General features: G+C 49.7%; 4 protein-coding genes across 7 annotated transcripts; 1 reads left to right on the top strand and 3 right to left on the bottom strand.

Moving 5' to 3' along the window:
- Positions 1-25,460: 25,460 nt before the first annotated feature.
- On the bottom strand, positions 25,461-39,503 carry LOC308607031 (uncharacterized protein; the record flags this gene model as incomplete). The annotated part of the gene is made up of 4 exons (XM_081218625.1): positions 25,461-26,043; positions 38,637-38,730; positions 39,030-39,391; positions 39,492-39,503. The coding sequence occupies 4 exons, from the start codon at positions 39,501-39,503 to the stop codon at positions 26,026-26,028; spliced, it is 486 nt and encodes a 161-aa protein (XP_081074751.1). The 3' UTR covers positions 25,461-26,025.
- ALDH3A2 (aldehyde dehydrogenase 3 family member A2) lies at positions 39,298-55,705 on the top strand. The gene is made up of 11 exons (XM_081219661.1): positions 39,298-39,376; positions 39,494-39,654; positions 40,923-41,154; positions 41,931-42,016; positions 44,025-44,233; positions 45,315-45,432; positions 47,064-47,205; positions 49,156-49,322; positions 50,649-50,748; positions 51,744-51,979; positions 54,682-55,705. The coding sequence occupies exons 2-11, from the start codon at positions 39,502-39,504 to the stop codon at positions 54,694-54,696; spliced, it is 1,458 nt and encodes a 485-aa protein (XP_081075787.1). The 5' UTR covers positions 39,298-39,376; positions 39,494-39,501; the 3' UTR covers positions 54,697-55,705.
- On the bottom strand, positions 54,972-79,381 carry LOC308607030 (multidrug and toxin extrusion protein 2-like; the record flags this gene model as incomplete). The annotated part of the gene is made up of 17 exons (XM_081218624.1): positions 54,972-58,826; positions 59,635-59,725; positions 60,734-60,828; positions 60,899-61,031; positions 69,594-69,663; positions 69,951-70,026; positions 70,669-70,777; positions 71,645-71,712; positions 72,028-72,141; positions 72,989-73,086; positions 73,453-73,550; positions 73,723-73,767; positions 76,531-76,573; positions 77,228-77,376; positions 78,047-78,115; positions 78,332-78,433; positions 79,259-79,381. The coding sequence occupies 17 exons, from the start codon at positions 79,379-79,381 to the stop codon at positions 58,606-58,608; spliced, it is 1,704 nt and encodes a 567-aa protein (XP_081074750.1). The 3' UTR covers positions 54,972-58,605.
- Positions 79,382-95,439: 16,058 nt separating this feature from the next.
- ALDH3A1 (aldehyde dehydrogenase 3 family member A1) lies at positions 95,440-122,513 on the bottom strand. 4 transcript variants are annotated; one of them, XM_081220598.1, is made up of 16 exons: positions 121,670-122,513; positions 121,252-121,562; positions 120,438-120,545; positions 119,647-119,843; positions 103,918-104,066; positions 101,780-101,891; positions 101,248-101,414; positions 99,692-99,923; positions 99,312-99,397; positions 98,856-99,064; positions 98,219-98,336; positions 97,576-97,717; positions 96,778-96,944; positions 96,251-96,350; positions 95,764-95,894; positions 95,440-95,687 (listed from the first exon to the last, which is right to left on the bottom strand). In XM_081220598.1, the coding sequence occupies exons 7-16, from the start codon at positions 101,407-101,409 to the stop codon at positions 95,673-95,675; spliced, it is 1,362 nt and encodes a 453-aa protein (XP_081076724.1). In that variant the 5' UTR covers positions 101,410-101,414; positions 101,780-101,891; positions 103,918-104,066; positions 119,647-119,843; positions 120,438-120,545; positions 121,252-121,562; positions 121,670-122,513; the 3' UTR covers positions 95,440-95,672. The 4 variants fall into 4 exon arrangements, with proteins under 4 accessions (XP_081076724.1, XP_081076725.1, XP_081076726.1 ...); XM_081220599.1 differs by lacking the exons at positions 121,252-121,562; positions 121,670-122,513 and having other exon boundaries at positions 120,438-121,124; XM_081220600.1 differs by lacking the exons at positions 103,918-104,066; positions 119,647-119,843; positions 120,438-120,545; positions 121,252-121,562; positions 121,670-122,513 and adding an exon at positions 103,594-103,627.
- Between the last annotated feature and the right edge of the window lie 1,847 nt (positions 122,514-124,360).

Genomic DNA, 124,360 nt, shown 5'->3' with positions numbered 1-124,360 from the left:
CAACTCTGTGTTCCCCTCTGGGACGTGCTTAATTAATAACCCCACATGTAACAAACCATTTACAACGTAGGCTCGTGTCACCTTCAGGAATGCCCTTTACTCAGGGAAATTTCTCTGCAAACAGATCTGTCCATCCTAGACAAAGAGGTAGCCGATGGGGTGATTCTACCTGACGTCATCCGACCCGAGAGCCAGACCATGCAGCTGGTGGAGGAGAACAGCTTGTGTGGGGTAGCCACCATCAGGGAGGTCTTGACGGGGACCCAGCTGATTTTGTATCGCGGGGCGGCTGTAGTTTTAGCTTTTGCTGTCCTGGTAGCAGGAATTTTAATAAGAGTTTTCACTGACCGTGGCTGAAACGGAATCACCCCAGCCAGCCCACAAACTAGCAGTGACAACGACATGCCACACCACACAGGAAGCATGGGAATTGACCCTGGTCACCGGGACAGTGGTTTCGCTCTCAACTAAGTGTGGAGAGGATACCAGTGATGTGTGCTTAGCTATTCTGAGAGTTTGCACGATCTTACTGCTTACTGAAGATCAAGAAAAGAGTTATAATTTTAAGTGAACTCTTCTCCTAAACGTGAACTCTATCATGGTTTTTAAATCTGCAAATTTGGTTTTCCCGGCTCGAAGTGTTCTTTATGCCGTCATATATTTAATATCTTTCACCTTCCAGGAAAGCAGGTCCTCTAACATTAACCGCTGGTCACGTTGTCTTTGTGTTTCTCTGTTACGTGTTCCATCTTGTCTGTGAGTTTGCACGAAGTGCCGTCTAGTCCAGTCCCAGGTAGTGCCGTGTAAGCTTTTATAAAATAAACACTTCAAAATGTGTGCTCAGACTATTTCTACCTATATGATAACTTGTAACTTACTGCCTTTTAAACTTTTGTTAAACTTCTGTATTAATTAAAAAAGGAATCTGTGTTCTCTCCTGCAGCTCAGCCCCCAGATGCCAACAGGTGTGGCTGCACCTCTCGATGAAGAGTTTTAGAGCCTTTTATAGGGAATTGGACCAACCCAAATAGGAAATCCTAAAATGACTGACATTGGAGCTTCCCTAACACAAAGCCCACCCGATGACCTGGAGAGCAGTGTTCCCCTGGGCCATCTCCGCCCCACCCCCCCCGCCGCCCTGGGGAGGCAAGCGGGCAGAGCTGGTACAGACCAGTCAGAGGAGACAGCGGCTGCAAGGTAAATACTGTCACCATGCTACAGAATAGGATGTTGTGGGATAAAACACCCAGGAAAGTTTTGAGGTGAAATTCATATAATATAAAACTAACCTTTTAAAGGGTATAATTCAGTAGCATTTAGTACATTTAGTGATTTTTTTTTTAAATTATTATACCATCTTAGTGTGAAGTGCCTGTCATTTTAGTTTGTAGTTCTAATGCACATTACTAATGACATCCATCATCATTGCATAGGTTTACTGGCCATCTGTGTATCTTTTGGAGAAATGTGCCCATGTTTACATTGAGTTGTTTGTTGCAAGAGTTTTTAATACACTCTGGGTCCTTATCAGTTGGGGGGTTTGCAGTATTCTCCACCCCCAATTCTGTAGCCCATCTTTTCACTTTCTCAATAGTGTCTGCTCTGTGAACAAAAAGTTTTTAATTTTGATGAAGCCCAATTTATTTTTTCTGTTGCTTTCATTTTTGTTGTCAGAAAAGAAATCAAGAAGAGACTGTTTCCAGTGTGACTTGTAAGTTCATCACTCTGTCCTAAAAAAAAGAGTAGCATGATTCACTTCTATTCTGCCACCAAACGTGGGGGGTTTTCACGCCAACAACCAATTCTCCAAATCCTCCACCACCAGCAGGATGTCCAGTGATTCCGTTCAACTGTGACACTAACCATGTGTCAGACCCCATGGGTTAAGGGCTCAGTCCCATGAGACTGCCACCCATGCTTTTGACTGACTGTCTATAAATTGGGGTTCTTGTGACCCTCTCCTTGTTCAGCAGTTTGCTAGAACAGCTTACAGGGACTCAGGAAAACACTTCACAGGATTACTCGTTTGTTATAAAGGATACAAGTCAGAAAGAGAGGCACAGGGTAAAGTACAGAGGTGATGGTGCTCAGGTGGTCTTTCTGATGACCAACTGCCCTCCTGAAGCTACGTAGGGGCCCCCCGTGAGTCACGTTATTAGCATTAAACCCTAAACCTGAAACTTCTGTACAAAATAGTCTGTTTTTAAAATGGGCACAGGATCTGCATTGACATTTCTCCAAAGATGATGTACAAATTGCCAGTAAACAAATGAAAAGATGCTTAACATCTTAGCCATTAGACAAATGCAAAAGAAAACCCCAAGGAGATACCACTACACACGCACTAAGTGGCTGTAATAAACACAGATACAAGCATTGGGGAGAAACTGGAACCCTTATACATTACAGGTAGGAAGTTACTGGCCACTGTGGAAAACAATTTCACAGTTCCGGAAAAAGTGAAACATAGAGTTACCATGTGACTCAGCAACTGTACTCCTGGGTATATACCCAAAGAACTGAAAACATGTCCACACAGAAACTTCTACATGAATGTTCCTAGCAGCATTATTCAAGACAGCCCAAACTGTTTAATGAAATTATAATATTCAAAATGGGCAGTTTTCAATACAAAATTACTGTGCATGCAGAGGATCAAGAATGTATGGCCATTTACCAGGAAGAAAAGATTAACAGACACTATCCCCGAATGAATATGCCCAGACAAGGGACAAAGAAAGAAGTAAGGGAACCAGGAGCATGATCTCTCAACAAAGAGAATGTCAACAAAGAAAGAAAGTACAGGAACCAAACAGAAAGCCTGGAGCTGAATAATACAAAACCTGAAATGAAAATGTCACAGCAGGGGTTCTGCGGCAGATTGGGGCAGGCAGAAGAAAGCCCGGGAATTTGAAGGAAGGACTGATCTGACACCAACTGGGTGTTTACAACTCAGCTCAAGTCTGACACTAACTAACTGGGGTCGACATCAGGTCCCACAAGTTGAAGAACCACACCTCCAAAAAGACTGCCCTTCAGATGCCAGCCGCAAGTGGGGTCCCCAGGCCAGCCACAAATAGCCAATAAGCACAAGATGCTCCACATCATTAGCCATTTAGGAAATAATGCACATTAAAACCACAATGAGATAGCAACTCACACCTATTATGATGCCTGTAATCACAAAGTAAAACAATTTTAAATAAGTGTTTGTTGGTAAGGGTGTGGAGCAATCTGGAACTCTTGTGCATTGCTGGTAAGAATGTAAAGTGATGCGAGCTACTGCGAAAAACAGTTTGGCGGTTCCTCAAAAACTTAAACATAGAAATACCATACTATCCAGCAATTCCACTACTAGGTTATACCCAAAGGAATTAAAAGCAGGGACTCAGATACTTGTACACCAGTGTTCGACACAGCATTACTCATGATAGGTGATGGAAAACAACCCAAGTGTCCATCACAAATGAATGGATTTATATGTATACAAAGGAATATTCAGCTATAAAAAGAATGAAATTCTGACACATGCTACAACATGGATGAATCTTGAGAACATTATGCTAAGTGAAATAAGCCAGATACAAGAGGACAAAAATTGTAGGATTCCACTTACATGAGGTACCTGGAGTAGGGAAATTCATAGAGACAGAAAGAATAAGTTCCCAGGGATTGGGGGAGGGGGAAATGGGGAGTTATTATTTAATGGGTACAGGGTTTCTGTTTGGGATGATGAAAAAGATCTGGAAATGGACAGTGGTGACAACTGAACAACATTTTGAATGTACTTAATGCCAATGAAATCTACACTTAAAAATTATGAAAATGACAACTTTTATGCTATATATATTATAGTACAATAGAAAGGATGAAAGGCTGAAAAATTAATGCTAATATATCAATATGCACTGCTGTTCTTGGAAAAAGGAACAGAAGTATTCAAACAAGTAATAGCATGAAGTCTGACACTTTAATGGGTACTCTGTACCTAAAAAACAAACAAAAATCAATACTAAGATAGAGCTTGATGACAATTCTGTTCTCGGATGACAAGTAATGTCTAGATCTTTAGGAAGAAAGAGCAAATCACCTACAAAGCAGAAAAAAAAATCAGGTGGTTTTGCAATTTCTTCCACACAGCTGCATTAATTTCTAGCAGACACTACAGCAATGTCTATAAAGTTCTGAAGCAAGAAAAATGTGACCCAGGACCATCTGTCCCTCAGATGCTCAATAAAGCCAACAAACACATAAATATCCTCAAGCATGTAACAACTCGAGTGGCAGATATAGCACCCCTGGCTATTAAAAAACAAAACAACTGTTTGCAATCAAAATAATTCAGGAATTGGACTCTTTGGTAGAAGGATGGGCAATATGGAAATAAGGAAGTAAGGCTTAAGAACAATGTGAGTTGTGATCATAGAACAGAATGTAAATGTAAAAATAATGTTTTTTAAAAAAAATCAGGAGACAGGGAATGCAGAGGTGGGATAAAGCATAAATTCTCTAATTTTTATGTTTTCATATCAGTAAATCCTATGGAAGGTTGAAAGCTGGAGTCTAAACAAGCTTCAACTTCTTTTTTTAAATAAATTTTTTACACTAAGATATTTTTTTTTTTTTTTTTTTTTTTTTTTTTGCGGTATGCGGGCCTCTCACTGCCGTGGCCTCTCCCGTTGCGGAGCACAGGCTCCAGACGCGCAGGCTCAGCGGCCATGGCTCACGGGCCCAGCCGCTCCGCGGCATATGGGATCCTCCCAGACCGGGGCACGAACCCGTGTCCCCCGCATCGGCAGGCGGACTCTCAACCACTGCGCCACCAGGGAGGCCCTACACTAAGATATTTTAATTAAATACTGTCTCATTATGAAACCTCACTTGAAATTCAGCAATTCAGTTTCACTTTAGTCTTTCATTGAATTTAAGAGTAAATTTAATTGCAATAAAAAAAAATACTACAGTGGGAGGAAGGGAGACGCAAGAGGGAAGGGATATGGGAACTGATGTATATGTATAACTGATTCACTTTGTTATAAAGCAGAAACTAACACACCATTGTGAAGCAATTATACTCCAATAAAGTTGTAAAAAAAAAAAAGTACTACAGATAATCCCATTGTTATCAGCTTATTTACTTTCTATCCTCATGTGTATGTATGTATGAGAGAGATCTGGAATGACATCCACCAAATGTCACAAGTAGTGTTATCTCTGAGAGGAGGAATCTGGAATTATTTTATTCCTCTTTGCTTTGTATAATTCCGTATTACTTAAATTTTTAAAACTAATGACTAATGTCATTTTTACAAAACAACAGGAAGTTATTTCTTTACAAAGAACTGGCCCCTTCATGCACTAAGGCCATGAAATATTCAAGAACTTTTCAGGGCAGCAGAGACAAGGACCCCGCCAGACACCTCTACCTCCGCTGACCTCCGGCAGGGGCCCACAGCCTGGAGAAGGTCCCTGGACACTCTGAAAGACAGACTGTCACAGTGTGATCTCAGATTCCTTTTTTTAAAAGTGTGTATGACAGAGAGGTTCCCAAATTTTCCTGGTTAATGGCACCGTTAGTGCCTTAGCAATGTTTTTCATGGCGCCCTGTGGCCAAAAGACATACCTATTCATTAATTAGTTAAGTTGCTAATTACTCATAGCCTAACAATTTAGTAGCTATTTTAAAAATAGTACACATAAATGGAAAAAAATAATAGCCTTTTTTGTCTCATTCTTTTTTTTTTTTTTTTTTTTCGGTACGTGGGCCTCTCACTGTTGTGGCCTCTCCCGTTGCGGAGCACAGGCTCCGGACGCACAGGCCCAGCGGTCATGGCTCACGGGCCCAGCCGCTCCGCGGCATGTGGGATCTTCCCAGACCGGGGCACGAACCCGTTTCCCCTGCATCGGCAGGCGGACTCTCAACCACTGCGCCACCAGGGAAGCCCTTTGTCTCATTCTTAAGTGGACGCCTGCACCTTCTGGGCACTGAACAACTTCTCAGGCCCTGAGGTCAGGTTGGATGCTGCTACCCTCATTGTCTTTTTCACACTGACTTTCACACAACTTTTTATCACAGCAACTGCTGAGATAAAAGTTTTGCAAAGATACAATGACATCATTAAAAAAATACATGATGCGTCCTAATGTTAGAGCTGTGAAATGCCTTCAGCTGATAGCTTGTGTAGTATATAACAGGCATTAAGCCTCATTCTGTTTCCCTTGAAATTTTAAAATACTCTGAAATGTGCCTGTGGATTCACTGCTATCCCCATAGCACCTTGGCCCAGAGTTTGGGAACCAAACCGTGAATACATATAAGAAAAAAGTCTGAAAGTATACAGCACATTAGCAGAGGATACTTCTGAGTGATGGTATTACAGATAGTTTTTACTTCTCTATACTTCTCTGTATTTACTGGAAAAAAAATTATGCATTACAATCAGGACAAGCAAACAATCAGGCAGCCACCAGATTCCCAAACATTAAAAATAAAAGCAATATCAAGAGTTCCGTATGATCCAGCAATCCCACTCCTGGGCATATATCCGGAAAAGACGAAAACTCTAATTTGAAAAGACACATGCACCCCAATGTTCATAATGGCACTATTCACAATAGCCAAGATGTGGAAGCCACCTATATGTCCATCGACAGATGATAAAGAGGATGTGGTACATATATACAATGGAGTATTAGCCATAAAAAAGAATGAAATAATGCCATTTGCAGCAACATGGATGGACCTAGAGATTATCATACTAAGTGAAGTTAGAAAGAGAAAAACGAATACCATGTGATATCACTCATGTGTAATCTAAAAAAAATGATACAAATGAACTTATTTACAAAACAAATAGACTCACAGACATAGAAAACAAACGGTTACCTAAGGGGAAAAGGGGGCAGGGATAAATTACAAATTTGGGATTAACAGATACACACTACTATATATAAAGTAGATAAATCAACAAGGACCTACTGTATAGCACGGGAAACTATACTCAATATATTGTAATGACCTATAATGAAAATTATCAGTTATAATGTACATATATATATATAAAACTGAAACACTTTGCTGTACATCTGAAACTAACATGACATTGTAAATCAACTGTACTCAAAAAAAAAGGCCATGTCAAGTGTCATCAAGGATGTGAAATAACAGGAACTCGTATACACTAGTAGTGAGACTGTTAACTTGTAGAACCACTCTGGTTTTTAAAAAATTAAAAAAAGGGCTTCCCTGGTGGCGCAGTGGTTGAGAGTCCGCCTGCCGATGCAGGGGACACGGGTTTGTGCCCTGGTCCGGGAAGATCCCACATGCCGCGGAGCGGCTGGGCCCATGAGCCATGGCCACTGAGCCTGCACGTCTGGAGCCTGTGCTCCGCAATGGGAGAGGCCACAACAGTGAGAGGCCTGCGTAGCGCAAAAAAAAAAAAAAAAAAAAAAAAAATTTTTTTAGGGCTTCCCTGGTGGTGCAGTGGTTAAGAATCTGCCTGCCAACACAGAGGACACAGGTTTGAGCCCTGGTCCGGGAAGATCCCACGTGCCTCGGAGCAACTAAGCTCGTGTGCCACAACTACTGAACCCGCACACCTAGAGCCCGTGCTCCACAAGAGAAGCCACCGAAATGAGAAGCCCGCGCACCAATGAAGAGCAGCCCCCGCTCGCCACAACTAGAGAAAGACGGCACGCAGCAACAAAGACCCAACACAGCCAAAAATAAATAAATAAATAAAATCAATTGAAGAAATTAAAAAAAAAATTTTTTTGGCCATGCCACATGGCATGTGGCATCCTAGTTCTCCCATCAGGGACTGAACCTGTGCCCCCTGCATTGGAAGCATGGAGTCTTAACCACTGGACCACCAGGGAAGTCCCATGTACAATCACTTTGGAAGACAGTTTGTATTATCTAGTAAAATTGAAGATAGATAAAGCCTATGATTAATTCCATTACTAGGTGTACTCTAGAGAAAACTGTTCACATGTGTGTGATGGTACCTGTACAGGAATATTCACTGCAGCACTGTTTGTGATAGCCCCAAATAGAAACCACCCAAAAGCTTGTCTAAGGTAGAACAGATAAGTATGGTGTCTGCATTCAATGGGATCCTACACAAAAGGGAACATGAATGAATTACAGATCCATGCACTGACGTGGGTGAATTTCACAAACATAAACCTAAGTTAAAGAAACAAGGAACGAAGGCATATGTAAGAATGGCTCAGTTCAGAAAAGAGAAATGAACATGAAAAACCAAAATACAAAATAGGTTGTTTATGGAAACATTTATAGGTGACAAAACCAAGAAGAAAAAAGAAAGTGTGAGGTGGGCTGGTCCAGGAAAGGAAAGGAAGGAATGGGTTAGAGGACTCATTCATAAACATTCTACATATTTTCCATATCCTTTGCCCATTTTTTTCTATTAGGCTGTTGGTCATTTTCTTCTTGATTTTTAGAAGCACTTAATGTGAGGGAAATGTCAGTATACAGGGGCTTATCCACTAATAAATATGGCTTCACCAGGGTCCTGGAATCCAACCCGCTTCAGATGAATGACTGTTCCTTTGGGTGAAGAGATAGAAGTGGAAAAGGGCGGGAGATTCTGCTTCCTCTTATGTCTCAGATATGGTTCAAGAAGCAGTAATTATATGCTGTTTTCAAAAAACAGCTAGGGGCTCCCCTGGCGGTCCAATGGCTAAGACTGTGCTCCCAGTGCAGGGGGCCTGGGTTCGATCCCTGATCAGGGAACTAGATCCCACATGCATTGCCGCAACTAAAGATCCTGCACGACACAACTAAGAGCCGGCGCAGGCTAAATAAATAAATATTTAAAACAAACAAACACAACTAAAATGAAGAAGGAACGTTAACAATTTAAAGGTAGGTTTAAAAATTAGATCAAAGTGCAGACTAAACACCTATATCACTCTTCCTCTTGCTTCAAATACCATTAGTGAACTGGACATTTTGAGGAATTCCTAGCTGATGAAAAGCTGATGGAGTCAGATTGACAGAAAACTTAAGTAGGAGAAACCAGAGCCCAAATTTTAAGTAGAAGGTTACTATAACAGGAGTTTCCAGCCAAACGCCAGAGGATCACCAAGCCAAGTGAAATGCAAACAACAGCAGAGGTCTCTGGACCACCATCAGGATAAGGGATGTAAGTTCCATCCGGAGGAGCTGGGACGACCAGGGCCCTCTCCTTCCTCAGGATACGGAGTTGCTGGCAGCTGCCACGACTTTCAACAGAGCACACACTCCACCCGAGGAGCTGGCAGGCTAAGTGCCAGCACTGGGAATGGAGCACAGCAGAGCTCAGGGGGCTGGAAATACACAGAAGTTGCCAGCACTCGGGCTCTGCAGCCTGCCCGGTGCAGTCACACAGGGAGAACACGTGAGGTACACACGCTGAAGGAAACAGACAAGAACCCCATGATTTACGCGTGACAAGATCACCTACCCAGAAAATAGAGAAGCTGAGAAATTACTGGAGCAAATCAGGTTTCAGAAAACCTGTAAGAGACAAGGTCAGCTTTCAAACCAATAGCTTTCCTATATGTCATCAATTACCAATTAGAACTTGGTTAAAGATCACATTCAAAATAGCAAAAACAAACACACCTACAGAAAATCTAAATACCTATGAATAAGGCCTGGTGAAAAGCAGGCAAAACGCCCGGGAAGACACGCGTATTGATGCTGGTCTCCCCTCAGCAGGAGCAGCAGCTGCCCTACCTTTCCTCGGTTCCTCCCCAGGGCACCCTGACTCTGGAGCCAGGCCTGTGTGCTCAGTTCCCTGTCCCCAAGGTCAAAGGCAGCAGGAACCAACAGACGCTCCCATCCCTCCCAGCCCGCCTTCCACCTCCTCCCTGACAGCTGCCCTGTAGACGTGAGGCTCCAGTGGCCCCTGGGGTAAATGGTTCTGAAGCGGCCCGCACACATCTGCTGCTGCTTCTGCTCCCTGGCTGAACCCTGACACACAGTACATTTCTAGGAAATATATTTCAAGGAAAACACTGAATTCTACCGCTCGGGCAGAAGTGTGCTCTCAGGAAATAGGTGGCTGCTGATTGGTAGAGCCAGAAATAGATTTCGAAAAATTACTGAAAATTTTGCTGTCTCGATGAGTCTTATCAAGTGTCCTAGAATTATAAATGTCAATATTCTGAACTTCATAGCCTATGTAGAATTACCTGAAATGTTAGCTTCTTTTCACACAATTTTCTTTTTTTATCTCAGTACAGTCAGTAAGTAAACAGTAAGATTTATCCAGAATTTGGTACTTGCACTCAGAATAACGTTCAAAATACTGACCCCATCTTAACTCTGTGTCTTTAAATGAGTTCCTTACTTTTCTCCATTTGCTCGACTGTAAAATGTGGACAATATATTCCCTACCTCATAGAATTATAGGGACTATACATGAGATGATCCTGGAAAGCTGTTTAGCAAAATGCTTACTACAAAGCAAAAATAAATGTTAGCAATTATTATTTTGGTCATTTGTTACTAAAAACGTATTTTTAAAATGGACAAATGTTTGAGGTCTGGTGTCCCTGGGGCAGAACAGGCAAAATGCACATCCACACCCCCCAGAGCTTACGTGGGTGTCTGTGAACACTACTATTTTTTTTTTTTTTTTTTTTGCGGTACGCGGGCCTCTCACTGTTGTGGCCTCTCCCGTTGCGGAGCACAGGCTCCGGACGCGCAGGCTCAGCGGCCATGGCTCACGGGCCCATCCGCCCTGCGGCATGTGGGATCCTCCCGGACCGGGGCACGAACCCGTGTCCCCTGCATTGGCAGGCGGACTCTCAACCACTGCGCCACCAGGGAAGCCCTGAACACTAGTTTTATAGAAGAGCAAAGAAGAGATTCCCCGAGGGTGTGAGACATATCACAAGTTCCCTTCTACTCCTATTTTGTTGAGTGTTTTATCATAAAAAGGTGTTGAATTTTGTCAAGTGCGTTTTCTGCATCAGTGAAGATGATTGTATGGGTTTTTTCCTCTTCATTCTATTAATGCAGGTGTGTGTGTGTGTGTATTTTTTTCTTTATCCCAGAGACCCTGAGAGCCTCTCCCTTTACTTGGTGGTTCTTAATCTGCAAGCCAACAACCTTGGAAAGGTCATTTCAAGGTTGGGTTTCCAGGCACTTCCTAAGCCTTCCAAGTGGTTTTTTTTTTTTTTTTTTTTTTTGCGTTACGCAGGCCTCTCACTGTTGTGGCCTCTCCCGTTGCGGAGCACAAGCTGCGGATGCGCAGGCTCAGCGGCCATGGCTCACGGGCCCAGCCGCTCCGCAGCATGTGGGATCTTCCCGGACTGGGGCACAAACCCGTGTGCCCTGCATCGGCAGGCAGACTCTCAACCACTGCGCCACCAGGTAAGCCCCCTCTTTTTTGATTAAAAAATTTTTTTTTTAATTTAATTTTTTTTGGCCACGCTCTATAGCATGTGGGATCTTAGTTCCCCAACCAGAGATCGAACCCACGCCCCCTGCAATGGAAGCGTGGAGTCTTAACCTCTGGACCACCGGGGTAGTCCCTAATGTGATATATTATATTTTTGTATGTTGCATTTCTGAGATAAATCTCACTTGGTAAATGGTGTATATGCTCTCAACATGCTACTGGATTTAGTTGGCTAGTATTCTGTTGAGGACTTTTGCATCAATATTCGTAAGGAATATTGGTCTCTAGTTTTCTTGTGATGTCTTTGTCTGGTTTTGATATCACAGTAATATGCTGACTTCATAGAATTAGTTAGGAAGGATGCCATCCTCTTCCATTCTTTCAAAGACTTTGAGAACGATTGCTGTTAATTCTTCTTTAAATGTTCGGCAGAATTCACCAGTGAAACAATCTAGTCCTTTTTTTTTTCTTTTTTTTAATGGAGGTTTGCTTTATTACTGATTCAACCTCTTTAATTGTTATAAGTCCTTTCAGATTTTCTATTTCTTCTTGAGTTAGTTTTGGTAGTTGATCTGTTCTAGGAATTTTTCCATTTTATCTAGGCTATCTAATTTGTTGGTGTATAATTATTCATAGTATTCTTTTACAATCCTTTTTATTTCTATAAGGTCAATAGCAATGTCCCTACTTTCATATCTGATTTTATTAATTTGTGTATTTTCTCTTTTTTTTCATATTCAGTCTAGCTAAAGGTTTGCCAATTTTCTTATCTTTTCAAAGAAACAACTTTTGGTTTTGTTGATTCTAGTTTTTCTGTTCTCTATTTGTCTATCCTGGCTCTAGCCTTTACTATTTCCTTCCTTCTGTTGGCTTTGAATTTAGTTTGCTTTTCTTTTTCTAGTTCCTTGAGTTGTAAAGTTAAGCTGTTGATTTAAGATATTTCGTCTTTTTAATAAAGATATTTACAGCTATAAAGATCTCTCTGAGAACTGCTTTCATGGCTTTCATGCCGTAAGTCCTGGTGTATTGTTTAATTTGTCTCAAACTATTTTCTAATTTCTCTGGTGTCTACTTCTTTGGACCATTGGTTGTTTAAGGCTGTGTTGTTTAATTTCCACATATTTTTGAATTTTCAAGTTTTCCTTCTGTTATTGATTTCTAGGTTCATTTCATTGTTGTCAGGGAAGATACTTTGTATGATTTCAATCTATTTAAGAATTGTTTTGGGCTTCCCTGGTGATACAGTGGTTAAGAATCTGCCTGACACGGGTTCGAGTCCTGATCCAGGAAGATCCCACAGGCCGCAGAGCAACTAAGCCTGTGCGCCACAACTACTGAAGCCTGAGCACCTACAGCCCGTACGCCGCAACAAGAGAAGCCACTGCGATGAGAAGCCTGCGCACCGCAATGAGGAGTAGCCTCCACTCGCCACAACTAGAGAAAGCCCACGCACAGCAATGAAGACCCAACACAGCCAAAGATAAATAAATAAAATAAAAATAAAAAAAGAGTTGTTTTAAGGCCTAACTTATGGTCTATCCAGGAGAATATTCTATGTGAACTTGAGAAGAGTGTATACTCTGCCATTGTTGGGTGAAGGACTGATGCGTCTGTCAGCTTTAGAGTGTTGTTCAAATCCTCTATTTCCTTACTGACCTTCTGTTTACCTGTCCCACCCATTATAGAACGTGGGGTATTGCAGTCTCCAAGTATTATTGTAGAACTGTTTATTTCTTTCTCCAGTGATGCTAATTTTGATCAGGCTCTGTTGCTGGGTGAGTATATGTTCACAGTTGTTTTACCCCCTGACGGATTGACCTTTCTCAACATATAGTGTCCTCATTGACTCCTGTACCAGTGTGACCTAAAGTCTATTTTGTCTGATGCTAGTGTAGCCACTCCAGTTCTCTTTTTGTTGCAATTTGCACGGAATATCTTTTTCCATCCTTTCACTTTCAACCTATTTGTCTTTGTACCTAGAGTCTCCTATAGGCTGCATAGAGTTGGATCATGTTTCTTTATCCATTCTGCCAATCGCTGCCTTTTAATTGGAGAGTTTAATCCATTTACATGTAAACTAATTACTGATAATAAAGGACTTCTGTTATTTTACTATTTGTTTCCCATATGCCGTGTGTCTTTCTTGTCCCTCAGTTCATCCATTACTGCCTTCTTTTGTGTTGAACTAATTTTTTCTTCATATACTGTTTGATTCCCTCTTCATTTTCTTTTTCTGTAGATTTTTTAGTTTTTTCTTAGTGGCTACACTGGAGCTTACAATTAACACATTAAATTTATAACAATCTAGTTTGAATTAATACCAACTTAGTTTTTAAAAATTAATTAATTAGGGCTTCCCTGGTGGCGCAGTGGTCGAGAGTCCGCCTGCCGATGCAGGGGACACGGGTTCATGCCCTGGTCCGGGAAGATCCCACATGCCGCGGAGTGGCTGGGCCCGTGAGCCATGGCCGCTGAGCCTGCGTGTCTGGAGCCTGTGCTCCACAACGGGAGAGGCCATAACAGTGAGAGGCCTGCGTACCGCAAAAAAAAAAAAAGAGTCATGTACCAAAATGTTCATTGCAGCTCCATTTACAATAGCCCGGAGATGGAAACAACCTAAGTGTCCATCATCGGATGAATGGATAAAGAAGATGTGGCACATATATACAATGGAATATTACTCAGCCATAAAAAGAAACGAAATTGAGCTATTTGTAATGAGGTGGATGGACCTAGAGTCTGTCATACAGAGTGAAGTAACTCAGAAAGAGAAAAACAAATACTGTATGCTAACACATATATAAGGAATTTAAGAAAAAAAATGTGATGAAGAACCTAGGGGTAAGACAGGAATAAAGACACAGACCTACTAGAGAATGGACTTGAGGATATGGGGAGGGGGAAGGGTAAGCTGTGACAAGGCGAGAGAGTGGCATGGACATATATACACTACGAAATGTAAAATAGATAGCTAGTGGGAAGCAGCCGCATAGCACAGGGAGATCAGCTCGGTGCTCTGTGACCACCTAGAGGGGTGGGATAGGGAGGGTGGGAAGGAGGGAGATGCAAGAGGGAAGAGAGATGGGAAAATATGTATATGTATAACTGATTCACTTTGTTATAAAGCAGAAACTAACACACCATTGTAAAGCAATTATACTCCAATAAAGATGTAAAATAATAATAATAATAATGCCCCCCCCAAAATTTAATAATTTACCAAATTAATTAAACCCATATCACACTAGGGTATAGATTAATATCCAGCTTTACCTTTCTACCTATTTACAAATTTATAAATGCAGAAAGTTATCTATGTTGGACATTCATATACTGTAAATATGGCAAAATACAGTTGCTTAATTTGTTAAATATTTTCTCCATGTTAAGGAAATAGTATGTTAGGTACGTATCATTTGTTTACCATTACTTATTTCAAATGTAAAAATATGATTTCACGGAAACAATTTCCATTTGTGATGAAAAAAAATAAATAAAATATACAAACAGCTCATGGAGCTCAATACCAAAAAAAACAAACAATCAAGGTAAAAAATGGGTGGAAGACCTACAGGAAGACATACAGATGGCCAAGAGGCACATGAAAAGATGCTCAACATCACTAATTATTAGAGAAGTGCAAATCAAAACTACAATGAGATATCACCTCACGCCAGTCAGAATGGCCATTATCAAAAAATATAGGGCTTCCCTGGTGGCGCAGTGGTTGAGAATCTGCCTGCCAATGCAGGGGACACGGGTTCGAGCCCTGGTCTGGGAAGATCCCACATGCCGCAGAGCAACTAGGCCTGTGAGCCACAACTACTGAGCCTGTGCGTCTGGAGCTTGTGCTCCGCAACAAGAGAGACCGCGACAGTGAGAGGCCCACGCACCGCGATGAAGAGTGTCCCCCGCTTGCCACAACTAGAGAAAGCCCTAGCACAGAAACAAAGACCCAACACAGCCACAAATAATAAATAAATAAATTAATTTAAAAAATATATATATATAGAAACAATAAGTGCTGGAATTCTAGGGTGTGGTGAAAAGGGAACCCTCCTGCACTGTTGGTGGGAATGTAAATTAATACAACCACTATGGAAAACAGTACGAAGGTTCCTTAAAAAACTAAAAATAGAACTAAATATACCCTGAGAAAACCATAATTCAAAAAGAGTCATGTACCACAATGTTCACTGCAGCACTATTTACAATAGCTAGGACATGGAACCAACCTAAATGTCCATCAACAGATGAATGGATAAAGAAGACGTGGCACATATATAGAATGGAATATTACTCAGCCATAAAAAGAAACGAAATTGAGTTATTTGTAGTGAGGTGGATGGACCTAGAGTATGTCATACAGAGTGAAGAAAGTCAGAAAGAGAAAAACAAATACTAACACATATATATGGAATCTAAAAAAAAAAATGGTACTGATGGACCTAGTAGCAAGGCAGGAATAAAGAGATAGACATAGAACATAGACTTGAGGTCATGGGGAGGGAGGGTGAAGCTGGGGCAAAGTGAGAGTAGCATCGATATACATACACTACTGAATGTAAAATAGTTGGCTGGTGAGAAGCAGCAGCATAGCACAGGGAGATCAGCTCTGTGCTTTGTGATGACCTAGAGGGGTGGGATAGGGAGGATGGGAGGGAGGCTCAAGAGGGAGGGGACATGGGGACATGTGTATGCATATGGCTGATTCGCTTTGTTGTGCAACAGAAACTAACACAGTACTGTGAAGTAATTATACTCCAATGAAGATCTATTAATTTTAAAAAAAGAAGATTTAATACTGGGAAAAAAAATTAAGTGTTCTTTCTGTTATAAAGTTTGGATACCAGTCCTTTTTCAGATATGTTTTTTAGAGATTTTTTCCTAGTCCCTATCTTATCTTTTCATTCTATTAACAGTGTTTTTTGCAGAGCAGAAATTTAAAACTTTAATGAAGTTCAACTATCAATTTGACAATGTCCTTACTGTCTATATTATCAGTCATAATTCCAATTATTATTTTAAAATTCTCTGTCACAGAAATAATCAAATTTCCTTGTCAACTGCATCTTTTTTTTAATCGTCAAATCTCACCAAATCTTTCACCATGGCTATTTTTACATCTTTTATCTTGCACAGTTATTATTTTACCTTTGATTCTTCTCTGAAAGCATTTACAATCAATTACAGGGGAAAAAATGCTTCATCTTCAAGGAGATTCATGGATAGGACCCTGACAAGTACTCCAGAATACAGTTTTTTGACAACTTTAAGATCATACTACTGAACTGGGTAAGAATTTTTAGAACTCTAATGAAAAAATTGATTCATAAAACTGCTAACCCAAGATATAGCAAAACAAGACTTAATTACATGTGACTGAAATGAACTGATGCAGATGATTATAATTTTTGCAGTTTTTGTTTGAAGCATTCTTGGTTCTTTAATGTTTTGTCTTCCAGATTTAAGGAAATCTTTTCTCTTTCTCTTAAGCTATCTATAACTTACCACAATTTAATAGATTATACTTTTTAAAATAAAAATTAAAACATGATCTTTTCTCTCTACCTGATCCTTGCAGAACTCAGATACTCTTAGTTTCTCATTTTCATGGCAAAATATTTATTTGCATAGGTTCGATAAGAATCTCTTCTCCCTATAACAGCACAGATTGGAAACACTGGTTTATTACTGAGGCTTTGTCTGGATCATCCTATTTGACCTACATGTACATAGAATCAGATGTGATCAGACAGATTTAAGGAACTGATGTTGACTTTATGGAGCCAATGCTTATGGAGTCCCTTGAAACACTGGCCTGGTACCTTACTTACACTTGAGTAAGGATGGTCATTTTCCAGCTGGCCCAGGAACCTTAAGATACATTGGGGACCTCAAGAAGAGAGGAATTCACCCAAATCTATAGGTACTGCAGGGGAAGTCTGATGGCAAATTCTTGGCTTGGCTTACTAGACTTGAAAGACTTTTAAAGGTCCACTCTAGAATTCCTTATTAAAAGTTGCAACAAAGGTGACTTGAAAAGGACCTATATGATAAACCACTATTCTTGCTGTGTTTATACGAATAATCAGGCCAGGATAAGACTAAACTTATTTTACAAACAAATTAGTCTTACTATAATGGCATTTGAGAAAAATAGGGTAACTATAGAGAGAAAATTATGTTTCAATGGAAAACTATCACACACCCCTGTGGTTATTAGATATGCCCCTATTCGTTTTCTTTGAGGTTTTGTTATCTACCTGTAAACTGGACTGGATCCTGAATTATTCTAGTTTCCTCCAATATCTAGTTACAACTGCTCAAACTAACAATAGCAAGTTTTGTCCCACCATTGTAACTTGGAATCACTAAGAATTATAACTATCCTTTTCCTGAAACACTATAAGCTAAAGCTGGATGACACGATATAAACTTCAGAGAAACCACCACAACAGATCACGTATGGACAACCTTCATGCCTGCCGTTCTGCAGGCCACTAAGAAAATTCACGGGAACACTCAATTCCATAAACAGAGACATTCAAACTGCAAACCAGAAAATTCACCAAATTACAACTGCCATCCTCATTCCACCATCTGAAGATACTCTGAGCTCAAATCCAGAAATCTTCTTGACTGGATGCCCTCTGGACTCAGAAACTAGGTTTCCAACTATGAATCTTTGTTTTTCTTTTGTTTCCTCAGAAACTCCTCTCATAAATGCCTGACTGCTCACACTACATAGAGACCTAACTTAGATGGATACGGACACCCCCCTGCACCACTGCCTCTCGAAACAGACAGAAGAGTTTAACTGCACTGACTTATTCTCAAGACTAAGACACTAGTTCGGTGAGCTATGAAACAAGGTACCTTAGCTTCTGGGCTGTGAGACTTCTTGTGGAAGTTTCAAAGTGGGAGTGGAGAGGAATGAAGGGTGGCAGAATATGCCACCCCCAAATATGCCACTTTAGCCTAAGAATTTTTTTGAACTAAAGGCACTGAAAAAACCAGCAGATTTTTGTTGTTGTTGTTGTTGTTAGAAAGGCGGTTAGAAGAGCGTTTTAATCTCTGCTTCTCTTTTTGAAAAGAGGACACAGAAACTCCCATGTGAAAGATGCCATCATCCCTGTACCGGGAGAAGAGAAACATTCTTTGCTGGGGAGTCAGAGCTGAGAGAATTCTACACAAACAGACCTTGTTAAAATAATTCTTACCTTCCTTTAGCCTCTGTACATGGCTCAGTTACTCTCCCACAGCTGCCACTCTTTACATGCTACAGGCCAGTATAAAAGCATGTAGATTCTGCCACATTTTTGCATCTTCACTTCCTTACGAGGGCTCCTGTGTCACATAAAACTTACATAAATGCATATGCTTTTCTCCTGGGAATCTGTCTTAATGTCAGTTTAATTCTCAGGTCCAGCTGAAAAACCCTAAGAGGGGAAAGGTAAAGTTTTGCCTCCCCTACATGTATGACGACTTCTGGGCTACTTACATGTCAGACTGAAAACTCAACGTCTTCTACTTAGTTTTTTATTTCTTCCATAATATTTCTATATTCCAACACCACTTAATTTTTTTGACAGTTTGGAAATGGACCAAAAGCACAACAACAATAACAAAAATAGATAAGGTGGATTTCATCAAAATTAAAAGCTTTTGTGCACCAACTCAATAGCAAAGAAATAAACAAGTCATGGGGATATGATGCACAGCATGGAAACTAGAGTTGATAACACTGTGTCGTCTACTGGAAACGTGCTAAGAGAGAAAATCTTAAAAGTTTTCGTCACAAGAAAAAAATTCTTGTAGCTATGTATGATGATGTATGTTACTAAACATTGTGGTGATCATTTCACAACATATACAAACCGAATCATCATGTGTCCACCTGAAACTAATATAATTTTATATGTCAGTTTTATCTAAATTTTTTGAGAAGTTTGTGCAACAGAGGGCACTATCAAAAAGTGAAAAGACAGGGGCTTCCCTGGTGGCGCAGCGGTTGAGAGTCCACCTGCCGATGCAGGGGACACGGGTTCGTGCCCCGGTCTGGGAAGATCCCACATGCCACGGAGCAGCTGGGCCCGTGAGCCATGGCCGCTGAGCCTGCGCGTCCAGAGCCTGTGCTCCGCAACGGGAGAGGCCACAGCAGTGAGAGGCCCGCGTACTGCAAAAAAAAAAAAAAAAAAAAGTGAAAAGACAATCTACAGGATGGAAGAAAATATTTGCAAACCATACATCTAATAAGAGTCCAGAATATATTAAAACTTTCACAACTCAACAGCAAAAAGAGAAACGACTCAATTACAAAATGGATAAAGGACTTGAACAGACAAAAAAAGGTATATAGATAGCCAACAAACTTATGAAAATATGCTCAAGATTAATTTGCATGAAGTATAGGTACAAATTAAAACCACATTTCACACCAACTAGAATGGCTATAATGAAATATAGTAAAATAATGAATTAAATAAACCAAAAGAATTAAATAAGTAAAAATATAATAAAATAAAATAGAGAAAATTAATAAAACCAAAATTGGTTCTTTGCAAAGAGCCACAAAACTGACAAACTTTTAGTCAGATGGACTAAGAAAAAACAGACTCACATAACTGAAAGCAGAAATGAAAACGAGGGCATTACTACCAATTTTACAGAAATAAAACAGATTATAAGAGAATACTATGAACAACTGTATGGTAATAAAGTCTATAACCTATTAGAAATGGACAAATTCCTAGAAACACAAAACCTGTCAAGACTAAGTCACGAATAAACAGAAATTCTGAATAGATCTATAACTAGTAAGACTGAACCTGTAATAAAAAATCTCCTGACAAAGGACAGTCCTGAACTTAATGGCTTCACTGGTGAATTCTACCAAACATTTAAAGAGGAACCAATATTTACAGACTTTTCCCAAAAAGTGAGGAAGGAAGACTTCCTAATTCATTCTATGAAACCAGCATTACCCTGGTACCAAAGCCAGACAAAGACACTATAGAGAAGAAAACTACAGACCAATATCCCCTGTGAACACTGATGACAAAATCTCCAGCAATATAATAGCAAATCAAACTCAGCAGCATATAAAAGGCTTATACACCATGACCAAGTGGGATTTATTGCTGGATGATTCAACATAGGAAAATGGATTAATATAAAACACATTACAAAATGAAGGGAAAAAACCTCATGATCATCTCAATTGATGCAAAAAAAGGATTTGACAAAAACACAACACCCTTTCATGATAAAAAACACTTAACAAAATAGGAATAGAAGGAAAGTACCTCAATGTAATGAAAGCCATATATGAAAAACCCACAGCAAACATAATACTCAATGGTGAAAGACTGAAAGCTTTTCCTCTAAGTTCAGGAACAAGGCAAGGATGCCCACTTTTGCCACTTCTATTCAACATAAGTACGGGAAATTCTAGCCAGAGCAATTAGGGAAGAAAAAGGAATGAAAGGTATACAAATTGGAAAGGAAGAATTTTCTCTGTTCAAAGATAATATGGGGCTTCCTTGGTGGCGCAGTGGTTGGGAGTCCGCCTGCCCATGCAGGGGACATGGGTTCGTGCCCCGGTCTGGGAGGATCCCACATGCCACGGAGCAGCTGGGCCTGTGGGCCATGGCCGCTAAGCCTGCGTGTCCGGAGCCTGTGCTCCGCAATGGGAGAGGCCACAGCAGTGAGAGGCCCACGTTCCGCAAAAAAAAAAAAAGATAATATGATCTTATGTATAGAAAACCCTAACAATTCCACAAAGAAACTGTTAGAGCTAATAAATGAATTCAGTACTGTCACAGAATACAATGTCAACACAGATAAGACACAGTTGTATTTCTGTTCTATACACTAACAATGAACAATCTGAAAAGGAAACTATGAAACAATCCCATTTACAATAGCATCAAAAGGAATAAAATAACTTAAAAATTAACTTAACCAAGGAGGTAAAAAACTAGTACAATGGAAATTTCAAAATACTGCAGAAAGAAATTAAAGAAGACATAAATAAATGGAATTACACCTCATGTTCAAGGACTGGATGCCTTTTCATTGTTAAGATGGCAATACTACCTAAAACAGTCCACAGATTCAATGCCAATCCCTATAAAAATCTTAATGACATTATTTGCAGAAATAGAAAAATCCATCTTACAATTCACATGGAATCTCAAGGGACCTGGAATAGCCAAAAAAATCTTGAAAAAGAAGAAAAAAGCTGGAGAACCACACTTTCTGGGCTTAAAACTTACTGCAAAGCTACAGTAATCAAAATGGTGTGGTACTGGCATAAAGACAGACATATAGACCAATGGAAGAGAACAGAGGGCCCTTGAATAAATAAACCCTTGCATATATGGTCAAATGATTTTTGATAAAGATGCTAAGACCATTCAGTGGGGAAAGGTCTTTTTTTTTTTTTTTTTTTTTTGCGGTACACGGGCCTCTCACTGCTGTGGCCTCTCCCGCTGTGAAGCACAGGCTCCGGACATACAGGCCCAGTGGCCGTGGCTCACAGGCCCAGCCGCTCCGTGGCATGCAGGATCCTCCTGGACTGGGGCACGAACCTGCATCCCCTGCATCAGCAGGCGGACTCTCAACCACTGCGCCACCAGGGAAGCCCAGGACAGTCTTTTTAACAAATGTTTCTGGGAAAACTGGATATCCACATGCAAAAGAATGAAGTCGGATCCTTACCTAACGCCACATACAAAAATTAACTCAGGGACTCCCCTGGTGGTGCAGTGGCTAAGACTCTGTGCTCCCAATGCTGGGGGCCTGGGTTCGATCCCTGGTCAGGAAACTAGATCCCACATGCATGCTGCAACTAAGAGTTTGCATGCCACAACTAAGGAGCCCTGGAGCTGCAACTAAGAAGCCCACCTGCTGCAACTAAGGAGCCTGTGAGCTGCAAATAAGGAGCCCGCTTGCCGCAACTAAGGAGCCCGCTTGCCGCAACTAAGACCCGGTGCAACCAAATAAATAAATAAATGTTAAAAAAAAAGCACAAAAACAAAAAAACTAACTCAAGTGGATTAAGCTTAAATGTAAGACCTAAAACTATAAAACTCTCAGAAGAAAACATAAGGCAAAATCGCCACCGCACTGGATTTGGGAATGATTGCTTGGATATGACACCAAGGATACACACGATAAAAGAAGAACAGACAAAGTAGACCATGAAAATTAAAAACCTGTTTATCAAAAGACAATATCAGGGCTTCCCTGGTGGCACAGGGGTTAAGAATCCGCCTGCCAGTGCAGGGGACACATGTTCAGATCCTGGTCAGGGAAGATCCCACATGCCGCCGAGCAACTAACCCTGTGTGCCACAACTACTGAGCCCGTGTGCCACAACCACTGAAGCCCACGTGCCTAGAGCCCGTGCTCCACAACAAGAGAAGCCACCACAATGAGAAGCCCGCACACTGCAATGAAGAGTAGCCCCCGCTCGGCACAACTAGAGAAGGCCTGTGTGCAGCAACGAAGACCCAACGCAGCCAAAAATAAATAAATTAAATAAATATATATATATATAAAATTTTAAAAGACAATATCAAAGAGTAAAACGCAACCCACAGAATGGGAGAAAATATTTATAAATCATTTATCTGATAAGGTACTAATGTCCAGAATATATAAAGAACTCCAAAAATTCAACAACCACAAAACCAACCTGATTAAAAAATGTGCAAAAAAACTTGAATAGAGGGCTTCCCTGGTGGCACAGTGGTTAAGAATCCTCCTGCCAATGCAGGGGATATGGGTTTGAGCCCTGGCCCGGGAAGATCCCACATGCCACAGAGCAACTAAGCCCATGCACCACAACTACTGAGCCTGTGCTCTAGAGCCCACGAGCCACAACTACTGACCCCGCATGCCACAACTACTGAAGCCCATGCGCTTAGAGCCTGTGCTCTGCAACAAGAGAAGCCACGAGAATGAGAAGTCCGTGCACTGCAACAAAGAGTAGCCCCCGTGCACCACAACTAGAGAAAGCCCATGCACAGCAATGAAGACCCAACACAGCCAAAAATAAAAATAAATTAATTAATTAAAAAAAAACTTGATTAGATATGTCTCCAAGGAATACATTTAAATGGCCAAGAAGTACATGAAAATATGCTAAACATAACAGATCATTAAGGAAATACAGATCAAAACTACACTGAGATACTACCTCACGCCCATTAATGAGCATGGCTATTATTAAACAAAACAGGACAAAACCAAGAAAATAACAAGTGTTGACGAGGATGTGGAAAATTGGTCTCCTGTACAATGTTGGTTGGAATGTAAAATGGTGCACCCACTATAGGAAACAGTACAGCGGTTCCTCAAAAATTTAAAAATAGGGCTTCCCTGGTGGCGCAGTGGTTGAGAGTCCGCCTGCCGATGCAGGGGACACAGGTTCGTGCCCCAGTCCGGGAAGATCCCACATGCCGCGGAGCAGCTAGGCCCATGAGCCATGGCCGCTGAGCCTGCGCGTCCAGAGCCTGTGCTCCGCAATGGGAGAGGCCACAACAGTGAGAGGCCCGTGTACCGCAAAAGAAAGAAAAAAAAATTTTTAAATAGATTACCAGATGACCCACCAATTCCACTTCTGGGCGTAGAGTGAAAAGAACTGGAAGCACAGACTCAGATCTCTGTAGTACACTCATGTTCACAGCAGCATTATTCACAACAGCTAAAATGTGAAAGCAACCCAAGTTTCTATCAACAGATGAACAGATAAGCAAGATGTGGTACATACATATGATGGAATATTATTCAGCCTTAAAAAGGAAAGAAGTTCTGGCATACGCTACAACATGGATGAACCTTGAGGATATTATGCTAAGTAAAATAATGTCACAAAACACAAATACTATATGACTCCACTTATATGAGGTACTTGGAACAGTAAAACTCATAAGGAGAGAAAGTAGAATTGTGATCTCCAGGGCTTGGGAGGAGGGGAAATGGACAGCTGTTGTTTGGTGGGCACAGAGTTTCAGATTTACAAGATGAAAACATTATGGGGATGGACGGTGGGACGATGGTACAACATTATGAGCATATTTAGTACACTGAACTGTACACTAAAAATGGTTAAGATAGTCAATTTTATGTTGTATTTTACCACAATAAAAATTGAGAAAAAGAAAAAGCTGATACGACATTACCAGTGGTAGAGCTTGAAAAGGCCCTTACTATAAACTCATTGACAGGATTAAATCCATTGAGAGGGAAATACAAACAAAACTACATCAGCAATTAATATTTTATAGGAAAGTGACCTGCTTCCATGGAAGAAGAAATATTCCATATGAGAAAGAGTAAGAAACCTACAAAAGGGATAATCAGATTAATACATTGAAAACCCATGACGGAGTTAACATCTGGGAGAAATGTTTACATAAAATTGGGCTCCTTTTTTCATCTCCAATAAGATACTGCAGATCTTCCAAATAACTTAGAAAACATCAGTAATATTTATCCATACACAATTGACAGAAAACCATGACAAGGTTAGTTAACACGCTTCATAAACGGTAAAAAATTATCATTTCCAGTCTGTAGCCTGGTGACAATTCTTCTGTTTTAGTTATGGTATTTGAAAACTCTTATTAAAATTTATATTAAAAGTACAGCAACAGCCAATGCTATTCCACAATGGAAAATTACTTGTTGCCATAGTTGCAAACATAACATATATTTGCACTGTGGCCTTTACTGCGCCTAAATCCCTATAAAAGGAACAAAGTCTAAAGATAAATGGTGCAATCGCCTAAGGGATAGTTTATGGTCCAATTTAACGTCCTGTACACTTCATTCACTCCAGCAATCACACTGAAGGGAGGGAGGACATGATACGTCACTGTAAGGAAAGGCAGAAGGGCTGCGAAACTCGAGGGTGGTCAAGACGCAGACAGTGGCGGTTTGCACACCTCAGCTCCTCCTCACGGCTCTTTGTCCAGGACACCTCCGCTCGGCCGACCTCCCACCCATCTCCTCTCAAACCCTGACACAGTCAGCAGGGCTCACACTTCAACACAGAGATGCCCAGAGGGTCAGGATCCCGGTCCTCAGGCCGCAGGACAGGTTCTGCCCCCAAGAACTTCCCTGATCACAGGCACTTAGCATTTTGCATTTCTTAGGAAACCATGGACCAAAAGATGCTTTTTAAGACGCCTAAAACTAGACAACAGATCAGGAAAAACAGGAAACACTACTGCTTTTCTAAGACTACCACACCAAAACAGCAGAATAGTTTCTAAGCTAATTCTCTTTTTTTTCTGGCTGAGCCCTGCTTAGTAGATATTAAATTAACTCCACATTAAGAGGAAATGTGCTGACACAGGATTTCCTTTTGCCCCCAACTCTCACGTTGGATGCATTTCACTAATCAAAGTGTGTCATGCTGCCGATGGATTTCTTACCATTTTCACCCTGAAAGATTCCTTACCTGCCCTGGGATCAACAGGCTCCATCTCTAAGAGGACCCACCCTCTCTTACCTGCTCTGCCACTCTGTTCGTTCCAGTTTATCCTCCAGATGTACACCAAGTAGAAGAGGGTTTGAAAGAAGACACAGAGAGTCAGTCCGGACCAGAGACCTGTGGGCGGGAAACAAGTATCCATTCAGATTTTCTGCAGTCCCCCTCCTGGCATCACTAACATTCTCCCGTAACTACTGTATCCACAGCGTAAACTGCAGCTTACCCTAAAATTTTAGATAATTATGGACCAGGATCAGACTCAAGCTTACCACTGACCAGGTTTGATTCCAACTCTAGTGGGAACCCACTGGAAGGCTTTAGATGGGTGTGTGCATGTACCTGTGAGGCCTGATGTTTCTAGAAGCCCACTTTGAGAACCATCTCCCCAATTGCTGTGTACAAGAGATGACTGAGAAACATTATAAACAATGCCTATCTCCTCATGAGAAGAAACTATTTAAATCACTTAAATATCATTGCATAACAAAGTGGATATAAAATACCCATTCACATATGAATAACTGCACTACAAAGCCAGCTGTCTAGGCTTGAGTTGGAACCCAGTATAAACTGGGAATTAGTCTGCTAACCTGTTCACATGTCTGGGGCCCCACATTGGCAAGGGGTCACTGAGGCTGGGCCTCCCGTGGACTCCTGGCCATTTCACGAGTTGAGAAGCAGATGGATGGACAGTTTATACCCTTTGATGGACTGATTCCATTCCTAGGAATCCAACCTCAGGAGAGACTCAGGAATGTCGTTAATATTCATAGACCTGGGATGCTCGTGACAATGTTATTTAAAAGGGGAGCAACTTACAACATGGCTAATCATTAGAGATACGCAAATCAAAACTACAGTGAGGTGCCACCTCACACCGGTCAGAATGGCCATCATTCAAACATCTACAAATAACAAATGCTGGAGAGGGTGTGGAGAAAAGGGAACCCTCCTACGCTGTTTGTGGGAATGCAAGTTGGTGCAGCTACTATGGAAAACAGTAAGGAGATTCCTCAAAAAACTAAAACTAGAGTTGCTACATGATCCAGCAATCCCATTCCTGGGCATATACCCAGACAAAACTATAATTCAAAAAGATACATGCACTCCAATGTTCATAGCCGCACTCTTCACAACAGCCAAGACATGGAAACAACCTAAATGTCCATCAACAGAGGAACGGATAAAGATGTGGTACATATACACAATGGAATACTACTCAGCCATAAGAAAGAATGAAATAATGCCATTTGCAGCAACATGGGTGGACCTAGAGATTATCATACTAAGTGAAGTCAGTCAGAAAGAGAAAGACAAATACTATATCACTTATACGTGGAATCTAAAATATGACACAAATGAACTCATCTACGAAATAGAAACAGACTCATAGACACAGAACAGACTTGTGGTTGCCAAGGTGGGGGTGGGGGTGGGGGAGGGATGGATTGGGAGTTTGGGGTTAGTAGATGCAAAGTATTACACATAGAATGGATAAACAACAAGGTCCTACTGTATAGCACAGGGAACTATATTCAATATCCTAGAATAAACCATAATGGAAAAGAACATACAAAAAATGTACATATATGTATACAACTGAGTCACTTTGCTCTACAGCAGAAATTAACACAACATTGTAAATCAGCAATACTTCAATTAAAAAATAAAAGGGGGGCTTCCCTGGTGGCACAGTGGTTGAGAGTCCGTCTGCCTGTCGATGCAGGGGACCCGGGTTCGTGCCCTGGTCCGGGAAGATCCCACATGCTGCGGATGGGCTCGCCTGTGCGTCCAGGGCCTGTGCTCTGCAACGGGATAGGCCACAGCAGTGAGAGGCCCGCCCGCGTACCGCAAAAAAAAATAATAATAATAAAAGGGGAGCAATTTAAATGTCCACTATTAGGGAAGCATTAAATAAACGATACAAGGAAATACTAGAGAATTACTAAAAACCATGTCTTTAACATGGGACCAGGGGAAATTACATATTCAGAATAACCCCACTTTTGTGAATAACAGAAAAAATACTGGGAGAAAAATAATTTTAAAAGGCTGGAATAAAATACATTGAAATACCTCAGATTTTATATTTGAGGAGTGAACTAGAGGTAATTTTAATTTTCATCATTATATTTATGTATTTTCACAAGATTTCCATGTTGTTAATGTATAATTAATAGTTTAAAAGTGTTATTTAACAAATCTGAGTACCTGCTAAATAAGTCCAATAGCGAGAAGCACTTTTATGGACAAAGACCAAAATCTGACGTGTTCTTATTCTAAAGAGCTTAGTGTCTCATAGAGTAGAGGTTTTTATGTTTTTTGCTTTTTTAAAGTAAAGCTGAATTGTGAAACCCCAGCAGCTCATAAGGCAGAGGCTCTGGCTATTTGGTTAAACGGTATTTCCCTGGTGTTGACGACGGTGCTTGGTAGGGATGAGACCGTAATAAATACTTGGCAGTTCTGTGTCCCAAACAGAGAAGGACGAAATCCTGCTTGACACTGATCAAATACCCCACAGGCTCCCAGCCTGAACCGGTCATCAAAAGATACATGACATTGAGGACAGTTACTCATTAAGCCATCACATGACAACATTTCCAAAAAGTCAGGATAAGAAACTAAGCACCTCTGTTTGTGTGGACACAGAAGGCTCTCAGGACAGCTGCAGGATTAAAATTTCACAGAGCACTGGGGACAGATTCAAAATTGTTCACACTGTAAAAATGTACTGGTTGACACAGAACAAAAGGAGCTACTTGAATACATACTACAGCATTCAGTCAGTCCTCGAATCAGACTATTTTCTGCAGAAAACACAACTCATCGTTACTAAGGAAGTCCATAGAAATTGCAGATGTGGATATAGATGCAGAACACACATACAACAACTTACCAAAAAAGCACATGACCGATTGTTTTGCACAATTCTATACATTTAGAATCTTGATAAAATGGATAGATTTCTCAAACTATGTATAATTTGCCAAAGTTGACCCCCCGCAAAAGATATAAAGTCTAAACAAACTGATTTCAGGGAAGAAGTTGTAAAAGCTGTAACAAAGTCCTCCAAAACACCCAGCATGACAGTTTCATAGAATTTAGCCAAACCTTCATAATACAGATCATTCCTATACTATGTAGATTGTTTCAGGGCACCCAAACAGGAAATAATTTCAATTCTCTTTATGTTATGAATGTAACATTAATGCTATTAATATCAACCCTTAGAAAGATTACATACAAGATAAAGCTACAGACCAATCTTCCTCATAACTATCATTGCAAAATTCTTGAATAAAATATTAGCAGACTCCAGCAGCTCGCTGGAAGAGTAGCACACAACAATCAGGACTGTTCTATATGAGGAAACCAAGTGGTATCACTTATCATCATAATCGATCTAAGGAGAACAATGATAGAATCATCTCTATAGGCACTAAAAGGCCATTTGACAAAATCCTCAACCATCCTTGCTGGAAACATTCAATAAAGCAGACTCCATGGATACCTCCTGAACATTGTTTTTAAAAAGATGCACACATAAACTTATTTATGTGTGTCTTTGTGTATGCTTTGATGACATATTTAAGACCATTTAAAAATCGAGACGGAGTAACTGTGGTTCAGGCATGGAGCTGGGTGGCCTTTGTGGATGTGGTTTCAGACACATTCCTGCGTCATCGAGAACTTGAATTTTCTGCACTGTATCAGACTCAAGGACACCAACAGCCGTTGTCAAAATAATCTCTGCCAGCAGCTGCAACCTTATGATATCAAGGTCTCCCCTTGTAACTATGCAACCATTTCAACCCCAGCCAATCCTTGCTTAACAAGCACCCTTACTTCTCGCCAGCTCCAATACTAACTCTTGAAAAACAGCTTACGCAGCTTTGTGGTTTTTGCCTTTATAAGCCTCCCCCGTTTTGTAGTCTGGCAGAAAACAAGAACAGCTTCTTGAATCTGTGTCTCCCAGTCTATAGTCCTCATCTTGCCTCAAATAAAACTCTCTTCTGTTCCTTAACACAGATTGTTTATTGATTATTGGCATCAACACTGTGTATGTCAGCCCCAAATCCAACATGCTATTTGGTAGAGAAACATCAGAAGCACTATCTCTGAGGTCCTAAACAAGACAAGCATTTCCACTAATACCATGACAATTTATTGTTCTACTACAGGTGTTTAGGCAGGAAAAAGAAATCAGTGGAATAACATCTGGAATGGAGAATATAAAATTATAAGATTATTTGTAGACGATATGATTGTATCCTTGAAAAATCCATAAGCATCATCTGAAAACTACTGCAAACAGCAAGAGGAATTCGGAATTGTAACAAGATAGAAAATTCACAATCATTAACAGCTCTCTACATACAACCAACTTTTAGATTATGCAATGAAAGAGAAGGCATCCAATGGCAACAAAAGGATACAATGTCGAGGATACTCTTTACAAGGGAAATGACAAAAGCATGCCTGAGCAGAAGCTAGCATTTCTCAAATGTTCATAAGATATTTGAACATAGAAGCTGAGACTGCCAGGAAAGCACCTATTTTATGAAAACACAGATGGCCTCCAGGTCTTGGACCGAGATAATAATAAAGAAAATTTTATTTCTTCCTTTCCGATTTGGACCCTTTTTAATTCTTTTTCTTGCCTAACTACTCTGTCTCCAACTTCCAATAGAAAGAGCAAAAGCAGACATCCTTGTCTTATTCTTGGACCGGAGGGAAACATTCTGTCTCAGCACTGAGTGCTATGTTAGCCATCAGTTCTTCATGTATGGCCTTCATCATGCTGGACAATCTTTCGTCTTTTGTGAATCACTTTTACATATTTTTCTCTCCCATTTCATTTTTTTTAACGTGGTAAAATGTACATAACATAAATTTACCCTTTTAAGCATTTTAAAAGGTGTAATTCGGTGGCCTTACACGCATTCACCACTATTCACCACTATGGACAGAAATTTATCATCATCCCAAATGGGAACTGTGCACCCATGAGCCCACTGCCCTCCAGACGTTAGTAACCACCATTCTGTTTCTGTCTCTATGCATGTGGCTGGGTACCTTGCATAAGTGGAATCACGCAATATTTGTCTCCAGTTCATTTTACGTGATTTTGTCAAACTTCCCCTTTCGTATCTCTGCTTTATTCTACCTTTGGTTGTTTCTAAAGTGGTCTTCATTTCTGTTCAAGTGTTCTTTTTCTTTTCCATTTCTTTCCTAAGTTTTAATTACTTGTTTGTCCTCTCCTTATTGTTTTCTCATCTAATCTTTAATCTTTTAAAGCATTTCTTTGGGCTTTTTCTTTTCCTTCAAAGATTATGTTTTGGTCTCTCAAGAAATTGTGAGAATTATCCATCTGGATGTTCATTATTTCATATAAGGTTGTTTTTTTTTTTTTTTTTTTTCAGTACGTGGGCCTCTCACTGTTGTGGCCCCTCCCGTTGCGGAGCACAGGCTCCGGACGCGCAGGCTCAGCGGCCATGGCTCACGGGCCCAGCCGCTCCACGGCATGTGGGATCCTCCCGGACCGGGGCACGAACCTGTGTCCCCTGCATCGGCAGGCGGACTCTCAACCACTGCGCCACCAGGGAAGCCCTCATATAAGGTTTTATCTCCTCTTCCTTAGAGGTGTATGTGTGTACACATCTGTGTAGTGTCTATGCATGGGCACTGGGTTTGTTCTTTTCTGGCTAATACTGATCTGTGGACACAAAGAGCTCTAGCGGGCAAGTATTTGCTGAAGAAGAGCATGGTGGTTTAGGGCAGGTATCCAAGGCAGCCTGAGGCTCTAATTCAGGTTTACCGCCTTAACATCTTTCGTAAAATCTGTTTTTTCTTGCCATGGAAATATATGCAAATAGTCATAAACATATGAAAAGGTGCACAGCATCATTAGTCATCAGGGAAATGCAAGTTAAAAATCACACTGAGAGGGCTTCCCTGGTGGCGCAGTGGTTAAGGATCTGCCTGCCAATGCAGGGGTCACGGGTTTGAGCCCTGGTCCGGGAAGATCCCACATGCCACAGAGCAACTAAGCCCATGCACCACAATTACTGAGCCTGTGCGCCACAACCACTGAGCCCACGTGCTACAACTACTGAAGCCCACGCGCGTAGAGCTCGTGCTCCGCAACAAGAGAAGCCACTGCAATGAGAAGCCCACACACTGCAACGAAGAGTAGTCCCCGCTCGCCGCAACTAGAGAAAGCCCAGGCACAGCAACGAAGACCCAACACAGCCAAAAATAAATAAATAAAATTTTAAAAAAAATCAAATCACACTGAGAAACCACTACACAGTTACCAGAATGGTTCATTTTTTTAAAACTGACATCATCAAGTGCTGGAGAGGCTGTAGAGCTAGTAGACTGTCTCACACACACACACCACACACACTCTACACATGCACCCACACACACACATATAACACACATACACACTCACACACACACACAAAAAACACTCTACACACGCACCACCACACACACACGGGGACTGTGAATTGGTACAAGCACAATGGAAAGTTATTTGACTACTGAAGTTATGCATGTATCTGCTTCCACGTGGAAATTCTCTAGCAGTGACTAGATATAGGGGTATAAGGGGGATGCTGGTAACCTTCTGGGTGGTAGATATACAGGTGGGTTATCTTTGCCATAATTCAGTGTACACATTTATAATTCACGCACTGTTTTGTATTTATATCATATCCAATACAAATGTAGTGTTTTATTACCCCCAAAAAATATGCTAGACTACATGCAAGGTTCAAACGTGTGATCTGTTCAGCAGTCAGCAGGGAGAGCTTTCCTAAAGGCAAGTGGGAAATAAACACCTTAATTCTCTGAGTCTCAGGGGATGAAGGTTGCTGAGTGTATGCCCAGGACTCCTTCCTTCCTTCTGGCCCTAATCTGGTCTCCTAGAAAACTGGATGATTTGCTCATAACTTATGCCACACTGCAAGGAATATATTGACTGCATACATATTTTTAAAAATGTTAACATCTTGTACCTCCTTTTACCCCATCGTGGATTAGTCTGAGGACCTGGATAACAGAATTAAGTGCAATGTGGCACATCTCTCTATCATGTTCAGGTCTCTTGGTAGCAAGTGGCAAAAAAATTCAATTCAAACACTGGGTCCCTGACATTTGGAAATTGACTGGTTTATGACAGGAACTGTGAAGATGTCCTTCACAGAGGTGCTTTTAGCTTCCAGCCTTAACTGAACACAAACGATCTTATCAGGACTTGTCTCTGAGCTCTGCCTTTGTATCAGCTTTATTCTCAGTGAGTCATTTCCCCTGGGGTGCCAACAAATTAGCTACAGGTGGCTCTAGGATTCTACCATCTGCATAGCTGGTGAGCGCATGGGGAAAGCATGTCTCTGTCATGATAGTTCTAAGCAAAGTTCTGGGAGGGCTGAATGGTCAGGCTTGGGTCACCTGCACCGGGGAGGGGGTCACAGAGTGGACCACCCACAATGAAGAAACTTTAAGGACAAAAAAGGGGTAATGGACTAGGAAAAGTATGGTGGCCAGGCGTACTATATTTCCCCAAAGAAATAGCTTGTAGGCACTCACCCCACAATCCTGTACCTGCAGTGGTAATCTCACTCGCCCAGAGATACTTAAATCCATGGGCACATCTTAATCAAAAGCTGGAAGGGGAGCGTTTCAACTTGGGGGTGAAAGAATCCCCAGTCCACTCTTCGGTTTCATAAACACACCACCTTGTTCTGCTGAAGAATCTGGACATGGGTTTCCTTAGGTCCATCTCCCAAGGTAACAGAAATAAAAACAAAAATAAACAAATGGGACTAAATTAAACTTACAAGCTTTTGCACAGCAAAGGAAACGATAAAAGAAAACAAAAAGACTACCTACGGAATGGGAGATAATATTTGCCAACAATGCGACCGACAGGGCTTAATTTCCAAAATATACAAACAGCTCATAATACTCAACAACAAACAAACAACCCAGTCGAAAAATGGGCAGAAGACCTAAACAGACATTTCTCCAAAGAAGAAATACAAATGGCCAATAGGTACATGAAAAGATGCTCAACACCGATGAGTAACAGAGAAATGCGGGACTTCCCTGGTGGCACAGGGCTTAAGGCTTTGAGCTCCCAATGCAGGGGGCCTGGGTTCAATCCCTGGTCAGGGAACTAGATCCCACAAGCATGCCGCAACTAAGGCCTGGCGCAAATAAATAAATAAAATAAAAATTTTTTAAAAAGAGAAATGCAAATCAAATCTACAATGAGGTATCACCTCACACCGGTCAGAATGGCCATCATTAAAAAGTCTACAAATAACAAATGCTGGAGAGGGTGTTGAGAAAAGGGAACCCTCCTACACTGTTGGTGGGAATGTAAACTGGTGCAGCTACTATGGAGAACGGTATGGAGGTTCCTCAGAAAATATACTACCATATGGTCCAGCAATCCCACTCCTGGACATATACCCAGACAAAACTCTAATTCAGAAAGATACATGCACGGCTATGTTCACAGCAGCACTGTTCACAATAGCTAAGACACAGAAACAATGTAAATGTCCATCAGCAGATGAATGGATAAAGAAGATGTGGTATATATATACACAATGGAATACTACTCAGCCATAAGAAAGAATGAAATAATGCCATTTGCAGCAACATGGGTGCAACTAGAGGTTATCATATTAAGTGAAGTAAGTTAGAGAGAAAGATGATATCACTTATATGTGGAATCTAAAATATGACACAAATGAACTTATCTATGAAACAGAAACAGACTCACAGACATAGAGAATACACTGGTGGTTGCCAAAGGGGAGTGGGCTGGGGGAGGGATGGAGTGGGAGGTTGGGATTAGCAGATGCAAACTATTATATATAGGATGGATAAACAACAAGGTCTTACTGTGTAGCACAGGGAACTATATTCAGTATTCTATGATAAACCATAATGGAAAAGAATTTTTTTTAAAAAAGAATGTATATAGAGAATTCCCTGGCAGTCCAGTGGTTAGGACTCTGTGCCTTCACTGCTGAGGGCCCAGGTTCAATCCCTGGTTGGGGAACTAGGATCCCACAAGCCGTGCAGGGGGAAAAAAAAAAAAAAAGGCCTCCCTGGTGGTGCAGTGGTTGAGAATCTGCCTGCCAATGCAGGGGACATGGGTTCGAGCCCTGGTCTGGAAAGATCCCACATGCCACAGAGCAACTGGGCCCATGAGCCACAGCTACTGAGTCTGCACGTCTGGAGCCTGTGCTCCGCAACGGGAGAGGCCGCGATAGTGAGAGGCCCGTGCAAGGCGATGAGGAGTGGTCCCCAATTGCCGCAACCAGAGAAAGCCCTCGCACAGAAACGAAGAGCCAACACAGCCATAAATAAATAAATAAATAAATTTTTTTAAAAGGCAAAATTCCTTTAAAAAAAAGTATATATATGTATAACTTAATCACTTTGCTGTACAACAAAAATTAACACAACACTGTAAATCAACTCTACTTCAATTTTAAAAATTACACACACAAAAAAAGAATTTGGATGTGGTTTTTAAAATATGCCCCAAAAATGCCATCAATTGATTTCTCCAGTTAATAAAAAAAAATGTTCAAGAGTTGGCAAAGAGTCAAACTCCTGGTTTTGTTGCCATTAGAATCACGACAGATTCTTCTTAAGATCCTCCTGTCTAATCCTCAGCAGGAGAAGCAGCCCTTTGCTGCTCAGAGGCTAACTTGCCTTAGCTGATATTTTGACAGGATGCCTTAGATTGCCTATTTTCACGTTGGAATTCTGTTCATTATTTACATTTTAAAAAATTGTGGCATGAGTCCTGTCAGTTGACCTAGTCCCTTACATAACATTTATTAGCTCAGAGTTTAGAACGGTCACTCAATGAACTGTGAGCAAATTTAAACATCGCCACATGGTTCCAGAAACACGTTTCCCCACTTTCTGAAAGTCTGCTTTACACCACTGTGCTTTTACTGAAGACCTACATTAGTACCTGTGTTTGCTAATGGAAAGAAATCCAAAGAGGATTTTCACTTTTAGGAGAGAAGGAGGTGAAGAGTGAAAATAGCATACAGCGTTTGTAACTGCTACTTGGCTTTACTCCATTTTGGCTTAGGAACAGGTTCACGGGAATGCTCTCCTCTGGGACAGCGGGAGAATCCTGCACTGACCTTAGACCGTGGGCCTACTGTGCACAGGCAACGCTTGGGTATGAAGCTGGCTTAGACACCGGTATGTGCTGGAAGCTACAGCTTTTCCCGGTAAAGTAAAAGGCCTGCTCACCAGCAACCTCCCCTTCACCAGCAAGATCACCATGGTATCTCCATGTGAACTTCATGTTTTTGGCCAAAAGGCGGCAAGGAAGAAGGTGAAGGAGAGTTTGATGGTCATGCCACCTTCCTTCCTTCACCAAGAATCTCTTTAAATAACTCTCAAACTACTGTGGCTATTGAGAAAGCCACAAACGTGGACAGTGCAAGCACGGAGGCTGGAGTACTTGAGACTGTACCATTCCTTTGTTCAATAAATATTTACAGAGTACCTACAACCGACCAGATTCTTTGCTTGGTACTGACACTACGTTGAACACGAGAGACAGACACAAACAAATGGGTAAGGGACAGAGTGGCAGAGCCTGGTGTTTCAGACACGGTGGTCAGTGAAGGCTTCTTTAAGGAGGTTACATTTAAGCAGAGATGGAATTAACTTAGCTGAGCACTCCAGGCCGAGGAAAAAGCAGAGTACAAAAGCCCCGAAGTGGAGGTGTGCTTCCCGTTCTGCGAACAGCAAGACAAGCACTCCACTAAGTGGGAGAATCACACAAACTGAGGCTGGAGAGGAGGCTGCAGGCCAGGACACGTACGGCTAGTCAAGTATTTTGGATTTTGTTCTATGTGTCACAGGAAGCCACTGGAAAGCTTTGAGCAGGGAAGTAACAGCGTCAAGGGTCTCGTGAAAGGATCACTGACAGCTGGGTGGGGAATGGCTGCAGCAAAGCGTATCAGTCAGGATCCAGCCGTGAAGAGAACCCACTCCAGTTACTGCGGGTGGAGGGGATCTGAAGAGTAAGAGAGGTCAGAGGGACGCATGGGGTGATACCACTGATGAGAAGCTGCTGAAAATTCCCCTGGCTGGAAGGAACCCAGGGGAGCTGCACCAGCACCAGTGCCACCTGGAGATGCTGTCACTGTCATCCTGTATCTCCTAGAAAGGGGCCACTTTGACCAAGGAAGGAATCATCCCAGCTCCTCTTCTACTACAGAAACACCCGGCAACTGCCACACTGCTGACTCCAGAAGCAGAAAGCTGCTTTCCTCCTCCACCTTCTGATTCCTGCTCACGCCTCCTACTAGTAGAACTCACTGGAAGCCAGCTGGCAGGAGAACCCGGGAAAATAGTTCTCACACTCTGGGTGTCTGTGGGACAGATTATAAAAGGGCAAGTGGAGGACTGAGAAATGACAGTAAATAACCTTCACCGAGTCCACAGTAGAAGCAGGAAACCCAGTAGGATGCTACATAAAGTGCTGGTGAAAATGGTTATGGCTTGAACTAGGGCAAAAGTGGTTCAATTCAACCACTGGTATTTTTTTATGGTATTTTTTTTCTTCAATCACTGGTATTTTTTAAATTAATAATATGTATTTTATTCTATAAAGAAATAAACTATGTTCCAATGTGAGTTACTCTGATAAGGTAATTTTCATAGACTTTTTTCCACGAACATAACAAATATAATAGAGAAAACTCAAACAACCTCAGCAACTATGATATATTTCTCTTTGTGTGACCAGTGTTGTAAAAATAGTCTCCAAAACTTTCTGAGAGTTTGTAACCATCCTGTTAAAATGACATACTATTATTTCTTTTAATTGACAAATACATACATGACCAGTTGTCCTTCAACTGGTAAACCACTGGTATTTTTATTATGTTTTGAAACTAGGGCCAAAGAGAAGAGTCAGGATGATCCTAAGGACTTTGGCCTGTGTAAATGGGATGAAGGACGGTACCACTTACTGAGACTGGGAACAGGTGGAGGCGTGCATTGTATTTGTCTCGTGGATGAAGAGAAACCAACAGTTCTATGTACAGCTACCTTTAAGATGCCTATTATGAATCCCAGTATGAGTGGGATAGAGTTGAACATACTGATTGGAGTTCAGAGGAAAGGGTGGGACCAGATGGGATTTAAAACCTTCTCTGACCACCACGCACGGGATTAGATGAGGCTGTGACTGTGGAAAGAGAAGAGGTCCAAGGACTGAGCCCTCAGGCACCTGAACACATCAGGAGGCCTGGAAGGGGAGAAAGGTCCAGCAAGGAAAAACCCAGAGGACTTGGTGAGGGAGGGAAAAGAAAAACCAGAAGAATACAGGGTGATGGCGAACAAGCAAACACACTGTCTCCAGAAGATGGCAATGACTGCGGAGTGTGGAGGCCAAGTAATCAATAAACAACTTATCATAAGACTAAAAGAGGTTTTTTTTTTCTGGCCAAACTGAGGACTATAGCCCAGGAGTGCAGTCTCCACCAAGGAGGAAAGCGCTCTGGCGAAGCATGGTTTTCAACAGTTTTATATCTTGTCAGGACAAAGAACACACATCAAACAGGACGACAGGATACATTCCTTCAAGGTTTCAAAAGAGACAGCGAGCCAGCACGACCCTGGCGTCTGGGAGGGAAGCTCACCTTCGAGGGAGCATCAGCATCGGCGTCCCAGAAGGGGACAGACAATCCCAACTTCAAAGTGGAGTCCTTCACTTCTGGATAACGCATTCTTTCCCTGAGTGGTGAAAGCAGATGCAAGAGGTAAACAACCACGTGACAAGCTGATAAAGCCCAAGTCAAATCAGGTACAAGCCAGAAGGACTTTCTGCAATCTCTGCAGGTGCAGAAGAGAGCTAGGGGAGAACCCAGCTGCCGCGGGCATTGTCACGTGGGCGCAGGAGGGGGGTCCGAGCTAGCTGCTCCTCTAGAGAGGGAGGGAACCCTTCCCTCCCAGGGACCTGGCGGGGGGGCCCGGAGAGCGGCTGGTAAAGGGTAAACGAGGGCGTGGGGGCGGGGCTGCTGAGGGGCACTCACCTGGGCGCCGAGTCCCCGCGGCTCCGAGCTGGATGGGAGCGGGCCGGGCGGGCCGAGGGGCGCCGCGGCGTAAGGGCGACGCCTCCTGAGCCGCTTGGCGCGGGGCCCGGTCGGCGGGGTCGTGACCGCGGGCCCCGCCCCCAGCTCGGTCCAGCCCAGCCGGCGGCACCGGCGTCCTCGCCCCTTCTCCTGCCGACTCCTGGGGGCGGGGCCCACGCGGCGTCCGGCCTGCGGAGGTCACGTGGGCCACGCTGGCCAATCGGCGCGCGGCTCGGGGTCGACCCGGGCTCGCAGGGCGTTGGCCGGGTAGTTAGCTGCAGCTGGGCGAGCGCGTCGGCGGGACGGAGGTGCGGCCGGGGTCGCTGGGCCCGGGGACGGGGGGTGGGGATGGAGAGGCACCGCCCGGCGGCCCCGCGTCTGGCCCGCTCACCCCCCACGGCGCCCGATCTCCCCTGTCCCCGCAGGACTGGCCATGGAGCGCGAGGTCCAGCGGGTTCGCGCGGCGTTCGGGTCCGGCCGCTCGCGCCCCCTGACGTTCCGGCGGCGGCAGCTCGAGGCCCTGCGCGCGATGGTGCAGGAGCGCGAGAGGGACATCCTGACGGCCATCGCCACCGACCTGAGCAAGGTGCGCCCCCGGGACCTGCGCTGCACGGCCTGCGCCTTTTCCGCGGGCAGCTGTGGCCCTTTCCCTTCCCCTGGATTTGGGTCATTCGTCCGCTTCGTGTATTGCAGGCCTCTTCCTACGAGTCGGGTTCTTGTCTTTTAACTTTGCGGTTTCTTATGCAGACACAGGGTTTTGCTTGTCGTCGTTGCGCTCAGATTTCCCTCGATGATGTTAGGTGTCAGATCTGTGCACCGGCGAGTCACCCGGGGACCTTGTTACGATGCAAACGATGCTTCACTGGGTCTGGGGGGAGGGGGTCTGAGATCCCGAGTTTTTGTAAGAAGCTCCCAGGTGATGTACCAAGCTGCCCTGTTTTGGAACCACGCTTTGAGTAGCAAGGCCTTGGGGGAGTGTTTCGGGTTTAAAAATAGTCCCCTACGTTTTATAACGCCGTTGTTACCATTTTGTTTTTAATTTTTATCTTCATTTGAGGGGTAACAAGGCCTTGCTCTGGCTTTGCCAGGCTCCTTCGGCCCCTCCCCCCGGAAGATTATTTTGAGGGGTAGTAACATCAGTAGTAACGACAGGAACTCTAAAACTTCCTGTGTAGCACTTTTGGTGGAGAGGGACTGTGATGTCAAGTAGTCAAGGTGGATTTAAGCAAGATACCCCAAAAAGTCTGATTCATTCACTCTACAAGCATTTCTGTGGGTGTATATATAGGACTACTAAAGAAGTACAATAAATTCCTTGCCCTTGAGGGCTTTAAGTTTGGTTGGGAAACAAAACAAGCACAGATAAAGTGGGACTATAGTTTTAAGCCAGTGTATTAAGGCTAAAATGTTAAGATATAGGGGAAAGCATAATGACTGCGGTTTGTAAAGTGTGATCAAGGCACACCATTATTGATTAGGGAACTCTTTGTGAAAGAGTTAACATTTAAGCCTGACTTTAAATGGCTTGGGTCAGTAAAGAAGGATTTAAAGGGACTGAATATATTAAGAGGGGAATTAACAAGTCCTTACTGTGGGCTTGGAGGACACACAGGAATCTGCATGGCAAACCAAGCTAGTCTGACAGGTGTGCCTGTCCTGATGCTTTTTTTTTTTTTTTTTTTGCATTGCCGTAAGGCTTAGTTCCCCGACCAGGGATCAAACCCGTGTCCCCTGCAGTGGAAGCACAGAGCCCTAACTACTGGACCGTCAGGGAATTCCCTGGCCCGATGCTTCTGACATTCAGGGCCAAGTGTGTCATACCCACAAAGGTTAACTGTGACCTTCTTGTAACAGAGTGAATTCAACGCATACAGTCAAGAAGTCATCACCGTGCTTGGGGAAATTGATCTCGCGCTGGAGAAGCTTCCCGAATGGGCTGCCGCTAAACCAGCTCAGAAGAACCTGCTCACCATGCTGGACGAGGCCTACGTCCAGCCAGAGCCCCTGGGAGTCGTGCTCATTATCGGAGCTTGGAACTACCCCTTTGTCCTCACCATCCAGCCTCTGATAGGAGCCATCGCTGCAGGTCTGGTGTCAGCTTCCGTCCTTATGCTGTCCTCGAGAGGCGTGTTCTCTGAAACTGGTTGTACATTAAGGATAGTGGTTAGTTAAATGCATTTGCTGTGGTGGCTTGCCTTGGTTTACACCAGCAGTGTGTTGAGAATTCATCAACGTTATTATTACTTGTTCAGTGGGCTCCAGGGGTTTGTGGGATGACTGCTCTTTGGAGCCCTGGAGAATGAACCTGTGAGGGTGTAGGGGCACGTGCGAGTCCACAGGCCCAGGTGTGGGGTCAGACGTCCACGGTGTCATGTGATTTCAGTCGCCACCGCTGGCTTTGGATGAACCAGTTGATTCTGTCTGACCCCTTTCTTCATTCAAATAAGGGCTCTGGGAGTAATGCTTTCTTGGGTCTACAGCAAATGCTAAGGGACTCATTTCTCAGTTAACCTGGATCCAGACCAACAGCTTTATGTTGGCAAAGCTTGTTTGTGCAATAATCCCAGGGCAAAAGGAAAATCCAAGGGTGGCAGTGAGAGCTGTGAGAGAAGGCCAGGGGCCTGGGGGAGCCTGGCTGGGGCCTCTCGTCAAGGACCTACGTGGTGAGCACTGAGGAGTCAGCTTCTGGGAAAGAGGCGGTGGGACGAGCGCTCACGCGTGCGGTGAGGAAGGCAGGATGCAGAGCCAGAAATAACCAGAGGAGTTAACCCTTAGCCTATGCTCCCCACAGGAGCACCGTCTCGTGGATGTTAGAATCACTCAAGTACTAGACAATGTTGTCCTGCTTTTTGCTTTGTTTAGGAAATGCTGTGATTATCAAGCCTTCTGAAGTAAGTGAAAATACAGCCAAGGTCTTGGCTAAGCTCCTCCCTCAGTACTTAGACCAGGTAAGAGGGCCTTGCCCCTTCTCTGGCACGTCTGTCTGTCTGTCTGGCACATCTGTCTGTCGTGGGGAACACACTCTGCTCTTCATGCTGGCTTGCGTCATTGGTGGTCAGGCCTCCACACTCATTTTCCCTCAGCCTCCCACGTCTGGCTTAACGAGAGAAGTTAAGTTCCAAAAAAACTGTGGAATAGTTCAGCTATTGTAGTTACACAGTTTGGTCAGGCCCGTGGCTTTATCGGCACCCCTGCTATTAACAAAGCCTCCGCTCCGTTTGGCATTTCGAATTAACCTTTGATCTGACATGATTTTAGGTGTATCCTTTTAGTGAGTTATTTAATGAGGGACTGGTACCGTGCTGGGCCCTCTTCATGAGGTACAGTTACATGAGCACACATCTACATTTAAATGGGCATGTTTGTGGCCTGAAAACTACAGAAAGAAAAAGGCCCCCTGACCCAGAGTGTGAACCCTCACCCAGAGTTACAGTGCTGGCATTTAAGAGTATCGGGGGGAAGGGTAAGCTGTGACAAAGCGAAAGAGAGGCATGGACATATATACACTACCAAACGTAAGGTAGATAGATAGTGGGAAGCAGCCGCAGAGCACAGGGAGATCAGCTCGGTGCTTTGTGACCGCCTGGAGGGGTGGGATGGGGAGGGTGGGAGGGAGGGAGATGCATGAGGGAAGGGATGTGGGAACAGATGTATATGTATGACTGATTCACTTTGTTATAAAGCAGAAACTAATTAAAAAAATATTAAAAAAAAAAAAAAAGAGTATCGGAAGCTGGGACTTCCCTGGTGGTCCAGTGGTTAAGACTTCGCCTTCCAATGCAGGGGGTGCGGGTCCGATCCCTGGTCGGGGAGCTGGGATCCCGCGTGCCTTGCAGTCAAAAAACCAAAACAGAAAACAGAAGCAGTATTATAACAAATTCAATACAGACTTTGTAAATGGTCCACATCAAAAAAAAAATCTTTAAAAAAAAGAGTATCGGAAGCGGTGGAGAAAAGACGATCTCTGAAGCAGAGGTCTGGTGCCCCCCGTGGAGGAGATTGTGACGCCACGTGAACTGGGGCCGTTAGCTCTGCGTGGAGGAGTCCTCGGTGCGTGCCAGGGAGACGCATCTGTGCAGCATCACACCTGTAGTCGGCCACGTTTTCTGACAGCGGTCTACAGGCCAACCCCGGCTCTTGGAGGAGCCATGCTCCCCATGTTGGCACATCCCTGCCACAGCGGCCACGGAGCAGTGTCGTCCCAGGGCCTGGGGTACCCGGTGCAGAAGGGCGGTGAAGGCAGTCAGGCAGGGCAGATGCTTCACTGTCTCACTCTGCCCGGATGGGGGTCGTCCTTCCGGCCCTGCTTCACTTGGCTTGTTGGGGACCAACGACACAGGCTCTGTGGATTCAGGCGGAGGCAAGCTAAAGCTTGAAACACCTGTCGGGCCGTTGAGCTGTGAGTAGAGATGGAGGGGAAACACGAGGCCCACCAGCCGACTTGTGCTTGGTGTCCTGCGGCTGCTCTTCACACCGTTACCATCCTCTCTCGTGCGAAAGCTGCAGACGGTCGCACAGTGCACGTGAGGGTTCAGTGCAAAGCCCTGTGACGTCCCCCCATCACAAGAGGAGGCTGAGGCTCGGAGGCGTCGGGCGGCCGCCAGCGGGCACATGAGCTAGAGGATGACGGGGTGCAGGTGCAGCCCGGACCTGCCCCTGGAAACGCTCCCCTGCCGGCCTTGGCACACGTTCGGGCAGCAGTTACTCGGTTCCCCCCATGGCCTGAGCCCCACGCTGAGCCGAGTGCAGAGAGGACGTCCGGGTGGACGCGCCTGGGGCCTGTCCTGTGGTCACCGACAGCGGCCACGTTCCCACAACCCTCCCCTCGCCCAGCCCCCATCTTGTGGTTTCCCGGGGCCAGTCTCCACCTTTTCCTGGTTTCACTGAATGTTACGTGTTTACGTCAGACAATAGGATTCCTTCGGTGATGCGAGCGTTTTTCTTTCTTTCTTTAAGGACCTGTACACGGTTGTTAATGGTGGCATAGAGGAAACCACGGAGCTTCTGAAGCAGCGATTTGACCACATTCTCTATACGGGAAACACCACTGTTGGAAAAATTGTCATGGAAGCCGCCGCCAAGCATCTGACCCCGGTGACCCTTGAACTGGGAGGGAAGAGTCCGTGTTACGTTGACAAAGACTGTGACCTGGACGTTGCCTGCAGGTGAGACTGGTTATCTGGGCTCCCCCGGCAGGCTGGCACGCCCTGTGTGCCTCCTTGCTGGGCACTGCCGGCGATGTCCTCACAGGGACCAGAACTCTTTCACAAACCACGCTTTGGTGCCACAGCTGGGGGAGATGAACACGAGGTTGTGACATCACACGGTTGCCCTCAGGATGAGGAAAAGCTATCTCTGTTCTCTAGATAATAGACCTGGCAAGAAGTTTTACTGTTCTGCTGATAGCTGATCCAGGAAGTAGATAATGCCAAGGATCCTGTGTGCCTAATAAAATCTTTAAATTTCCGAAGAAAGGGCATTATGCTGATCTCTTAACTGAGTTCCTTTATTGATAAAACCAATAATTCTCATCTTTTAACTAAGAATAATAGCATCTTTCATCTGAGAACTAGAAGATGCAAGGTTTCGGGTTGTCTCCACTAAATCAGTTCAGCTAACAGGAAGTGCCCAAACCCACAGCTGACTGTGCTGGCATGGCGTGGCTCTCCCTCCCTTCAGACAAGGGGAGCGGGGGTGGTGCAGGGGGCGTTGGCCGGGCTCCGGGTTGGCTCTGTAAGTAGATATCTACTTTCTGGAACAGGGGACCCCGGTTCGTTGGTTTCCATCCAAGCCCAGGCACAGCGTCCCAGATCGGGGAGGGCTTCTGGTCCTGCTTGTACCTGGCATCTTGCAGCAGGACGAAGCCACAGCAGGAGCCGTAGTGTCTGTGGAACCCCTGTCCTCCCAGATGTCCTCTTGGCCCGGGTGGGAGGAGGAGGAGGGTGTCAGGAGGCTGTTTTTCTCTTTTTCTGCCGCAGGCAGTGGCTTCCCTGCGTATGAAGTACTGCTTCTCATGAACTGGCATGAGGCTTTCCCTGCTTTGTAGAATAGTCTACGCCAATTGAAAATGCATTCTCAGTTCCAAACGATTTAGAGATGAGTTTTCAAAACATTTTTTTTTATCAAGATTACCAAATACGTTTATGTACTAGTAATCTTGACAGCTAGCTGAAAAACCTTCAGACAGTGCCGAAGTGTGTGACAGGTGCGTGGGGACTGAACTCTGGCTTCTCGTGCTTTTCCTAGACGCATCACCTGGGGCAAGTACATGAACTGCGGCCAGACCTGCATCGCCCCCGACTACGTGCTCTGCGAGCCGTCCCTCCAGGACCTGATCGTGCGGAAGGTGAAGGAGGCCGTGAAGGTTCGTGTTTCCCACCTCTGGGTCCACTGGTCTCACTGGGATACAGAGTGAAATCAGATGTTTGCAGGGGGCATCGTCCCCCCTCCCAAGAACATTCCAGGAGCACGTGACTGAACTAATTTCCTGGCTAATGCAAATTGCTCTGGTAGAACGTGGTAGCAGGGTGAGACTGGTGCTACACACGCTGACACTGTCTAGTTGATTTGTTGATGGCACAACTGGTTAGGTGTAGAACGGACCTTAAAAAAAAAAGCTCAGTAGCTATTGTGTGGTTTGGGGAGAACGTCACGAGGCCTCTGCAGTGTGGCCAAGGCCCTCTTGCCGCGGCTGCGGCGATCAAGGTTCTCGGTTCTCGGCTGTGCCGGTGGTTTACAGAGGCCAGCAGTTTCGAGGAGCGTGCACTCTTGACACGGCCGTCAGTCTTTGAGGGCGTTTCAATGGCCGTCTCTAGCGAGGGGACCAAGGAAGGCTACACGGTGGTGTCCTGAGCTGAGCGGAAGGAACATAAGACCTGGGACTGGAAGAAAGGAAGGGATGAAGCTGTGACAGTTCAGCAGTGGGAACCCCGGGTGGAGAAATCATTGAAACAACTGTTGTTCACTCGCCGGGTGCTGACCGAGCCCTGAAAGGACGGCTCCACGACACCCAGAGTGACGGAGGCGAGCAGCAAGGTGATGTGGACGTTGGACATTAGTGGCGGGACCGCGATGGGGCCGGACAAGGAGAGTGTGAAAGGGGAGCTTGGCCCGACTCTGGGAAGACACTGGGGCTCCTGGGGACGTGCTCGGGTGAGTGTGGTGAGGAACTGGGTTTCCAGGAGGCATGTGTTCTCTCGTCACCGTGGCTCTCCACTGAGGGTCACTGGGAGCCGTTTAAGAAAAAGCCCCCAGTCCCCCCCCTCCGAAGATGGTGGCTCAGCGGGGCTGGGGTCTCCAGGTGATGCTGAGGTGCAGCCAGCGCTGAAAACCACTCCTGTGGCTCCGGCGTTGGGGCCCAAGAACATGCATTGCAACACGCTGCCCGGGAGCTTCCTACCTCCCAGGTTCGAGGCGGGTGCGGGGGGTGGACCGTGCTCCGTACCGCTGGAGAGTAGATTGAGAGCTCCTGCGGGGCTGACTGCTTGGCTGCTGAGGCTCTCTTACTCCGGTTGATTTACCAAGACTGTGTTTTGATCTTTTGAGTGGTTTCACAGTTATCTGTGACTGGTGGAAGTTCCAGTCCAGAGAAGACCTAACACAAGGAAATAGCGCAAAGCTCAGCAAACCCTTTCTGCAAAAGGGGAAAGAACACACGCGGTCAGTGTTTTAGGCTTTGCAGGTCACAGGGCCTCTGCCACCACCACCCAGTTCCTCGTAGGACAGCAGCCAGAGCTGTTAGGCAAGCGCACCCCCAGGAGGGACCCATGCCAACCCCCGAAACCGTGGAAAATGGGAGACTTATGTGTGTGCTTTAACTCCTGTCCTTGACCTGCCAAAGAGCTTAGTCTTACTACTGTTAAAGGATTTGGGGGCTGGGGGGTTGGATTCTGTGAGGATACAAAACCAGATTTGGGGCCATGGTGAATTTTATAATTATTAAAGAAATTAAAATATGGGTCTTTGGTGACAACTAGATACTACTGTTTTAAACAGGAATTTTATGGAGAAAATATAAAAGAATCCCCCGACTATGAAAGGATCATCAACCTTCGTCATTTTAAGAGGATACGAAGTTTGCTCGAAGGACAGAAGATAGCTTTTGGTGGGGAGACCGATGAGGCCACACGCTACATAGGTAACGGAGACTCACCTCGTCCTATAGGGAGGGGCAACTGAACAGGTTTTATTGACACTCTTTACCGACACTGAATAAACTATTAGGTATAGAGTGTTTAATAAGCTATTAAATACTGCTTTCTGGTATACTGCTTTGTTACAAGCGAGTTAAAGATGATTTTATATATGTATACGCTGAGTAACTCTATTTAGTTGTTTGTATTTACACGCGTCTTTTATCTAATTTTTTCTTCCTGGCAACCTTGAGAAGCAGAACCAGACTCTGTAATTATTTCCAGCTTTTGGCTGGGAAAACAGCCCAGAGAAGGAAATAGCTCAGCCACAATTGCACAGCTAGCCAACAGCAGTACTGTTCCAGAAAGAATGTTTTCACCTATCATGCTTGACCTCGCTATTTACTTTCTTGTTGTGTTCTTTGTTTTTTGCCACGAGTATGTATCACTTTTGAATTTTAAACACACTTATCTAAAATAACACCTAAGATGAGAGAAGAGTCACGCATGGGGACTTCCCTGGTGGCGCAGTGGTTAAGAATCCTCCTGCCCATGCAAGGGACACAGGTTCGAGCCCTGTTCTGGGAAGATCCCACATGCCGCGGAGCAACTAATGCCATGTGCCACAACTACTGAGCCTGCACTCTAGAGCCCGTGAGCCACAACTACTGAGCCCATGTGCCACAACTACTGAAGCCTGCGCGCCTAGAGCCCATGCTCCCAACAAGAGAAGCCACCGCAATGAGAAGCCCGCGCACCACAACGAAGAGTAGCCCCCGCTCACTGCAACCAGAGAAAGCCCACGCGCAGCAACGAAGACCCAACGCGGCCAAAAATAAATAAATAAATAAACTTATTTTTAAAGAAAAGATCACACACAAAGTTGGCGAAAAAGCTGCTCCACAAATCTGTTTACCTGTTCCCTCTCATCATCACCAAAAACCCCAACTTTTCAAAAACAGAACTTAAGGGACTTACACAGTACGGAGAAAAGTATGCTCTCGGCCTCTTAGTTCAGCGGCTCCGTAACACCCCCAGAGCTGCGGGGGTTCGTCTTTGGGTCCTGCCGGCCCAGCATGTTGACTGCCTGCCTCTACGCCCATTCGTGGTGAGAGGGAAAGTCAGCCGTGATTAGCTCAGACTAGTTAGGAGCTTCCGCCGACCTGGTTGGGGTCACCTCGCCTAAGCGCGTGGCTCTGTAGAGGGGGATGGACACCTCTCTGGCCCAGGGAGGCCGCGGGTGGCGGATCTGAGGCAGCGGCTTCTGTACCCCAAGGCGCGCTGGAGAGAGCCGTCCTGTGCCACGCCTCCAGGACAACCTGGTCGTAACCGTGGGTGGAGGAGAGAGCACGCTTGTTCCGTCAGGCGTCTTCTCCTGGAGTCGACCCTCCAGCCCATCCTCAGGGTCTCCCCGAGCACTGCGGCTTGGGCACTTCTTGGCGTGGACGCTGGACACCCCACGAAGCTCTTCAGGATCCATGTGGTCCTCCTGTCTGTGTCCTTCCCCAGAGTGGACGGAACGCTGAGATAAGGCCTAGGGCATCCCACCATTTCATTCCATTTTCTGAACCTGACGCAGTTGTAATCAAGATCAAAGAGACCACAGGCAGGAACGCACTTCTATGAAGAAGCCGTACTGGTTCGATCCACCGAGGGGCCCTCTGTGCTCCCAGGAAGGCCTGTCCACAGAAAGACGTAGGAATGTGGTGCTGAAAAGGGTTAGACATGCATAGGATTTACTCCAGCCTGTATCTCCCCCTGGGTTTGCACAAGCATCCCCGATGCACTCGCGTGGAGATGTAATATTTGCACGGTTCACCCACGTACTTGGGACTTGTCTCAGTAGATGACACCTGGGCGGGAGTGGGGAAGGGATGGATGGGTGACCCAGTGAGCCAGACGTGAGGTGAGAGTTTGGCATTTCTGTCTTCTGCTTGAGCGTTTTCATTTTTCAGCCCCAACGATACTCACTGATGTGGATCCTGAAACCAAGGTGATGCAAGAGGAAATTTTTGGACCAATTCTTCCAATAGTGCCTGTGAAGAATGCAGATGAAGCCATACAATTCATAAATGAACGCGAAAAGCCCCTGGCTTTCTACGTGTTTTCTCATAACACTAAGGTAAACTTCCCAGCATGCAGCTTGCTCTCAGAAGCCATGCTCCTTCTCTGCTGTAAAGCAATGCTGATTATTTCGTCTGATGCCAGAGTCCCCCAGTCCTGGGTAATGAGGCCCTGGGGTTATCATTATGACCCTTCCCTTACTCCCTAGGGTCAGAGCTGAGTCTTCGGGGCGAGTGTCACAAGCCTGGTGACTCACAAACACCTGCCACGTCACTGGGAGACGTCTGAGCTCTGGCATCAGAAGCGCTTCTGCTGTTGATCCGTAGGGCGTCCTGTGGTAGAGCCTCGGCTCTCACCCACACAGCGTCTGCGGCCCGCAGGGCAGTGTCTCTGGCGCTGCTGAGGGAGGTGCTTGGGAAGCCTCGGACTTGGCTTTCTCCAGCCACGTGGCTTTGTGGTTGGAGTGGTGTTGCCGTCCCAGCTGGGCTGGCAGACCACACGCCACCCCAGGCCCAGCAGCCCTGCTGCCGCACTCCACGCGGCCCGTCCGTATGCACCTCGAGGTGACTGGCTGCTGCTAAGGGACAGTGGCCTCAAGGTGGGCCAGTAGGCCAGGAGCCTCTGAAGAAAGGGGAAAACTCGGAAGGGAGGGTGCAGCCAGGTGAGGTCGAGGAGTTCCCCCGGCAGGTGTTTTCTGCAGAGCCTCTGCCGGGGCCACGCAGGGAGTTTCGGGGCAGCTTCTAGAGCTGGCGATGCTGGCGGTGCTGGCGCGGTACCGATCTCTACAGACTGTCCAGGAAGACTGGATGTGCAGGGCTCAGCTAGGAATAGGTTAGTGGCACACAGCGGTCTGATGGTTGAAATGACCACAGGCAGTGGTGGATGGAGTGGAAAACGCGGTCTGCGGCCCAGGCGCGGGGCGGCGGGTCAGGCTCGGTCCCACGGTCAGCAGTGACCTTTGCTACAGAGGACTTGGTGGGTCAGCAGCCAGGGGAGGTGACATTTACCAGTCCAGTGTCATCGTGCCCATTCAGGTCCTGGGCCACCCAGCGATTTCCTTCAAAAATAGGACGCTACCTCTGAAATCTTGAATGTTTTTTACATTTCATAGAAATGAAATGATACCCGTTAATCACATGCTATCCTTTAAAGCAGAGATAAAGAAATATTAACAATTTTTAAAACCTGGAATATTGCCTGAACCATCCCTGGTAAGAAAGGCTCTGGCTGTGGTCCCGGGGGTCCAGCGCTGGGGTGTGCCCGGGTGTGTGGGCCCAACTCTTCAGGTCATCTGGGTCACGCTCGCTGCCCCCAGCCTCGCGGAGGATGTGGGTCCCAGGCCAGGGGCGACTGACCCGGAGCCTCTGTTCCTTCTGGTCCTCAGCTCATCAAGCAGATGATCGACAGGACGTCCAGTGGGGGCGTCACGGGCAACGACGTCATCATGCACTTCATGCTCAGCTCCCTGCCCTTCGGAGGCGTGGGTGAGGCCCCCTCCCGGTCAATGCCCCTGCGAGCCGCTGCCTGGGGTCCACCTCTGTCCCACCCCCTGCTCTCCATTCCCAGTCTGTAATGACTGGTCTTGCGTTGCTTCACTGGTTTATGGATCTTCTCCCAGATGCAGGGCATTTCTTAGGCCAAAAATCAGGTCTCAGTTGAACTGATAAATGCCCTCTGTCCTTTATCGAATGAGGTAGCACATGACAGGCTCACAGCGCCAGGAGCAGACAGCAGCCAAGGGCTTGAACGTCCCTTTGCTTTTTTGGGATGAAGGGGCAAAACCAAACAAAACACTATAGAAAGTTACAAGGGAAAATGTAGTAGCCTCCGAGGCATAAACACTGTTAATATTTTGGCTTGTTGTTTAGATTTTTTTCCTTAAAATGCATGTCTCTTGATACACATCACAGAGTCTCCCTGCAGCTTCAGCTGTCACCTAAGTGATGCCCCAGCGGCCCGGCCCCAGTAAGCTGCGTGCTGGGTGCCTTGTGCCACATGCTTGTCTGCCCGGCTCACGTGACCGAGCAGAGAAGTGAGCACGGTCCCGGAGCACAGGTCTGAGAGGCCTGTTACCACCCAGCCGCTTGACCCCGCTGTCCTGGCCCTGGTCACCTTCCAGGAGCCTGAGGGAGCAGTGGCTCAGGCACGTGCCACGGTGGGAACAGGCACATGCGGCTCTTGGACCTCTTGGAGTCCCGCTCGGGCCCTGCCCAGCCCCCTCTCCCTCTCAGGAGGTGGGGCTCTGGTGAGAATGAGCTTGGTCCCTGGCATCAGTGACAGCCAGTACCCTGGGAGCTGCCGGTCCCTGCCCTGCTCTCGGAGAGCGTCCTGTGCCAGGGCCCGCCGTGCGGAGGGCGCTGGGAGGACGTCCTGGAACAAGCCACGTGTGCTGGTGGAGGGGTGCAGCCGGGGCGCCGTGTGCACGGAAGGAGCGCCATCACCCACAGCAGAGCCCATCTCGTCTGTTCCTTTATTTCAGGGTCCAGTGGGATGGGAGCGTATCACGGAAAACACAGTTTCGATACTTTTTCGCATCAGCGTCCCTGTTTATTAAAAAGCCTAAAGCGAGAAGGCGCAAACAAACTCCGGTATCCTCCCAATAGCCAGTCGAAGGTGGACTGGGCAAAACTGTTCTTCCTGAAACGGCTCCACAGAGGAAAACTCGGGCTTCTGCTGCTCGCCCTCCTGGGCGTCGTGGCGGCAGTGCTCATAAAGGTGAGTCCCCGGGACTCGGGCGACCGGCGCCTCCAGGTGCACCTCTTGCGTCTCGGGAGCACCTCCAATCTTTCAAGCAGCTCTCTCCTATTAACTTCCAGAGTCTAACACTAAGGTCAGGGAGCTTCAGGCTGCTGGGCCGCCCTGCTTTTCCAGGCATCCCTGGCTGCCTTTGTGCTCCGGCGGCAGGGACCGTCCAGCCCACAGGCCTCAGTCCTTAGAGGGGGCGTGTGGCGGCCTCTGGTCTGAGAGTTTACAGCCCCGTCGAGCGTGCTGCCGAAGTCCGAGCCGCCTAACCCTCTGATCCTCTTGCTGTTGGTGCTTCAGCATCAGTTTGGTTCCTGGCTGTGCAGGAACCCGGCATGCGTGGAGGTGGAGGACAGCGTGTCGGGGACGGGGCTGGTGGGGAAGCAGCTGTGCTGGGGGAAGCTGGCCTGTAGCGTTTCTGTCTGGTGACTGGCCGTTCCGGGCGTGGACTTGCTAAGAGACCCTCATGACAGCCAGCATCCAAGAACAGTCCGTATCCTTGGGGCGAAGCCAGATTCAAGCATTTAGTGGAAACAGCTGTGTTCATATCTGTATTTTGTTTAAATGTTGAAAGGGGGTCGGCTCATCTTACGGTGTCACAGCTTTGGTGGAACTGGACGTACCAGTCACATCTGAGATCGTTTGGGTTTCCTTGGAAATACCAGGCTGTGCTGAGGAGAAAGGCCCTGTTGATTTTTCTGGCAGTGCACAGATTGTGCCGTCCTGTGAGCCAGGAACGCCAGAACCCAGCCCTGTCTGTTGAGAGGAGGTTGGGCTGTTTCTTTCCTTTCTGTCAAGTGGGCCAGCTTAGGGTGTGTTCTCTTCCAGTCGTTTGTTTTCCTACACTTGGAGGCTTAGGCGTTATCAGAAAAAGAATGTCTCCAGACTTTCTGGACCTTGGCCTAGAGCGTTGGAGTGTGAAAACTTAACTTGGCCACAGGTTTTCAAGGGTGAGGTCGGCTTGCTGGACTCTCAAGATTAGAGGTCGTGGCTTAGCTGGGTCTGGGTGAAGCATTCATTACTTCCAGAAAAGGATGGTCTCATGCACTCAGCTGTCCCAGAGGACGTGCCTGCTGACCCACTCATAGTCACCTTCGTTTCAGAATTTGAGAATAATCTTATAAAAAGCTCCAAGTCACTATTTTGGTTTTGAGTTGTTTCGTTTTTTTTTTTTTAAACTTCGACTTTATAACTCATGTAGCAGACTTAGTGAATCAAAACATATTGTGGGGTTTAGAACTTTCTGGGTTTTTTCTTCTGCTTCTTCCTGAGGTCGGAGGTGTACTTGGGTCTCTGGTCACTATCTGCCTACCTTTTTTCCCCGAGACGTGGGTACCCAGCCTGACAGGCATCTTCCTGGTCAGGATGGAGTTTCTTAGCCTCATGGAAAATTCGGAGGTGCAGGCTGACTGTGCCCCGTATTCCCAGGAGGGCTCCCCCAGGTGCAACGCCCCATGCCCCACAGGCTAGGGCAGGCCAGGTGGCCCGCCCAGAATTCCCAAAAGGGTTTGGCAGACAAGCCTTTCTCTGGTAGGGTCTAGAGAAGCAGCAGTGTATAAAAACGTTTATTCGGCTGGGAACAAGAAAATATGGTTTTGATCCCGGGCTCTGGGATCGACTTAATTATGGCTTCAGCCGAGGCCTCTTCTGAGCCCACAGAGCGAGGGCATGGGCACCCGGAGGTCCAGGCCGCTTCCAGCCCCACCTCTCTGCTCTCCTTACTGGGAGCCGATGGATGTGTTCGTTGTCCCAATTGTTTTGGATTCAGCGTGAGACTGCGTAAAGATTTGGGGTTTTTCTCCTCTTTGCTGCTTCTCTGCTCTTCTCTCTGTGCTTTTACCCGCTTCTTATCAAATCACCTTTTAAACAAATGACTCTGAGGCTAAATTGTCCATTTACTTGAGGAATCTACTGGTGGTAATTGCAAACATTTTTCTGAAATTGCTTTTTGCACTTAGTAGTTATTTTGTTATGTGCTTGGATGTGATTTTAGTAATTCACTTTACTAGAATTAGAATGGATTTGGAACATTTTAAAATGGGAAACTGAAAGCTGCAAAATTGTCCATCTAAAGGGAACATGTCAGAACCTCAGAGTGGGGGACTTTTCTCTGTGCATTTTACACAAAGTAAAGTTCCAATAAAGCTTAACATAAGCTATGGAAAGCATTTAGGGGTTTGTAAAAGTTGAGGAAAATAAAAGGGTCAAATTGAACGATGTCATCGGGCCTTTGAAGATTAAATCCAACGTTTGAACTCTGAGGTTGTGGCCGTGCTTCTTTAAGCCTCAGTGGGTATTGATGAAATTCACTACTGCTCTGGAATTTGAGAAGCAAAATTGTTCACCAGTTTTGAGAGTTCATGTGGACAGTCAGTGTCCTCCTTAGCCAGGACGGGAAATGAGTACTTTCACGTCCTGTCTCTGCCCGTCTACTTGACATTGGACAGAGTACCACCTCCAACACCACCTGTCTTGTTGTCGTTTTGAGGGGAGGGCATGACCTGTCATCCTCAGCCCAGCCACACTTTAAGACCCCTTAGGGATCTGTGGGCCTTGTTGACATGGTCCTTAGGACAGACGGTACGTGTCAGGGTCCCGATCCCGGGCCCACGTTCCAGGGCTGGTGGGGGCATTGTAAACCAGTGGGTAACCCAGATTCCTTTCTCCTCCCCCAGGCTGGATGCTACTGAAGAGTGATCCATGCCACCTCGTCATCTTCTCTACTGAATTATTCTTCTACCAAATAGTTAATGAACCAGTACTTTTTAAATCCTACCAAAAATTGTAAGAAAATATGCAAATGCACCATCGCCAAACCTAAAAGTCATTGCCACTCACCGTTAATAAAACTCGCTGGGCTTCCCTGGTGGCGCAGTGGTTGAGAGTCCGCCTGCCGATGCAGGGGACATGGGTTCGTGCCCCGGTCCGGGAAGATCCCACATGCCGCGGAGCGGCTGGGCCCGTGAAAAAAAAAAAAAAAAACTCGCTGTTTCAGCCAAAGCCGAGCACTCGCCCGCCCAGTAGTGAGACACCTGGAGAACCCCCATCCCTAGAGCTCTGGGCTGGGGGAGGGGAGAGCATGCTGGGTGAACCTGAGTTCACAGAACCTGCTCAGCGACTCTGCTGCTCATGGGACATGGGACACCCTGCCCCTACCGCAGGCATCACCCTGTGGCCTTCCAGAGCCCAGCCCCGCCCAGGTTTCCAGGCCTCAGTCCAGAGAGGTGAGGTGAGGTCTCCCAGCCCCCTTGGGGCTCGAGGCACCTAGAACTGGGGTGGGGGGGTCCCTGTCCCTCGTCTATTGGGACTTGAAGGCCTGACCTCCGGGAGTCGGCCCTCCTCTCTCATCCACTGTTGGTCCTGTCTTGTGCTTGGTTTGTGATGGTCCGTGTGGCCATACACACATGGTTTTGTGACTGATGTCACTCAGAGCATCTTGTAAATCCTAGGGTTTCCCGGAAGACAGCTGCCAATTTCATGCAAGTATCGGCTGTCATTCATAGGGTGCAGGAGTTGTAGAGTTCTGCGTCTTACAAAACCAACCTGGCATTTTTTACTGCTGTCCTGAAAGTACTCATAACAATACTTATCCTCGCATAATAGGCCCTTCAAGTTGCAAGTTAATGGCTCTTCAAGGACAAATCTATGTTTCTTATTTCTGTAGCACAAGGCAAGTAAATTTCCCTTTTTTAAACTTGAGAGAGATGCCTTTCTGAATAGATTGCGTCCACAGAACTTAACGTGGGGACCATTTCCTGTCCTGGACAGGAGGCCTTGGGCATTCACGGCTCTGCAGCCCTGAGAGCCTTGGGGGCTGGTGAGGGGGCGTCTGGAGGAGGACCCTGAGCCACAGCAGCTGCCCCGCCAAAGGGGATGGAAGATGCAGGGAGACGACCCCCCCCCCCGGAGCGCAGCCAGGACACTGCCTGGGGCACTTCAGCCAGATGGAAAGTCTGAAGGAGAGCCCTCAGGGCTGCACCCTGCCCGCCTCCAAGCTTAAGAAGACTCGGCCGCTCAGTGAGAGAGTGTAACTCACTCTAGGAACGTGTGATCCACCGAGTGAATTGCTCCGTTAGGCTGTCTGCAGTACGTTACATCTACATCACAGGACGAGGTGGCGAGAATCAATCACTAGGCTAGTTTAGGAAACAGCTGCTTAAACCACTATCAGAATAATCAATCATAAAATAGCTCAGACAGAATTTCAATACGGAATTTTCATTTGGTATATTGTACGTTACACATCTTTTTATATACAGCAGGTTCTTATTAGTCATGCATTTTACACACATCAGTGTACACATGTCAATCCCAGCCTCCCAGTTCATCACACCACCACCACCACCACCCACCACTTTCCCCCCTTGGTGTCCATACGTTTGTTCCCTACATATGTGTCCCTATCTCTGCCTTGCAAACCGGTTCATCTGTACCATTTTTCTAGATTCCACATATATGCGTTAATATACAACATTTGTCTTTCTCTTTCTGACTTCACTCTGTATGACAGTCTCTAGGTCCATCCATGTCTCTACAAATGACCCAATCTTGTTCCTTTTTATGGCTGAGTAATATTCCATCGTATATATATGTACCATGTCTTCTTTATCCATTGATATGTCGATGGGCATTTAGGTTGCTTCCATGACCTGGCTATAGTAAATAGTGCTACAATGAACATTGGGGTGCATGTGTCTTTTTGAATTATGGTTTTCTCAGGGCATATGCCCAGGAGTGGGATTGCTGGGTCATATGGTAATTCTATTTTTAGTTTTTTAAGGAACCTCCATATTGTTCTCCATTGTGGCTGTATCAATTTACATTCCCACCAACAGTGCAAGAGGGTTCAGTTTTCTCCACACTCTCTCCAGCACTGATTGTAGATTTTTTTTGACGATGGCCATTCTGACCGGTGTGAGGTGATACCTCATTGTAGTTTTGATTTGCATTTTTCTAATAATTAGTGATGTTGAGCCTCTTGTCCATCTGTATGTCTTCTTTGGAGAAATGTCTATTTAGGTCTTCTGCCCATTTTTTGATTGGGTTGTTTGGGTTTTTTTAAGATTGAGTTGCATGAGCTGTTTATGTATTTTGGAGATTAATCCTTTGTCCGTTGATTTGTTTGCAAATATTAAACATTCTAATTAAGCAGAATTATTGACTTGTCTACTAGTATATTCTGCTTCAGAATAAATACATTATATTTGGTAAAATTGGCATGAATTGTAATAATGTTCTTAGTTTTCAGATATCCCGTTGGAGACAATTCTTTGACCACAAGTTTTCTCCAACTATAAATCCATTTTTTTGCCTTTATCTATCAAAGGTGGTGTTGGTCAGCTTTCTTTAACTGATTTTTTCTCATTTTAAATTCTCAGCCAAGAAGATTTTTCTCAAGTTTTACTCTGTCATTTGTGGGTTGTTTTTTGAAATAATCTATAGAGTAGATAGGGGTTTTTCCCCCAACTATATCCTCCTTCCCCACCTGCTGACCCAAAACAAGTATTTCTGTAAGCATGTTCACGAGACACCAATCCCATAAGGTTTTACACAAAAACTGGCCCCACTGCCGACCCTGCCTAGAAGGGGTTTGTAAAGCACACCAGCATCTTAAAGATCCCAGGCCTACAGAACCTTTGAAGTGCCAGTGTGTGTTGTTTCCCAAACTTACTTGAGCATGGAGTCATTTTTCCTCAATACCTCTCAACCTTAGGACACATGACGTGACTTTTCTGTGCTCTGTACCTGGTCATTGTGTTTGGGTGCAGAAGCTGTCTTCGTGTCACAGATGAGGATGCAGGCTTCTGCCTTCCTGTGGGCGGAGGGCCTGCAGGAGGATCCATAGCGTGTTGACTCTTCAGAACCAGGGTTTGCACTCTGCATCCTTTTTTCCTGTTGACCTTGATCAATAAATCTGTTTGTCTGTGGGTGTGTTTATAGCTACTGATGCTGAAGGGACTGATGATGACAGAGGCCAGGCTGCCCAGTGCGGCCTGGAGCCCAGAAATGGTCACTAGTCCCAGGCCTCAAAAGCATCCTAGAATTTGGATCAGCATCAGATTCCACCCTGAGGCCACATGGCCTAACGATCTGGGCTTCGCTGCCCTTGTTTATATCTTATTGCTACTGTATGAAAGGTGTTTCTCAAGGTCTGTGATACGTGAAAATGCTGATGCCACGAGAGGACTGAAGGAAAAGTGACCAGCCCAGCCCTGGTCGGGGCCTCATGGCACCTGGATCTGTGGAGGGTACATGGGCAGGATGCAGATGGGGGTCTCCGCATGGGGCCTGCTGGCCTCCTTTCCAGAGCTTCACAAAGGCTTTGTGTACAGACTTGGGCAGCAGACTCAGCCTAGAAATATGCACTTCTTAATGTAACAGTGGCATTTGCCATTTTGTTTCGATTTGAAATCTCCAATTTGAAGCCATTTACGTTACTGAATAATGGTAGCAGCCCCAGGAGCCTTGTCTTCCGGGCAGCTGAGGTCTTCTAAAGAGCAGTTAACTGCAATTCAGACCCGTTACGTCACACGAGGCACCGGCTAAAGGTCTATTTTTGAGGATGTGGGGTGGGCAGCCACTCTCTGCTTCCTTTCTTGCTAGGGCCTGGCAGTCAGGACCCTGATGACAAGCCCCACTACCAGCGTGCCCGTCGCTGCCCCCAGAGCAGCCCCCCGGCGGATGGCCAGCTGTTTGGCCGACAGTCTGCCAGGGGGAGCTGGCAGGGGTGGGGCTGCTTCTGGAGTCCCGAAGAGGTCCAGATGGGCCTCGGGCCTTGAGTACATTGTCAGGGTCACGCCAGGGTAGCTGCCTGTAGCCACTGCAGAGGCAAACGGGGCCAGCTTAGCATGGGGGTGGGGTGGGGGGTGGCTTGGAGGTGCATGATCGACGCCTGTCCCTCACAGCAGGAGACGCCCACCTTTTTTCTATGGCACGACAGAGGAGAGAAGTACGTGGGATGCGCAGGAAAGGCTATCGCTAAGATGAGATGAGATCAGACGCGTGCGCCTGTCTGAGCCTGTGTGCTGCCTAACCTTCACCAGTGACCTCAGGGCACGTATGAAATGCTTAGTCGAGCTGCCTTTGCACGTTCCCTCATGACAAGTGAAGCCCATAGAGTCTGCAGCTGGTTCCCCACCGCAGGACGAGGCACGGGCACTGGGATAACCGGGGCTTTGGGCCGTGATAACCAGCGCCCGCCCCGGGACAGCAGAGCGGCCGCCTGGTGGGGTTGGGGGGGTCGGCAGGAAGCGCCGCACGCTGCTGAGTCGAGCCAGGCTGACCTGCCCAACCCACGCCTGCAGGCTTCCCACCTGGGTTGGAGGTGAGTGCTGACGACACGCTCTAGGGTCCAACAGCCCGTGCTCCGACCTCATCCCCTGCCTTTGCAGTTGCAGGATGACGGGGAAGAGACCTAAGCGCTCAACCCACTCCCTCATCTAAATGGAACCGAGGCTCACTGCCCCCCAGGCTGGGGAGGGACGGGGCCTGCTTCCCGGGGTCTCTTAGACAGTGGACGTTAGTGTCACCCTCCTGGCGTTAGGACGGACGTCACTGTCACGCTGAGGAAGAAAGGCAGCTGGGGCTCGCGTGGTTCCCCGTCACCCGCGCACGCGGGGCAGCGTTACCTGAAGATACGACCGCTCTCTCAGGCCCGGGTCTGAGGCTGGGGGCTGTGCTCTCAGCGGCCTGGGGCGGCAGCCCCACACGTTTCTGTACCTGAAGGAGACAGAGTTGTCCGGTCGGCCTGCTGTTCACCCCGGCCTCAGCTGTGCCCTGCAGGCCGAGCAGGACGTGGTCACACACAGGCACACCTCGGAGGCTCCAGACCACTGCAATAAAGCGAATGTCACAACAGAGCCACTCACAGGGGTTTTCTGGTTTTCCGGTGCATATAAAAGTGATGTTTGCATGACACGAGTCTGTTAAGCACGCAATACCGTCATGTCTAAAAAAGCCTTGTCCCTGCCACAGTTAAAAAGTGCCTCTTTGCTGAAAAATACTAACCATTACCTGAGCCTTCAGCAGGTTATCAGCCTTTTGCAATAGTGACATCAGAGATCAGTGATCACACCTCCCCATAAAGCAGATAATAATGAGAAGGTCTGACATATGATGAGAATTAGCAAAACATGAGAGAGACATGAAGTGAGAAATGCTGTTGGGAAAATGGCGCCGACAGACGTGCTCAACGTGGGCTCGCTCCAGACCTTCAACTTGTAGAAACCACAGCATCTACAAAGCGCAGTACAGCGAGGTCTGCCCGTGTTCACCCTTCTGGGGGACTTTACAGGGGTGGTGTTTTAGGGCTGTGTTAATCCGTTGTCTCAGGCGTCAGGAGGACTGGATCCACATGCGAAGGCAAGCCCCCACTCTGCGGGGATTCGGTCTGAGAGCACCCCCTCCACGCTCAGCCTGCAGCCTAAGCTGTGGCTTTAATGCCTCTGACAAGCAAGTGCCAGTCCGCCCGGCTTCAGTTCTTCCAAGAGGATGGTGACGGGGTGCTGTCATCGCCTCTTCCAAGGTCACAGCACCCTCGGGGCTCACCCATGTTCAGACGAGTTCGACTGAGCCGTTGGCTTTAGTCTGGCCTTTGGCAGTCGGGCTGCTGAGGTTTCCTCTGTGGGTCTGGGGTGGTACCCGGATGGGGCGCCGCTGACAGCGCACCGTCTCCATGACAGGAGACGTTGAGGTGCGCCCCTGGCGTTTTGGGGGAGCAGTACTCACCTCCTCCGCAGCCTGCTTCCAGTCCATCCAGGCGGTGTAGGTGACGAAGGCCGTGGCGGCCAGGAAGACACAGGCTAGCATGCCCAGCCAGAGGCCTGCAGGACACGGGACAGTGGGAGCATCTGATGACGCCCGGGGCGCCCCGCCTCCCCCCACTCCACGTACCCGTGATCCCCAGCCCGACCACGAAGGTCAGCACGACGCCCAGCGGGAGACCGACGACGTAGTACATGACGGCGTTCACAACGGCCCCGAAGGCCTGCCTGCCGGTCCCTCTCAGGACCCCACCGTAGAGACACTGTGGGGAGGCAGAGGGGGCCGGGGTTGGTGACGCTGAGGCTGACGGGGGTCTCAGCAGCGGGAGCTTCCGCGGGAATCTACGGGGCATGGCCTCGTTTAAGTTCACAGCATGGGACCAGGATGGGCCCTCGTGCCCCTTCCTTCCCAGCGGGGACCTGCGCGGGGTCACGCAGAAGCTGCTGCATTTCAGACACAACTCCAGAGCCCCCCGGTCGACACCTAGACTGCCTCCCTGGAGAGGGAAGGTGAAGTTGGTGACGGACTACCCACAGGCTTGGGAAGCTGAACTCGCTTCATACAGATTGTGTGTAGGTCTCCTGTTGCTGCTGCACCAAGTTACCACAAACGGTGGCTTAAAACAAGACACGTGGATTATTTTACGGTTCCTGAGATTAGAAGGCCGAAATGGTCCCATTGTGCTAAAGGTGGGGCTGGTTCCTTCTCAAGGCCCCGGGCAGGAGGATCCGGAAGAAAGTAAAAGCTGGGGCAGACTTGAAAACAGCCTGAACTCTGCGTAGGCCCCGGCCCATACTCGGCTCCTTCAGCAGAGAACGGAAGCCCTACCAGCGGTCAGAGGTGCCTGAGCATCCCCCCCCAAACAGTAACTGGCTGAACACTGAGCTATGCAGACATAGGGGTGACCCCGAGGAAGCTAAGCTTAAAAATAAAAACAAGAGAAACAAAATACAAAACTGAGCAGAGACAGCAGCTGCAGTTTGTGGAGGAGACAGGATCACAGGCAAGACTAAACAGAACAGCAGTCCTTGGGGAAAGGCTGCTCTCTGGGATGGACCTATGGTACATCACCAAACAGGCCTCAGTACATCTAGATCCCTGGTGGTCTAGTGGTTATGACTTGGCACTCGCAATATGTTTAGAAAGACTGGATTAATACAAAAGATGTTCTTTGACCACAACAGAATTAAATTAGAGATGTCTACCGGAAAGAATTTTGGAAATACCCCCAAATATATGGAAATTAAACAGCACACTTCTCAGCCCATGGGTCAAAAAATAAAGAGAAATTTTTAAATATTTTGAATGAAAAAAATACAATATATCAAAATTTATGAGATTCAGTTGAAGCAATACTTAGAGGGAAATGTATAGCTTTAAACACCCATATTAGAAAAGAAAGGTCTCAAATCAGTAGCCTAATATTCCACCCTAAGAAATCAGTAAAGAAAAGCAAACTATGCCTGAATAAAGCAGAAGGATGAGCATAATGAGAATTAAAGTGGAATTAATTGAAACAGTCAACAGAAAACAGGAGAGAAAATCAATGAAACCAAAATTCTAGTCCTTTGATAGGATCTACGAAACTGATGAACACTTACTAAGGATTTGACCTTGGTAAAATAAGACCAAGAAAACAGGAAAGTGAAGACACAAATTACCAAAATTAGGAATGAAAGGAGAGACATTACTACTTTCCCTAAAGAAAAGGATTGTAAGGGAATATTATGAGCAACTTCATGCCAAAGATTTAGACAATTTAGTTGAAGTGAATAAATTCCTAGAAAGACACACATTATTAAAACAAACTCAACAAGAAATAGAAAGTGAGGGACTTCCCTGGTGGCACAGTGGTTAAGAATCCACCTGCCGATGCAGGGGACACGGGTTCGAGCCCCGGTCCGGGAAGATCCCACATGCCTCAGAGCAACTAAGCCTGTGTGCCACAACTACTGAGCCTGCGCTCTAGAGCCCGCGAGCCACAACTACTGAGCCCATGTGCCACAACTTCTGAAGCCCGCGTGCCTAGAGCCCGTGCTCCGCAACAAGAGAAGCCACTGCAATGAGAAGCCCGCACACCGCAACGAAGAGTAGCCCCCGCTCGCCACAACTAGAGAAAGCCCGCACACAGCAACAAAGACCCAATGCAGCCAAAAATAAATTAATAAAATAAATAAATTTTTAAAAAAAGAAATAGAAAGTGAATAGACCTATAACAAGTAAATAAATTAAATTAGTTAAAATATCTTATGACAAAAGCCAGACAAAAGCCCAGATGGCTTCACTGGTGAATTCTATCACATGTTTAAAGAAGAAATAATGCCAATCCTTCACAAACTCAAAATGTATAGATATGAGGAGAGAACACTTTCAAAATCATTCCAGGAGGCCAATGATATGCTGATACCAAAGCCAGATCAAGATATCACAAGGAAAAGATAAAAATCACAGACCAATATCTCTCATGAATGTAGACGCAAAATCTTTAACAAAATACTAGGAAACGAAATTCAGTGATATATATTAGAAAAGATATATGCCATGATCAGGAGGGTTTTATCCCAGGAATGCAAGGTAAAACATCTGAAAATCAATTAATGTAATTACACCATATTAATAAAGGACAAAACCAGATGATTATCTCAGTAGATACAGAAAAAGCACTCTACAAAATCCAGCACGCATTCATGAGAAAATGTTTCAAACTAGGAGAAGGGCTCTTCCTCAGCCTCAATAAGGGGCATTTATAAAAATTTTACAGATAACATATTTAATGCTGAAAGGCTGAATACTTTCCCTTTAACATCGAGAACAAGGCACGGGTGTATGCTCTTGCCACTTCCACTCAACATCGTACTGGAGGTTTAGCCAGTTGGAAAGGGAGAAGTAAAACTTTTTTTTTTTTTTTTTTTGCAGTACGCGGGCCTCTCCCGCTGCGGAAAACAGGCTCCGGACGCACAGGCTCAGCAGCCATGGTTCATGGGCCCAGCCGCTCCGTGGCATGTGGGATCTTCCCAGACCAGGGCACGAGCCCATGTCCCCTGCATTGGCAGGCGGACTCTTAACCACTGCGCCACCAGGGAAGCCCCAAGTAAAACTCTTTATTCACAGATGACATGATCCTATATGGAGAAAATCTTACAGACTCCACACACCAAAAAGTACTAGAATGAGTTTAACAAGGTCACAGGATAAAAGATCAATAAACAAAGATCAATTATCTTTCTATAAACTAGCAATAAACAACCTAAAAATGAAATTAAGAGTTCCATTCATAATACCATCAAAAAGAACAAAACATTTGGGGATAAATTTAACAAAAGTCGTGCAAGATTTGACCACTGAAGACTACAGCACATTGCTGAGGTAAATTAAAGAAAATCTAACTAGTCGGAGAGACATTCCATGTCCATTTTAACAATACTATTAAGATGACAATTCTCCCAAAATTGCTCTGCAGAGTCAACACAATTCCTTTCAAAATCCCAGCAGGCTTTTTAGTAGAAATTAACACGCTGGTTCTAAAATACATATAGAAATGCAAACGATCTAGAAAAACAGAAGCAATGAAAAAGAGAGAACAAGGTTGGAAGATTTATACTAACTTATTTCAAAGCTCACTATAAAGCTACAGTAATTAAGACAGTGTAGTATTGGTACAGGATGGGCATATAAATTAATGAAACAGAATTATGAATCTATAAATAAATCACTACATTTACAACCAATTGATTTTTGACCAAAGTGCCAAGATAATTCACTGGGGAGGTAATAGCCTTTCACACACCAAGAATGGTGTTGCGACTGTTGAATATCCACACACAAAAAAATAAACTTAGACCCTTACCTCGTACCAAACACAAAAATGGGCTCAAAATGAATCATAAACATAAGTGTAGGACCTAAAACTATAAAATGTCTAGAAGAATTCATAGGAGAAAATCTTTGTGACCTTGGGTTAGGCAAAGATTTCTTATATATGACAGCAAAAGCGTGAGCCATAAAAGAAAAGAAAATGAGAAACTGGCCTACATTAAAAGCGCAAACTTTTGCAGCTCAAAAGATAAGAAAATGAGGGGGTTTCCCTGGTGGCGCAGTGGTTAAGAATCTGCCTGCCAATGCAGGGGACATGGGTTCAAGCCCTGGTCCGGGAAGACCCCACATGCCGCGGAGCAACTAAGCTCGTGCACCACAACTACTGAGCCCACACACCACAACTACTGAAGCCTGTGCACCTAGAGCCCGTGCTCCACAACAAGAGAAGCCACCGCAACGAGAAGCCTACGCACCACAATTAAGAATAGCCCCCGCTCGCTGCAACTAGAGAAAGCCCGCACGCAGCAACGAAGACCCAACGCAGCCAAAAATAAAAATAAAATAGTTATTTTTAATAAATAAATAAATAAATAAGAAAATGAAAGTCAAGCCACAGCCTGGGCTTGCAAATCATATACCTGATAAAGGACTTATGTGTAGAACATATAAAGAATTATTGGGGGAGGGGGGTGTGGGAGGGATGGACTGAGAGTTTGGGGTTGGGAGGTGCAAACTATTATATATAGGATGGATAAACAACAAGGTCCTACTGTATAGCACAGGGACCTATATTCAATATCCTGAGATAAACCATAATGGAAAAGAATACATTTTAAAATGTATATATGTATAACTGAATCACTTTGCTGTAAACCTGAAACTAACACAACATTGTAAATTGGCCATACTCCAATAAAAATAAAAATTACATACAAACTATACAAAAGCTCTTAAAACACAACAATAAGAGAACTAGCCAATTTTAAAATGGGCTCTGGGGGCTTCCCTGGTGGCGCAGTGGTTGAGAGTCCGCCTGCTGATGCAGGGGACACGGGTTCGTGCCCCGGTTCGGGAAGATCCCACATGCTGAGGAGCGGCTGGGCCTGTGAGCCATGGCCGCTGAGCCTGTGCGTCCGGAGCCTGTGCTCCGCAACGGGAGAGGCCACAACTGTGAGAGGCCCGCGTACCGCAAAAAAAAAAAAAAAAAAAAAAAGGGCTCTGAACAGACACCTCACCAAAGAAGACATACTGATGGCAAACAGGAGTATGAAAAGATGCTCCACATTACGTGTCGGTCGGAAGTTACAAATTAAAACAGCAATGAGACACCACTACACACCTATTAGAATGACTAGGATCAAAACACTGACAACACCAAATTCTGGCGAGGATGCAGAGCAACAGGAATTCTCATTGATTACTGATGGGAATGCACAATGGTGCAGCCACTTTGGAAGGCAGTTGGGCAATTTCTTACAAAGCTAAACATAATATTACCATGCTATTCAACTATCATGCAGCCAGGTATTTGCAGAAAGAGTTGAAAACTATGTCCACACAAAAACCTGCACAATAATGTTCACAGCTTTATTTATAATTGGCCAAACTTGGAAGCAACCACAATGCCCTTTAATGTGGTCCTTCCAGACAGTGAAGCATCAGTGCTAAAAAGAAACAAGCTGTCAGGCCATGAAAAAACCCAGTGGAGGCACCTTACGTGCACATGACTAAATGAAAGAAGCCAATCTGAAAAGGCTACGTGTTGTTTAACTCCAACTATAAGACACTGGAGAAGGCAAAACTACAGAGACAATAAAAAGATCAGTGATGGCCAGTGGGTGAGGGAGGGGGACAGCAGGAGAAGGGGAGGAATGAACAGGGGGAGCAGAAAGGATTTTTATGGCAGTGAAATTACGCATATGATTCCTTTTTTTTTTTTGGCCCTACCGCTTGTGGGATCTCAGTTCCCTGACCAGGGACTGAACCCGGGCCACGGCAATGAAAGTGCCGAATCCTGACCACTAGACCACCAGGGAACTCCCATGATTCTTTTTTTTAATTGAGGTATAGTTGATTTACAATGTTGTGTTAGATTCTGCTGTACAGCAAAGTGCTTCAGATATCTATCTATCTATATATAGATATATATATAGATAGATATATTCTTTTCCACTATGGTTTATTACAGGATATTGAATACAGTTCCCTGTGCTATACAGTAGGACCTGGTTGTTTATCTATTTTAGATATAGTAGTTTGTATCTCGTATGATTCTATAATGGTGGGTCCATGTCATTATACCTTTGTCAAAATCCATAGAATGTACAATGCCAGCAATGAACCCTATGGAGAACTATGGACTTAATTATAATGTATCAATATTCTTTCATAACTAAACAAATATCCTGCACTAATACCGTATGTAAATAAAAGGGGAAAGGAGGAGAGAGAGGGGTTTATGGGAACTCGCTGTATTTTCTCAATTTTTCTGTAAACCCAAAACTGGTCTTAAAAATAAAATCTGTTTTTAAAGTTTTAAGACAAAACCAAGAATTGGCAAGGGAGGGGGAGGAACTGGAATCCTCATATATTGCTGGTGGGAATGTAAAATGGTACAGCTGCTTTGGAAAACAGCTTAATGGTTTCTTAGAAAGTTAAAAATAAACTTATGGGGCTTCCCTGGTGGCGCAGTGGTTGCGAGTCCGTCTGCCAATGCAGGGGACACGGGTTCGTGCCCCAGTCCGGGAAGATCCCACATGCCGCGGAGCGGCTAGGCCCGTGAGCCATGGCCGCTGAGCCTGCGCGTCTGGAGCCTGCGCGTCTGGAGCCTGTGCTCCGCAACGGGAGAGGCTACAACAGTGAGAGGCCTGCGTACTGCAAATAAATAAACAAACAAACAAACAAACAAACAAATAAACATGCTTCAACCTAACAATTCAAATCCTAGGACTCTACCAAGAGGAGCAAAAACATACGTCCACATGATGACTTGTACGTGAATATTCCCAGCAGCCTTAGTCACAACAGCCAACACTGAAAACCACCTAAATGCTCATCACCTGATGAATGGGTAGACAAAACATGTTACAGCCACACAATGGACCATCAGTCGGCCACAAAAAAGAAATAAAGTCCTGAAAAATGCTACAACATGGACAAACCTCAAAAACATTTCACTAAGTGAACGAAACCAGACACGAAAGACTACATACTGTATGATTCCATGTCTATGAAATATTCAGAAAAGGAAAGTTCACACAGACAGAAAGCAAGTCAGTGGATTGCCTAGGGCTGGCCATAGGAGCAGGGAGTGACTTCAAAACAGGCCCCAGGAATTTTGGGGGAGTAATGAAAATATTCTAAAACTGGATTGCAGTGCTGGCTGCACAAGTATAAATTTATTTTAAAGGACTGACTTATGTTAAAATGCATGAATTTATGGTACGTAAATTATAACTCAAGAAGTTATAAAAAATATAAAATAAAGATTAGGTCTATGCAACACATAAATTAAGAATGGTATAGATCGGGTCTTCCCTGGTGGTGCAGTGGTTAGGAATCCGCCTGCCAATGCAGGGTACACGGGTTCAAGCCCTGGTCCGGGAAGATCCCACATGCCGTGGAGCAACTAAGCCCATGCTCCACAACTACTGAGCCTGCGCTCTAGAGGCTGCGTGCCACAACTACTGAGCCTACATGCCACAACTACTGAAGCCCGTGCACCTAGAGCCTGTGCTCGACAACAAGAGAAGCCACCGCCATGAGAAGCCCATGCACCGCAACAAAGAGTAGCCCCCACTCGCCACAACCAGAGAAAGCCCGCGCGCAACAACGAAGACCCAACGCGGCCAAAAAAAAAAATTAATTAATTAATTAAAAAAAAAAGAATGATATAGATCTAGCCAGGGGGAAAGGTGATAGATGCAGATACACAAGCTCTAAGGTCCCTCGCAATTGCTAACTGTACGTCTGCCTCGGGTTCCCTGGTGGGCAAACTGAACGGAGAGGTGCTGCCTTCAGAACATTTAGAAGCCAGAGCACTCCCCGACCTTACATTGCAGGAGAAATCTCTCAGCTGTGGCCTCACCTTGGAGCTAGAGAAAAAGTAATAATAGTGTCCTTAACACTAGCCCATGACAAAAGCAATAACAGAATCCGTAAGATAGTTTCTCTTAATGTTCTGCGGTAAAAGCCATGGATTTGATGATGAAAACCAGTCCAGAGCAAGCAGTCCTGCTGAGGTCAGAAATGTGCTCCAGGTTATTTGCCCAGCTAAATGCAAAGGCCAGACCTGGAACATACAGGGAACTGGGCAGAGAGTATTGGGGCTTCTGGGAAAATCCTCCACGAATAGTTTCTCCCAAGGTTATTTATTTTCCATAAGAGTTGATAATAGTTCTTGTGCAGGTGTTTGCCCCAGTGTTCTGTGCTGCTAGCTAAGCCCTCACTCCATGAAGAGATGTGGATTTTATGCTCGGGATGCCTTCCTGAAAGATTCACACGCCCCGAGATGTGAAGTAGGAAGACCCAGAATTTCAAATTCTGCTCATCAAATGAGACTTCAGTGCTTGCTTTCTTTATGCCACGCTTTTAAAAGTTCACATAATTCAAACCTGCACTAAATGGGACCTGCCCTTTAGCGATCAAAGGAGCAGAAAGTCAGGCCCGCTGTACCCTGGGCTGACCCACTCCTCCGAAGTGACCCTTTGCTCTGGCAACTGGCGTGACTGCTCCTGGCCCCCGCTCCGGGGAATGAGGAAGGAACAGATGAGTGACTTTACGCTGGGGCCGGTGTGCAGCATTTTGCTCATCTGCGTGCATCTCTGGCGTGTTGGAATCGCACAGCAGAAGGGGGCTCATCATTTTGAATGACAGAACCAACACGAGCAGACACGTCGGGCCCTTCTTCTCCGGTCAGCCCTCTCTGCGAAGCGGTGAGCTAACGCTCACAGCCCTGACCGGCCTCGGGGAGGGTGCGTGAACGTGGGGGGGTCAGAGCAGGACTCACACAGACTGCTTCAAACAGGTGGAAGACGATGTAGAGCGGTAGGACCTTGCTGACCAAGGCGACCACTTCCCTGGGGGAGAACGGGAGCGGTAAGACACGAGCGTATCCTTGGAGTGCGCTTCGTGCCCCTTCTATCCTGCCCCTGCCCCACGCCAACGTAACTGATGCTCCTGTCTCTGAGTTTCCCTGTGTCTGGGGGACACACGTCTTAACCCCCCCGAGAAGCCCCCAAATTTTGCCCTGCCCTTCGGTTGGTGCCCTGTCTACCGACAGGTGAGCGGTAGAGGGGGCGTCTCTGGGGACCAGCTGCGGAGCACCTGGCATCCCCAGAAGTGAGTGAGAGAACTGATTACCTACTCGTCATCGGTAAAGATGTGGCCCAGTTTATTCCTAAGGAGGCTCAACAGGGTGCCCACGACCAGCGAGGTGCCAACTGTAAGAGACCAAAGGCACAGCCCAGCTTCCACCTGCCCAGCCCCACCCCACGTTCATTTGGACTAAGACCCTCGCTTGTGGTCTGGTAAGGAGGGCACCACGTGTGAAATGCCTTTCCTCCTGTGGTTCGCAGAGTGGGGCCCCTGCACCGGCCGCAACATCATCATTGGTAGCTGGTTAGAGGATGTATATTCTCAGACCATCACCTCCGACCTACGGAGTCAGCAACTCTGGCAGGTGGGATTCTGTGTTTTCACACACACACCCCTACCCCACCCCCAGGGCTGAAGCCTGAGAGCCACTGCTCTCCATGAGGAGGTGATCTGAGCCTGGCAGCCACAGAAAGCAGGAGGATGGACACAGATGGGGCCACTCTGAGGGCTGGGATGGGCAGGTCCCAAGCTCCTGGAAATGCCGGCAGAGCAGGCTCGAAGGAGGACCGGCTTTCCCAGAGTCGCACTAAGTGATGGAAACTGACAGCCTAGAACCCCAGTGGCAGGGAAGGAGCGGAAGGGGCACAGCAGGCTTGCTGCTCATCAGAGGGGCTGCTCTAGGCCACGTGGCAGGTATGACAGGTTTGGAAGGTGAACTGTTGGCTCCCAGGCCCTCCCTCCCTGGCCTAGGTCCCGACCCCACCCACCCGTGCAGAGGGTGCCTGAGATGGCAGATCGCTTGGCTTGCACAGTGTCTGCGGCTCCCAGGGCCGTCCCCACTCGGAAACAGACCGCGATGCTGAGCCCCATGGGAATCTGGGATCAGAGAAAAGAAGGTGCGGTGGTTAGAGCCCCCCTCCTGCCCCGGGGGCCGAGAGGGAGGAAGGCAGGATGTGTCCCAGGGGGGCGGGACCCGCGAGGCTGCTGGCGACAGGCTGAGACCTGGGAGGTGGGGTGGGCTACCCAGGGCCAGCCAAACCCACCGGGCCGGGGCATCAGACATCACAGGCAACCGAAATCAACGCGCTGCCAGAAACTCACGAGTAAACGCGTGTTAAAGAGGTGGATGTGGTCCTAACTATGTTAGAAATGTTCCCTGTAAGAAGAAAAGATTCAGCAGAAGCCATCCATAACAACAAGAATCACCTTATAAATTAGTTTAGTGCGTGTAGATTTTTGCAACTCCCTTGATTAAAGCTAGGGTCACAGACTGCATGCCCCAGGAGGCCGGCAGATGCTACACGAGTGACACGGGACAACCCACATGTCCGGGGGATAGAAAGGAGCTGCGGGGACCACGGTGGACGCAAGGAAATGCCCTCACGAGGGCCGCTGTCCCCCAGCGCCCACCAGCTGGGGTGCACAGGAACGTGGGCTCACTACTAATTGGCATGTCCCATTTTTCAAAAAAATGCAAATATCTAGATTGTGATGTGCAATCTCCCTATTTTAAATGGTGCTAATTAATTCAAAACAATTGCAACATCGTGAATTCAACGGAGCAGCCATGGGCCACGTGTGTCTGGCAAGGCCTGGGCCTGGTGGGTGCAGGAGGTCCAGAGGGTCCCTCGGGAGACAGAGACAGCCTTTGAGGGGACAGCCCCCCCTCCTCTGACACCCCCAGGCCGTCAGGGGGCCGGGCTGGGGGCAGGGCATGGCGAAGGCGCCCCCATCGAGCCTCACCATGTAGACGACAGTGGCCACCTCGTAGATGATGGCCTGGGCAGAGAGGTCGAGCACGCTGAGCAGGCCTGGGGGTGGTGGGGGACGTGGTGAGTGCCTGGCCGGCCAGCCGACAGCCCTGGCTGTTTGGACCGAGTCAGCTGATGAGCACACGACGTGCCAGGCGATGCCCACAGCTGCTCATGCATCAGCGGGACCTCACTCCCTCGCTGACTGACCACCACGCCCGGGTGCCCACTCAGTGCCAGGCCTACGCCGGGCAGTGCCGGGAGCTCACGGCCCGGTGGGGAGACGCGCCGGGCTGGGGGACCGCCCATCCGGGGGAGGGGGTCCTGAGCTGGGGGGCGGCCCACGCGGCTCCCTGCACCCTGCTGTCCACGTACCCATGAGGAAGCTCCCGATCTCGTAGGCCCACCACTCAATGCAAGTCATGAGCATGCTGGGCACGGCCAGGCGGAAGAAGGGGCCCCAGCCCTGCAGGCACTGGCTGGACCAGCCTAGGAGCAGAGGCCCGCCAGCTGAGCCGCGGTCCACCCTGTGGCCCCGCCCACTGCCCCGCCCCCTGCCTTCGGCCCGGGCACCTGGCAGCTTGTGGGGGGCTGGCCAGCAGCCCCAGCGATGGTGGGGGCTCGAGGGGGCTGGGGGGGGAGGAGGAGGCCTGGCCTGCACCCCTGGTGCTTCAGGCTACGAGCCTGTGACACCAGAGGGTCTGGGTAACCGCCCCGCCCTTTCTGGACCCCGTTTCCTCGTATGAAAATTTTAGTCCTCCTCCCCCCAGGTGTTGCTGGGAGGACTGCACGACACCAAGGTGCCAAATGGTTTCGCGAGGCAGGTGGGGCTGTGCAGCCACGAGGGACTAGGCCCGAACTGTTCCTGAGGCGCCTGGGAGAGGAGCTCACTGGCCGCGCGGCTGGGTCTCAGGGGCCAAGAGCTCAGAACCTGAGGCCTGGGAACAGGTTCAGTCCAGGCTCCACCACATCCCACTTCTGGCCTTTGGGGCAAATGACAAACCCTCTCTGCACCAGCTTCCTCCACGTAAATAAACGGGGCTAACGAGGTGTTGTGAAGCTTCACCGAGCAACGTGGGAACCGCCGCCGCCGACCACCCGTGCTGCTCCTCCAGTCTCCATCTCGAGACCAGGAAGCCGGCAGAGAGCTCCCCTCGGCCTGTCCGCAGCAGGGCCCTGCCCCATGGCACACTGGACGGGGAAGCCAGGGCCTCGGGGTGGGGGGCGCCCTGAGGGACGTGCGGGCAGGCCCGGGCCAGGCCTCCTGCAACGGGCTGCAGCTGGGACCCCGCCTGCCACCTGCCCGCTCAGCCCCCAGGAAGGGCGGCCCTCACACCTGCCCACGTGTCCAGGTGCAGCTTCTTCTTCACGACGCAGAGCAGCAGGAAGACGGCCTGCGTGAACTGGGAGACCGTGTTGGCACAGGCTGAGCCCCTAACAGAGCAGGGAGGGCAGGGCTGGGGCCACAGCTGAGTCCGGGCCTGGGCGGGGAGGGCCACAGGCCTGGCTCTGCTGACACCCCATCCCAGGATGGGCCCCACCCGGGGGACACCCACTCTGGGCCTCTTCGGGCAGGCCGGGCGGGGTGGGCAGCGGCTCCTCATCCCATCTCCTTGGCAGTGGGTCCCCAGAACCCGAGGGAACAGCAGCCCCCAGTTCCCCATGACCCCCCGATGCTGGACCGCATGGGCAGCCTCCGCAGTCCTTCTCGTGACGGGGACAGGCCTGCCCGGTTAGGGGTGGCACTCCATGGGCAGGGCTCCTGACCAGGCCCCTGCGGCCCCCAGCCCCGGTGCTCACCTGACCCCCAGGCCCAGCACGGAAACCAGGATGTAGTTGGCCAGCCCGTTGACGCAGTTGCCCACGACGCCGCTGAGGACTTGGGGCCACATGATGCCCTGAAGTAGGTGACGGTGAGACTGAGGGGGATGGACGGAGGCTGGGGACACGCAGCTCCTCGAGGGCTCCTGTGTGGCGATCAGGATGGGGCAAAGCGCAGAGGGGACCCCGGGCACCCCTGCCCACTGGAACAGGGTAGGGCTGGGGGAAGCTCCATCCAGGGATCCGTACCTGATTTTGCAGGTATTTGGCCAGCAGGCTGTAAAGAAAATTTGCCTGTATAAAATAAACACAAAGTAAGCAACAACTACCAAAACACCACCAGACGAACACTAACAGACACTTCTTAGATGAGTTGGGGCCACTGCTTCACCACGGTACCTCTGGGACCCCAGAGATGGGCTGTGTGCTGACCTGCGCTCCAGCCCCCGGCCTGGGACCACAGGGAGGTGGCCTGAGAGCCGCAGGGCTCCTGGCTGCCGGCCAGGCCTTCCACCCGCTGAGGAAGGAGACCCAGGCCTGCTCACAGAAGGGCCCCCAGAGCCCAAACCCACAGGTCGGGACACCCTGGGCCTGGCTCAAGCCGCCAGAGACAAGGATCTAGAGGGGGGTGGCCTTGGACTGAGGGAGCGGGGTGCACCCAAGGATGTGGCACCAGCAGCCTCTGCAGAGGAGGGTGGAGACCCCACAGGGGTGGTGGGCCTTTCCCTGTCTGCCGAGGACAGTGAGGGCCTGTGCGTCAGTGTGTGTGTCGGGGGCACCGCCCTGTGCTTTCTGCCCTCTGTCAAGGCCTGGCTCGGGGCCTGCACCCCCTGCACACCCTCCCCTCAGCCTTCAGCCTCTCTTCAGCACTGCACAGTCAGCAAGAGCGAGGAGCTGGGTTCAGACACTGGCTCTGCCTCTTGTGAGCTGTGTGGCCTTGGGCAAGTTACTTAACCTCTCTGTGCCTCAGTTTCCTCACCTATAAAGGGGACAATAACACGCGTGTGAATCCTTACTATTTATACATACATTCATATACAAAGTTAATATTGCAAAGTGCTTACAAAACAGTATTTGACACATTTAAGTGCTCCAAGAGTTAGGTAAGCATCATGTAAACATTAAGAGTCATTATGATTCTTATTTTATTGGTAGTTAAACTCTGCAGCACCATTGTACAGGAGGGACTTTGTTTATTTGATAAAGTTGCTGCCACAGTGATAACGTGATGTTTCCCCGACACAGTCCCAATGGCCCTGTTTGACAAGATACCTTCACTTAGTCTGAAGAGCCAAAGGCTCAGAGGAGAAAAACCAGACTCTTCAGGTGGTTTCCACAATACAGAAGAAATGTGGAGCTGGCCAGGCCCCAAAGAGGTCATGGCACTGGCCTTCCAGACAGGAGGAGGGTGAGGCTGGGGCTCCCTGTCAGGCCTGGCATCCCCTGTGGGCACCCCGCACGCATTCACCCCGCCCCGCCCCCTTCCCAGCCCCCTCCTTAAGAGCTCTATCCCCAGTGCTGGTGTGCGGAGGAAGATAGTGGGGACCGGAGATGAGAAGATGGACTCCCCCGAAACAGCACTGCCACCTGGTACCACGTGCACTGAACCACAGCAAATCAAACAGTGTAGCAATGGGTTGGGGGTGGACACACAGACCACTGGGCGGGTCTCGAATCTCAGAAACTGATGGGAGTGGATGGACTGCTTATTTAGTATTTAATAAATTAACAGAGAAAGGAGAGAATATTCAATGAGTCTTAGAAAAAGTTTGTTAGATTACGGTCTTAAATGTAACGACAGAAACCATGAAAGGGTTCAGAGGAAATATAGGCAAATGCTTCTACAATGGGTTCATTGTTTTTAAGCCCAAAGACAGATGTCATAAAGGATGGGATTTATGGGACTGTTACGTATGCGTTAAAAACTCTAAGTCAAAAGTATCGAAAATTAGAAGGCAAGTGAAAAACTGAAAAATGTTTGTGACATATCAAAGTGTTAAGAAATTATTTAACAAGAGTTAAAATAATTAAAGATGAACCCACTAAAATAAGCAAAGGATATGGACAATTCACAGAAGGAAAACAACTGATCAACAAATACATGAAAAAATGCTCACCTTCATTAGCAATAAAATGCGTGTTAAAATAACTTATTTCTAATTGGAAAAAAAATTTTAATAATACTCTGTGCTGATGAGAGTATTGCTCTTGGGGGTAGAACTGGTACAAATTGGCATCAAAAGCCATTGACAGAGCAACTCTAATTCCAATAACGCATCTTAAGGAAATCATTCCAGATGTTCACAAAGATTTTTCTATAAGAATGTTTATCTCAATCTAATTTATAATAGTGACTACTGCAAACAACCTAAATACCTAACATGTAGGGATTGGTTAATAAATTATGGCACTAGGGGATACTACATCGCCTTTGAAATGGATATTGTGGAAGGCTATTTAATCATATCAAGAGACTAATGACGTATTTATTTGAAAGGGAAAAAGTAGGTTATAATACAACATACACACATTGGCCCCGTTTCACACTACGCATGAGTCTGTATGTTTGAACACACATGCCCATGAAGAGAAATAATCCTGGAGAGAAGGATTAACCTGTGTTCTCTCTGGGTGGTAGGATTACAGATTTGAAATTTTTCTTCCCTAGGCTTTCCAGAATTTCTCCCATAAATGGTTTTCTAATCAGAAAAACATGTTGTGCTACTTTTTTAAAAAAATAATATTGTACTAACTTTTTCTTTTCTTTTTTTTTTTTGACCTTGCTGCGCGGCATGTGGGATTGCAGTTCCCGACCAGGGACTGAACCTGTGCCCCCTGCAACGAAAGTGCAGGGTCTTAACCCCTGGACTGCCAGGGAAGTCCCCATGCTACTTTTTAAAAGTTCAATCTGCACCAACCAAAATGAGAACTTTTCTCTGGCCCCTTTGGCCGCCAGCATGAGGGCTGATGGCCTCCCCAGCTGATGGGGAGACAGGCAAAAAGCCAGAATCTCGGGGAGTGTGGGCCCAACCTCCCCAAGTTCAGCAGAGGACTTACCGGGAGTGCTGGGATGTAAACGTGCACGTATTCCTGGGCCAGCCTGCGGGAGAACCAGGGCTCTGAGCGGAGCAGCCTGCGCCCCCGGGTGTGAGGAGAGGCTTCAGCAGGCTTTACCCCTGAGACAAGACCCCCAAGTCAAGTGGAACCTCAGTGGTCAGGGGAGGCTGCCACCACGTGCTAGGAAGGCGCAGGAGGAGGGGCCCAAGGACCCAACCACAGGGTCTCAGGGCTGGGGAACTTGAATGCGGGGTGACGTATGGTTTGTAAGGGGGAAAAAGGCTCTATCACATCAAGAAATAACCAAATTCAGCGCGCATAATATAAAGCGAGCAAGGTGTTCCCATGAGGGGGCAAATCTAAAATTAATAACAAAGAAGCTGGGCTCAGTCCTGTTTCCACTGTTTGGAATTTGGGGTGGTGCACCCTTCACTTCTTCAGAAAGCATCTCTGAGGCTCCAACCACACGCTGGAACACAAACGCAACCACCATGCAAATCCTGTCTTTTCCGCCTCAGTTAAAACTGGCCGTTGGTCTGCCCCCTGCTGGCCACGGCTGGAGCAGCAGGCTGCGCGGGAGAAGTTCCAAAGCCACCCCGCAACGTCCCCAGAGGGGCCGCACTCGCGACGGCTGGGGACGCAGAGAAGCGCGGGGCCCGGGGGTGGGCTTCGCCAGGGGTCCCCCCGCCCGGGGTACCTGGACACGGCCGGGTCCTGCCTGCAGAGCAGCAGGATGTGCTGGGTGTTGAGGAAGAGCGCCCAGCAGGGAAGGCAACACAGCAGCAGCACCAGCGCACCCCGCTGCAGGATGACTCCCACGTGCTTCCTGTTGGGGCTGCCGAAGCTCTGAAACACAGCGGGTCAGCGCCCACGCCCCGCGCACCTGCCCTCTGCCCCGGGGGCCCTGCCAGGGCTGGGGGGCGGGCTGGCACCGCAGGCACCTGGCAGGGCGGGGTGGGGCAGCCCTCCATCGCACCCGGGGGGTGCGGGTGCCCCTGCGGGGGCTCGGCCGGCTCACAAAGGGACAGCAGCAGCTGTTTGCTGAGCTCCAGCCTCCGTCCACCCATCGTGCCGGCTCACCAACAGCTCCCGATGCGGGAGGCATCGCTCCCCGCCCCGCCCCCGCGAGAGCACCTGCCAAGTCTCCCTGGGGGTGAGCGGCAGCCAGGCCCACCGTGAGCCCGGGACCCCAGGAGCTGAGCCCAGCTGGGCTGTGGGCCCCCGAGAGCAGGAGGCACCGTCCGTGGGGCCCTCGCACTCGAGATCAGGGGACTGCCTTTCCCTCCATGGCTCTCTCGCCGGGCTGCCCGGGCTCTTTTCAAGGGGAGGGTCTGGTCCCTGCAGCACGTGGCCCGTGGGGGTGGGTGTGCCAGGGACAGCTGGCCCCGCCCAGGGCCTGATGAGCTCCCAGATCCAGGGGACACTAAGGGGCCTCAGGTGGGCCCCCGGCCCCACCATTTCTGCAGCAGCTGAGGGACTGGCTCTGCCCCTGCCCGGCTCTCGGAGGCCCACCTACCTGGGACATTAAGGTGTCACAGGCCGAGGACAAGCCGAATCCAATGGAAACTCCACAGACATTGACAAACTGGAGGCACACACAGGAGAGAGCGCAGTCTGTCAGGCGGAGCCCGAGGGGGGCCCTGCGCCTGGGCGGTTGCCCAGCAGCCCGTGACAAGGCCTGGCCCTGCCTGAGCCGTGTGGTGTGCCTTAGGCGAGGCCCTGAGGTCCAGCTGTGCCCTTAGGCTGTCTCTTCTCCCCGGAGCCCAGGGAGGAAGGTCCCTGCAGCCCTGGCTGTACTCACGGCCACCGAGAGGGTCACTGCTGCCAGCTCCACCTTGCCCAGGTGTCCGCAGAACACCGTGCTCACAACGTACGTCATGAAATTCAGCATCTGGAAGAGGAACTGGAGGACGGTGGCCACGGTCAAGGGCCCCCTCGGTCCTGCCGACCCCTCACAGCCCAGCCCCACCAGAGAGGCTCTCCAGGCCCTGCGAGGCTGAGCAAAGACCCGCAAAAGCCCCTAGAGGCCACAGGGCAAGTCACCCAAAGCGGGCGGGGCAGCGAGCATGTGGCCGAGGCTGCTGCAGCAGCCAGGCTGGGTGACGGGAGGCCCGGGTCCCGCCCCATCCCCCGCTGCGCAACTGCGTCAACCCCTGAGCCCCAGTCTCCCCGCCAAGCAGCACCCAGCACAGGGGCTGGAGAGGGTACCGCTGGCGATGCTATCGTCACCAGCTCGTCAGGCCACGCACAAACAGAGGAGCGGGTTTCAAGACACCAAAACCTTAGGAACGGCTCTGTCCAGGGGCTGGGATTAGAAAGAAGTTTCTTCTAACTTTTCGTGTTGTCTGAAACTCTTACAGCGAACACATATTTATTAGTCTTTACGGTCAGGAAAAAATGCATCTCAGCCATTTTCCCTTTGGAAATAACACAGGCAGAGGCCGCCCTTCTCCTGCAAACGCCCAGAGGGGACCCCCAGCTCCCGCAGCAGGGGACCTCACTCGCCCTCTCGGCTTTCAGCCCAGCCTTCCCGGGGGTTCCCGAAGGAGGACACGCCTGCCCCTTCTGACGGGGGCGGGAGGAGGGGGGCTGCCCGCTGCTGAGGGGGTCGGGGGGCCACCTGGACACGGTCACCAGGGGCAGTTTCTGGGCAAGGTCGTGAGCAGCCCCTGCCTGGCCCTCGCGTCATGCCTGGATGGCGGCCCTCCACCCACCGCCGCCTCCTTACCAGGGGTCCAGAAAGGACAAAGAGCGTCCTCGCCTCGGCCCCAAAGCCAACGGGGACCAGCCTGCGGAGGGCAGGGCAGCGGCTCCCTCGGTCCGGGGGGACCAGGTCCCGGGGGCCGTCCATTCCAAGCCTGGGCAGCAGCCACGCCGCAGGTCAGAGCACCCACGCAGCCAGCCTCGCCCAGCCGGCCGGGGCACCGCGCAGCCTGGCTAATGAGTAAAGGCTGGGAGGAGGGGCCATCGCCACCCAAGGGACCGGCCCTGCCCCCCGGCCCACGTGCTGCCTGGCCCACTGGCCCCAGACATGACAGAGCGCTGGGCCCCCAGAGTCACCAGGCTGACCCCCGGGGGGTCATCAGCAAAGGCCCAGGAGGAACGGGTGTGGGCGGGCCTGGGGGGCCCTGAGGACTCCCAGGCCCAGATGAAGAGACACAGACTCGCACTCCCGGGTGGCAGAGCCAGGTTCCGGCGGGCAGGTGAGGTGGAGGGGGCGCCCAGGGCCAATTCTAACGAGGGGCCAACTGCTCTCTGGCCCCCAGACGGAGGGCATTCAGTGGACCGGCCTGCAGGGCACACTCATCGTCCGGAGGGCAGGTCCTTGTCTCACAAATGGTGATGGAAACCCACGACGTCTTCCATTTCCCTCTGCGGAGGCTCTCTGTCCCCAGGCTACTCTCGGGATCGCTGCCGGGAGCCTCCTGGGAGCAAGCAGGGCTGTGGGAATTCCTGACCGCCCACCAGCGGGGGAACTGCTCCCTCGGGTTGGGGGCTTCCCAGGCCTCCCAGGTGTTGTCTTTCAAACAACCGCTTACAGCCTTTTCCAGCGAACACCCCACTCTTGTTGCAGTGACTGCAAGTTCAGCCAGTGCCACGTGCAGCGCCTGTGGGCTCTGCCCCCAGTTGTTTTCCAGGATTTCAGCCCAGGGGCGCCGGCACGGAGTGTCAGAGCTGAGCAGCCAACCAGCCCCGCATGTCATCTCGCAGCCGGGTGAGAGCTGTGGGGTCAGCGAGCCCCTCTCCACGGCCCGCCGCGGTCAGGGGCAGCTGTGCAGACCCCCCACTGGACACGATCAGCAGTTCGGCTCTTGGCGACAGGGCCACGGACCCCGGGGCCTCGGGAACCTCTCCCTTGTCAGGTGAGAACTTGTCCCCAAGCCCCTGGTCCAGGGCACAGCGGCCTCCCATCTCCTCCCTCCGGCCAACGTTTGTGTCATTTGTGGTTCCTTAGTGGAAACAGGAGAAACTAACTTGAGGTGGTGTGGAGGGAGTGGGGAGAGGGGTACGTGATCTAGAAGGAAGCTGAGCAGCTAGAATGAGGAAATCTGGGTTTTTAAAGGCAAGCCCACGAGATGATTAAGCTCCAAACACATTCAGCCCCAGAGGGAGATTCTGGAAGACCGGGGCAGAGCCAACCTGTGGTGGCAACAGAGGGGAAAGGGTGGGAAGGAGGGGGGCTGGGGACCACCTGGAGGGGGCCAGGCCGGCTCCCCCAAAGGATGGGATGCTGAACAGATTAAAAAATGGTATCACCTGTATGCCCAAAACTTAAGTGTCTTAAATCAGCCACCACTTATATCACGTGGGTTGCTGGGATCAGCTGGGTAGTGCTTTTACTGCACCTGTGTCTATGTGTCCGTTGTTGCCCCAAGGCTCGCCTGGGTGGAATGGTCCACCGTGGATGCCTGAGGTCAGTGGGCACTCTGCTGGGGCCCCGTCTTCCTTCACGGGACCTCTCTGGGCAGCCTGGCATCTCATGGCGTGGAGCTGGCCCAACGAGGGAACATTCCAGGAGTGCAAGAGGAAGCCGCATCCATGTCAACACCCAGCTGGGAAGTTTCACAGGTCACCTCTGACTGCTGGCCATTGCTAACCGCAGGGCTGGCCCACGCTCACAAGAGGAAGCGGCGTCCACCTCCTGACGGGAGGAGCTGGAGACCCTGCAGCTTCTGGGACCTGCCCCCCTCCTCTGTCCCATCTCTATCCTCTCCCCTCCCGTCCCCCTCCCCATGCCCCGACCCTGAACGAGGGCAGAGCGGTGAGGGGCTCAGGCCTGCTGAGGGCCCTCACAGGGAAGAAGGGCCCAAAGCTACCAGGTCCTGGGAATGGTGGGGGTGGAGAGTCACTGCAAGCCCCCAACACACACTGGGGTCAGAGAGGCTTGCAACAAAGGAGAGGGAGCCTCCCTTGGAGCTGGTTCCGGTGCCCAGCAGCCTCATTGCGCCATGAGGCACTGGAGCGTGCCCCGAAGGGCTCAGTGACTCAGTAAGGAAGCACGTGTGGAACTGGAACAGAAGCCACTGGCCTGGACAAATTGGGTGGCCTAGCAACCTCGGGGGTGTGGGGCGGGCCTCAGGCTCCCCTGTTGCCACAGACCCGCTGCAGCAAATGCCAGCACAGAGCCATCCAAGGAGGACGCCATCTCTGGCTGCAACTCCTGCAGCACCAAGAGGTCAAGTCCCCCTGGGGGTAGGCCTGGCCTGTGGGCCCTGCCCTCAGGTAACTGACAGCCCAGGGACCTGCCAGGAACAGCTGGGGCCGGGCCCCTGCAAACCTTTCCTCACTTGGTTACACTTCACCAGGCCCAAAGGCGTTGCATTTGCCCTTTGGTTGCCCTGAGCCCTGCACCCCCAGGCCAGGGGGCCAATGTTCCTCTCTGACCCCTCCTCCCTGCCCTGTGACTGCCAAGCACCTAGCTCTCCACTGGGGAGTGAGGGACTCTGGCCTGGTCCCTCACCTCCCCATACATCATCAGGGCAAAGGACAGCTGGGCAGGACCAACACCTGCAAAATGCCCAAGGCCACCCCTGAGCCCCCAACCCCCCCAGATCTGGCAACCGCTTCCCTCTCTACCTCCGCCCAACCCGTTTCCTCCATCCCTCACCCCTCCCTCCTCTAGCCAGACTTCACTAGGCACCTTCACCACAGAAACGCCTGGGCTCAGGCCCTGGTGGGACGTCAAGGTGGGCAAGGGTTGGGGATGGCCAAGCCTCAACAGTGACTGGAGGTCCTCATGGGGGACCTGCCAAGTTCAAGGGCTCCCAAAGCCCAAAAGATGGGGGGGGGCATTTCCAGCCAGGGAGAAGTTTACAAGAATGAAAATGAATACTATTCAGTGCTAAAAAGAAATGGGCTATCAAGCCTTGAAAAGACATGGAGGGCCTTGCTGACCCTGAAGGGACTACCCCTCCAGGGCCAGCTCATTCCCAGAGATACGAACAACTCTGCCTGCAAACAAGAGCAAACAACTCTGCACCTTTCACAGCAAACCAGCCACCATGTCCCTCAGGGGTCTGGGCCACCATCCAGCTGCCTTAATCACCCCAGAGCAGGTACCAGACACCTCGGCACAGTCGTAGGCCTCAGAGCCAGCCGAGGTTATTCAAACGAGCCGATCTGAAGCCTGTTTGCCCTGCCTCAGCCGTTTACTCCCCAGAAAGTACGAGAAAGGCTCTTGTCCACGTTTCCCCTCCTGACTGACCTTGGTGCTTCCCCCAGTGGCCTGTATGTCATGTCCCCACCTCTTGGGAACTGTGAGCAGTCGTCTCCTGATCTACTGGCTCTGCCATCCCTGAATAATAATAAAACCTACATTTTAAAACAGTCTAGAAAAAGGGGAGGAAAACCTTCGTTACTCAGACACCCAAAGCCTGTGACAACCAGAGGTCTGGGCAGCCTTCCTGCCCCAGGGGTGCTGCTATGAGACAGCCTAGGTTGTGTTCTCAGCCCATCCATCCAAAGACACCCTCACGAGGGGAGCGCTAGGCAGGAGGTGGAAGGGGGACCGCAGTGTGTAGCACTGTGGGAGGTACACCCTCCAAAAAAAAAGCATCATAGGTAGGGGCAGGATCAAGATCGAGGTGATGGAACAAATTAGAAAATGTAGGCTTTGTGTATTGTACTGGTACAGGAAATCAGATCCATAGTGTATATGCATCAGTCGGCTCAGCTGTGTTCCCCTGGCTTTCCTACATGACTACAAAATGGCTGCAGCAGCCCGGAGCATCTCATTCCCTTCCCCTCACCACCACCTGTGACAACATCCATATTCAAATCTCTGTCTCAAGCCACTTTTGGGCTCAAGATAACTTTCCCAGAAGTTCCCCAACTAGCTTCCTCTAGTATCACACACACTCATGCTTAAGCTCATCTCCAGGGGATGGGGATACCAAATTCGGGGTTAAACCAGCAGTTCTAACCCTTGACTGAATTTTAGAATCACCTGGGGGCTTACCTGCTGGTCCAGTGGTTAAGACTCTGTGCTTCCAATGCAGAGGTCGTGGGTTCGATCCCTGGTCAGGGAACTAAGATCTCACATGCTGTGTGGCACAGCCAAAAAAAAAAAAAAAAAATCACCTTGGAAGCTTTTTAAAAAAATATCACTACCCAGGTCCCACCACAGATGTTCTAAATTAAGGCCCAGGCAGCAATTTCTTTTCCTTTTTTCTTTAACTTCTTATTGAAGTATAACATTCGTACAGAACAGCATACATATAAGTGAACAGCTCCACGAGTTTTCATAAATTAAATGCACCTGAGTAACCAGCAGCCAGCTCAAGAAACAGATTTTTACTTCAGTAGCCTCCTCTAAGGCCCCTGGCATCGTGTTCAGTCACTATTCCCACCGAGGATAATCACTCTCTTGATTTTTAGCACCAGGAAATTCCTCTGCCGGGCATTCTTAGACCCACCCAGGTAACTTCCCCGAGTGCAGCTTGGGCTGAGAACCACTGGGCTGACACCTCCACCCACCTTCCCAGCACATTGCTGCCCTAGCCCACCCCAACTAATTCCCTTGGCAAAGATGAAGGCCTTGGGAGGCGCCAAGCTCACCATTACTTCTTTTTTTTTTTTTTTGCGGTACGCGGGCCTCTCACTGTTGTGGCCTCTCCTGTTGCGGAGCACAGGCTCCAGACGCGCAGGCCCAGCGGCCATGGCTCACGGGCCCAGCCGCTCCCATGTGGGATCTTCCCGGACCGGGGCACGAACCCACGTCCCCTGCATCGGCAGGCGGACTCTCAACCACTGTGCCACCAGTGAAGCCCTCACCATTACTTCTTAAATCAATAGATGCAAGTCCCGAGGCCATCTTTCCTAGGCCTGCCCCATGTGGCAGGGGCCTCCTGAGCCCGGCCTACTGTTGCTTCTCCCCACTGACCCTAGTTGTCCCTGAGATGACCCTTCCAGAAACTGCTGGGGCTGTCGGGGCTCAGTGACCTGCTACTGTTCGCCCCCCCACACCCTGGCCAACCCCCATCCCGAACCGGAGGGTTTGGAAAGCACCCAGTGGGCTGGGAGAGCCCAGCGCCCAGGAAGGCTTATGCTGGGGGAGCACACGGTCAGGGGGCAGCTGCTTACCTGCCGGGGGAGCCCTCGGAGACGCCTCAGCCTTGACAGCCGCCGTATGTCCAGCCCCCGCAGATGCCATCCAGGGAGCCACAGTGAGGGCTTGGGCGCCCAGCTGCAGGAAACCCTCCCCAGCACGAACCCCGAGCTCAGGCCACTGTTGTCAGCAGGCACGGAGCAGCTGGCCTCAAACGAGGGGCTTTACTGAGGTCAAGGCAGGCCGAGCCCACGCACCGCCTCGAGGGCCAGCACGGGATCCACGCCGGAGCGGAAACAGGAAGCCGAGCCCGAGCTTTAGACGGCTCACGTGGGAGCAACCGCCTCCATCTAAAATGAGCCTTAATTCAGACCAGCCTTGAGTGCAGCCGGCGCAGATTACCGAGGCCCGAGCGCCCTGAGGGGAAAGCCGATCAGGCGGCAGGCAAGGTAGCACGAGGTACATGCGTGGCGTACCAGGTCCTGCGGCCCCCGCCCACCGTGCCCGGCGTGGGGCGTGGGGCGGGGGGCGGGGGGGGTGGTGGTGGTCCACATGCCACGTGACCACCTCTCCGCCACAGTTTATTGGCGGCTAAGGCAAGGCTGGGCCAACCAGATTCTCTCCCGGGACTTCGGGGGTGGGCATGGAGCTGGGTCCGAGATAAGGCGGGGCTGGAGGCGCAGCTCTGTGCAGACTTGGCTAGGCCCTGGCAAGGCTGGAGGGAATCCTGCATTAAACAGGGTGCTGGGGGCCTGGAGCAGTGGAGGCATACATGTGGGAGGCGAAGAGAAGGGCAGCCCCAGTGAGGGGCAGAGATGGGAGACCCTGTGCCCCGCTGGGGAGGGGGCCACCATTTCATTCATTCATTCATTCATTCATTCACTCATTTGGTTTTTTCAATGTCTTCTATGTCCGGTCCCTTTGTGGCCTTGCTGTTCCTTTTCCTACGAGACGATGCCCCATCGTTCCAGCCTCACGTTTTACTGGAGATGATGTGAGTGGAGGTCGGTTCCTTGCAACCTCCTGACCCCTGCACCTGCCACTCTCTCCCCACCCCAGCCTCCTGTCTTCATAGTGACCCCACTGAGCAAACCCCTGCCTTACTTACTGTCCTTCACGTGGTCTTGCTAGGGAGACAGACCTCCTAGCATGAAGGGTCAAGGATGCTCCCAGACCACGGAGCAAGCCCCTCCCTGACCCATCAGATCCTAGCCAGCCTGGGAGGCAAGAGGACACCCCTCCCCCACTTTCTGTCACACCTGCACCCCTTTAATGAGGCGGTTTGTTGAACCCAACTGTTTGCTCAGGGGAGTGTTAAGTTAAATAAACGAGGAGGCCTACATAAGCAAATCAGCACATAAGCCTGTAAATGCCTCAACGCCAGGAGGTCAAAGCCTAAGGACAACCAATCACAAACAGCCAACCAAGAGTAGTCAAATTCTTAGAATGGTTGCTAGGGGCTTGAGCATAAGGTGGAATGGGGAGTTGCTATTTGAGTCAGTGTAGAAATTCAGTTTTGCAAGATGAAAAGAGTTCTAGAGATGGGTAACAGTCATGTCTGCACAACGATATGAATATATTTAATACCATTAAACTACACCATGCACAAAAATAAATTCAAGATGGATTAAAGACTTAAATGTAAGAACTGAAACCACAACCAAAAAAAAAGACAAAACTTCTTGAAGAAAACATAGGCAGTAAGCTCTTTGACACTGATCTTAGTAATTTTTTTTTGCATATGTCTCCTCAGGCAAGGAAACAAAACCAAAAATAAACAAATGGGACTACATCAAACTAAAGAGCTTTTCCACAGTGAAGGGAAGTATCATCTACTGAATGGGAGAAGATATCTGCAAGCAATCTATCTGATAAGGGGTTAATACCCAGAATATACAAAGAACTCATACAACTCAACATCAAAAACCCAAAACAACCTGATTTTAAAAAATGGGCAAAGGATCTGAATAGACATTTTTGCAAAGAAGACATACAGATGGCCAAGAGGCACATGAAAAGATGCTCAACATCACTAATCATCAGGGAAATGAAAATCAAAACCACAATGAGATATCACCTCACACCTGCCAGAATGGCTATTAGCAAAATACAACAAGTACTGGCAAGGGTGAAGAGAAAAGGGAACACTCGTGCACTGTTGGTGGGAATGTAAATTGGTGCATCCACTATGGAGAACAGTTTGGAGACTCCTCACAAAATTAAAAACAGAACTATCACATGAGCCAACAATTAACATACGGGTATTTTTCTGAAGAAAACAAAAACACTAATTCGAAAAGATATGTACACCCCTGTGTTCACTGCAGCATTATTTACAATAGCCAAGATATGGAAGCAACCTAAATGCCCAGAGATAAAGAAAATGTGTATATATTTATGAAATGGAATATTGCTCAGCCATAAAAAGAATGAAATCTTGCCATTTGCAACAACATGGATGGACCTAGAGGGTATTATGCTAAGTGAAATCTAAAAAACAAAACAAACAAACATAACAAAACAGAGTTATAGATACAAAACAAACAGGTAGTTGTCAGAGGGTGGGTGGTGAAGGGAGGAAAGAAATAGGTGAGGGAGATTAAGAAGTACAAACTTCCAGTTGTAAAATAAATGAGTCACGGGTATTAAGTGTACAGTGTGGAGAATACAGTCAATAACTATGTCATATCTTTGCCTAGTGACATATCGTAACTAGACTTACCGTGGTGTTTGAAATGTATAGAAATATCAAATCACTATTTTGTGCACAGGAACTAACATAATGTTGTAGATTAATTATACTTCAGAAACAAAATAACAAACTCATAGAAAGAGATCAGATTTGTGGTTAACAGAGGCAATGGGTTGGGGGAGGGAGTGGGAAGGTTGAGGGCAGTCAAACTTCCAGTTATAAGGTAAACAACTGTTAGGGATGTAAGGTACAACATGATAAATAAAACTAACACTGCTGTATATTATATATGAAAGTGATTAAGAGAGTAAATCCTAAGAGTTCTCATCACAAGGAAAATATTTTTTTCTATTTCTTTAATTTTGTATCTGTATGAGATGACGGATGTTCACTAAACTTACTGTGATAATCATTTCATGATGTGTGTAAGTCAAATCATTATGCTGTACTCAAACAAACAGTGCTGTATGTCAATTAAATCAATAAAACTGGAAGAAAAATAAAATAGAATTACAAAGAAAAAAAAAAAACAGCCAACCAGAAAGTGAAGGCAATCCAAGTGTCCATTGAGGGATAAACAAAATGTGATCTATTCATTCAATGGACTATTACTCATCCTTAAAAAGGAAGGAAATCCTGACAGATGCCACACAACACATCAACAGTACGAACACTGAGGACATGATTCTAAGTGAAATCAGTCAGTCACCAAAAGACACACACTGATGAGGTATCATATGAGGTCCCTGGGTCGCCAAATTCATAGAGACAGAAAGTAGAATTGTGGTTGCCAAGGGCTGGAGGAGGGGCAGGGGAGGTTATTGTTTAATGAGTATAGAGTTTCAGTTTTGCAAGATGAAAAGAGTTCTGGGGATTCGTTGCATGACAGTGTAAATATACTTAACACCACTGAGCTGTATACACTCTGAAATGTTTAAGATGTTTAACTTTAGATTATGTGCATTTTACCACAATTGAAAAAAAATTTTTTTAAGATTTTTTTTTAAATTATTTTTTAAATTTATTTTTGGCTGCATCGGGTCTCAGCTGCGGCATGCGGGATCTTCGTCGCGGCCCACGGGCTTCTCTCTCTAGTTGTGGCGCGCGGGCTCCACAGTGCATGAGCTCTGTAGTTTGCGGCACGTGGGCCTAGTTGAGGCGTGTGAGCTCAGTAGTTGTGGCACATGGACTTAGTTGCCCACACTACATGGGATCTTAGTTCCCTGACCAGGGATCTAACCCACGTCCCCTTCATTGTGAGGTGGATTCTCTACCACTGGACCACCAGGGAAGTCCCTACCACAATTCAAAATTTAAAAAAAAATTTTTTTTAAACCTCACAGAAAGTACTGACACAAGAAGTAACTGAGCTAACATATATGGAAGTGCCTGGAACATCGTAGGCATTTAATAGACGTTAGAGTCCTTTTTCTTTCTTTCTTCGTTAAACTCTGTCCTTGATTCCTGATGTTCTAAAGGTATGCACCAGATGAGACTAACTTATTAGGGGCCCAGAATTTACCTTTAGGTCAATGAACACTGCACAAATCCTTGAGATTCTTTTCTTAAGGTTAAATAATCTGCATAACAGATTTTGTTGCATAACAAATATTTTTGAAGAAGGAGGAGAAAGAGAAGGAGGAGGAGGAGAAAAGGATTCAAGAGAAAAATGAGCTTGGCTCACAGGATTTTCATCTGTAGAGATTTCCTGCAGAACGTGTGTTGAGTTTAGGAGGGTGTGTAGAGGTGTCTCTCGATTATGTGCTAATTGGACCAGCAGCATTAGACACATCATCACATTTGATCTTGTCCCAACCTTTTCAGGTAGATATGCTTATCTCCAATTTACAAATGAGAGAACCAAAGCTCAGGGAAATACAGAGCTTGCCCAAATAAAGTGGCGGGGCCAGAATATGAGGCTGCGTCTGTCTCATCTCAAAGCACACTTTCTTTCTGCTCCATCTGGGATGGCAAGTTTTCCTCCAGCCTGTCAGCTCTGCATGGATGTTACCTTGCACTGCTGTGCTGTGCACCTCAGACAGTTCAGTAGACGAGTTCTGCGATCAACTCATAATGTCTGCCATGGGCGTTGTGTAGAGGAGACACTGTACCTGTGCTATGCAACTGCCTCTCCAGCCTGTATCACACTGAGCACAGGTTTGGAGCAGAAAGAGGAAGAGAACTTTTCTCTGTGTGTCTAGCAACTGTTGGCCTGTTCTCTGAAGAAGAACTCGGTGTTGAAATGCTCGTCCTGCCAGGGTATCTAGTCAGGCTTGGTCTCCTCTCCTCTCTCCCTCTGCCTTCCCGAGAGAGAGGACGGGTCATTCCAGTTTCTACCAGCCCCCGACCCTGTAAACACCTACCAGGCAGACAGGCTTCGGGGAACAGAGAGCTGTTGTCTTTCTCCAGCAAAACAGCTACCAGCATGAACATTTATTTCCCGGAAGGTCACACTAGTACGTCTGGCTCTGGCTCAAAGGAAAGCTGTTCTGTGAATGCGGCGCCCTGGCACCAGGCCCGGGCAGCATTCCCTGGGCGGGAAAGCTTGGCACCTGCAGGGTCTCGTTGTCATGTGAGGGAACAGAAGGTGTGAGTTTTCTCCCCATCTTTCGACCTAAAAGCTTGGGTCAAACCAGAGAGGTGAGAACATCTTCTCACCGACCCCGGTCCTCCCTCCCCACCCAGCCCTCTACCCTCCTGCTTCTAAAACGCTGCAGCCAGTCGTCGGGGTTGACAGCAGCCTGGAAGGAGTACCTGGCAGGTGGAGGCTGCCCTCCCAGCAGAGAGCTTCAGTCCCAGGTGGGGAACCCGAGGCCTTGGGCTCAGCCCCACGGTGAGAGCCGCTTGGACCTGCCCCCGAGGGCACGCGGCTTTCCTGAGGTGCTCCCATCCTGGGTTTCCCGGGAGGGAGTGGGCTTACTGGGTAGCCCCAGAGCTGTCTGTCCTGCCGGGCCTGGCTCTGAGCCTGGACAGCGGCTTTGCCTGTAGCCGCCTGCACGAGCCATCTCTGTTGCCGTTAGGAATTAAGCAGCTGAGGCCACACCTGCTTGGTATTTTCAAAATTTCTTAGAAACAAAATAAATATGCAGCTTATATAACACTCCTGCCTGGAAAGTCAATGGTTGCTGGCGTGGGGGCAGCATGTCCGGGGAGGCTGGTGCTGAGGAGGGCCTTGGTCAGCCCTGGCCGTTGCTGGGCCACCCTCTCAAGAACATTTGCTCTAAACTTTCTAAAGCAAAACCTCTCCACCGAGGAGTGACCTCCGAGCCCATTGCAGAGTGAGGCTTGGAGAACCACCGAGGCAGCAGGAGGAGGTCTCAGCAGTGGTGACGAACATGAACCAGGCCCTGGTACAGCTCTGTGTCAACTGCTTCCCCTGCGTTATCTCATCGCATCCTCACACCAACCCCTGGACGTAAGCATTGAAATTAGAACCACTAGGCGATCAAGAAGCCGTAGGTCAGCTGGCCCTCAGCATCCATTACCCTTCTTGCCGGCAGCTTCTGTGTTGCTAAAAACCACCTTTCCCAGACTCTCTTGCAGCCACGGCTCTCAGTGAGAATTCAGTTCTGTCCTGACATACAAGATTGGCAACTTGGCTTGGTAAGCAAGTGCATGGACGCCTGGGGGTTTCTGCCGCGGCCGTCATGTGTCCCATCACCACCGTGGTTGGGGTCAAGAGCAGTTATGGTGGCAGTGCCACCTCCCAGCCCATGGCAGTGAGTTCAGAGGTGGGTCTCATTCCCCAGGTGGAGGAGTAACTCTGCAGGAGTGTCCTTCCCGTGTGTCCTGGGAGCCGTTCCTGGAGGCCTTGCCCAGCGCCTGCTCCTCCAGCCCTTCCTGTGTTTTTGTAGAGACCTAATTCCCTTTATCTATCATCTATCTATCTATCATCTAGCTGTGCCACGCCGCTTGTGAGATCTTAGTTCCCCGACCAGGGATTGAACCCGCGCCCTCAGCAATGAAAGCGCTGAGCCCTAACCACTGGACCGCCAGGGAGTTCCCCCTGATTCCCTTTATTTAATCTCTCTCTGTTGAAAACACCTGCAGTGGAGTCCGTGTCCTGTTCTCAACCTGGCTGACACAGTCCCAGAGCAGATCTGCGGCAAGTCGTGTCTCTCCTGCTGGTTCGGAGCACAGAACACGGGGTCAGCCGTGGCCGAAGGGAGCAGCTGGTGTGTTCAGGGCTTTAGAATCAGGAGGCCCAGCTGGCAGTTGCTTCAGGGCTAGGGAGGGGAGCCCAGGAGGAAGGACTTGCCAGAAAGCATGAGCAGGCATCTCAGGTAGGAGAACAAGCAGCCCTGCTGGGAAGACGCTGGGACAAGGAGAGACCAGGAGGAAGAGGAGGAGAGATGGACACCAGCCGGGGAGGGGAGGAGGGTAGAGTCTGTCCCAGACAAAGTGGTTGATTCCTTCCATCCAATAAGATGCTTTCAAATGTAAATAACTGAAAACACACTTCAAATGTTTTTTTTTTTTTTTAAAAGGACATCTTATCATCACGTATAACAAAGACTCCAAAGACAGGGCAGGGTCAAGTTGCTTCCATCTTTCTGAGCCCCCATTCTTAGCAGGTCTACTCAGCCTCGAGGAGGCTGTCCTCATGGTCACAGATGGCTGCACTATTCCAGGTGTCACATCCAGACACACCAACTTCTAAGAAGAGGACGCATCCCTTCTGCTGCTTCTGTTTTCATCAGGGAGGAACCTCTCCCAGAATCCACCCCCAATAGACCTCCCCTCACACCCTACTGCCCACAGCTGGGTGGCGTGCCCACCCTCATCTAGTCACTGTCTGGGAAAGCACACTTCAGTACTGGCTTCTGCCAGGGGTGCTCAACCCTGGGCAGAACATTAGAATCACTTACAGAACTTAAAAAACATATATATACATATATATAATATGTATATATTAATGCCCAGTTTCCATCCCGGAACGTAGACTAACTCAGGACCCTTGCTAACAACATGTCAATGTAGGTCCATCGACTGTAACAAGCCCACCACTCTGGCATGGGTCGCTGCTGGTGTGCGAGGCCGTGCTGGGTGGGAGCAGGGGGCATACGGGAAATCTCTGTACTTTCTGCCCAATTTTGCTGTGAACCTAAAACTGCTCTAAAAAATAAAGTCTATATAAAACTTGTTTTTAGGGCCTCCCTGGTGGCGCAGTGGTTGAGAGTCCGCCTGCCGATGCAGGGGATACGGGTTCGTGCCCCGGTCTGGGAGGATCCCATATGCCGCGGAGCGGCTGGGCCCGTGAGCCATGGCCTCTGGGCCTGCGCGTCCAGAGCCTGTGCTCCGCAACGGGAGAGGCCACAACAGTGAGAGGCCCGCATACCGCAAAAAGAAAAAAAAAAAAAAAAAAAAAACTTGTTTTTAAAGCTCAGGATCCTAGGCATTAGTATCTTTTTAGAAGTTCCTAAAATTATTATACTATTCCAGCATGCCACCAGGGTTGAACGATTGGTTTAGACTATTTGAGATTTCTCTCCAAGCTGGGGACAAAGTGACCTTTCTTAGAGGCGAGTATCTGAACGAAATGGGGATTACTGTTATGGAGCGGGGAGGGGATGCAGTTGGCACAGACCACGAGGCACCTGCTACCCTCACCAAGGTCTACAGCGCGGTCAGTCCAAGCCATCAGGGTGACTCCGGAGACATTCAGGGAAAGGAGGAGAGTCAGAGAAGGGCCATCCTGCTGTTGCCCGAGGGTGATGCTGGCCCACAGGAGTGGGAGATGGTACATTTCCCCACTGTTCAACCCTGGCCAGAGGCTGCGGGCGGAGTCCGGGCAGTGGGGTGCAGGGAGCGGGGAGGCTGGGATGGGGGGGACGGGAGTCACTGCGGGTCGGGGTGACTCTCGGGTGCCGTGGCCTACCTTCCCTCAGTCAGTTCCTCGAATCGGCCCCTCTCACTGCGGGCAGATCCTCCATCATCGGAGCGGCACTGCCTTCCTGCCCGGGACTTTTCCCGTCTGTTTTTTCCCGTGTCTAGCATCTGTGTCCGTGTTGCTGCCCGATGGCGACGGTCCTCTGCGGTTCCCAGCACCCTTTCAGCTGGCAGGGGTGGGGTACAAGACGGGATATGAGGGCGGCAACCCGTGAGCGACCCTCCCCCTCCCCCTCCCCTGCCTCAGTGAACCCCCAAGGCCTGCCCTGAGCCGGGGGGCCTCCATTAGCAGGGGGCTTCGAGGAGCAGAGCCCGGCCAACCTCCTGTCGGGTTACCCACAGCTGTCCTGGGGTCAGCCCGTTGCTGCAGCAGCACCCAGCCTTTCCTAAGTCACCCCAATCGAACATGGCTCCTCGAGAGCACAGACCCTATCACCCTGTCACAGCACCCGGGACAGTCCACTCAAAAAATATTGGCTGAACGAACAAACGAGTGGGGGAAACCTTCCCTTCTGTTCTGTAACGACAACAAAAGAAGAGACTGTGACCACAACAGATGGTTTGCTTGTTTTATGTCTGAGAATCTAAACACTAGAAGCACCACACAGTGGAAACAAAGGATGCTGTGCTAAGCTTGTGGCTACATGGCTGAGAATCGGGAAGTCACATCGGGAAGTCACGGGTGCCCTCTGTGTCCTCTGCCCAGCATGACGGGGGATTGTGAGGAGTAACCCGGAATGTTACCTGCTCTCGCTGGTGACCCGCGAGTGGGGATGGTTCTCAGCCATTTATGTTTTGGACAATGGCAGTTGTTTGGAAAGAATGAATCAGTCGTGCAAATATTTTTTCAGCCCATTCCTTAGTCCAGGAAAAAACAGTAGAAAGAGAAAACAGTAGATGGGATCACCGGGTGGAGGAAAGATCAAGGGGTTTTTCCATTGTTTTCTTTTGAGTCAAATCTAGTTTGGAAATAGGATTAGTCCAGAACAGGTCAGGTCTGGGACATCACAGTGAAACGGCTTAGATCGTTATGTCTTGTTGTAAAGGTAGTAAGTGGGAAGAAGAGGAGGAGGAAAGAGAAAGAGAGATGATGGTGATTTTTCCGGAAGGTCCTGATCTTCCCTCTGGAACAAGGCAGATCAAGTGTTTGGAAACCCCGAGCCGTCTCCTCCCCAAGCTGAGCGTTTCCAGCTCTCTCGACACCTCCTCAAGCAAGGGTTTTGAGGAGACCCTCAAGTGCCACTGCAGGTGACACTTCTGTGGTGTCAGGAAGGAGCAGATGCTCCAGAGACGCGGCCCTGGTGAGTGGCGCAGAGACCCCAGGCGACACTGCTTCCCTCTCCTGGTTTCCTCATCTGCCCACCAGCACGCAGGGCTGCTGGTGGGTAGGGATGGAGGAGAGAGGGGCGGGTCTTTTGAGACTCCCTCCCCCACACCCAGCCCAGCGGTGGCGGTGGCGGGGCACACCTTTGAGCAGGATGTGGTCTTTGCTGTTAATACAGCTTAAACCATCAGGAGCTCAGGGCCAGGGCCAGAGACTTTAATGTGGGAGGAGAATCCGGGGAGGTGGGAGAACAGAAGTGTGGGGTCCCGGGACCCCAGAGTTGAGGGGGAGGGTGTTGGAAGGAGGGGTGGCCAGGCAGGGCCTGGGGAGGCTGCGGCCACGACGGTGGGCCTGCCTACACGGGTCGGAGCCCGGATGGATGGGAGCGGTTTCTGCAGAGAGCAGGGGACGGATGGGCTTGGCCGGACAGGTGGGCAGGAGGAAGGAGGGCAGGGAAATGAGGTTGTAACTGCAGGGGCAGCAGGGCTGGAGAAGATTTTGGTTTTGTTACTATTCGGTTATTTGCTGTTTGCAAAATAAAGAGCAGGTGTGCACAGCAGACATCCGGTGACACAGGGCCTCTCACCCTCTGCCCGCTCCCCCTTCCCTTCTCCTGGAGGGGATGAGGCTAGCGGCCAGCCTCGGCCAGTCTTCCCCAGCTGCCCCGCTCTCCCCCTGGCCTGATTCTGTGCTCCTGCTCTGGCCCGCGCCCTGCTTCCCGTGGTCCTCGCTGGACCCTGTCCTGGCCCCTCAGGCCAGACCCCGGGGCCCAGGTGCTGCCAGCACTGAGGGTCCTGGGGCTGCCCCTGGCTCCCCACCCTCCGGCCCCAGGACCACCACTCTGGAGTCACCCAGGTGGTTGTGTTGACCACCCACCACGGGTCTGACCAGGGACCCCTGCCTTGGCCATGACGGTCACCCCTCCGCTGGACACACCTGAAATGGAGCTGACGTCCCCAAGTCCAGGGGCCCTGGGGCTAAAGTGAGGCTCCGGGGGGTGGAGGGGAATGGGGGGAACCAAAGAGGGTGGGGGGCAGGGCTGCAGAGACACGCACGCACACACGTTGCTGGGCTGCTGGGAAACTTTATTGGTCTCTACTCTAGCGAGGGAGGCGAGGATGCCCTCGGAGCAAGAGGGGTGCCAGGAGCAGCCGTCCAAGGGCGCAGCACAGCGAGGCCAGGGCAGCGCTTCAGTGACGGGGCATCTGTGGGGGACACGAGGCGTGGTGAGGCCCTTGCCCAGGGCCCAGCAGCTCCCCGCACTGCCGCCCCGCCTCTCACCTTGGCCGGGCTCGGGGGGTATCTGGCTCTGAGAGCCTCCTCATTCAGCAGAGGCCTCACCAGGCAAGAGCGGAGGTGGGAGAAGGTCTCGAAGCTCTTCCTGCCATGGTAGGACCCCATGCCGCTGCCCCCTGCAGGAGAAGCCGGCTCAGCGTGGCCCCGAGACCCCGACGCCCCTCCTGCGCCCCTTCTCCGAGCCGCCTGGGGGCCCCCGATCCCCGGGGTGTCCGCCGAGGCATCCACCCCAGGAACAGTGGCCAGGAAGAGCCTCATCCCAGCCCCACCACTAGGTGGCTCTATGACCTCTGGCACCTGCGGCCTCTCTCAGGCCCCAGGTGACCTCTGGGACCCTCTGGGGTCTCAAGGTTGAATGTGGCTGATGGATGTGCCAGCAGAGGGAGAGGTCAGTGGGAGTCTGAGGCCCAGCCCAAGGGTTGGGGGGACACCCGAGGCGGGCAGTGGGCCGTGAGCTCGGCCCCAGACTCACCCACGCCCCCGTAGGGCAACGAGGGCACGGTGACGTGGACGATGACATCGTTGGCCGTCACCCCGCCACTAGAAGTCTCCGCGATCATCTTCTTAATCACCTGCAATAGCCCCGGGGCTCAGCCTGCGGCCTCCGGGACACCCAGCCCCTCCCCCTCCCAGCTGCCTGGGCGTGTCCTGGAGCTGCAAGGACTCGGGAGCTGGTGAAGGCAGAGCCCCCGGCCCCGGGCCACTCCCCGCCCCGAGCCCCAGTCTGGGTTCCCCACTCTCCCCACGTAGTTTTGTGGGGAGACGGTAAGAGCAGCAGTTCCCAGGACGGCGAGCGTGGCACCGAGGGGCTCATCATCATCTCATTCAACGCTCTGTCCTTATTTCAGAGCTGAGAAGAAAGGGGCTCAGGAAGGTTAAGCGGCTTGCGGTGAACAGCGAGGCTGGGATTTGCTCCCGGGTCTGTGAACCCCTGGATCCTGTTTGCAGGAGCGGCGCGCCCAGGGCCCCAGGACCCTGGAGGAGGGTCCCTAGGCTCACCTTGTCGTTTAGGGAGAACACGTAGAGGGCCAGGGGCTTCTCGCGCTGGCTGATGAACTGGATGGCTTCCTCCAGGCTGCGCACGCATACGATGGGCATTATGGGCCCGAAGACCTCTTCCTGCATCACCGGGGACTGGGGGTCCACATCCACGAGGATGGTGGGGGCTGGAGCAGGGAAGAAGCCGGTGTCAGCCAGCACAGAGACCCCAGCCCAGGCGTCTGGTTTCTCACCCAGCCCTTTACAGACAAGGCTGGCAAGGCTTAGCGGGGGGGGGGGGGGGGCAGGCACAGGGCCTACTCCTGCCAGGCTCCATCCTGGCGGACCACGAAGAGAGCCCCGGATTCACCTATACGGGGGGAGCCCGGGCTCTACACTTCAGGGGGCGGGCCCTGTGCCCTGCTGGCCACGTGAGCCCTGCTGGAGCTCTTCAGCCTCCTGGCAATTTGGGGGCCAAGTGGGGCCCCATCTGCTGACCCTCCAGCCCAGGCACTGCGGGCCCCTCCCGCTCGGCACACCTGGGGCTCCCGTGGCCTCTGCTGAAGCTGCTGGGATGCAGAGGAGGTGAAGCCTCCTCTAGGCCTTGAGAGGGGCTTCTGGGCTGGGGAGGGGCCTCCCAGGGGCTGTGGCCAGCCCCTGCCTGCTGAGAGGCCCAGAGCCGACCCAGGGCCACTGGTGAAAGGGACAGACACACACCATGGGGCTGCGTCTGCTCTTCAGGGGTGTGTGCCCACCCGCCACCCGCTCGCAGGGCCCCTGGCGGGCAGACGGTGCTCTCCTGAAGGGCAGTGCACGCACCTATGTACCGGGTGGTCGCATCCCCGGTGCCCCCATAGGCGACCTTCTGGCCCTCCATCAGGCCCATCACCCTCTGGAAGTGTAGGGAGTTGATGATTCTCCCGTAGTCGCGGGACTTCTTGGCATCCTCCCCGTAGAACTCCTGTGGAGGAGAGCCTCCAGGTGAGGATGTGGACCCTCATCACGGCCACAGGCTGTGAGGTCACTGGTGACCCCAACCTGGGAGCACACATGGGCACCGCCCGGTGGAGCAGCAGTTGATGGCACAGCGACACTGAGAACTACGGAGCTGACACACCCTGGGCGCCCCACGACTTTCCTGGCACATGAAGTGCTGCAAGACAGCTGTGTTGTTTGAAAGAAATAAACGCACAGCGTCTGGACATCACACTGGGACCAAATGCGTGCGTCTACAGCAAGGAGAATGGAGGGAACACACCAAGTCAGCAGTGACTGGCTTTAGGTGCTGGGATTCTGGGTGGAGCTTTTCCCCCTTCTTTATGCTTTTTAATCTTTTTCCAATTATTGACAGTGAGTGTGGATTATTTTCATGGTCAGAAAAAAAATGAGCCAGTCTTTTCTCAAGTCCACGTCCATCTCACCGCCTGGCAGCCTGTCACCCACCCCCGGGGCCAACACTCACTTTCAGGGACTTTGTGAGCTTCTCCACGATTTGGTTCTGGATGGAGGGGTCACACAGGATGTAATCGGGGGCCACGCAGACCTGGCCGCTGTTCATGAATTTCCCCCAGGCGATGCGTCTGTGAAAACCCCAGGTTAGATGACATATCGCCAGCCCGGGGGGCTCCCCGGGAACAGGCCTCTGGCTAAGTTAGCCCAGGGTCAGGGCACGAGGGGCTCTGCTGTGAGCTGTCCGACAGGGGGGGCCCTTAGCACCCCACTGTCTTCTAGATCCCACGACCCTGGATGTGCTCACAGGGCCTGCGGTGACCTCATCACTGACTGGCGGGGGTTATCTGGGGTGGGCGGCCTTTATCCCCCTCTTTTCACAGCCTTGAGCCCTGCATGGCCAGGTGTCACTGTGCTCAGGGTCCCACACCCCAGAAGGCTACGTGTGCGGGACACGAGGGCGGGCAGGGCTCTGGCTGGACCCCTCCTCTGTGGGAAGCCTTTCCCGCACCTCTTCTGTGAGCATGGTACCTCCAACCCCAGCTCCTGCCAGGACCGCAGGTGCCCTGAGGGCAGGGACCACGTCAGTGTCACTCAGAGTGAACTGTCGTCCGCCTGAGCCGGGGGTCAGCCAGACCAAGCCCCCTCACCTGCAGGCGATGTCCAGGTCACAGTCCTTGTCCACGTAGCAGGGGTTTTTGCCCCCCAGCCCCAGCGTGACAGGGGTCAGGTGCTTGGCCGCAGCCATCATGACGATCTTGCCCACCCCGGTGCTCCCGGTGTACAGGATGTGGTCAAATCTCTCCTTGAGCAACTCCGTGGTTTCGGGGACACCCCCACTGATCACCGGGTACAGATCCTTCCGAGAGAGGACAGAGGTGAGGCTCAGAAAGGACCACAGCCCCCTCCCCAGTGGGGGTGGCTGGGCAGTCGCCACCAAGTGGACCCCCTCTCTCGGCTCAGGGGCTCCAGTCACCCCAATGGGAGTGGCTGGCTGTCCTCATCCGACCTGTGGCTTGGGCCCTGGCTGCAAGAATTCACTATTTCTCCACCCCTGAAGACACGGCCCCGCCCCAGTTCTCCGTGTGCCCTGGAGAGTCTGTCACCTTGTCCAGGTACTGCGGGAGGATGGTGGCCAGCAGGCTTGCTGTGTTCTCACTCAGCTCCGACGGCTTGAGGACCACTGCGTTCCCTGCAGAGCACACGGAATCAGGGCCAAGCTGGGGCCACCTCCCTGCTCTGCCCTCCCAGGGACCAAGGGCGCATGGTGGGCGGTGAGGCTGTGTGGACATCTGAGCCTGGCTGGGCCTGGGCACCAGGAAGCCTGGTCCCCACAGCCTCCTGTGAGAGCTGGACCCTCCTATGGCTCCCTGACACCAGGCCGCCTCTTCACACAGGCCTGAGCTCCCCACCCCAGGCCCTCCTCTCTGCAGTGGAGAAGAGGGATCCCTCCTGGCTCCCCGACCCAGAACGGGGCTCACGGTACCTGCAGCAATGGCGCCCACCATGGGCTGCATGGTGAGGTTGAAGGGGTAGTTCCAGGTGCCAATGATGAGGACCACACCCAGGGGCTCTGAGTGGATGTAGGACTCATCCTGCTGGGTCTGGGGGGTCTTCTCCGTGGGCTCATCCGCAGCCCACTCAGGGAGTTTCTTGATCATGTAGTCGATCTCCTCCAGGACGTACACGATCTCCTCGTAGTAGGCGGTCCATTCGTTCTACAGTGAGAGGGCTCCGTGAGGCTTGCTGGCCCCAGGGTGAGGGCCACACAGCTGGGGCTCCGAGCAGAGGCCCCAGGGCTGGCGGTGGTCCTGGCTCGCTGCTTCCCAGCTTTGTGACCCTGAATGACCCTCCTGACCTCAGTCTCCCAGTCTGCAAAATGGGAAAATGACTGGACCTCATGCTCCAGGTGGGCCCATTGGACACAGCCTGGCTTGTTCTGCTGCCCACATGAAGGGGGCCATTCACCGTGGGCTCCCCAGCCCAGTGGGCCAGGCAAGAAGGCACAAGGGGGCAGAGCTGAGGATTAGCCTTCGAGTGGTGGGTCTGTGAGGGCCCCTTTCTGCCAGTGCTGGGGGCCCAGACAGGTTGGGCACCTCAGACCTGAGTAGTGATTTGAGGGTCACTAGTGAGTCAGGGGGAACTGAGCTGAGGGGTGTCCGGGAAGGCTTATAGATGAAAACGAGACTTGAAGCCAGGACAGAGCCCTAAGAAGACCACCCTGATGAAGTGGCTTCAGGAAAGAGACCACCAAAGAGAGTCAGGAGAAAATCCAGGAGACCCTCAGCCAGTGGAGGAAGCCGGTGTGGGGGGCTTCCGAGAGAGGGGTGCAAAGTGGGATACACAGCTCTTCCGTGAACTTTGGCTGTGCAGAGCAAGACAGAAGTCGTGAGGTCAGCACTGGGTTTTCTTGCCTTTGTTTTTTGCTGTAAGATGAGAAATCTTGAGAGATTAAAAAAAAAAAATACAGTGGCAAAAGGCCAGGAAATGGTAGGGGGATGGGCTCCACAGCCCCTCTGCTCTCCTCCAAGGCCAGGCGGACGGAAGGGTGGAAGCAGGCCCAAGTGACTTGGGGGCAGCGAGGGGGAGGGGCTGAGAATTCGGAGGGGTCTGATTTTGCCCAGGGGTAGGAGAGGATGGGGAGGGAGGGAGGGAGGACGCCCAGCAGAGCAGGCTGCCCTCCGAGCAGCCAGGCTGGGCTGTTCCCTGGTGTGGAGAACCCGGCCTGCACGGGGCTGAGAGCTGAAGGAAAGAGGCTGGAAAGGGGTGGCCTCGAGTGCTGGGCTGGGTGGACAAGGGCGTGAAGCCAGGAGTGGGGATGGCGGACCGGGCGCGTGGGGCCTGGGCGCCGCAGGACGCAAGGAGAAGCCGGCGCACCCCATCTCAGTGGCTGCGCTTTCCCCTCCATAAAAGGGTCCTGAGGCACCCAGAGTGTTTTGGGGGCTAAGTGTAAAGAGCCGGGCGCAGAGCCTGGCCCGCGGCGCGCAGCCGACGTCCTGGGCGCACGCAGCCCTCTCCTGCCCGCGGCCGGTCGGGGCGCACCTTGCGGAGGTCGGCGGCCAGGGCGCCCACGAGGTCCTTCTCGCGCTCGCGGATCAGGCGCCGCAGCCCCTCCAGCTGCTGGACGCGGCACTGGAGCGGGCGCGTCTTGCCCGCGTTGAAGGCGGCTCTGGCCCGCTGCACCACCTCGCTGATTGTGCTCATGGTTCCTGGGGACAGAGAGCTCCTTGGAGCCGGGAGGAGGGCGCGCGCTCCCCGGCCGCCCACCGGGACCCGGGGTCCCCAGGGCAGCACCCACCCTCACTGGTAATTTTATAGGAAGAGGAAGATCTCCCTGGGAGCACCGGGAAATGGCCTCCTTTTGCCTTCTCAGCTCCCTAACCCTGTTCTCTTGGACTCTTCTGGCCATCAGCGTACTCCCTCCATGAGCAGATGACAGACTCCCGCGGGGAGGACCCCAGGCAGCAGTGAGCTGCGGTCCTAAGGGTGTCTACAGCTGCTGATGGTGGGTTCTTGGCAGGGTGCTGTGGGCAGGCCCTTCCTGGCCTCTCTCAGGCCTCATGCCCACCTCTACCTTCGGGCAGAGTTGGTGACTCTCCCAGGCAATCACTCCCAGTGCTCTGCACACCCAACCGGGCACTCTCCAAGTCAGATCAAAGGACACGGGTCGTGATTCCACACGCACGCTGATTAAAGAAAACCCAGCATCAGGATTCCCACACCACCTTTCTGGCTGAGCCGTCATTCTCAAAAGCACTGGTGGCTTCCCAGACAGAACCAGGCTTGGTGTTTAAACCCGTGTGTGCCTGTAACACCTGTGAGACAGACCGACTCACAGAGCTTCAGATTTCCACAAAAAAGCTACCCGTACAGGAGACCGTGCTGGCGAAGTGGGATGGCTCTGCTGGGAAGCATTTGGCTACGCCCAGCAGAAGCCTTTAAAATCTATTTCTCTGTGATGTAGTAGGTCCACATTCAGGACCTCATAGAAATGAGAGCATTCCTAAATATTCATGAACAAGAAAGTTCATCAGGTTTATACATAACAGAGAGATACTGGAAACATCCTAAATGTCCATCAGCAGGAGACAATTTCAAAGACGTATGCTGCACCCATGTGCCAGGTGATCGTGCAGTAATTAGGACAGAGATGGACAAGTGTTTCAGCACCTTTATAAGGGCGCTCTCTGTACCAGATGTGTCCCAGGCATGAGGGACAAGAAACAAAACAGGTTCCAGAACAACAGATACCCCAGGCGTGTGCGTGCCTGTTCACGTGAGAGCCCAGAGGGGCGGCCCCCACCCCCCCCACCCCGCGTGGTGACTGCGGGGGGATGGGAGGTTGGGGGTGGATTAGAGGTGATCTTCATTTTCATCTTCTGGAGGGTTTCACTTTTTTGCAGTGAACTTGCATTTTTAAAAAATGCTTGTTACCTTTTTGAATAGGTAACATGCTCATGGTAGAAAATGTAAAAGATACAAAAGGGACAGAGAAAAGTAAGTGTTCCTCCTCCCTTCTCCCCCAGCAATTCTTCCTGTCCTCCAAGAGGTTTCCACTCACTTTCAGACACGGTGTAACCTCTGACATCAGGAAAAAAACACAATAAGGCTATTTCCATTTGGCAAAAAAATTAAATACCATATCTACAGATATGTAGATATACATATCTGTAGATATGGTATATATAATACATATGGTATATGTGTATATATTATCATACATGGTACAAATTCTTTGCAAAATGGAAATAGCCATTTATAGATGTATATGTATGAACGTGTGTATGTGCATATATATGAAATCCTGCTTGAATTCCAGCAAGTGGCTTCTGATTCCTCCCATCACCTCCCCTCTCCGCAGCACTGACCCCACCCTGGCTTTCAGCACGGAGAGGAGGGCCCTGCTGGCATCCAGGGCGCCCCAAGCCTGGGGTGCCACGGCCCCCTCCCTAGGTCCGACGGGAAATCAGAGGGAGCCCTCTGGGATCCCTCGGCCCAGCCTGCCACGGGCCAGGCCACCCTGCTGACCGTGACCCCAGCCACACAGCCCAGCAGGAAGGTCCTGTTTCCTTCCCCAGCCTTGCGTGGGCAAACCAGGGCAGCAGCCTCTGGCCATCGGCCACCAAGGCCTGGCGGCTCAGGGCAGAAGAGCTGGTGGGAGGGAGACCAGGAGGGCTGGCCCCCAGCTCAGCACTCAGAACCACGTGGTCTCTGGGAAGGAGCTTCCTTTGTGGGCAGCGTTAATAGCAGTGTCGCTTCTCAGTCATTACAAAGATTAATGGCGCCGGAAGTAGCTAATATTGTGCTTGATGCCCCAGTGGAAGCAGCTGGAATTAGTCCCCCAGGACCCATCCTTCTTCCCACATCCCTGCATCCCGCCTGCTTCACCTGTGCCACTTTGTTCCCAGGTGTCATCATCCCCTTTGATCCTCACAAAAATCCTCGCTCTGTAGGAGCGTCCACCAAGATGGAGCCGTTACGAGTCCATTTTATAGATGAGGAAAGTGAGGCCAATAGACGTGCAATAAATGCTGTGTCTTTGGTCTCCCAGTTAGCAAGTAGCAAAGTCAGGGTTTGAACCCGCTTCTGTCTCTATCTCATGCCGCTCGTGCCTTTAACTACAGGGCTCTGCTGCCTCTGAGTGACTGAATCAAGGCTTCTCACCCACCGTCCCCTGGGTCCCCCTGCTCCAAGGGTCCCCGGGGCCTCTACCTCCCTGTGGCAGGGGTGGTAGAGCTGCCAGACGTGAGCTTCGGGCCCTTGGGGCAGCCAGCCGCGGATTCTCAGAAGATGTTCCTGGGTGTGGGGAGGACCAGCCACAGAGGTGGACCCGCTCCTGGCCAGGCTGCAGCTAGAGATTTCTAGGAGGAGAAGAGAATGGGGAAGAGAGTTACCTTCGACACAGGTTCTCCCGGGTCTGGAGCTCCAGGAATGGGCATCAGCCTAGAGGGGATGCATTTAAAGACCCTTCTCCCCGCCCCCTGGGCCCTTGGAGTCCCTGCCCAGGAAGTTTGCATAACAAGAACAAAACAGTTTTCAAACCTGGGGTGTAGTAATCCGGCCCTCTGCTCCCAGTTTGGGGGATTAGGCCTGGGGTTGTCTGATTTTGTTCTGCTCAGAAATGCAAGAATGTGTCTGTGGAGGCTTGGGCGGGGCCGGGTCCAATCTTCCAAAGGAGCCCCTGTGTTTGCCTCGGGCGTAGGGCTGCTGATTGATTCAACCTGACCTGACTGCTTCCAGATTTTCCAAGTGCAATTGCCAGCTGCTGTCCTCCCGACCTCCCGACCTCCCTGATTACATAAGGGCAGGGGAGGTACAGTCACAGTGAGCATGCACGCAGCTCCCCGAAGACGCCCCATCAAGGTGAGATCTCTAAGCCTAGGGAATCGCAGGCCGGGGCTTTCTACACGAGGCCCCACCAATACGTGGGTCTGCTCACTTGTTGAACAGCAGAGAAGAGGGCCACAGACCAGTACCAACTGCCAGGAATCTCCCCTGTGTGGTCGGTCCCCCACGGAGCCAGAGATGCTTGGGCAGAGAGGACTCTGGGATAACAGATGTTTGCTGGGCATCTGCTCAGTGGGGATGGAGGCCTGTATGGAAGACACATCTGGCCACTTCTCACACCGCCCCTGCTACCTGGACTCTGGGCTTCCTACCACTGGGCACTTCCTGCCACTCTCACCCACCAGCCTTGCTTCCCTACAGGCCCCTGCAGAGGTGCTCTTCCCTCCCCCCTCCCTCCCCCTGGAATGCCCCTCCGGTACAGCCACCCACCACCCACGTGGCTCTGCTCACCACCCTCATCATCACGCTTCCTCCTCTTCCTCCACGTGATTTTTCTCCAGACCATGTATCACCCTCTGAGATGCTATTTGTCTACTTATTTTGTCTGTCACCTGCCACCCTCCAACTAGAATTTGCTTTGTTCACTGCTGTATCCTCAGCACCCAGAACACTGTCTGGCACATAGTAGGTGCTCAATAAATGAATGACGGAATAAACAGAAAGTTTCAAAATAATATGAACCTTATAGTGGCTGGAATATGCACAAGATGCTACAGGGCCTCAGATGAGAGTCCCGAGGGAGGGAAACGGAGTCTGAGCTGAATGGGAGGTATTTAGGCTTGGAACAGCAAAAGCAAAGGCACAGAGGCAGGAAACAAAGCCGTGTGTCTTCACAGTTATTAAGGTGCTATTAAAAACGTAATTAACAGGAAAAGAATTTGAAAAAGAATAGGTACATGTATATATATGACTGAATCACTTTGCTGTACACCTGAAACTATCACAACATTGGGTTTTTTCATTTGTTTTTTAATATTTATTTGGAAACTTTATTTTTTTTTCTTTTTTTTTTTTTGTGGTACGCGGGCCTTTCACTGCTGTGGCCTCTCCCTGTGCTCCGGACGCACAGGCTCAGCGGCCATAGCTCACGGGCCCAGCTGCTCCGCGGCACGTGGGACCTTCCCAGACCGGGACACGAACTCATGTCCCCTAGCATCAGCAGGCAGACTCTCAACCACTGCGCCACCAGGGAAGCCCTGGAAACTTTATTTTAATGAACAATTCTTTTCCGGTGTGATTTTATCTTTTTTTTTTTTTTTTGGCCATGCTGCGTGGCACATGGGATCTTACTTCCCCAACCAGGGATCGAACCCGCTCCCCCTGCATTGGAAATGCAGAGTCTTAACCACTGGACTGCTGGGGAAGTCCCAACATTGTTAATCAACTATACTCCAATATAAAATAAAAAGTTAAAAAACTAAAAGAAAAATAAAAATGTAATCAAACCTGTTGGAGATGCATATTCCCAGGTTCCACCTGCTCGACTAAATCAGAAACTCTGGGATAAGGCCCAGCCATTGGTGGTGTAACAAGTCCTCCAGGTAATTCTGATGCCTCCAGGTGAAGTTGGAGAACCAGTGACTCACCAGTTACTGATAACAGTTTACTGGGATGAGTTCCCTTTGATCTGTGTTTTTATTCCTTTAAGAAATTGCTATAAGAAAATCATATTGTTGATTGTTGAATATCTGCTACGTTACAAACATATATATGGATTTATAAAATTATATTTTGTAATTATATAAAGCTGGGAAGATTGATGGTAATTATGTGAATATGAGAGAGATTTTATATTGGCCTGTGACAAAGACTTCAGTTTACATGTTTCAAGTGGCCAAGGAACTAGGGTGATGGCATAAAACCTTATGAGAAATTGTTCTAAGGAATGAATAAAAAGTTTGTAGTGGCAAACGTGAAGTGATCAGATGACAGCAGGTGTGACATGAGGCATTATTCCAGGGATGCATCACAAATCTGGGGCTGCCTGTGCTCATCATGGCCAGCACTCAAGCAGCAGTCACTTGTGTCGTGACTGAACGAATGGGACCTTTGGTGACAATGCCACAGGGAGGGTGTTATTCTCCCCATTTTATATAAGGGGGACCAGAGACTCGTAAGAACGCTGGTCCAGGCTCTCACTGCTCACAGGTGGCAGAAGAAGCCCTTGAACCCACTAAAGCCCAGGCTCACTCACCGAATGCAAGCCATCTCCCTGGAAGTGAGATGCAGCCAAAGCAACCCCAACAGGAAGTGATGTAGTCCATGCCCGTTCCTCACGGGAGTGCCCTCCTGCCCTCCTTCTGAACGCTCTGATTATCATTACGCAGACGGTTCCAACCAGCCTGGGGATCTGGTTCCTCAGGCTAAGTGAATGGACGGAAAGAGGAAGGGTGACGGGGAGGAACAGCTGTGAAGAACAGCGAGGAAGATGCCGACCGGAAGGATCAATTCCTTTTACAACAGCATCAGAAAGAAGAAGTAAACTTAAATGTGAACTTAACAAAAGAAGTGTAAGACTTATACACTGAAAATGGCAACACATCATTGAAAAAAATTAAAGATCTAAATAAACGGAAAGAAATCACAAGTTTGTGGATTGAAAGACATAATACTGTTAAGGTGACAGCACTCTCCAAATTGATTTACAGATTCAATGCAATTCCTGTTAAAATCCCAGCTGGCTCTTTTTTTTTTTTCAGGAGTAGAAAAGCTGATCTTAAAATTTGTATGTAAATGCAAGGAACCAAGAAGAGCCAGAACAATCTTGAAAAAGAAGAACAAAGCTGGAGAATTCAATTTCAAAAGTATAACAATGCTGCAGAGATCATGATAAAACAGACATAAAACAGACAAGCAGATCAGTGGAATAGAGCTGAGAGTCCAGAAACAAACCCTTACACGGGTGGCCAACTGACGTTTGACAAGGCTGCCAAGACAATTCAGTGACGAAAAAGAACAGTCTTTCCAACAAAAGACACTGGGATGACGGAATATCCACATGCAAAAAGATGAACGTGGACCGTTACCTCACACCAGACACAAAAATTAACTCAAAATGGATCATCGACCTAAATGTAAGAGCTAAAACTATAAAACTTCTACAAGAAAACATAGGAGTAAATCTTCATGTCCTTGGGTCAGGCAGTGGTTTCTTAGATAACAAGACCAAAAGCACAAGTGACAAAAGAAAAAAATGCCTAACTGGATTACATCAAAGTCAAAGCGCGGGCTTCCCTGGTGGCACACTGGTTAAGAATCCGCCTGCCAATGCAGGGGACACGGGTTCGAGCCCTGGTCCGGGAAAATCCCACATGCCGCGGAGCGACTAAGCCCATGCGCCACAGCTACTGAGCCTGCGCTCTAGAGCCCGCGAGCCACAACTACCGAAGCCTGCGCATCTAGAGCCCGTGCTCCGCAATAAGAGGAGCCACCGCAACGAGAAGCCCTCGAACTGCAACGAAGAGTAGCCCCTGCTCGCCACAACTAGAGAAAGCCCGCGCACAGCAACAAAGACCCAACACAGCCAAAAATAAATAAATAATTAAAAAAAAAATGTCAAAGCATCTGTGCTGCAAATTATACCAGCAAGAAAGTGAAAAGAAAACCCACAGACCGGGAGAAAATATTGGCAAATCATGTATCTGATAAGGGACTTAGAGTATATAAAGAACTATTACAACTCAACTTTTATCGTTTGTCAATATTAGACAAATAGCCCAATTTAAAAATGGGTGAAGGATTCAAACAGACATTTTTCCAAAGAAGATATACAAACAGCCAACAAACACATGAAAAGATGCTTGGCATCATTCGTTATTAGGGAAATGAAAGAGAAAACCACAATGAGGTACCACTTCCCAGCCACTAGCGTGGCTATTAAAAAAAAAAAAAAGGCAGAGACAGTAAGTGTTGGCGAGGAGGTGGAGAAATTGAAACTCTCCTACACTGCTGGTGGGGATGTAAAATGGTGCAGCCACTTTGGAAAACAGGCAGTTCCTCAAAGAGTTAAACACAGAGCTACCATATGACCCAGCAATTCCACTCCTAGGTCTACACCCAAGAGAAAGGAAGACCTGTGTCCACACAAACACTTGTACATGAATGTTCACAGCAGCGTGATTCATAGGAGCCAAAAAGTGGAAACAACCTAAACGTCCATTAACTGATGAATGGATAAACGAAACGTGGTATATCCGTACAAAGGAACATTATGACTCTGTAAAAAGAAATGAAGTTTGGATACGTGCCTCACCATAGATAAGTCTTGTGGACATTATGCTCCAAACACATAGGACTACGTAGTGTACGGTTGATTCCATTCATATGAAATGTCCAGTAAAGGCAAATTTATAGAGACAGAAAGTAGGTTAGGGGCTGCCTGGGGCTGAGGGCGAGGATTGACTGCTAACGGGTACAGGGTCTTTTTAGGGGGACAAACGTGTTCATGATTAGGTTGTGGGGACGTCTGCACAAAAAACTAAAAAAACATTGAGCTGTACACCAAAGTGAATAACATGGTGTTGAATTGTATCTCAATGAAACTATTAAAATACGTGTATCATATTCAGTATCCTCACTCTGAGAGAATAGGAAAATGCATTAGAAAAATGTGGAATCTCCCCTACAGAGAACTGAAAATCATTTACGTAGATCACGCCCCCAGGAGGCAGTGGAACGTAACCCTCTTTTCTTACGTGTGGGATGTGTGTAGTGACTTCTTTCCAAAGAGGCCAGGGTGGACTGGTCAGGGGAGTAACTCTACACAGAAGAAGCTGATGAACATGACCTCAGCGGGTGTTCAAGGTCAAGGTCATGGCGACCCCATGTCCCCTGGATACCACGTGATAAAACCCGGCGCTTCCACTCTGTGGTCTGCTTCCCCAAACCCAAACCCCCAGTCTAACCATGAGATGAACATCAGACATGCCCAAACTGAGGGAAGTTCAACAAAACACCTGACCAGCCCTCCTCAAAACCATCAAGGTCACCAAAAAAGGGAAGTCTGAGCCCAGAGGAGCCTGAGGAGGTGGGACAGTAAATGGAAGGTGGTCCCTGGATGGGATCCAGGCACAGAAAAGGGACATTCAGCACAAACCAAAGAAACCCGGAGAGAGCATGGGCTTCGGTTAGTAACACACCAGCATCGGTTCACTAGCTACAACAAACAAGATATCCGCAATAGGGGATCCACGTGCAGATGACCCAGGAACTCTCTGCACTGTCTTGGCAATTTTTCTGTAAATCCAAAACAATTCAAAAGTAAGATTTTTATTTTAAAATCTCATCTGGAGGCAGCACGCAGCGTGAACGAGTGCTAGCTCAGGGGTCCCCAGCTGTGAGGACCGGGAAAGACGCTTACCCTCCCAGGGCCCCATTTCCCCATCAGTTAAAATAGGGGCGCCAGAATCACGAGCAGTCGTGTGGGACCCTGAGGAGGCGACACGCTTGAAAGAACTTTGGAAAGTGAAATTCCTTCCAAAACCATCCACGGAAAGAGGTAAGCTTCAGTGAGCTGCACCACTGACCCAAGCTAACCTGCTCGTCTTCCTAATGTAATACTGTCACTAGGTCTTTGCCTCGGGAACCCTTCAGCCTCCAGGCAGGCTGCCCTTCCTCCTCCCGTCGTCCCCACTGCTTTCCCAGTCCGGCACCGGCTCCCCTGCTGTCTCCTGGTGGATGCCTCCCTCCTGGTACCATGGGTGGCACCTCCCCACTGAGATTCCGAAATGTAAACTTCCTGTATAAGCTTCCAGATGAGGCACAGTGCTGGGGCTCACTGACCTAGAGGGCTGACTGCTGGGGCCTGGCTGGAGCGAGGGGGACAGCGTGGGTGGGGCAGGCTGGACTCGGCTTCGCCCAGTTCTGACCTCGGGGTCCCCCCCGCCACCGTCCTGGGTTCCTGGGTGCAGCACTGAGCCACTGGAGGACACTGGGATTTCAACTACTGTTTAGAGAGCTTCTCCCCGGACAGCGGCAAAGAGAGCGGACAGGCTGCATGTCTGGGAAAACTCAGGAAGGATCCCCGGGGGTCCCTTCCCCTCTATCTGCCCTGAGGGCAGAGACTTGGGTCGGAGAAGCTGCAGGTGTGCATCCCAGGAAGTCAGTGGGAGGAAGAGGGAAGCTCTCCCAGGGATGCTGTAAAGGTCCCCCACTGTCACCCGACCCTGACCTTTCCCTGTGCAGGCTCCCAGGAAGCACCCAGGAAGCCAGGGCTGAGTTGGAACAAAGGGCAGCCCGGGGCTGGAGGGGGCAGGGCTGCGCGGCCTGGCAAAATGCAAGTCACGGTGAGCTGGGCGCCTGGCCCGACCCCGCCTGGAGCCCCCGCCCGCTGGGGGGCAGGCCCGGGCCGCCTGGCACTCCTGCTCCTTGAACGTGGGAAGCCACACCCCGATTCCTGACAAACACGAGTGCACCCCATCGCACACCAAGTCTGATATTTACTCTAACAAGGGCGAGAATCTCTCCGTTTTATTTCTGCATGGTGATCACACAAATATAACTCCGTGAACCTGCACAATGTGATGACTAGTTTTTAGAGCCGCCCTTTCCTTTCACACATAACTGGCTTGGCTCTCCCTCTGTCAGCACCCCGTAAAATTCCAGTGTGCACCTCCTGTGTTTTTTCCCAATGCTTATATAACATCCCATAAAGTTAAAGGTACATGACACACTGGAGGCTCTCGCTGTTTTTAAAACAGGGTCTCATCAGACACAGGTTCTGATCCCCCACTGCCTCAGCGGTGGGCACAAGCCCCCCAGGCAGGGGGACCGCGGGATCCACTCTGTCCCCTCTCGCAGCTGTTTAGTATTAATATCAACGTTTGACGTGCACAGGACCAGGATGCTCCCTGTTGAGGGGAAGCCACCTGGCTTCCAGCTTTTGACCAATGCTCCATAAGCCTCCTTGAACTTACGGGTGTTTTTATTTCTTTGTAACAGAAGCCCAGGAATGTTGGCATTTTTTATTTCATGCGTGGTGCCCGATGGATTTCCGCAAGGCGGTCCCTGGAGGCCAGCAGGCTGTCCAGGCCCTGGTCCAGTAAGGCAGCCAGTGCCCTGCGTTCTTGCCGCTTCTCGGCTGTTCCCTGACCCCGGCGGGCGGGCTGGTGCATTGTCACACCTGTGCCGGCCACAGGCCTTCGCCCCACTTCTCTTCTGTGTTTTCCTTGTCAACGTTTAAGAGCTCTTGCTGTTACAGCTGCTGAGTCACTAGTACTCTCCTTGATCTGTCACTTGTCCGTGGACTGGATTTATGGCACCTTTTGCTACACACGAGTTTTAGTATAGCCAGCGAGAACTCTTCTGTTTTAGTTTGAATGAGGAGAGTTCTCACCGGTCCTACGTGGTTCATCTAATTCTCGGGACATTCTTGTAAGATTTGTATTTTATTATTTACTCTGAGCCCATCAAGAGACTATTCTATCAATAATGCAGACGTCCCCTATATGAGCTAATTTAATCCTCACAACTGCGGAGAGGTAGGAACTATTATTATTATGTCCATTTTATAGATAGGAAATGGAAGCACAGAGAGGCTAAGTAATTGGCCTAAGGTCACACAGCTGGTGACAGAGCCAGGCCTCACGTGGCATCGATTCCTTGATCCCCCTTCGAAGGCTCACACCCTTGGACTTCCCCATTTCCTCCAGGTTTTCGAATTTTTGCTGCAGTGTTGAATACAGTTTCCTTAAAACGCTTTAATCTCCTGACTCTGTCATTATGTCTCCTTTCCAAACCTTAACCTTGCGTGTTTCTGTATCTCATTTTTCTTTCACAAAGAAAGTGCAAGTCAGGGTGAGCTCGGGTTCTTCTGCTCATCAGTGTTTGCAAAGACCAGGCCACACTTGTCTTCCAAGAGAAGCGTGAATATAGGTTTCTGATTCATTTCTGTTCTTCTTCATCAATTCCATCTTCCTACTTTCTTTTTGTACTTAAACTGAGTAAGTAGGTCCTTTGACTTTTGTTTTCCTATTTTAATACTGATGGCCTTTGTCTTTATTTTCCACTGAATATGGTTTTGCCGTGTCCTGGAGTTTTGAGAATGTAACATTCTTACTTTCACCGCTTTCCAGTAATTTTTAATTTCTGTCTTGATGGCCTCTTTAAGTGTTTTTTGTAAGTGTGTTTCGTAATATCAAAGTAGTTAACATTATATTCGTCACACCTTTATTATTTACTGCCGGTTTTCTCAGATTATGATAAAAATATGGCCTTCTTCTCTTCTTTTCTCTATTGGTTCAGGCCTTCTTTGTGGTCAAATAGATAATGTCTGTAGCCGTTCCAGGGATGTACGAATGAGATATATTATTTCTGTTCATAGATGTAAAAACCTCCACCTATTGAATCAAATGTACTGATTTTTCCTGGGTGTATTATCCAGCTGTCCTTACAATTCTCATACTTCTGCTTTGTGTGTTTAACCACATTTTGCTTTGTTCATACAAGTTTATGACTGTTTGATCCCCTTTATAACTTTTGCTTTTCTTCTTCCTGTTTTGATCTTAAAGGCCACCTTATCTGATGTTAATTTGGGTGGTCCTGGCTTATTTTTGTTTGCACAGGTCTGAGCACCTAAGTCCCTCCAGCCCTTCTTTAGCCTGCGGCTTTACATGCATTTCTCGTAAATGACAGAGGGAGGGCTTGTCTTAGATGCCCTTCTGACAGTCTATTTTACTAGAAGGGCTGGGGCCTTCCATCGCATTCTTCCCATTACCTTTGTGTCCACTCTTCACGTCGCTCTCTCCTCTGTGATGGTCACGGTTCCTCCCTTGCCCTGCTCATCCGAAAGCTCTGCCGCCAGGGAAGCCCCTGAAATGGCTTTTTAATGTGTTTTCAATTCCTGCTTCCAGCTGCACCTCCTCAAATCTTTCTGTCCCTTCAAACATTCCGAGCGGCTTCATCACTTCCTGGTCAATTTCCCGTGCCCAAAGCTCCGTCCAGACTAAGTTAGCACTTCAATCCCAGTGCACAGCCTCCGCCAGCTCAGCTCCAGTCTGTGACCCAGGAAGGGGACAGGTCTCATCCCGCCCCGTCCCCCAAGGCTCCGTGCCCCTGGTGCGGGGGCTGACAGGAGGAGAAGGGACCAGGGCAGCGTCCTTCTGCTTACCTGGCGCTCCCCACGGCCTCTGGGGACTCCCAGGGGTCCCACAGCTCCTGCCCACCACACAGGTCCCGGGAGAGATTCCCCCGCACCCTCAGTTCCAGCCCCACCCTCCAGGGCACCTTCCTCGGGTCCCCTCACCTGGCTGGCAGCTCCCCTGGTATCAGCGAGATGGTCCATGGGCACGCCTCCTTGGAGTGCTATCAGCTGGAGGAAACTCACACATCCTCTTGTGCAAATGGGGCCCCCTCTGCCTGGATGTCTGTCTCTGGCTCTCTTTTCCAGCTCCATCATCTCGGATGGCACAGAGGGTAGCTCAGCAAGCCCCCTGGGTGAGGAGATGTCCCTTCTGCAGGCACCCCTATCTCTCTGGGTGGCTCTCGGAGACCCCCTCGGTTGGCTTGGAGAGGTGGGGACTCCACCTTTGGGGGAGTGTCGGGGGGGAAAGGAAAAGGCCACAGGCCCCCCTCAGGTGCACGACTTCCTTGACTCTTACAATTGCTGCACTTTCTAGTTCCCCGTCTCCATGGCAGAGAGATGCTGGAAGCAGTTCTCTCCCTCACCTGGAGCGAGGTCTCCACGGGGCGAAGGGCCAGAGCGCACAAAGGAAGGACAGACAGAGCCCAAGGGGAGGGGGCGTTTCAGGCCCTGGGGCGTGGCTGGAGAGCTGGCCATTCCCACACTGGCACACATGCCAGTCTCCCCTGAGTCCATCCTGGTGATGCTGGAGAGGGGCTGGCAGTCACTCTTGGGACCGTGGAGCCGCTACAGGGAACACGGCCCGGTCAGAACCATCTGCACAACTAACTACAGCGGAGCATCATCCAGCCTTGAAAAAGAAAGGAAATCCTGGGGACTGCCCTGGTGGTCTATCGGATAAGACTCAGTGCTCCCAATGCAGGGGGCCCGAGGTTCGATCCCTGGTCAGGGAACTAGATTCTGCATGCATGCCGCAACTAAGACTCCTGTCACAACTAAGGAGCCCGCGAGCTGCAACTAAGGAGCCTGAGAGCTGCAACTAAGGAGCCCGCCTTCTGCAAACCAGTGCAACCAAATAAATAAATTTTTTAAAAATGTTAAAAAAAAAGGGGGGGGTGTACTTCCCTGGTGGCGCAGTGGTTAAGAATCCGCCTGCCAATTCAGGGGACATGTGTTCGAGCCCTGGTCCAGGAAGATCCCACATGCTGCGGAGCCACTAAGCCCATGTGCTGCAACTACTGAAGCCCACGCACCTAGAGCCCGTGCTCCGCAACGAGTAGCCTCCGCTCGCCGCAACTAGAGAAAGCCCGCGTGCAGCAACAAAGACCCAATGCGGCCAAATATAAATAAATAAAAATTTAAAAAATAAGGAGGGGGGGAAGAAATCCTTACATACTTAATGACACTAAATTGTGCACTTAAAAATGATGAAGATGGTAAATTTTACGTTGTGTGCGTGCCTAAGTTCTCCACTCAATTCCACTGCTAAACTCGGCTCTGAGCTGTGGACACCATCTGGGAACCAGAGCTACTCTTCCCATCAAACCAGGAGACTTCTTTGTCATGGGGGCATGGAGAGAACCCATTTCTTCAGACTTCTCCCTACCCGTGCCTGACAAGTGTGGACTCCAATTTCGCTGAAAGCTGTTTTCCTACATTATTGCGGCTAATGATGAGACTCAACTCATGTATGTCTCAACCAGACTCCATGTTATTTCCTTGGAACCATCAGTTGACCTTTAAAATGGACCTTAACTCTGACTAGAATTTAAAGTCTCTGTACCAGCACAGTGTAATTTCTGTTGCCCTTACCCTCTGCCCCCCCCCTTTTTTTCTATTTTAATCAGAAAATATAGTTAAATACTGAAAAAAATAAAAATCCCATCCACATGGACCCAGTAACGTAGCAAATGCATGGGTACCCTCTACTGAGCCCCCTGCCCCGGGTACTGGGGCGGGAGCCGTGGTGGACAAAGGGCAGAGGCGACCCTCGCCCTCACAGAGACCCCACCCCGCAGGGACAGAGACGGCAGAGGCTCTCAGGGAGCTGGGTGGAGGCCCTGTGCAGTGGGTCAGGGGAAGTGGCCCCAGCACTTGTCCAGGTGTGAACCAGCTCCGGCTTTAAGTGAGCAAGGCTGGACTTGCTGAGACATGGGTGGAGGATGACAAAGCCGAATCAGGACAGCGGTTACCTTTGGGGGCAGGGAGAGGAATAGATGGTGGTGGGGGAGAATGCACCAAGGGCTTTCTAGGTATGTAATTTCTAAAGCTGGGTGGAGGGAACACAGGTGTTAAGTATTTTCGTATATTTTTGTATGCCTAATATATTTCATTGTTTAAAGTTAAGACTATTTTTTAGAGCAGTTTTAGGCACAGCAAAACTGGGGGGGGAAGACACAGGGAGCTCCTGTGCACACCCTCCCCCCCGCATGCACAGCCTCCCCACCATCAACACCCCACAAGACGGTACATCTGTTACCACTGATGAAGCTGCGTGGACACGTCATCACCACCCAGAGCCCAGAGTTTACACGAGGCTCACCCGTGGTCTTGTATATTCTGTGGGTTTGGACAGATGTATCATGAGCTGTATCTATCATTATCATACTGCACAGAGTATTTTCTCTGCCCAAAAGAAGAAAAATGTAGCTTTCGAGGTGTCTGTGCAACGACCAAGCTAAGTGTCCGGTGGTCGTGGGAGCGTTGCTGTGTCAGAGCCCCATCGTAGACACGGGCTCCCCTGCGGGGTGAAACTGAGAGCCAAAGAAGGGAAAACAGGATTGAATCCTGGAAGCCATGGGCTTGAAAAGGGGGGGAGAGAGGCAATGGATTCGGGCGTAGCTTCAGCAGAGCAATTTATCTATGAAAGCAAGGAAGTGAGGGAACCATTAGGTACTAGCCACCTCACTGGGGCATCACTGGTGAACAGCACAGGATTGGAGCAGCCCGCAGGCTCGACAGGTCAGGACCGGTTAAACAAATGAAGGCGCAGCCATTCGAGAAATAACTTCAGATCTGTAAAAACGGCAGATGTTCATAATATATTCATACATAAGGAACACAAGTTTTAAAATAGTATATTTTATAATTCTATTCTTTTTTTTAAAGTATTACCCTGGGTAGGTGTAGGAAGCACTTTTTTTTTTTAATTTATTTATTTGGTTGTGCCGGGTCTTAGTTGTGGCATGTGGGCTCCTTAGTTGCAGCTCACCGGCTCCTTAGTTGTGGCATGCGGGTTCCTTCGTCGTGGCACGCGAACTCTTAGTCGCAGAACGCGAACTCTTAGTTGCAGCATGCATGTGGGATCTTAGTTCCCTGACCAGGGATCAAACCCAGGCCCCCAGCAGTGGAAGCACAGAGTCTTAACCACTGGACTGCCAGGAAAGTCCCTACAATTCGATTTTTATAAATGATTTTGTTTGCACAGGGAAATCATGTGGGCAGATGAATTAAAATATTAATATAATCTCTGGGATGATGCGAGGTTTGTTCTTTTTTATTTATCTGCCTTTGTAAAGGTTTCTGCAATGAACACAAAGTACTTACGAATATAAAAAGAAGGGCCTTCCACAGGGAGCAGGTCCTGTCATTTCCTGGGACGCTGAGAGAGGAGTGGGTCCCACGGCACGGAAGCTGTGTCCCGTCCAGGGCAGCCAGCATCTGGGCTCCACCGGGCCAGGCCTGGGAGACAGACCGGCATGTTGTCAGCCCTTCTCAGTGCGGGACAGGCGAGGCATAGGGAAGCCTCCCTGCCTGCGGGTCTGAGGGAGGGTTCCTCTGACACAGCAGGGTCCAGAGTTCTCTCCTTCCCTCGAGGGGTGGATTTGGGGGAGCCCCCGACCCCTCCGCCCCCGGGATGTAGGAGACTCTACCCCTCAGGCAGACGGCTGTGCCCTCCCCCTGCCCTTAGCCTCTGACAGTGTCTCCAGTTTTCTGCCAAGGTCCCCTTACACCAGCCTGGCCAAGACCCCAGTCCAAGACCCCAGCCCACATCTCTCCTCTCGACACCCCCCTCACATCCTCTACAATCACTGCAAAGTGTTTGAGAGCCGCTGGCTTGGTGAGAACTCTTGGCCACCTGGGTTCTCAGGTCTCAGACACCATCCACGATGGCTCCCGCCGGTCAGAAGGTACACATAAAAGTCCCCCTAGGCTCCTCGGTGCCAGCAGCCCTCGGCCCTCCATCTGCCGTGTAGGGGTGGGGAGGGGCCTGAAGCACAGTCTTGGCCTCGGGCCCCGAAAAGGCAGGGTGGAGATAAAGGCTCTGGGCAGGACCTCACCGGGCAGTGCAAGCCCAGGGGGCATGAGATGGGGAGGGGAGCCCAAAGGAGGACGAGCACTGCGCTGGTGACCACGCCACCCCGGATGCAGGCTGCTGCGGACCACGTGGGGGCCAGCCTGGAGGCTGCGCTGCTGCAGGGCAGGCACCAGGGCCGCTGGTTGTGGCTTGTGGAACAAGCACTGGGGTCTCTGGACAGAGGCTGGTCAAAAACACTTGGACAAATCTTCCACGACCTGGTTTGCTCGGCGCTCCCCCTGGTGGCCACTGGCATGAAACGCAACGCCGTGCGCCCACTCCCGAGGTCATCCGCTCGAGCCACCCCCAGACCTCTGCACATCTGATTTCCCGGTCTCCCTTCTAGGTTCCAGCCCACCCCCACCCCCCCAAAGCCTTCACCACCACCCACATGTCTGCGTAGACCCTTACCCTGGACCTCTCCTCTCCACACAAAGGCAATGGCTGTGCACAAGCTCTGCCCGCCTTGCAAACGGGGTCTCGCGTATGACCCAGGAGGAGTGAGGTGGGCGCGCGCACGCGTGCGCGCGTGCGCGTTCTCCTCTCTGACACCAGGCAGGGTTGCTGCAGGATCAAACCCCAGAGCAGCACGGATACAGGGTCACAGCAGTGCACTGACAACCATCCTGCACGTCCTGCGCCCTGATTTCTGATTTTGTTCCCAGGCCGCCGCAAAATTCTTTTTACAGATAGTCATTTTTCACCAATTCCGTTCTGCTTAAATCAGCCAGAGTCCTTTCCATTCGTTGCAGGCTGCAAAAATGGCCACAGGGGTTCCTCCCCCCGCCCCCCTTCCCGGGTGAGCAAAGGGTTTCGTGGTAGATCGTTGCTGTGCTTCCCCACCTTGAACCTGGACTCAGTCCACGGGACACTGGCAGATCTGACTCCACAGTGCTGAGGGGTGAGCACCTGGGGCTTGTCCTCTGAATAGGGCTGGGCTGGCAGTCGACGGCAGAACGTCAAGCAAACCCACAAGCACAGGTGAGGCCACCTCAGGCCACTGAGCACCAGCCATGCTGAGCCAGAGCAGAGCCACCCAACTGGACCACAGAATTATGAGAAATATCGGGCTTCCCTGGTGGCGCAGTGATTGAGAGTCCGCCTGCCGATGCAGGGGACACGGGTTCGTGCCCCGGTCCGGGAAGATCCCACATGCCGCGGAGCGGCTGGGCCCGTGAACCATGGCCGCTGAGCCTGCGCGTCCGGAGCCTGTGCTCCGCAACGGGAAAGGCCACAACAGTGAGAGGCCCGTGTACCGCAAAAAAAAAAAAGAATTATGAGAAATAATATGTGCTCACTGTGTTAAGCCATTGTCTTTGGAGTGGTTCATACACGATGTCCAGCAACGGAGAACCCCACCCAATCCACCTACATCCTATTCCTCTCTAAGTCCTGTGGGTTTTCGCTGCTCCCTACCTCTTGGAAGCAGGCAATTCCTCCTCTATGTTTCAGTGGGTGTCCCTGCAGCCATTTATGCCGCCTCCCATCTTTTCTCCAACCCGCCAGTTCAATCAGGCCACCCCCTCTGCTTTGAACCTTCTTATGGCTGCTAGAGGGCCTCCCCCAGCCTCCCTCGCCGCTCACTTTGTCCCCACATGTCGACCTTTGGTCAGGCAGGGCTGGTGCCGAGCGCCTGTGTCCATCATGGGATGGACGTGCTCACACGTGCACAGACACGCGCAGAACAGTCTGCGTGCAAGCAGAGTCGTTGCTATACCTGCATCTTGCGGTGGTGCGTCAGGGCGTGGGCTCGGGGGAGCCTGCCTGAGATGCATCCTGACGCAGGCACTGACCACTGTGAGATTCAGCAAGCTACTTCCGTCTCTCAGAGGTGGCTGCGAGGTTCACACAAGTTCACACACGTGAGATTCTTGGAAGTGCAATGGCACAGGACTGCACACAGTGTCTGTCTGCCTGGAATGCAGACGTCCCACTGTCATCACCACCACCACCACCACTGTCACCACCAGCATCATCACCACCACCACCTTCACCACCACGACCATCACCACCACCATCACCATCATTGTCACCATCACCATGACCATCACCATCATCACCACCACCACCATCAATGTCATTGTCATTTTCCACAAATATCTGTCGAGCACCTGCTCTTTGCCAGGCACTGTCCTAGGAGCTAGGGACACTATTAACAAGACAGATTCCTGGCTTGAGAGAGCTGACGTTTTAGTGAGGTGAGTAACAAGTAAAAATAGAAACAGGGTAATTTCAGAAACTGGTTACTGGGCTGCAAAAAGCAAACGGTGCTGGGACAGAGAATGACTGCTGTGTCTTCGGTGCCTTTGTTGTTGCAGGCTCCCCCTGCCACGGGGCCTTTGCACATGCTAGTCCCGCTCTTAGAACATCCTCCCCTCCTTCATTAACCTGGTCAGCAGCCACTCATTTTTTCCTGACTTTGGTCCCATCATGCCCCCACAAGCCCCGCCACAAGCCCCCCCACAAGCAATAACATCGTTCACCTCCCTTTTGCGGCATTCATCATACCTGTGTGTTTATCGGTCTTGTCTGAAGTGTACACCCTGTGAGGGCAGCCAAGCCTCTCTCTGCTGTACCCCCAGCACAGCAGGTGCTTAACAGTTCTGAATAACAAAGCTGGAGAAAAGACCAAAATTGAAGTCAAACATTACAGTTCCTTGAAATTTATCCGTCAGCTTCTGGCCTAGGAAACATCTCACAGAGGAGGAGACGCCTTCCCTAGACCCTGCCTCACACCAAACCCCTCTTCCCTGCATGCGTTCCAGGTGTTCACCCTGAATCCAATCATAGAGAAACTTGGGATTTTTCCTTCTCTACCCTGGTTGGCTGGAAGTGTGGCTCTTCTCGCCCATGAAAGACCCTCCAGGGCCGTCCTCAACACAAGAGCGTGAAGGCCCCTGGGGGCAGAAGTCAGAGGGAGACCAAGGGCAGCCTTTCCCCCAGGGTCCCTCTGTCTCTCCTTTGGGGCCCGATGCCCCACCCACTCTCAAGGGAACGGCTGGTCTCACCAGCCCCAGGAGGGGCCTGTGGGGGCTCCTTGGGGCAGTTTTCCTGGAGGAAGTGGGTACAGGACTCACCTCCCTGCTTCCATCAGAAGGGAGCTGGGCTTCTGGGGGTCAGGGTCAAGTGGGCACCTGGGGACCCTGTGAGCCCCTGCGCTTAGGTTTTCCTCAGGCCCTCAAGTGCCCATCACTGTGCAAAGGGCATTTTCCCCATAAGAATTGTGTGAGAAGGTACTACTCTGATCTTCAATGGATGGAAAATGGAGGCCCAGGAGGGTGAGGGGACCTGCCCAAGGCCACACAGCAAGAGTGAGAAGTACCTCGTTTCTCAAAGAAGCAGAAAAAACATGTGCTCCCAAAATGTTCCAAAACTAAGACTTGTACAGACTTTGCATTCCGTGTTTACTAGCTGTTTGATGAAACGTCTAAGAGCAGAACCGTCGCTGGGGAGCTGCTGCTGACCCAGGGACACTGTCCACATCCGTGCTAGCTGACCTCAGGAGGGCGAGCAGCACGCATCCCTGGTGGCCTGTGTCCACCGCCGCGTGCGCCTCGATGCCTGGCTCTTCCACGGTTCATCTGTGTGCCGGGGCCACACGTGACAGCCTGCAGGCCAGGTCCGGTCCACAGCCTAGAGATCAAGAATGGTTCTTACATTTTAAGTGGATTGGAAGAAAAAAAAGGCTATTTTGTGACACGTGAAAGTTACAAGAAGCTCAAATTTCAGGTGCATCGTACCGGCCCCGGCTACTTTCTGTGGCACGACAGCAGAGCCGAGCAGCTGCCAAAGGCACTGCCGTAGGGTCCTGAACGGAGAAAGTGGGCACCGTGTGGTGCCCTGGACGTCCTGTCCGATTTCCTCTGACACGATGCTACAGACGAACAGATGATGTGTTCGTGACCGTGTAGAAGGAAGCTGGGATCCTCAGGAGTAAACAAGCTGCTTATGTAACAGGCATCTGTTTCCCGAGAATCCCCCCAGGTTTCACATCCTTTCTGAACTGACACACTTTTGTCACATGCTGGCTCCTCTGACGGCGACTGAATAAATGTTGAAGTGTGCTCCGCACCAACTTGTCTCAGAGTTGTTATTTTAGCACATTCTCAGTGGAAAGGAGCATTCACATCTCCAAAATCCCGACGTGATGAGGAGCCAGCCTGTGACTGGAGAAGGGCCCCCAGCCTCAGCCTCGCTCACCACCCTGCACCCACCTCCCGGGGCTTAGATCCGCCCCCCTATTCTGAGCCCAGAGACTGGGACCCTCAGCCCGTCTGTGCCAGGGGCTTTTTACTCTGCTGCTCCAAGAAGCCTTCAGACTGAAGGTGGGGGGGCAGGGAGAGGGCTCTCGGGATGGGGGCTGGAATTTCCTTATTTTCTCCCAGTATTTCCCCCACCTTAACTCCCCTCATCTGTTGTGTTTACTGCCAATACCTTTCCTAGCTGATGACCTGAGTTTTAGAGTTCTTCCTGTACCGAAATCACCTTGTTAAAGAATTACAAAATTAACAAGCTCAGAGTGAAACAACATCAGCATCACCACCCCCCATAACAGACACTCCCGACAGGGAAGGAGAACCTGTTATCCCGGTGGACCAGCGGCAATGTGCATCCTCATCACCTCATAGACCCTCCCCTCCGTGGAAGGCACCCTGCCCTCACGAGGATCCCCAGATCAGCCGCCAGCCCTGTGGTTCATTCTTAGCGCACAGCCCGCTCACCCACCATCTTCACAGAAACCTTCCAGCTGGAACAGAGGCAGGCCCATCGGGCCCCCATCAGAGCCTCTGGCCGCAGCTCAGTGTGCCAGACAGAAGTCCTGTTGTCGCCCAGACGGGACTCTGGGCAAAGGCCCCTGTGACCTGCCCCTGCCCGGCCCACCATCTCCCTCCCTGACCTCCCCCTGCAGCAGGGGTGGGGCCCAAGGGCAGAAGGTGGGAGAAGGGGCAGCTGGGTGGGCCTCAGTGCTTCAAGACGAAGACAGGGCTCCACGTGCCACCTCCTGTTGACGGACCGAGGGGAGGGCGCTGGATTACGTCCCTGGGAGAGGGCCCCTACATGCCGCCATCAGCAAAAGAGCTGGTCTTAGGACGCCAGGGCCTGCAGGGGTCCCCTTGGCAAACCTGGGGTTGAGGCCCCTCCCACCCAGGACCGGCAGAATCCCTGCTGGTCTACCTCAGCTCATACAAATAAACAAACAAGCAGGGAACCTGCAAAGTGCCCATTTGTCCGTGTGTCCTTAAAGCCCTTCCCCTGGGGGTTCTGAGGATGGTTTCAAAGCTTCTGCTCTTGGGCTCCTGCCCCAGCCCCCAAGGGGATGGCAGGTCTGCTAACCTCACCTGCTTCTCAAAACTTGCTGCCTGCTGCTTGGCCGGGGGAGTCCAGCCGGAGACACCTGAGCACCGAGAAGCATAAAAGTGCATCAGCAGAAAGGAGTAGTTGGAAGGCCAAGGGGTGAGCAGGGCTGGGGCTCCAGGCACGTGTGTGGGATGAGCAGCTCGTGGGCCCAGGCCCCGCCCAGCAGCCTAGCTGGCCAAACCCCAGCCCTGGCTTTCTTCTCTTTGGAAATTACTTGCCAGGTCTGCCTTTTCCATCTGTGAAATAAAGCCAATGAGAGTTGGTACGAAGATCAAATGAAGTAATAAATATTAGATTGCCACAAACCTTGAACTACAAGGGTCAGATCAATCCACAGGGAAAGGACGTCTGCAAGCAGGTGCCCAGGGCTCGGCCGTGGCGGCGGGGCTGGTCCTTTCAGAAGGTGTTCAGATAGAGCCTGAAACCGGGCCTCGCCCCAAACCGAGCCTAACAAAGCGGAGCTGCCGGCTGCCCACCGCCCACGGCTGGGGCTGTTCAAACAACCTCACGCCCAGTAACTCGTTCCGTTCTCACCACCACTGACCAGCTCCGAGCCAGACGCGGACAGGTGTGGAGAGGTTAGGGATGGAGAGTGCCCAAGGACGCACCGCTCTGCACAGGAGTCTGAGACCAAGACAGCTGCACCCAAGGAAGCGGAGAACAGCCTACAGCGAGCAAACCCTCAGAGACGGGACAGCCTGGGAGCAGGAGGGCGAGGGGAAGCCCCAGGGCTTGGCCACCGCCACAGCAGCCTGCGCTCAGATCCACGCCAGGAGGCTGTTCAGAAAGGACGGCACGTTCACAACGGGCCGAGCGAGGCCCTCTGTGCAAGGGGACCCGGAGGCTCTGCCAGGCGCCCTGCTCTGCGCGGGCCCGTGCTGTCGGCAGGCTCCCAGCCTCGGCTCCCTCCTCCACAACAGTCTGGGCACTGACCCCTATGACCCTTCACCTGTTCGGCTCCACCTCGTCCACAAAAGCCGAGACTTTAGGGACCGACTGTCATTTCCCGCCGTGCGGTGCTTTCCCAGGTGAGTCGCTTCTGATGTGACTTCCTCTGATTCCGGTGAGGACGA

This window comes from Mesoplodon bidens, assembly GCF_964165515.1.
Source record: "Mesoplodon bidens genome assembly, chromosome: 19".
Lineage (NCBI taxonomy): Eukaryota > Metazoa > Chordata > Mammalia > Artiodactyla > Ziphiidae > Mesoplodon > Mesoplodon bidens.
The sequence above is the reverse complement of the archived record's forward strand: the minus strand, read 5'-3'. Positions and strand labels throughout refer to the sequence as shown.

Excerpts from the sequence above, each read along its gene's own strand:
- ALDH3A2 (XM_081219661.1), top strand. The coding sequence starts at position 39,502 with ATGGAGCGCGAGGTCCAGCGGGTTCGCGCGGCGTTCGGGTCCGGCCGC. Across the intron at positions 42,017-44,024 it reads TCCCTCAGTACTTAGACCAG|GACCTGTACACGGTTGTTAA; the intron begins GTAAGAGGGCCT and ends TCTTTCTTTAAG. Across the intron at positions 47,206-49,155 it reads TGAGGCCACACGCTACATAG|CCCCAACGATACTCACTGAT; the intron begins GTAACGGAGACT and ends TTCATTTTTCAG.
- ALDH3A1 (XM_081220598.1), bottom strand. The coding sequence starts at position 101,409 with ATGAGCACAATCAGCGAGGTGGTGCAGCGGGCCAGAGCCGCCTTCAAC. Across the intron at positions 96,351-96,777 it reads TGTTCTCCCTAAACGACAAG|GTGATTAAGAAGATGATCGC; the intron begins GTGAGCCTAGGG and ends GGGCTATTGCAG. Across the intron at positions 95,895-96,250 it reads GTTGCCCTACGGGGGCGTGG|GGGGCAGCGGCATGGGGTCC; the intron begins GTGAGTCTGGGG and ends CTTCTCCTGCAG.